Source organism: Rattus rattus, chromosome 5, assembly GCF_011064425.1.
Source record: "Rattus rattus isolate New Zealand chromosome 5, Rrattus_CSIRO_v1, whole genome shotgun sequence".
NCBI classification, from domain to species: domain Eukaryota; kingdom Metazoa; phylum Chordata; class Mammalia; order Rodentia; family Muridae; genus Rattus; species Rattus rattus.
Genome location: NC_046158.1, coordinates 134,718,566 through 134,824,525, shown reverse-complemented (window position 1 = coordinate 134,824,525; position 105,960 = coordinate 134,718,566). Strand labels below are relative to the sequence as shown.

Below are 105,960 nucleotides of genomic sequence, written 5' to 3'. Positions count from 1 at the left end.
ATAGGTAATGCCATGTGTACATACTGTGCTAGTTATTTTCTATTATTGTGACAAAACACCATGGCCAAGACAGCTTAAAAAGAAAGACTTTAGTTGGGCTTAAGGTTCCAGAGTGTTAGAGTCTTTGATGGTGGCGGCGTGCCAACAGAGGGCTGAAACGGCAGCTGTGAGCTCACATCTTGATTTGCAGGTAGGAGACAGAGAGAGAGAGCACTGGGAATTGCTGGGAGTCTTTTGAAACCTCAAAATGCAACTCCAGTGACACAATTCCTCCAACAAGACTACCCTCAATCCTTCCCAAACAGTTCCACCAAGTATTCAAACATAGGAGCCCATGGAGCCCAGGGGGGCCATTCTCATCCAAACTACCATGTTTGTCTTATTATCCACTATATTTCAGGCACTAGACTTCAGCCCTAAATAAGACAAACATTAAGTAAAGAGATGTGGAGGTTGCTTAGTGGTTAGTGCCATGTCCCCCAGCGTGCACAGAGCCCTGGGTTCTATCTCCACCACCACAAAATATAAAGCAAGTGAACAGGAAGTTGTTACAGACAAGGTCGTCACAATAAGCTCTGTAGTATACCACATATGTATATTAAAGATGTAACAATCATTAAAATATCAGTTACCTCAGAGATACATAGTTTATCTACCCTCTTAAAGAACTCACTCTCCAAGAATAGCACTGCCAGCAATCTAACACATGTTCCTCCAAACTTCTTTTTTCTGCACATTTATAGATTATGTTTAAATAGTAAAAGTGGAACTATATTTCATAATTCCTTCCTCCTCTGGCTGTGAGAATTCACAGTGGTCTTCTGCCATCGCCTCCCAAGAACTAGGATTGTAGGCATGGGACACTGCATCCAGCTAAGACTCTTGAATACTAGATTCTGATGACTTAGAAGTCTGTTTCAGTACTGTTCTAGTGCAGGGGAGACCGACGCAGAAGGATCATAATTTCAAGGCCAGTCTGGGCTGGGCAGTGGTGGGAAAGCCTTTAATCTCAGCACTCAGGAGGCAGAGGCAGGCTGATCTCTGAGTTGAAGGCCTGCCTAGCTTACAGTTGAATTCTGAGACAGCCATGGTTACACAGAGAAACTCTGTCTCAGCAAAACCAGAGAGGGAGAGGGAGAGGGAAGGAGGGAGGGAGGGAGGGGCTAAATTTTTTTTTAAAAAGATTTATTTTAATTTATGTATATAAGTAGCTGTCTTCAGATACACCAGAAGAGGGCATCGGATCCCATTACAGATGGTTGTGAGCCACCATGTGGTTGCAGGGAATTGAACTTAGGATCTCTGGAAGAGCAGTCAGTGCTCTTAACCGCTGAGCCATCTCTCCAGCCCGAGAGGCTAAATTTTATTCCACGAAATGTATTACATGTCTACTCTGTCATGCATGGCCCAAGGCGCCGGAGACTGAAAAAGACAAGGCAGTGCTGTCTGAGACTTGTTCCTAGTCACTTTTAGTTTATTTAGACTGTTACTATCTTGTGATAGCATAAGGAACACTGGAAAATTTGCCTTCTGTGAAGAATATGACTTTGACTATGAAATGAGATAAGAAACTTGGTATTTCGAAGAATGTCTCAGGCCTCACATAAAGTTAAAAGTACTTCCTCAATAATTTTTTTTTGGCATTTCCTTTACCGCTTTCTTTGACAGGGGCCTCAGATTTACTGTGCAGCTGAGGGTGACCTTGAATTTCTGTCCTCTTGCCTCTACCTCCCAAGATCTTAGGTTACAGTCATGTGCTACCATGCCTGGTTTCTATGGTGCTGGGAACTAACTTAGGGTTTTGTACATGCTAGTTGATCACTACCAACCGTGGTCAGATCTCCAGCCCCTTGCTCGATAGCAGGGAGAGTTTTAAATGATCATTATTGCACTAGTCAATTACTGGCCTTATCCTTACATATCTTCTTGTAATTCAGAATATTTCCATAAAAGGAAGAAAATAATCTGGGCCAAATACATTATTAAAAGATTCAAGAAATAGCTGGTGGTAGTGTTGTACACCTTTAATCCCAGAATTCTAGAGAGTCAGAGGCAGGTGGATCTCAGTGAGTTTGAAGCCAACCTGGTCTACAGAATGAGTTCCAGGACAGCCAAGGTTATGCAGAGAAGCCCTGTCTTCAGAACAAAACAAAACGAAAAAGATTCAAAAAGTCAATAAATAAATGGGAATGGGACCAAGAATGTGGCTCTGTTGTAGAGCATGTCTAGTGTGCATGAAGTCCTGGGTTCAAACCCCAGCACTACAAAACAGTAACTTTAAAAGATAAAACAATCTGATCAAGAAACCACATCACACTGGAGATAAAAATAATAGCCAACAGTTCAACGTTCATGAAAAGATACACTTCACACTCAAAGATACAAATAGGTTGAAAATAAAGAATGAGGGAAAATATCTCATGTAAATAGAATGTAAAAGTTTTAGAAGTCTGGCGTGGTGGTGCATGCTTTTAGTCCCAGCGTTTGTGAAGCATAAGCAAGTAGATTTCTGGGAGCTTGAGTCCAGGCTGGTCTACACAGCAAGTTCTGGGCCAGCCAGGGCTATGTAGTGAGGCCTCGTCACAAAAAGAAATAGAAAGAAATAGAAAGAAAGGAAGGGAGAAGAAAGGGGGAAGAGGGCTGGAGAGATAGCCTAATGGTTAGCTACACATCTGCTCTTCTGAGGACACCAGTTTGATTCCCAGTACCCACATGGTAGCTCCCCACCCTCTGTAATTCCAGGGGCTCCTACTCTTTGCTTTTGCCTGAACGAGACATCACCACAGACATGTACACATGCAAAATACCAATACACACAATTTTTTTTAAAAAGGAGAAAGCCTGGAGAGCCAGGTTTGGTGTGCATAGCTATAATCTCAACACTTCAGAGATTGCGGTAGGGGAATCACACAGAATTCAAAGCCGGCTTGCACTACAAAGTGATCTCCAGGCCACCCTGGGCTACAGAATGAAATACTATCTCAATAAAATAAGAGGCAGAGGGGAGGAGAGAGGGAACTAGGGTTATTGGACTCAGACACAATAGATTGTAAAACAAAAAGTCACTTAGAATCAACTGGCCAGACAAATATAAACATACATTCTACTAACAGTCAAAAACATGAAGGATAGGTCTGGGGAGACAGGTCAGTGGATAAGAACGCTTGCTGTGCAGGCACGAGGACCTGGGGCTGAATTCTCAGAACCTGTGAAAATGTTGGGCATGGCTACACAGACCTACACACCCAGCATTGGGAGGTAGGGACAGGTGGACCTGGGTGCTCACTGGTCAGACAGTCTAACCAGAACAGTGAACTTCTGACACAGTGACAGGAATACAATGAAGAAGAGAGGAAGACGACACTGACAGTCTTCCCGCTGGCCTCTGCATGCACATATGCATGGGCACACAAACCTGGACACTCACGTGCATGTGCCACACCCAACTCACACACCAATAAGAAGTTTAAAAATGCTGGAGAGATGGCTCAGTGGTTAAGAGCACACCCAACTCACACACCAATAAGAAGTTTAAAAACATGAAGCAACCCCACACCCATGCTCACACATGGTGAGAGGTTAATTAAACTCAGTGGATCCCACACAAGGAAAGGCCTAAATAGGCAAGGATTTGTTGGGAAGACGGTCTTCAGTTGGAGAAGGATGTGGCATGACAAAGAGGAACAGGGCACAAAGGAACTAAAATTCATTATATGCATTGCATTGATAAAACTGTCAAAGAAACACATAACATTAAAATGATGAATCAGGAACGTACAGAAATGAAGGGAGGAATGGACAATTTAACGGTAGCAAATCCTTCAGCTCTCCATTGTCAATAGAGGATAGAACAGCCACTCAACAAGCTTTAACAACGCTGGGGCTGAAGAGGGTCATTATGAGCATTTGCTGCTCTTTGGTGCTCTAGCGAAGGACCTGAGTTTGGTTCCTAGCCTTTCTTTGTCCCCAGCTTTGGGGAATAAGATGCTCTCTTTGGGCCTCCACAGGTACTGCATACACAGTGTACACTACACATAAGCAAAACACTGATACAAGATAAAAACAGACTCTTAAAAAAACAACAAACAGCCAGCACTTAGGAGGCAGAGGCAAGTGGATTTCTGTGAATTTGAGGCCAGTCTGGTCTTCGTAGAAAGTTCCAGGATAGCCAGAGCTACACAGAGAGGCTGTGTTTCTAAGAGAAACAAACAAGACTGACAGATACTGCTTAGACATTCTCTCCCCCCACCCCACCCCAAAAAAACCAAAAAACAGTGGGACAGACATTCCTCCCAGCTCCTAAGAAGCAGAGCAGAGGCTGGTGTGTCTTTGTAAGTTTGAGGCCAGTCTGGACTACATAGTAAGTTCTGGGACAGTCACAGATACATAGTGAGACCCTATCTTAAAAACAAGAGACAACACAATCCAAAACTACCCTTACAGTGAAACCATAAATGCAGTTAGCAGCAGCAGAGCAGATAAATCATAAAATAGTCACAGAGGAAACGCTACCCAGCAACAAGATGGAATAAACTACAAATATATGCAATAATGTAGATGAATCTCAAAAATGTAAACACAGCTATAGAAGCCAGATTCAAAGTTTGCATTCTGTGTGGCTCCATTGACAGTGTGTAAAGCTTCACTTTGGTCAGGCTTCGTCTGTGGAGTGAGAACACCATTCACCTGAAAGGGAAGCTCAGCAATCTCTCTCTGTCTCTCTCTCTCTGTCTCTCTCTCTCTGTCTCTCTCTCTCTGTCTCTCTCTCTCTCTCTGTCTCTGTCTCTCTGTCTCTCTCTCTGTCTCTCTGTCTCTGTCGCTCTGTCTCTCTGTCTCTCTCTCTGTCTCTCTCTCTCTCTGTCTCTCTCTCTCTCTGTCTGTCTGTCTGTGTGTGTGTGTGTGTGTGTGTGTGTGTGTGTGTTATTGCTGTCTGAAGTTTTAAATTTTCAGGGAACTGGAGAGATGGCTCACGGGGACAGAGGACTGGCTGTTCTTGCTGAGGACCTGGATTTGGTTCCCAGCACCCACACAGTCTCCTATCTGTACTTCCAATTCCAATGAATTTGATACCCTCATCTGGCCTCCACGGACACTACATGTATGAGGTTCAAGTACATACATGCAGGGAAAACGCTCATATATGTGAAATGAAAAAAACTTTAAATTTTTTTTTTTTAGTTTTAAAATTTCAGAATATTTTGAAAACAGCGCTTTGACTACTAAGATCTGAAGTAGGGAGATCACTTCTTGATGCTGTTCAGTTTCCCCAGGTGTGTATTTATGACTCTAGTTCTTCCATTTTAAGTCTTTCTGAAGAACAAGCCAGCTTGCCCATGGTAAGCATTTATAGAATAAACTTTATACTAAATATTGCTTCTCTTAAGGAGGAGCCCCTCCATTTGTCTGTGTATCAAGGCACTTTCCTGCCACCTACTGGTCAACAATCAATGAATTTGCACAGTACAATGTTTGCCCGGTGAATGGCGCCCACTGAGATGTGCCCCTGCGGGACTATTTACCCAACTAAACGTGTCAGCCATTCATTGGCCATTTTGTGATGAACCCTGAAAACAGTGGGGTGTTGATAATCCGACCCCCTTCGTTGGTTAGATCTATTGTTGGTGGCCATTACCAGTTCTTCTTGTATGTTCCCAATTAAATCCCAAGTTCCAACTCTTTTTGAGCTTGTGCCACTATGCCCAGCCAAACTTGTTTTTGTCCTGGAACTAACTCACTCTCTCTCTCTCTCTCTCTCTCTCTCTCTCTCTCTCTCTCTCTCTCTCTCTCTCTCTCTCTCCCTCCCTCCCTCCCTCCCTCCCTCCCTCCCCTCTGGAAAATCAAAATCAAAGATACACACACACACACACACACACACACACACACACACACACACACACAAGAAACCAAAATATACAAACAAAAGGGCAATAAGACAAAAAAGGTCAAAGTTATGTGAAACAAAAAGTCTACAAAGGGGCTGAAGAGATGGCTCAGTGGTTAAGAGCACTGACTACTCTTTCAGAGGTCCTGAGTTCAATTCCCAGCAACCACATGATGGCTCATCTATAAATAAAATAAATAAATCTAAAAAAAGTCTACAAAGATACTATTCAATTTATTTGTGTTGGACATCTACTCCTGGAATGGAACCTCCTCTGAGTTGTGGTTAATGGGCTCCTTTTTTTTTCCTTTTTTTCTTTTTTTCGGAACTGGGGACCGAACCCAGCCTAGCAAGCGCTCTACCACTGAGCTAAATCCCCAACCCCAATGTGTAGCCCAGGCTGGCCTCGAACTCGTGATACTCCTGCCTCTGCCTCCTTCAGCAATTCCTACGGGTGTGCGCCACCACAACTGGCTGGGCTCCATTTTAGAAGACTGTTTTTTCCTTTGCAAGCAGGTACCAATTGCAGATAGCTTCTTGGTTAGGGGTAGGAGCCAGTGTCCACTTCCCCCTGTCATTCTGGAACTCTGTCTAGCTTGAATCCTGTACAGGCCCCGTGTGTGCTGCCATAGTCTCTGTGAGTTTAGCTGTGCATTGGTCCTATTGTATCCAGAGGTCACTGTTTCCTTGGAGTCATCTGTCACCTCTGGCTCTAAAATATTCCCACCTCCTCTTCTGCATAGGTCCCTGATATGCCATTTAGTACTGAGTGTTCCAACATCTCTCACTCACTGTACATTGTCGAGCTGTGGGTCTCTGTGTAAGTTCCCATCTACTGTGAGCTGCTCTGAGGGTGGCTGAGTGAGGCATAGGTCCGTGGCCTGTCCAGTCTCAGTTCTTGGCCATCCAAGGCATGTCAGGCCTGGTTTCCATCTAATGGGGTGGGCCTTAAATCCAATCAGAGAGTGGTTGGTTACTCCCACGATATGTGTGCCGTTATTGTGCCAGTGTGCCTTGCAGGCAGGTCCCACTTTTGGTTTATAGCTGGGTTAGTGATTACCTTTCCCCACTGTAGCTTGCAAGGTTAACCTCCAGTACCATAGGGGCAGGTCATTCAGTAGTGGTGAAGCCTCTAGCTGGGTACCAGCTCAACTTCTCTGTTTGATTGTTGCACCTCACTACTAAGGCTGTAGTCTACCATGTGTAGACAGCTTTCCTGACTGAGCTCCTCACAAAATGGAGGACTCCCTTGTCTTAATAGGAGCTTCCCCTTCTCTGCCTGATCTGGGGAGCCCGACCTCCAGTCTTCTACCTAACGATGTCACCTAGTCCTTGGCAAAATTACAGGTTCAATGTCTTGGAATGCCTCACCATGAAAATGAGGTATCCCCAAACCTTGAGCCCCAGCCAATGAAACTTCACCCTAAGAAGAACCCCTTCCCACTCTCCAAGAGTCATATGTATAGCCCTTGATTCACCCTCAAATAAAGTGAATGCGCAAAAGCTTTTCATGGAATACTATTTAAGAGAGCTGTTAACACTAAAATCTGTGGAGAAGCATAGCTCCTCAGCCCCCAACCCCACCCCACATTCACTGCCTGACTAGGATCCTGCGAACCCACCCATTCCAGACTTCAGTCCATCCTTCCTGACCTGGTGTACAGCAGTGTCTGGCCACCCCAAGGGAAAAGGCAGAAAACAAAACCACATTTAACATCCACTAACCATCTCACTACTACAAATCTGAAGTCCATTTGTATACACATATGACATCAAACCATTTATATCAACGAAAAATTGATTTGCTCTTTCTTTATTCAGATGTTATTTTAATCATGTGCATATACATAACAGTTATATGTTAATTATGTGTGTACACATACGGGCAGCTGTGAGCCACCCACATGGGTACTAGGAAACGAACATGGGCCCTGTGCAAGAACTGTCATGCTCTTAACCATTGACCCATATCTCTAGTCCTTTGATTTTTGCTTCCTTTGCCCTGAGTCAGAAGCTTACAGTCTGTTAGAGATGCAAAACAAAAGTCATGTACGGATTTAAAAACAAAGGGCTGGGGAGGTGCTTGCTATGTAAGCATGGAGACATAACCTGGATCCCCTTACTTAAGAAGCTGCACCCATGCAATTCTGGCACCAGGGAGGCCAATCAACCCAGCTAGGCCAGTGAGTTCCAGGTTCAATGAGAGGCCTCCCATGAATAAGGTCAGCTTGAGTTAGATCCCTGGAACCCAAAATGTAAGGGGATCTAAGATGACTTCGGAAAGTTGTCTGCTGGCTTCTACATGTGCACTGTGACATGCATGCATCCACACTCTCACATGTAACACAAATACACATAAATATATTTTAAAATTAAGGTGCACAGAACCTAGAGAGGCGACTCAGTGGTTAAGAGCACTGCCTGCTCTTCCAGAGAACCAAGATTCAATTCCCAGCATCCATATGGCAGCTCGCAGCTGTCTGTAACTCCAAGATCTGAATCTCTCATAGAGACATACATGCAAGCAAAACACAAGTGTACATAAAATATAAATAAATACATTATTTTTTTTCAAAAATGAAGGTAGACAGCGACCGAGAGGACACCCTGTCATCAGCCTCTAGCCTGAACACACTTGCACACGTTCACACACACACACACCATACACAAACGAGATAGAGAGAAATCCTCTGGGTCCTCAGAGACATAGTATTTCTCTCCTTGGGTTCTGGTTTCCTCGTCTGTACAAGGAGCTTGGGTCTGCCCAAGATCACACAGCCAATAAGCAGCAGAGCTAGACTTAGACTCAGTGCTTTGGCTTCAGTTCCAAACTTGAAACCATCCTTGTAGATTATCCTGGCCTGCTTCTGGTCCTGTGTCGCCTCCCCACAAGGAAGGGGTACGTCTATGGCCTACAATCCTGTTACCTTTACAGATGCCCAGTGGCTCCCTGTCTCCTCCACTCCCTGCATCCTTGAACATCCTTGGAAACCCACGAGCTCTAGGTTAAGGAGATGGACAGCAACGTAAAAATGAGATGATCAAAACCGGGCAAGGTGGCTCAGGCCTGTAATTCCAGTGCTCAAGTGGATGCAGGAGGATCAGAAGTTCAAGGTCGCCCTCAGTTACCTGGCTTAGTGTGAGGCCAGTGTGAACTCCATGAGATTCTCAGTACAAAAACATAAAACTAGGGGCTGATGAAATGGCTCCGTGGGTAAAGGTGCCCCCCCACCAAGCTTGACAACCTGAATCTGCTCTCTGGAACCCACGTGGTGGGACGAGAGAACCAATTCCACAAAGTCCTCTGACCTCTACACACATACTTCTCTATAAGCATACCCACAAACATACTGACATACTTATGCAAAATAAAATTTTAAAGTGCAAATTTGAAACATTTCATTTTTCATTTTTAAATGGAAGGATGGGGGCTGAAAAGATGGCCGGGCAGTGAGGAATGTGAATTATTCTTCAGAGAACCAGAGTTAGATTCCCAGCACCCTCATCCTGTGACAGCAATTGTGATGCCCTCTTTAGGCCTCTGTGAGCACTGCACTCTCTTTTTCACTCACTCACTCGAGCGCGCACACACACACACACACACAGACAGATACACACACAAAGATACACACACAAATATACACATAATTGAAATAATAATACAATATTTAAAAGTGAGTTGGTGCCAGGAATGGCGGTCAACACCTTTATTCCGGCACTCGGGGGCAGAGACAAGCAGAGCTCTTTGGGTTCCAGGCCAGCCAGTGCTACACATTGCTACCATCTTAAAAGTAGGTATGAATGATGGCTTGGGTTCTGTGTGTGTGGTGTGTATATAAAATATACCATTTGTGATGGCTGTTCTTGGTTGTTAACTTGGCTACCTCTGGAATGAACTTCACTCTGGAAATGGAGGGCACACCTGCGATCACTTTTTTGGTTGTCATGAACAACTGTGAACATGGCTATACAGAAATATTTTCAATTTAAATACCTTAAATTGGATGGAGGTATTGGCTTATGTGGCGATCTCATGTTTAACTTTTTTCAGGAACTGTAGGCTACTTTCCACAGTCACAGTCCCACTAGTAATACACAAGGCTTCCACAAGGCTTCCAATTCCTCCATGCTCTTGCCAATAGTTCTTTTCTGCCTCCCTCTGCCCTTTTGAGTCAGGATCTCATGTAGCCCAGGCTAACTCACTGTATAGCTGAGGATGACCTTGAATTTCTGGTTCTTCTGCCCCCACTTCCTGAGTACTGGGATTAAGAGAATTCCTGTGGCCCTGGGGATCCATCCCAGAGCCTCCTTTATGCATGTCAGGCAAGAACTCCACCAAGCAAGCTGTATTCCCAGCCTTAGCTTCTCATTGTGACTGTCTGCACACATACACTTGTGTAATGGGCATTTGTGTGCATGTGCACTGCGCGTGCACGTGTGTGTGCGTGTGTGTGTGTGTGTGTGTGTGTGTGTGTGTGTGTGTGTGTAGGGTAGAAGTTGGGTTAGGTTTCTTTCTTTATCACTATCTTTTTTTTTTTTTTTTTTTTTAAAAGACAGTTTCTCTCTGAACCTGGAACGCACTCTGCAAAACTCAAAACTAGATTTTTGTTTGTTTGTTTATTTTTTTGAGAATGGGTTTCTCTAGCTCTTGCTGTCCTGGAACTCACTCTGTAGACCAAGCTGTCCTGGAACTCAGAGTTAAAGGCAAGCAACACCACCTCCTGGCTGGGAACTGCCTTTCTGCGCTCCAACGCTAGGATTACAGGTACTGCAAAGTTAACTTGAGCCCCTATGCTCGAGTTTTCCATGAATGTTGACCCAGACCCTCCCTTGTGATTTTGATTTGCCTTCCCTGATCGTTACTCGAGTGAAAGGTTTCCATGTTCTTATTCGCCATTTGAATTGTTTTCTTCAGAGGCAGGAGGTCCATAGTCAAGTCTTTCACCCAGTTTTCAAGTTGTTTGGAAAAATGGGATTCCTGTTACTGAGTTTCTGGAACCTTTCAGAGTTCTCACGTCTCTGAGAGTTTTTGTGGAGCTGGGAGGTGTGTAGATGATGTCATTCCTAACTGTTGGCGACCCCGTCTGTGTCAGGACCCCATCTCTGCAAATTCAGATCGATTAGCCATGCAGTTTACTCACCGCATCATAAACACAAGTGATCCTTTTGGTGTGTCGCAGTTTCAGGCTAACGCAAAAGGATACCTGTCATATACTCTGTTTACCAGTCGTTCAAGAACTGATGAAATAAGTTTAATGCTAGAAATCAGGATGATTCTTACCTCTGACGGGACAGGCATTCACTGGAAGGGAACAGAAGGGGACTTTCTGGGTTAACTAATCTGCAACTTGATCTGAGTGAGTGGTGGTGCCACAGGAACATAAGTTAAAGACTTATTAGGTGGACCAGGGATATTACTTAGCAGGAAAGTCTTTGTCTAGTATGTGCAAGGCCCCGAGTTCAAGCTTCCAGCACCCCCACCCCCACCATGTGCATGTGTAAGATTTTTGTATTTTATTGGGTAGAAATTGTAACTTTTTATAAAATGAAAACAAAGTAATCTAGTCATCATGGAAATTAATATGAATATTCCTCAATTAAAAATAGGGCTACCATATGATCCAGATATACCGTTCTCATGGAACACACCAAAAAGGATCTAAGTTAATATACATCAGAAATGCCCACACACTCAAGCTTATTGTGGTATTATTCACAACAGCCAACTTATGCAATCAGCCTAGACACCCATCAATGGATGGAGAAGCTGATGTACATGCATACGTAAATATTAGTTAGCCAAAAAAAGGATGACATCATCTGGGTAGTGGTGGCCCACACCTTTACTCCCAGCACTTGGGAAGCAGGAGCAGGTGGATCTCTGAGTTCAAGGCCAGGGGCCAGAATGGTCTATAAGGTGGGTTCCAGGACAGTCAGAGCTACACAGAGAACGTTTGTCTCAAAACAAAACAAAACAAAACAAAACAAAACAAAACAAAACTAACAAAAGAATGAAATCAACTGGATATAGAAGTACACTTTTAATTCCAATACTTGAGAGGCAGAGGCAGCCAGATCTCTGTGAGTTTGGGACCAGCATGTTCCAGGTTAGCCAGGAATATGTAAATATTCTAGTTCAAAAAATAAAAATAGGGGATGGGGATGGTGCACACCTGTTAAAAGCAGGAGACCTAAGTTCAACTGCTCTAGGGGATTTGAAGCCCTCTTCTAGATTCTGCAGTTACTCCCCTTCACCCCTGCCAACACAAGCACACACACACACACACACACACACACACACACACACACACACACACACATAGAGGCACATACACCCTCTCCCTAGACACATGCATGTTAAAGTTAAAACAAATTAAGAAATAAAGAGCAGGGAAGAGGAAAGGGCCAGGGAAAGGAAGGTGGGGTACAGGACAGTATAACATAGAGTAAAAAGGGCAAAGTTCAATAGACTTGGGTATGAAAATCTCATCCCCTTATGTCATAAGGTTAACATACCAGAATAAAAAAGGAAAGGCTTGTGGAGGGGTGGTCCATGCTTTTAATCCCAGCACTCAGGAGGCAGAGGCAGGTGGATCTCTGAGTTCCGGGCCACCCACGGCTACATAGTGGCTTGCCTGTGGTTCTCCATCTTTTTAAGGTCATGAGCCTCGTATACAGAACAGCATGTAGAATCCACATAAATATTCACTATCGACAGTGTGCTATTTATTTACCAGGGAAACAGAAACCAACGTAATAAGGCCAGTCTGGTGGCAAAGAAAATAAACTATTTTGATTTTTATTTTATTGATCAACTGTATACTCAGTTGATAAGTACATACTGCTAAGAGAAGCCTGTGTAGGGAGAGATCAGGGCCACGTCCATGAGGTAGCCATGTTAGCACTGGGAAGGGAAAGGTCTCTATACAGGAGGGAATGTCAGGTAGTGGGATCGGCACGTACAAGGGGAGCCAAGGAGAAGGAAAGAGGACTTGAAATAAGCCTGGCACAGCGTCTGCATCAGGGAGATTTGTTTGTCTTTCAGCTTGAGAGCAGCGAATTTAGAATGGGTTTCGAGATTTTTACTACATTAAAAAATTGGCTGTATGGAATAGTTCAAATGGTTTAGTTCCCAGCACCCACATGGTGGCTTATAACCGTCTGTAATGGCAGTTCCAAGGGATCCAACACCCTCTTCTGGCCTCCTCAGGCAGAGACCAGACATGCACATGGTGCGCAGACATATACACAGGCAAAAAATCCATACGCATTAAAATATTTTTAAAAAATTGAGTGTGTTTACGCACACCACACTCGGGGGTCAGAAGACAATGTGTGGGAGTCCATTCTCTCCTTCCATCATGTGGGGCTCCAGGGACGAAACTCGGGTTGTCAGGCATGGTAGGTAAGTACATTTACCCATTAATCCATCTTGCCTGCCTGGGTTTTTAATTAAAAAAAAAAAAGATTTTGAGAGATGGCTCAGTAGCCTACCACTCTACTAGAGGACCCAGGGTTCCATTCCCAGCACCCACATGGCAGCTCTCAACTCATCTGTAACTCCAGGCTGCAGATCACACCTCCACAGGCCCAGGCATGCACACGTGTGGTGTGCATACATACATGCAGTCAAAACACTCATATACATAGAAAGTAACTAATAGGCTTCATTATGATTTTCATACTTGTATATCATGTTTATATTCACTCCACATTTCCTTACTTGCCCCCTGTCCCGGCCCAGTCCTCTTTCTCCTCTCAAAAAGTTTCTCTCTCTCCCTCTCCCCCCCTTCTCTCTCTCTCTCTCTCTCTCTCTCTCTCTCTCTCTCTCTCTCACACACACACACACACACACACACACACACACACAGTCTAGATTTTGTGGAATCATTTTTAGTAAAAGAGTGATTTCTGACTGCGGAATATTGCTGGAGCACACTGGGAGCTTGGGGGTTAGGGTAGCTTCCTGTACTAGTCTAAGTGCACAGTGTGTGTTCAAGAAGTATCTGTGGAATGAAAGAATTACAGGCCCTCTCTTAGATGAGAGTACAGACGATACAACTGAGTTAAGAATCCACCTGCCCACACTTATCTGGAAGGGGAGGTACCATGACCACGAAGGTGGTTTTCCCAGGGAGAGGCTTATCCATTGCACTCCGGATGTGTTGACCCCTGCGATTTTCCCAAATGCAGGAAACGCGACTGCATAATTTGTGGTAGTGGGGGACTGCGTCCGCGCTTTCCTCTGGCAAAAAAGAAAAAAGAAAAAAAAAAATCCACCTGTCCTAACACTGGCTTCCCTTACAGTGGAAGAGGCTGAGATTCAGAGGGGCAAAGAAAATCATGAAGCTAAGTGATGAGAACTGATTTAAGTGAATCCAGGCCCGGCCCTACTTGGGGAAGAGGGGAAGAGAGGAAAAAAGAAAAGGCCAGTGACCCGCCCACACTTGTTCACTCAACAGTTATATTTTGTGAGCACCTACTGAGTTTGCTAGGATAGTGGTGGGGCAGAGTAGGGAAATATTTCTAGGAGAATAATAAAGGTTACCTTTATGGCCACTGTTCTTAGACTCTATGCTAATAATGGCTATTATTTATAGCCCCGATGTGTCAAACGCTTTCCAAGTCTTTTCCCCATTTCTTCTGCGCCTGGAAACACTGATATCCCCATAGTTGAGATGAGCAAACTGAGGCACGGAGCACTAACGTACGCAGCATACACAACCATCCGCTGGGACTACGCTGAACGTCTAACCAAACCAAGATCGGACCCAGGACCGGAGCTCGCACGCTCGCTCGCTCGCTCGCTCGCTCGCTCTCAGGCTCGCGCGCTCCACCTTGCGCGCCAGGGGACGCCCGATCACGTGGGCAGGGCCCCGCCCCTCGGGCCCGCCCCGCCCCCGCCGCGCTCCCTCCCTCTCTCCTTCCCTCCCCCTCCCTCCCCGGCCCGGTCCGGCCCATCCCCCCCCCTCCCCACCGGCTCCCTGAGGCCCTGCCGGGTCGGGCTGCGGGCGGCCGGGCGCCGACGGCCGGACAGACGGGCACACGCGAGGAAGGGCGGACGGACGCGCCGAGGGCGCTGGGCACGCACGGCCCGGGCCGGCGCTGCGAGGCCCGCCCGGGAGGGCCTGGGGCCGCGCTCAGGTGAGGCGACGGCGACGCTGGCCCGTGGGTGGGCCTGCCAGGCGTCCCAGGCCGGGCCCAGTTGGCTTCGTGGGGAGGAGGCGCCGCCCAGGCCGGCGCGCGAAGATGGCGCCGGGCGGCCGTGCAAGCTCGGCGGAGTGCGGCCGGGCCCGCAGCCGCCCCACCCGCCGCCGCGCTCGTGTCCCCGTCGCCATGTTGGGGAGCGGGCTCCGGGCCTGCGGGCGGGGCGCGGGCGGGAGCGGCGGGGTGGCGGTGGGGAGGGTGCGGGGCGCGGGGTCGGGGCGCTGCGGGAGTGCAGGGCGGCCGGGGGACTGAGCTGGGTGGCGCTCTAGCCCAGCTGCGGGCTACATCGGGGTGTGAGGTCGGGGCTTGGAGCGCGGAGAAAAGACCCCGGGAGGGAACGGGACCCGCGTTGGGGTTGGTGGGCTGAGGGGGTGGTGGGCGGTGGAGTTGGGTTAGGCCGTGCGCAGTGCTCTGAACCCCAGAGTCATACCCAGGGGTAGGGGAGGCGGCTTGGGAGCTAAGTCCTGGCTGTCAGGGCTCGAATAGTTCTTTGCGTGCACAGGAGGTGATTGCTTAGAAATGGGGGTTGCGAACAGGGACATCGGAGTGGGGTACTGACGCGGGAATCAGTCTGGAAAGGTCCTGGCGCTGAATGGCCAGCCTTTATGACTCCCAAGGGTCTCAGGACCTTTGAGCCCCGAGGAGCCTTTGAGGAGCCTCTAGTCCGTTTGGAGGCAGCAACAGGAAAAGGGAAGAACTTGATGAGGAAAGAAAGGGTGGCGGGGGTTGGATGTAGGAGCTGGACAGACAGCAAAAGGTACAGAGTGGAACTGGTTAGGAAAGGAGAGAACCTCCAGCAACTTAAGGAGTTGTCTTTAAAAGGAGGGATCCAACTGTTAGGGGGCGGTGACCCAAAGTGTCTTTCCTGGAAGGGGACAGCCGCTGCTTAAAGAGCAGGGTCACCTGAAGAGGTCATCTGAAAGGTCTTGTTGAAGCCAGTTAGAATGGTGAAGAATGAGTATGGAAAAACTACAGTGGCTTTGGATATCATGTCATGATTTCAGATCAAGTAGTGATTTTAGCCTGAGACATAGAAAGGTAGTTGCTTTCCCAAGACAGTACATATTGGTGACTGGGGCTCCTAGAAGGGCCTACTGCTTCCTCATTCAACACGTTTCCTCAAAGGATTTTACTAAGCTAAGGGGTACCATATACTAGAGAGCCGTTAAGTTTTGTTTGAACAAGATGTCAGTACAAAGGCTGAGCGGGATACAAAAACTATAGATAATCAATTATTGGATATTTATTAGATCTCCATTGGTACACAAAAAAGCATCAACAAAGAACCTCTTTGTAGAGTTAAAGATGCCCTTCCTCTTTTAAATGTTTATTGCACAGCAAAAACAAAACAAACAAACAAAAAAAACCCATAAAAAGCCTACAAGGAAAAAAAAAAAGAATGTTAGAGACCTAGGCTGTCCATCATGTTGTTCTCTTTAAGTTCTGTTATTATAGGGAATTCAAAGTTTAGATAGACCAGGATATGATACATAGTTGACTTTTAATATCCCTGAGTTTTGCATCTACAGCTTCAATGAACCACGAATTGAAAGCATTCATTTTAAAAAATTACATCTGTGTAAATATACCTTTTTTTTTTTTTTGCTTGTCATTCTTCCCTAAACTGGATAGCATAACAACTGTTTACATGACATTTATATTGTATTGGGTATTACAGGTATAGGGGTATACAGATACTATACCACTTCATATAATGGTTTTGATATCTTAGGAGGTCCTGGAACCCATGGTAAATGGATAGCAGGGAATAACAGTCTAGAGCCCCACATAATCAAAAAGCTTTAGAGGCCAGGTGCAGTGGCTCACATCTATAATCTCGGCACAGGAGGCTGAGGCAGGAGACTGCTTTCAAGGCTGTATCTCTGGAGGGGAAAAAAGAATTTCAGAGGTTAGTGATGTAGTAATGGTACAGTATTAGTTTTTTCCCAAGCACAAAAAGGACTTTTAGCCAAAAGAACTTGAAAGGATTTTAAATAGGTATATTCAATAACAATTTTTCTGAGCCTTCCTAATGCAGAGAGGTCTGGTCTTATGTGTGCCATGGCCCCTGTAGCATCTAGCAAAACACACGGACCGCTCTCAAAGTAATATTTTTAATTGCATAAAATAAAGTACATTGGATTACAAAGAAAAGCAATTGCATTATAATAGTTACCAAGTATAAAAATTACCTCTGCTGATGTGTCTGCACGCACACCTTTTTGTGAATGTGGTGGTAGGAATCAAACTCAGATCCTTGCTCAGCCGGGGCAGCTCTGTCATGCTGAAGATACCCTTGACTCTCCGGGTGTGTGTAGACTTTAAGTATGTGTGTATGCACGTGGGGACCAGAGGTTGACTTTGGTGTCTTACTTGATTGCTTCTCTGCTTTATTACTTTTGTTTTTATTCTCTGTTGTTTAGTTACTTGTGGATGTGGGGCATGCATGTGGAAGTATGGGGATAGCTTGTGGGAATCACTTCTCTCTTTCCACCTCTGTGGGTCTGCCAGACCGAACTCAGGTCACTAGGCCTGACAGCTAGCGCCTTTGCCCACTGAGCCATGTTACAGTCCTAACCACGTTATCTTTTGAGGCGGTCTCTCACTAACCCTCCAGCTTATTGCTCCAGGTAGGCTCACTAGCCAGGAGCTTTCGGGATCTGCCAGCCTCTACCCTCCAGCAGGGTTACAGATGTGCACCCTGCCTTTGTTAGAACTGGGGTTCCAAACTCAGGTCTGTATGCCCTTATGGGGCAAGCATTATACCACCTGAGCCATCTTCCAAGTCCTAGATATAGTCTGTTACCAGCACATTAAGAAGTAATTTCAAAGACATTACCTTGAATAAGGTTGAGATCAGTATATATGCAGGTCTGACTAGAGACAAGACAAGGAAAGTCTTGACTGAGGAATTTAGCCTGACTCCTCACCTGAGGATGGGGCAGTCAAGATTTTTGAGAGGGGGAGTATATAATGAGGTTTAATTTTAAGGAGATGAATGGATGTGCTCTCTCTCTCCTCCTCTTCTTCCTCCTCCCTCCCCCCTCTGTGTGTGTGTGTGTGTGTGTGTGTGTGTGTGTGTGTGTGTGTGTGTGTGTATGTGAGAGAGAGAGAGAGAGCGAGAGAGCGCGAGCGAGCGCTTGTGTGCTCATATGTGTAGAACCCAGAGTTCGATCTCTGTCATCATTTTTAGGCACTGTTCAGCTTGGCGTGCATCCATCTGTTTGTCTATCAGTTGGTCTATCTATCACTCTATCATGTATCAGCAGGGTCTCTTGATGGCCTGGGATTTGTCAAGTAGGGTAGGTTAGCTGGCCAGTAAGTACAGGCTTCCTGCTTGTCTCTGCCTTTTCAGCACTGAGATTACAACTGAGCACCAATATACCCGTTCTTTTGTGTTTGTTTGTTAGTTTGTTTTATTTTGTTTTAATTGGTCCCTGGGATGGAACAAAGATCCTCATGCCTGGAAGACAAGCACTTTACAAACGGAGCTATCTTCCCAGCACAAATACATGTTCTTTTCAGATATGGAGGATAGACTGAAGAGAAAGGAAAGAAACAATAAGGGTCACAATTAAGGTTAAGAGTGGACCCTGAGCAGAATTAGCTATCCCAGGTGTTGATAACCAGTGCTGTGAGTGATGAGGGAGCATTTTAAATTCTAGTTTGGATGATGACTGTCAAAAACATTTTTTCCTCAGTGAAATAAAGATGAATAGAAGATTTATTTCTTATATATAAGTACACTGTAGCTGTCTTCAGACACACCAGAAGAGGGCATCAGATCCCATTACAGATGGCTGTGAGCCACCATGAGGTTGCTGGGATTTGAACTCAGAACCTCTGGAAGAGCAGTCAGTGCTCTTAACCACTAAGCCATCTCTCCAGCCCAAAGATGAATAGAAAATTGTCACAGATAATAAGTTAGAGGGTTTTTGTTTTGTTATTGTTGGAGGGTTTTTTGTTTTTTTTTTTTATTTTGTTTTGTTTTCGTTTTTTACCATTCCAAAGCTGTTAAATGTAATTGTAGTATAGATTTTAGTTAGAAATTAGAGGTGTCAGCTGACATAAAAATGTAGTTGCATAATGCAGAGAATATTCCTAGAGTTTAGGAGTCACAGCTTCCTACATTAGGGAACACCAAACTAGCTCATAGGCTAAATCTTGTCGACCAACTTGTTTTTTGTGAATAATATTTCGTTGATGTGCAACCACGCTGATTTACATTTCGTCCATGGCTGTAAGTACTTCCATTTGCAGAATTGAGCAGTTGTTAACAGGGAATTTATATCAACTCACAAAGTTGAAAATAGTCTTTTGCAAATGTTTGTTAACAGCTGATCTACCTTGATGCCTTATTGTTCAACCATTACTTTCCTGTCCAATTTCTATACCGTGAAGAATTGCCGTCTTACCTTTGCTCTTCTGGATGGATTCCCTTCGACTCTGTGTACCTGCAATGTGATACAGACCCCCTGGCTACTTTTTATTGTTCAGTGATAGCAAACTGACTGTTTTGGAGTCTGCTGACCGGGTTAACTGAGGTAGTCTCAGGTTTATACAATTTACATCTGGCTGGGCTTGTTCTGTTAGATTATTTGTTTTTCTGCTAGGTTATTTTTTTTAAACTGTTTCTTTATACATTCTAATTATTAACTCTTGTATATATGTATCACAGATGTCATTTCCCAGTTTGTTACATATTTTAAAACTCTTGAGAGTTGAGAATATATAATTTGCTCAGTGCCTTGGACTTGATCCTCAACATGGGGAAAAAAAGCAGGGAGGGATGCTGGAGAGATGGATCAGTAGTTAAGAGCATTCAATGCTTTTGTGTATGACCTACGTTCAGTTTCTAACACCCACTTGTCAAATGTCCAATATCGGGATCTAATGCCTTTTCTGGTCTCTGTGGGCACTGCATGCATATGGTATACATACATATATGTAGGCAAAACACTTCTACACATAAGAGTATTTAAATAAATTAATTAAATCTGTAGAAGGTTGCTAAAAGTTGAAATTTTAATGTCAATATCATCAATCTTTTTCTCCCCCAAGATGTAAGTCACCATGTAAATGATCTTCTAGAATCTCAACTGTTTGCCTTTAATGTTTAGATCTCTGGTCCACTTTGTGTGTGGAATGAGGTTAGATGCAATTTTATTATTTCATTTATGTGTAATCACTTATCTCAATACCAGATACTGACTAACACCTGCTTTCAAATTGTAAGCTTCTTAGTGGAATCTGAGGTCCTAATTTCAGCTTTCCTGTTTACTAATTGACCTGGGAGAGATTTATGTATTTTGTGCCTCAGCTTTATCTTTAAAATAAAGATAATAGTACTTAGTAGAGTTGCTAAAAGGATTAAATTAACTCAAGTAACATGTAGAATAGTGCCTGGCACTTACAAAATATTCAATAAATGTTACCTGCTATTTATAGCCACTGTGCATGTCTCACTCCCCAGCACTTGGCACAAAGAAGGGATTCACTATAGTTCACTAAACTGTCACATATGTTTGGCTCTCAGGTTAAGTCAGAGTGATTGAGACCTAGGCTGAGATGGTTGGAAGGAATTGCTTGATTTAGGGCTGCCCTAACTTGAACATTCCTCGCTTTTGCAAATAATTTTGTAGCAGAGGATACAAACTTGCAACGTGCACTTGACTTTGACCTGCCCACATATTTTGTTTGGCTTATGCAATATTTTTAATGTCTTTAAAATTTTTCACAAACCCCTGAATTTCTGACTTGTCTTGAAAACCTGGAAGATCTGTCAATACTAAGTTCATATTCTTTCATAGAAAAACTCAGCAATACTTGTAGGCAGATGTATTTTCTAGTTCTTTGGTTTGCAGTATTTAGTTTTATGCTTCTATAGACATTTGATTTTCTGATTCTTTCTTTTTTGTAATTTTGAATATTGTCTCCTAAACTAAGATACAGCAAATGGGATAAGGTCAGAATAACTGAAAGTACAGATGGGTTTGTAGACAGGCTAAATACTAAAATATTTTCAAGAGACTGAGCTTCACTTGAATACAGTGAATAAAATGAGAATTTAATTTATAAGAGGAGACAAAATTTAGTTCAATTCTGTGGATATTTAGGCATCTACTATTTTTGGGTGCTGTGCTGTATTAGAAATCACCACACTGGTGATAGAGAACTTGATAGCCAGCTTTAGAAAATACTGCAAAGAAGAGATCTTTGTACTTGTGACAGGGGAGTTGGCATCTTAGTAGTTCCACATGAGAGAGAGAGCAGGAGCTCATTTGAACATTTTACTACCTGCCATGCATGCCACAAACTGGCTAGAACTCTACACTGTAGAGTTTGTAGGATACCAAGAGGAGTAGAACAGAATCTGTGTGTTAAGTGTCTGCAGTGTGTTAAGGAGTTGAAGTAGATATCAAGAAGGCGAGGGTCCGAATTCTTGAAGATGATACTGCTTTACAGACTGATGCATCGTGAGCATAGGGGCCTGTGTTTAGGAAATAGAGTCTAGTTTGACGCTTGTGACACAGCTTAGTAGTTAATGGCCAGAACCAGCATTAAAGTAGGGGAGAACTGACTTAATAAAGTTTTCCTTTGACACATGTACCTCAACAAATAAAAACAAGAGTTCAGTTTGCTTGGAAAACAGGTTGTTACACAGTGTTTTTGGAGATAAGGCTCAAAATGAGTGAACGGCAGCACCAGTGATAACTAAACTTCTCAAAGCAGCGCTGGCGCTCGGGGTTTGCGTGCTTACTGTTTGCTGCACAGGTACTGAGCACTTCACATGGCGTCTGCTCGTTTTCTTTTTTTCATAATAATAGAAGAAACTTCTGGTTTTTAGAATCCCCTTTTATAGACTAAGCAAGAAATATAGTTAACAATTGATAATAAATTTGCATTCCGGCAGTCTACTTGCAAAGCCTGTCTTCCTAATTTGTGCATTGTATGCTAGCGAACCATGGAAGACTGTCCAGTTGTGTTTGTTGTTTTGTTTTGAGACATCTTCTCTCTGGGTCAGTTTAGTGTTGAATTTGAGACACTCTTGACTTCCTCCAGAGTTCTGGGCTTACAGGTTTATGCCACACACCTGGTTCATGGAAGACTTTGTTCTCTATCTTCTTGTTTCAGGCTGGAGAGCTTGACTTGATTGACTGAACAGTGGGAAACCATCAGAGGTTTTAGTGTTGTAAGGAAAACTGTGGGAAGAGAAGCCCTTTGTGAAGTCCTGGGTGAATGCAGGGAGAAAGGGAAGTGATGGGGCTGGGTTGTCCCTCCCTGCTCTTTAGCTGGGGCTTCTTGAGGGCTGGGCCAAGTGCTGCTGCTGCATTCTGCCTTTGTCTCCACTGTCTACCTACTGTGAACTCTAGCATATTTATTTACTTTAAATTTTTTCTTTTTCTACTTTATTCTAAAAATATGTATGGTGGTGTCTAAGAGCTCAACAGATTTTTGCTGAATTAATCAATCTCTAGATCTGGAACAATGGCTCAACAATAAGAGTGCATCTTGTCCTTGGATTTGATTTCTAGCAGCCACATTAAGCAGTTCACCACTGCCTGTAGCTCCATTTCCAGGAGCTCTGACAGCCCGCTGAGCTCCTTAAACATGCGTACCTAAGCAGATAGTAACTAGTCAAATATTCTTAAATTAATAAATGTCTGGAGGTTTATCTGGATGAATACAGAAAGGGAATAAAACCCCTGGATGGAGTAATGGCAGCCATACAGTTTAATAAGCTAAATTTTATATATAAACCAGAACACATAATTAACTTGGGAGAGATTTTCTATTCTGTATCATTTAGAATAGTAGTAATCAGCTAATAATATTAACTTGGGTCAGTTAATAATACTAATGATCACCAAATTTAAAGAGCACTTAAGCTATAAATCGGTATTTATGTTCTGTGGATATCAATGTCTAACTTCAGCAGTCCCATTATGTACATGGAGGAAACAAGTTCTCATTAGCCAGCTCATTGATTAATACCAACCTGTCGAATGTATAGTCCATTGTGCCCATTTATTTACATTTTTTTAAAGATCAAACATGGGAAGAAATGATGAATTTGTGTATCAGATTCCTGTTTGGGAAATTGTTCATTGGGTTAAGTCTCTTCCCATATTATTAATTTTTAAAATTATATTTGGCTACTAATTTTGTTGTGTTTGTGTGTATGTGGAAGTCAGAGGACAACTTGTGTGAGTCTATTTTCTCCTTTTACCACATGGGTCCCAGGGATTGAACTTAAGTCATCGGGCTTGGCAGCCTGGGTACATTCACCTGTGGTATCTCACAAGCTCCTTTGTCATATTTATTTAATGTTTTGTGAAAGTAGCTCTGTGGCCTTTCTATAAAATATAGACTTAAAGAATTTTTTAAGATTGACTTATTTATTTTATGTATATGAGTACACTGTAGCTGTCTTCAGACACAGCAGAAGAGGGCATCAGATCCCATTACAGATGGTTATGAGGCACCATGTGGTTGCTGGGAATTGAACTCAGGACCTCTGGAACAGCAGCCAATGCTCTTAACCACTGAGCCATCTCCCCAGCCCCAGACTTGAAGAATTTTAAACAGTTGGAGAAATTAAAAAACACCATTGTTTCCTACCAAATGCCAGCAAAGTTGGGGAGATTTTAGGTAAAGTGCATTTTACAAGACTAAGAAAATCAAGGCTAAGCAGGGGCATCGCACATGCCTATAATCCCAATATTCAGGAACTGGAGGCAGGGGGACTTCCATTTCCTACCCAACCTGGCCTAGATAGTGAGAAGAAAGTAAGGCAAATCAAGTACTTCCCACAGAATGTATTTTTAAACATCCCTTCCCATTGTGGATATTGGCTAGGAACAATATGTGTGCATATCAGTATTATATGAATTGACATAAGTAGCTATGAATGCTTCCTAAGCTTCCTAAGAAATGGCATCTTTGAGACTGGATATGTCTCACTGATAGAGTAGTTGTTTCAAATGCTCAAGGCCTGGCTTGGGTCCCCAGCACCAAGAAAACAAAACAGGAACTTTTCAGTAGAAAAATTTTGTGGTATAGTAACTTGTCAGCATCTGTGGGGATGATACATTCAGAATCATTGAGATGAAAATAAGTGTGTTGGGCAGAGATGTGACTGGTGGTCAGTGTATAAGGAATCCGCACCAGGTACTGAGAGACATGCACAGTTAATGAGTGTCTAGGCTTCAGTATCATGGGGGATTTATTTCAGACCCTCTTGGATACCAAAACTCACAGATGCTTAAGTTCCTTATTTAAAATCCTGGCTTATTTACATTAACCTCTATGTAGCCTCTGTATTCTTGGAATTATCTCTAGATTACTTATAATATATAATACAATATGAATACTATGTGATTAGTTATTCTGTATTGTTTAGAGAGTAATAAAAAGAAAGAATGACTACAAATGCATTTTTGCCTACTTTTTTGAATAATTTATTTTATGTTCATTGGAGTTTTGCCTGCATGTATGAGAGTGACAGAAGTCTTAGAACTGGAGTTACACAGCTGTGAGCTGCCATGTGGGATCTGGGAATTGAACCCCAGGTTCTCTGGAAGAGTAGCCAGTGCTCTTAACTGCTGAGCCCTCTTTCTAGCCCTCTACCATTTTAATGCTGCCTTCCAGAAAAGGTTCATCTAGCAAGGTCCTGTGAACATAAAAGGAGGAGAAAGAGCATCACAGCACTTGGTAGACTAACGCAGAAGAATCACAAGTTTGAAGCAATTATTCTGGACCACACAGTGAGTTCTGGTTCATCTGGACTACATCACAAGACCCTTTCTTGATACAAAACAACACAGGGGTGTGGGAATTCAGAAAATAGATCACAGCTTGGAAAGTTAAAGAGAAAGTTTTAAAGGTGACATAATGGTTTTCTTGGGCTTCAATTACAGAGAAGGAAACTTAGTGACTTAAAATACCTAAAATTTGGGGTTGGGGATTTAGCTCAGTGGTAGAGTGCTTGCCTAGGAAGCGCAAGGCCCTGGGTTAGGTCCCCAGCTCCGAAAAAAAAAAAAAAAAAAAAGAAAAAAAATACCTAAAATTTATTATAGTTCTGGAGCTGAAACCTAGGCTAGACGCTGAACTTAGGATGCCAACAAGGCATGGTTCCTCAGAGTTTGGGTACAATCTTTCTACCTTACTTCAGTCTCAGAATGCCAGGGTTAGAGGCTTGTGCTGCCCTTCCCACCTTACTCCTTGTTTGCCATGTCATTCTAGTTTCTTCCTCTGTTGTCATGTGGAGCTATCACAGTGTGTCTATGTCCAAGTGTCCTTAAAAAATAAGAATCATTGGATTAGAGCCTCCTCATCCTAACTAACTAGTTTCCTATTTCAAATTAATCACTTTTCTGAGAATAAAGGCTTAGATAGATCTGAGGATATAATTCCTCTGTTTGTTTTGTTTTGTTTTGTTTTTCCAGACAGGTTTTCTCTGTGTAGCTCTGGCTGTCCTGGAACTCAGTCTGTAGACCAGGAAGGCTTCAAATTCAGAGAGTCACCTGTTTCTGCTCCTGAGTGCCGGGACTAAAGGTGTGTGCCAACACTGCCTAGTCACAATTTATCTCTTAATAGGTAGCATTTGAGATGACACAGAGCTATTAAATTAAAAAAATTTTAAATAAACCAGCGAGATAGCTTAGTAGATAAAGGTGCTTGCCACTTTTCACAGACTTGTCTTCTGACCTCTGCATTTGCACCATGGCATACATGTCCCACACACATCATGAACACACAATCAAAAAATTGACTAAATGAACGAGAGAGTAAGATTGCAACAAATGAAGAGATGAATCAAGGGAGCGCTGGATGTAAAAACATTTATTTAGGTAATGGAGTGGTGAGGTGTCTACTTGCTGGTGTGTTGGGTTGTAGGGATGAAACAGCAGTTTGTTGGTGGCATGAGTACAGGGTCTGGGACATTTGCATGTTGGTGGCTTTGGTGGCTGTACAGTGTTTGTGAGCAGGATGTCACTGCAGATTTTTGTTTTGCTTGTTTTTTTTTTGAGTCGGGGTTTCTCTGTGTAGTCTAGCTGTCCTAGAACTAGTTCTGTAGCCCAAACTGGCCTCAAACTCAAGAGATCTCCCTGCCTCTGCCTCCCAAGTTATCGTGTTTTTAATTATTCAGTAACAATATTGATGCAGTTTTAATCATGTCTAGATCTCATTTTTAGCGGGTATAAAATAATGAATTTCAACATCTTGATAGACTTGAAGTTTAAGTGTTTTTCAGTTTATTTTTATTTCTGTTCTCAATTTTATTTCTGTAACATGTGTTTATAAGCCCTTCCCATTTTTCTGCTACACCACATTTCCTAAAGTGAGTTAAAACTAAGTGAGTTAGGACTAAGAATATTACTTTTTGGCCACATTGTCATATTATTCCTTAGAATGATTACCAGTTTCTATTGCTACTAGCTACTAGTTAATATTGGATTTTGTAATTTTTTTTTTTTTACTTGTAGCACAATTACAGTATATCACAGTTACAGGGGACAGGGTGATACTTTAAATACTTTCATACAAATTTTCATACATACAAATCTAAATAGTGCCTATCATCTCTGTTCAACATGTTGCTATATTCCTTTTCTTCTTTTAATTTTACCTTTTATGTGCATTGGGCATTGGTGAAAGGGTGTCAGATGCCCTGGCACTAGTGTTACAGACAGCTGTGAGCTTCCATGTGGTTGCTGGGAATTGAACCTGGATCCCTTGGAGGAGAAAGTCAGTGCTCTTAACCTCCAAGCCATCTCTCTAGCCCATTGCTATATTCTTAAATATGTTAAATTATACAAAAATAAGGACATCTTGGGCCGGACAGATAGATGGCTCAACTGTTAAAGGCTAGGCTCACAACCAAAAATAAAGACATTTTGATACCATGTTTCAAAGTCTTCAGTAGGCATCTCTTACAAGTACAGACATCTTTTTTCTCTTAAATAGTTGTATGGTTTTAATTAGAAAATTAGATTATTTTAGAATTATTAGAAATTAGAATTATTTTAGGGGCTGGAGAGATGGCTCAGCAGTTAAGAACTGACTGCTCTGCCAGAGGTCCTGAGTTCAAATCCCAGCAACCACATGGTGGCTCACAACCATTTGTAATGGGGATCCTATGCTCTCTGGTGTGTCTGAAGACAGTGGCAGTGTACTCATATAAATAAAATACATCTTTTAAAAAAATCATTTTGGGCCTGACAAGATGGCTCAGCAGGGAAGGTGCCTGCCACCAAACTTAGGTCCTGAGTTTGCACCCCAGCACCCACATGGTGGAAGGAGAGAACCTACTATCAAAAGTTATTCTCTGCCCTCTGTGTGTGTGCGTGTGTGCCCACATTATAGTTCTTATAGTTTTATCCTCTGCCCTCTGTGTGTGTGCGTGTGTGCCCACATTATAGTTCTTATAGTTTTATTCTCTGCCCTCTGTGTGTGTGCGTGTGTGCCCACATTATAGTTCTTATAGTTTTATCCTCTGCCCTCTGTGTGTGTGCGTGTGTGCCCACATTATATAAAATCTCTTTTTTTTTTCTTGGAGCTGGGGACTGAACCCAGGGCCTTGCGCTTGCTAGGCAAGCGCTCTACCACTGAGCTAAATCCCCAACTCGTGTGCCCACATTATAGTTCTTACAGTTTTATTCTCTGCCCTCTGTGATGGTGGTGGCTTTTATTTTTTGTTTGTTCATTTTTTTTTTTTTTTGAGACAGGATTTTTTGTGTAACAGCGCTGCTGTCCTGGACTCAATTTGTAGACCAGGCTGGTCTACAATTCAGAGAGATCTGCCTGTTTCTGACTTCTGAGTGTTGGGATTAAAGGCATGGACCACCATGCCCAGTTTGAATCTTTCTTTTAATGCATACATTATATATTATATGCTAAAATCCAATGCCTAAATAAATCGAGCTCTTACTAATAAAGCCAGAGCAACACTGGAAAGAATAATGATCCACACCAAAAAGATTTTGGAAGATCTTAGAAACATGGACATGTTGTTGGACTTTCAGTTCCCTGACAATCAGCAAAATCATTCTCCTTTATATTCAGAGGGAGGTTTTTTGAGAAGTATCCAAAGGAAATAGTATCAACAGCTGTACCAAATGAGGTGTAACCCCAAAGTAGAGCTTCCCATGTAGATTGAACAGGAGGCTCGTGGCATTTAACTCTGTGGAAGGACATAGCCTCCTAATGAGCCCGGATCAGTAACGTTCGTTATCCAGTGTCAGGCCGAAAAACGCTTTACCACTCAGTCAGACAAAGAAGCAATGTGCTGAGGAAATCCTATACCAATAATGAGCATTTGGACCTTGAAAAGAAGAAGGCAATTATAATGTGTTGACATTGTGTAAATAGGTTTTACCTAAACCAATGCAGTGTGTGGTCAGTCCTATGAACAAACACGTACGGTGCAAACCTGCGTCTCAGCAGATAGTGCAGTGACAGACACTAAGTTTAGTGTCTTCAGAGTCCTGGCTACAGTGTAATGTTAGGGATATACAAGTAAGGTGAGTAGAATGTCTCCACTTGTTTGTTTAGGAATATGTTTTGGGGGTTGCATAGCTATGCTTAAGGGATTATAGAGAAAAGATTCTCCATGGCAGGTCATATTTCTAGCTTTCTTTAAAGGTATTTTGAATCTTCCAGAGAGTTCAGTTAGTTTTCCAGCTCTGTTACAGTTTTTTCAGTTGCTTTGATCAACATGTTCTTCTATGACATAGTCCAACAACCTTAATTACACGTCAGGCTACTAGGCTTAAATTTTGGTCCTCTGTTGTTCAAGAACAATTTATTAGGTTTATTTACTACAATAAAATGGTAGCATATCATTCAAAATTTTCTACTTGCCTTGAAGAGACTGTCTTCTGTTGTAAAATTAAATGACTTAATTCACCTTCTAAGAATTTCTCAGCCAGACATAGTGGCATGCTCTTTTAGTCCTGGCATTTGGAATGAGGCAGAGGCAGGTGGATCTTTGAGTTCAAGACTAGCCTGATCTACAAATGAGTATCCAGGGCTACATAGAGAGACCTTGTCTCAAAAAATATTTTTCTCTGTTCTCTCATAATGTCCTCATTGCTTATGTCTTTCAAGTTCTTCATATTTTAAAACATTATTTATTTTCATTTTATGAGTATGAGTGTTTGCCTACATATGTGTATGTGTCCTGTCTACTCATGGAGGCCAGAAGAGGTTATGGAATTCCCTGGAACTGGAGTTAGAGATGGTTGTGAGCCACCATGTAGGTGCTGGGACCCAAGTCCTATTAAGAGCAGTGCTCTTAATTGTTGAGCCATCTCTCCAGCTCCTAATGCATAGTTCTAAGGAAATGTCATACTACTTAATACTTGGTCCTGCAGTGCTTCTGTTTTTGATAGCTTCTGTTTGTCACATTGTTATTATTTGAATGATCAAAGGGCTAAGGTGATGATTGCCAGGTCTTTCTATTGTTGAGTTGCATTTTTTTTCTTTTGTGGTTTCTTAGAAATGTGTGTCTGAAAGAAGCTATGGTGCTAATTAGCTTATCTGCCTCATTTACTTTTCATCTTAGCTGGCCATTTGTTCAGTATGATTTGATACTGTCCATTTATATTCATATGATGTACATAAAGTTGTATTCAGGATAACCAAAACTAGGTTATTAAGGAAAAACTTCAGTGTCAGAAGATAACTAAAAGCAAAGCTGGGGTGAAGAGGTTACGCACAAGCACATGATAATATAATTGGAGATATTTCTTTTGAAGGATTTTGTGATAGTTTATGTCTGCCTTTTTTAAAAAGTGCGTGCATGTGTGTGTATCTGTCTGTCTGCAGAATCAGAAGAGGGCACTAGGTCCCTGGAGCCGGAATTATAGGTGGCACCCAGTTGCCTGACGTGGGTATTGGGAACTGGACTTCAGTGTGCTGGAAAAATAGCAAGTACCAACAACTGAGCCATTTCCCCAGCCCTCTGTCTGCTTTAAAGTACACACACATGCACACACGCACACATGCACATATTGAAAGTTAAAAATTTTCATTTGTGAAGTAGAAGCCAAAAAAAAAAAAACTTTTTTTTTTTTTTTTTTTTTTTTTTTTTTTTTCGGAGCTGGGGACTGAACCAGGGCCTTGCGCCTTCCTAGGTAAGCGCCCACCACTGAGCTAAATCCCCAGCCCCAAAAAAAAACATTTTTGAGGCACGGTCTCATGCAACCCAGGCTTGCCTCAGACTCACTGTACAGCTGGAATGACCTCAGACATTGGATCTTCCCAAGTGCTGGGTTATAGTCATGAGCCACTCAGTACATATGGTCCATGTGGTGCTGAGGATCAACTCAGAACCTCATGCATGTGAGGAAGGTGCTCTGCCAACTGAGCTGTAATACCTTTAAGATGTTATAGCCCCTAAAGTAAATCTTTAATTCATAAAATGTCTTTATGTACCTACCTAAAAGCCCCTAGAATTTGTTTTTATTCTTTAGTCTAACTACTAGTTGCTACCTTAGTTAGGGTTTTACTGCTGTGAAAACAGACACCATGACCAAGGCAACTCTTATTTATAAAGCACAACATTTAATTGGGGCTGGCTTACAGGTTCAGAGGTTCAGTCCATTATCATCAAGGCAGAAACATGGCAGCATCCAGGCAGGCATGGTGCAGGAGGAGCTGAGAGTTCTACATCTTCATCTGAAGGCTGCTGGCAGAATACTGGTTCCTAGGCAGCTACAATGAGAAACTTATAACCCACACCCACAGTGACACACCTACTCCTACAGGGCCACACCTAATTCTGCCAGTCCCTGGCAGAATTATAAAACTATCACATTCCACTCCCTGGCCCCCATAGGCTTGTTCAAACTTATGAGTCTATGGGAACCATACCTAAACATAGCATATTGTAAAATACATTTAGTCCAACTTCACTTAACTGTAATTCCCAAAGAAAGACAGGAAACCAGCTGGGCAAACTCCAAACTCTGCATCTCCATGACTGATGTCAAAGCTGTCTTCAGATCTCCAACTCCTTTTTCATCTTTGTTGACTGCAACAAACTTCTTTCTCCCGGACTGGTTCCACTCCCTGTTAGCAACTTTCCTCAGCAGATAGCCCACGGCTCTGGCATCTCAAACATCTTGGGGTCTCCAAGGCAACTTCAATGTTACAACTTCTTGTTTCAATGTCTGGGATCCACACATGATCTTCTGGGATCTTTGTAAGAGCTGGCATCACTTCTCCAGCTCTGCCTTCTGTAGCCCCCTAAGCTCAGGTTGATCCACTCCACTGCTGCTGCTGTTCTTGATGATCATCCTATGCTACTGGCATTGCCCATACACTGGGGTCTTCCACTGCAACTAGACTTTACCAATAGCCTCTCATACACTCTCCTCATGGTGCCAAGCCTCAACTCCTTTGCATGACCCCTTTAGTCCTGGGCCATCCACTACAACTGAGACTGCACCTTCACCAGTGGCCTTCCATGGCCTCTCACAGTGCCAAGCCTCAGCTGCTCTTCATGACACCTTCATGCCTTCAAAACCAGTACCACCTGGGTGATTCTTACACATTACCAAGTTCAACTGCAGCACGAGGTACAACCTTGGCTATCTCTGAAGCACAGCTTCTTTGTGCTCTCAGAAAACACTTCCCAGAAGATGTCACCTGAGTAATGCTGGTCTTTTCTTAATCATCCCTAATTTCTTAGCTCCAGCATCAATTGTCCCAGTAATTTCCTTCTCTTGACTATAAAGCCAGAGCCATGTGGCCAAAGATGCTGAGTTCTGCTGTTTGCTGGGGCTGCAACATGGCCCCCTTGTCCTATTACATTATCACCAGCTTTCTGTTTTCCAACTCCTTCACTGCCTAAGCTTGGCTGTCCTGAAACTTGCTCTATAGACTGACTTTGAGCTCAGAGATCAAAGGTGTAAGCCTCCAAACCTGGATTTAAGTTTTTCTTCACCTAGAACTTGCTCTGTTCTAGGCTGGCCTTGAACTCAGAGATCTGCCTTTTCTTTGCCTCCTGGGATTAAAGGCCTGCACTACCATGCCTGGATCTAAATTTATCTTTCCACAAAGTCATTACTCCCTTAATTCAATTTAATATCCTTGAACACAGGATTCAACTCCATTTCACTTCCTGGTGCCCCTTTAATACATGAACCATATATTTTGTTTTTCCTTTCTCAGCTTTCTATGCTTGTTTAAAATGTTCTTCATGAAACTTAACCAAAGAAGAAAGTCTATGATGGGAACTTCTAAGACTTCCTTTATCAATGCAATTACTCTTGAGTCTTTTCACCTTATCCTTAAGCAGACTCTTCAGACAAGGACAAAAAGCAGCTACATTCTTCACCAAAATCTCACAAGAACAGTTGTCTCGGCCACAGACTAAAATTCTTTTCCTCTGAAACCTCTAAAGCCAGGCTTCCATAGCTCAAATCACTCTCAGAAACAAAGTCTTCCTTATTCCTACTAGGATGGCCCATTAAACCCCTACTTAAAACATTCCACCACTTTCCAAATCCAAACAAAATCTATATTCTTCCAAACAAAAGCATGGTCAAGCCTATCACAGCAATACCCAAGTCCCTTAGGTTTTTACTGCCATGAACAGACACTATGACTAATGCAAGTCTTATAAAGGACAGCATTTTATTGGGACTGGCTTAGAGGTTCAGTCCAGTATCATCAAGGTAAGAAGAGCATGACAGCATCCAGGCAGGCCTGGTGCAGGAGGAGCTGAGAGTTCTACATCTTCATCTGAAGGCTGCTAGCAGAATACTGGCTCCCAGGCAGCTACAATGAGAAACTTATAACCCACACCCACAGTGACACACCTACTCCAACAGGGCCATACTTAATCCTGCCAGTCCCTGGGCCGAGCTTATACAAACCATCACAACTGCCTTTTATGTAACAATACTTTATCAGGATTTTTCTTTTGAACTCCCATAGCTGCAGTTTATTGCAGCAAACTGAGCATCTGTTGTATAGGCCATGAAAGCCAGCATCTCCATCTCCTTTTCTCCAGTTCCCAGCTCCAAATGTATTATATGAGTTGAGTAGCATAATGTGATTATCCTTTTTTTCCTCTGTACTCTGAAAATTCAGTATATATACTGACATATTTTCTCTTAGGAAGTTATTTTATGCATTGTTCTATAACTTTTTTTATTTTTAAGAGGAAGTCTTGTAAGCCTCCTTCTCTCCTCTCCTTCTGAGGTATGGGTTACATATTGGTACCACCACACCTAGCTATGAATTTTTTCTCCTTTTAGGATATCATACATTTCTTTCTAAATCTTAGTATAATATCTAATTAAATTTTATTAATGGCATATTCTATTTATGTGGTACTCAATGGATTTTTTTCTGATTCTTTCCCGTTATAAACAATCTTACATATCATTTATGTATCTCCCTGTATAGCTTCGACTGTCCTCAAACTCAGAGATCCACTTACCTCTGACCTGAGTGCTGGGACTAAAGGCATGTCCCACCACTGCCCTGGTGTTTATGTATGTTTTTAAAAGTTGAGTTTTTCCTTCTATAAATCCCTAAATGTATATTTGTACAGTCTTATTTTGAACTGTGGTATAATTTTTTGATAAAGGTTGGTTATCACAGTTCCCTATCCATTTACACTGGAAAAGAATAAATGTTTTGTTTATAGTCCTTGAATGTTTTAAAACCTAAAAGGAACCTGAGAATCTGTTTAGCTGTAGCTCTGCCCTCTCATTTTATAACTGGAAGGAGGCTTTGGTTTATATGAATTGTGTTCTGCTCCAACTCATGCAATGTGATGAGAAGAGGCCACAGTGAGAAGTCAAGGCGCTCGTGCCTGAGCACCCCCCACACACACACCCCACACCCCACACACACCCCACACCCCTGCATGCCTACTTAGCTCTCTCTCTATTCCCTAGTGTGTGCTAGTGTAACTGGTGCTTGCCAAAGTAGATGAGGGGGGCACACTTGCAGCTCTAGCACTTAGAAGGCCAAGGCAGGAAGATTTAAGAGTTTTAGACGAGCCTGGGCTACACAGCTAGATTCTCTCTAAATAAACACAGTAAATAAAGCTGTATTTTCTGAATATGTACACCAGCTGATCTTACCATTTGAAAAATGTGCACTGAGGTTAGGAAACATTCGCATGGGTCCTGGGCTTTATTTCATTTCCAGGTTTGGGTGGTATTCATTAAGAAAAGTATACAAAGCATGGAGATCATGACATGTAAAATGAATTTATATGTATAAGTATTGTACAGCTGTTTTGAAAATACCTTGAGCATTCTTGCTAATAATAAAGTTTATTTGCTAGAAACCATTGTACTAAGAGACTATGCCTTTTCTTTTACATCTCTTTCTAAAATAAATTAACAGAAATAACGATAAATGGAATTTGGCCATTCATCAATATTTACTTAGACTCTATTTGCTGGGTTTATTTAGTCTTTTCATCTGATGTTTCTCTCCTTCCTCTTTTTCTTTTCCCCTTTTGTCTAGGTCCTGGGAGGAATGGAGAGGGGTCCTATTGACTACCTTCTCTGAGAGTGGTCAGAGAATTCTTAACAGGTCTGTCAATTATGTAGAATGAAAATAAAAGTTTGATTTTTTTTGAAAGACTTAGTTTCAACTAAAAGAAATAAATTAGAAATAAACTTTTTTATCTGTACTGGGAATTGAACCCAGTGCCTCATATAAGTTAGGCAAACACTAAACTAGGAACCATACCTAAGTCCATAAACTCCCTTAAATTTTTTAAACATTTATGATATCTGTGTATGTATGTGGATGTGTGAGTGCCGTGCGTGGTATGCATATAGAGGTTAGAGAGGGAGTTGGTGCTTTTCCTCCCACCTGAGATTCAGGGAGGTTGAACTCACTTAGCAGGTTTTGGCAGCAAGAGCCTTTACCCACTGTGTCATCTCCCTGACCAAACCTTACTTTTAAAAAGAAATTATTTTGAGCTCAGTATACAACAAAAGATTTCACTTTGGCAAGCTGCAGTTGGCATGTAGGTTTACTGATGATCTGTTTGATGGAAGAGCATTTGGCCATGTTAGGGTCAGCCTGTAATCCCACCATTTGACTGAGGCAGCAGGATCGTGAACCTTACACATACTGAGTCCAGGGCCAGTCTGTACTACACAGGAAGATCCTGTCTCAAAAAGTCATTACCAACAAAGCATTTGTCATTTGTGTTGAATATATGTAATACGGATAAATTTTTTATTCGTTCCAACGGAGGAACCAAAACTAGACAAAGAGGTGGATTTCTCAGTTGTCTATGGTTGTGGAAAGGAATAGAAACAGGTAAAACCTCTAAATTACATTATTTATTTGACCCTTTAGAATTCCCAACAGCAAGCTGCCTTATAGATCTGAGAAGGTCTAGTGTCTGTAGCTGTAGTTTTGTTACCTACGCTATGGCATCAACAGTAAGTTCATCATTATGTAGCTCAGTGAACTCCTCAGCTGACTTTACATTGAAATCACCTGGTGATCTTGAATTCTTGATTATAACCTGTAACCATCTTTAGACACAGGAATTGTTCAAATTGTTGATCTGTCTATTTTATGTATAAAAACATGTACATATAATTTACATGCCTGTACATACCTCCCCACCCCTTCATTTGCTTTTTCTTTTGTTGTACTGTTGGAGTTTGAATACAAGGCCTGCACAGGCTAAAAGAATAGCATCAGCCCTGAGATTTGCTTTTTTTGTTGGTGATAGTGATTGCAGGTGTTTGTTTTTCCCCTTTGTTATATTGTCCTTCTGTGTGTGTGTGTGTGTGTGTGTGTGTGTGTGTGTGTGTGTGTGTGTGTGTGTGTGTGTGTGTGTGTGTGTGTGTGTGTGTGAGAGATCATCATTATTGGAGACAGTCCAAATGTAGCCTTGCTGGCCTTGAACATCCTAAGTAGACCATGCTGGCCTTGAGTTCACGGTGACCTTTGCCTCCTGAGTGTTTAGATGTGAGCCACTGTGCCCAGCTTTTTGTATTTGATCAGTCTTACAGGGCTTTAGATTTTGAGTCATTAGAAAAAAATATTTTTTCTGTGTTTCTATAATATAATATTAAAATGTTGAGTTTCACTTATTATACATATGTGAAGTTTTTGGTCTGTTTGGAGTTACCTTGTTGTATAGTGAGACAAATGAATCAATTTTATTATCTTCTAGATAGCTACCTTGTTCTAATATCATATAAGGAAAGTAAATCATTTTTTTCACCTTTATGAGATACTAAAATTTCAAAATTCTATTAATCTCCCATCCACTTACAAAAGTTTTTATAGTAGTTTTAACTACTGAGGATATAGTGTGGGTCAATGTTTGTTAACTTATATGTATTGCATGAGTGTGTTGTACATGTGTATGTGGAAGGCCAAACATGGAACCATGTTCTCTTAGATGACAGAGAGGGCTTTGGCTCTGCCACTCTCCACATTATTCACTTGAGGAAAGGTCTCTTAGAACCTGGAGTTAGTCTGGCAGCCAGCAAGCCCTGGTGAGCCTCTACACGTGTCTACTCTACAATGCTAGAGTTAGAGGTGCACACTTGGCTGCGCCCAGCTTTCTGTATGGGACTAGGGATCTGAATTCCAAATCCCAGACCCGCACAGTAGCCACTCTCACCCTTGATAGCATGTTTTAATCTGATAGGGCTTGGTCCCTTTCCATAACCTGATTCTTCAGAGTTTCCTACAAACTTTAGAGTTAGGTTGTCATCATTAAATTTTACACATAGGAATCTTTACCTATGAGAGTGTCATTTTATCCATGTCTTTTTTTTTTAATTTTATTTATTTAATGTATATGAGTACACTGCAGCTGCCTTCAGACACACCAGAAGAGGGCATCAGATCCCATTACAGATGGTTGTGAGCCACCATGTGGTTTCTGGGAATTGAACTCAGGACCTCAGGAAGAGCAGTCAGTGCTCTTAACCACTGAGCCATCACTCCAGCTCCTTATCCATGTCTTTAAAATTTTTATGTATACAAATATTTTGCCTTCATGTATGTATGTGCACCATATGTGTTCCCAGTGCCCTAAGAAGTCAGAAGGCCTCAGATATCCTGAACTAGACTTATGGATGGCTGCAAACCATCCTGTGAGTGCTTGGAATTGAACCTGTGCTCCCTACAGGAACAAGTGCTTTCACCAAGGAGCTCTTTCTCCAACTCCCTTCATAAGTATCTTAAAGTTTTCTTTTTTATATCTTGACCTTTTTTTTGTCAATTCCTCCCCCCTGGAGCTGAGGACCGAACCAGGGCCTTGCGCTTTTGCTAGGCAAGCGCTCTACCACTGAGCTAAATCCCCAACCCCTTTTTGTCAATTCTTAAAGATTTTAACTTTATGTCACTATTAAAAAGTGAGCTCTTTCCCCACCTGTTGGTGATTGTATGGGTGACAAATGCTGTTTTTTCTATATATTAATTGTGCATTGTGCTGCTTTACTGAATTTTCTCATCTGTCTTTTGTTTGACTTTCAAGAATACAGTGTAGTAATAATTTTTTAAATTTATCTCAGCAGCAGGTTCACTACCGTCTAATGGTTCATATTCCTGAATGAAAGACACATACACAGCCTTTATATTTTAATATACCTTAAACAGCACAGTCACTAGACCACTGCCCAACCTCCACGCCGATAAAATCTACCTCCTGCTGATAATTTCGAGTTACTTCTTACTAAATTTTATGTTCTCTCTTGGCTGCCCTGGACCCAGCTGGGCAGCCCTCTGGGCCAAGCTCTCCCTGCTCCTTCACATGGCGACTTTGCCTCTCTGTCCTGCACTCTTCTCAAGCCTGGAGTCTCCTCTCCTTCACTCCTTTTCCTACTCCCCATGGGAATTCTAAAATCCCACCTCTCTCTCCTCTTCTGCTATTGGCTGTTGGCATCTTTATTTACCAATCAGAACCAACTGGAGGCAGATTCCCAGAAGCTACATGCAGGCATTCTCATGCAGTTTTTTGGGGGAAACGTAATTAGCATTAGAGTACCAGCAACTATAATACAATTCTGTCATCCCCCCACCCCCCCAGCTAGGAACCGAACCCAGGGCCTTGCGCTTGCTAGGCAAGCACTCTACCACTGAGCTAAATCCCCAACCCCTGTCATTTTTCTTTAGTTTTATATTCTTTCTGTTGTTTTAACCTTTATTTCTCTCATTTTACTGATTTTTTTTTTAATACTTCTGTGTTCCTGATAGACCCCTATTCTCCCATGAAGCAGACTGCTGATTTGTATTTGTTGGTTTCTGTGAGTGTGATGTGCTTCATCCATGCACGTACTTTGCAACTAAGTTATATGCTTGCCCTTCTGTCATGTTACGAAAGCATTATGTGGGCTGGAGAGATGGCTCAGTGGTTAGGAGCACTGGTTACTCTTTCACAGGACCCTGGTTCAATTCTAGATCCACATGGCAGCTCACACCTGTCTACAGGCATCACACAACTGTCTGTGACTCTAGTTTTAGAGGATTTGATACCTTATTCTGGATTATACAGGTACAGCATACACACCCTACACAGACACACATGCAGGCAAAGCACTCATACGTGATATAAACACAGATTCACATGCACGCAAAACAACTCATATAGGTGATATAAACAAACAAGAGTGGAATTAAATAACTGAAAAAAAAAGAAAACTTTCTTTATTTTTTCAAGTTTAGAAAATTATCAGGAATGAATGATTAAGTCAGGCATATAATCCAGCTATGCTGGAGGCTAAGGCAACAGGATCAAGATTGAAGGCTAGCCTGAGTTACACATTGCTAGCCCAGCCCAAGATGACATGGTGGCACATACCTTTAATCAGTACTCAGGAGGCAGAGACAGGTGGATCTGTTCATTTGAGGAGAGGCTGTGGTGTACATGAGTGAGACCAAGTCTCACTCTTAAACTGCCACCCTAATAGTGTCTCCTCACTCCCAAATAAAATACATATATCAAACTCTAGATTCATTACCCAATTATTGGAAACAAGTATGTTACATTAACGGAAATAATCACATGCATCCTCCCTCAGTTTTCCGATATGGAGTTTGCTTTGAATTCCAATAACAAATTTCTTTAAAGTACTGCCAAGGTCTATTTAAAATTTGCTTTAGAATCTGACACATTGGTATATGAGCACACAATATAAAAAATGGAGGCTTTCTGCCTACAGCTTGTGTTGGCTTTGCATATTTATATTTACTTCATTAAATGAATTGAGGGGCTAGCAAGATTGCTCATTAAATAAAGGGGCTGCTACCAAGTCTCATTACCTGCATTTAGTCACTGGAACCCACGTAAGAGTGGAAGGAGAGAAGTGACTCTGAAGTTGTCCTCTGATGTCCATGTGAGTGCTATGGCAGGAGTATGCCCACATGTAAACAAAATCGTAAATGGAATTCTAAAAAGCAGTGAGAGGTTTTTATGTATACATGTATACTCTGAAACAACTTCAGGCCATTAAACTTCCGTCCTCTTTAAAGAAGTGTTTTGTTTTTTTCATTAAGTTTGTATATGGTGTTTAGGGGTGAAGGGGACCCTGCAGGTGGTCATGGCAGGGAAATGAACTGTGAAGAGGTGAGAATGAAAAATTGATTCGGATTTACTTCATTAACCTGGATCAAGACTTCCGGGAATCTGATGCTGTGTGGTATATTTCCAACAAATTTAAAGAGTATAATTTGGAGTGGCTTTCCTGTTGTAATAAAAAAAATCCTTGGTGCACAAGGGACAATTATATTGAAACTCAACTCAGGGTTCATATCATCTTTCTTTTTTCTTCTTTTTTTTTTTTCTTTTTTCTTTTTTTCGGAGCTGGGGACCGAACCCAGGGCCTTGCACTTGCTAGGCAAGCGCTCTACCACTGAGCTAAATCCCCAACCCCTCATATCATCTTTCTGAGAAGATGGGTTCTAGAGATAGGCTCCCTGTACTAGCTTAAAGACCTAAAGAAGAGTCTAGCCTGGTCTCTGTCATACAGACAGCATAGAGGTCATTTGTGCTCTAAGCCACCTCTGATCCTAGTCGTGGGAGCTTGAGGAGCCTCTGGCTATGTGGATAATGTAAGGGTCATTCAGACTTCTGAGTATCTGTCCTGGTTGTGGGAGCTTGGGGATCCCCCTAGCTGTAAGGATCATTTAGATTACTAACTACCTTTGTTCCTGAGTTTATGTTGGAGCTCTCGATGGTCTGGCCCAAAAGATAACACTGATCAGCAGCTTAATCACTTCTAGTTCCAAGCTTTCTGGATGGAAAACAGGTTTTGGGTTTTTTCCATTGGAAAGACAATCATGTGTGCTTAACATTCCTGCTCTCCCTGGAGATCTGTGGGCTCAAGGACCTTCCTGCTGTGCTCTCAACATAAGAATATCAAAACATTTATACTGTAGCTTGGCAGTAGCACGTGCCTTTAATTGCAATAGGCCAAGGCAAGTGGATCTCCGAGTTCAAGGCCAGGCTGGTCTGCAGAGTGAATTCCAGTGCAGCCAGAGCTACACAGAGAAACCCTGTCTCAAAAACAAAACAAAACAAAACAGAAATTTATACTATGATGAACAAAATCTTGGCCAAAATAATCTCAGTTAGCAATCCTTTTTTGTTTCTGAGTTGTGCTTCTATGGCCTGTTGTTTGTTGTTTTCCTAGGGAGGGGGGAATAAAGGGTTGGCTTTTTGATATGGTTTTTGTATGTAGTCCTGGCTTTCCTAGAACTCAATCTGTAGACCATGCTGGCCTCTAAAGGCATGTACCTCTACTGCCTGGCTTGTCATTTCCTTCTTTCTTAAGTTAACTAGTTATATAACTTTAAAATACTCTTCCAATATAAAAGTATTGGAGCTGGGTATGGTAGCACATGTCTGTAATAACAGCACATGAGAAGTTGAGACAGGAGGATTGCAGAGAATTCATTGGCAAACTTGGATACAGAGTCACAACCTGCCTCATATTTTTTTTTAATAATTTACCTGTTTACTTTTATTTTCTTGGAATTTTTGTATTGTTTTATTTTATTAACTTGAAACAGTGTCTCATCTAATGCAAGCATCAGACTCTCTTTGTTCCTGAGAGGCCTTGAACTACTGATCCTCCTTCCCTGGGTGCTCCCTCCCTTCCAAGTGCTGAGATTACCAGCCTGAGCCACTGGGTCTGGCCCTTTCATAGTTTTTCAAGTAAGGGTCTTGAATCATAGCCCAGAATGTCCTTCATTTGTGCCCTTCTTGCCTGTGCCTCCTGAGGGCTGGTTGCAGGCGCACCCTGTCAGTGTCTGCTCTTTTTCTCTTTTCTCATTGAGTTTTAGTTTACTCATGTATTCATTTTGCTCCCTTTTAGCTCATTATTAACTCATTCTAACAACTTTTTCTAACTTTGAGTCAGCTATTTAAGTTATTTACTTCCCCCATACCTCATGTAGATATTTTATGGCTATTAATTTTCTTCCTCATTAATTCGCCTGTATTCTTGAGTTCCTATAGTTGTATTAATTTATAGTTTTCTAGAAATTTTGCATTTCTGCTTGGTATTTTTTCCTTAACCTGAATCCATAGGTTTTGCTGTTGCTGTAAAATAGAATTCTGTTTGTTGGTTTTGAGTTAATCATTTTAGTGTGTTGTTCTAAAGTATTTGAGTATTCTATTGTTGAAGATGTATTGAGATTTTTTTCCTTATTGCCTAACTTTATAAAGTACCTTTTTCTTTAATTAAAAAAGCAGTTAAAGAATAGTTTTTTATTTATTGGCTACTAGTACATATTCATCTAAAGTTTCAAAATTATAAAAATCAATATTGAGCTCATAAGATAGTTCCTGAGGGTAGGAACACTTGGCCATCAAGCCTGAAGACCTAAGGTCAATCCCCAGGATAGTAGAAATGAAAAGCTGATTCTCAAAGTCATCTTCTCACCTCTGCACACAGTGACATATGTATGCATGTGTGCACACATTAAATAAATGTTTCAAAGATTTTAATTGGGTATGTGGCAGTAACAGAACTATGACACCCGAGTTAAAGATGTTATAGTCTGATACTATCTTATTAAGATAGATCATTTTTTTCTGAAGCATGCCAAAATAATAAATTTTCCATGTATAATTTGTATGTTTGCCATAAACAATGCTTTAGAATTTAAACTAAAATTAAAACAAGATATTATGAATAAAATAGGGAAAAACTTATACTTTATGAATTTTAAAAATAAATTTGAAATTATGTTAGAAGATGTGAGTTGTGAGTTTCGTATTTAATGTGAATAGAAAATATTCTGTGGTACTGGACAGATGCTCAGATGTTAAGAGCTCTGGCTTCTCTTCCAGAGGACCTGGGTTGGCTCTCAGCACTGATAATGGTGGCTCACAACCATCTGTAACTCCAATTCCAAAGGATTTGACATCCTCTTCTGGTCTCCATAGACACCAAACACACATGTGATAAAAATATATACATACAAGGAACACACCCATACACACAAACAAATCTTTTAAAATTTGTAAAAAGAAAAATATTTGTCTCCAAATATCTGTAGGCAGTTTCCTTTGGCAGGGTTAGGAATAAAACTCCGGAAAGTGCTAGAATTTCCAGTTCTGTGGTTCGTACATGAAACTGGTTTGGGTTCCTGACTTTTGCTTCTACATTTTACATATGGGATGAGGCATGTTTTAAGATTTCTAGTGAAAACTGATTTGACAATCTCTAGAGTTTACACATTGACTTTGTTGTTCATATTTTTAATCTTACATTTTTATAATTTTCTCTCTCTCTCTCTCTCTCTCTCTCTCTCTCTCTCTCTCTCTCTCTCTCTCTCTCTCTCTCTGTCTTTATCCCTTTCTAAAAGAACTCTGATTTGGCTGCTACTTTGACATATAAGCCCTAAAGATGCCACCGTGCTTGGACTTAGAGGATGATCTGGATAAGTGAGAAAAGTTAAGGCATTTTGGTAAGTGAGACTTTATGTAAGAGAACTCTTTTTGGGGTTTTTTTTTTTTAGTCTAACTTTTGGTTTTTCTTTTATTTTAAATTTAATTGTTTTATATGTACTGTATATTTTGCATTCTTGTATGTCTGTATATCATCTTATTCATAAAGTTCCCAAGGGGACCAGAAAAGAGTGACAGATGCCCTGGAACTGAGGTTACAGACAGTTGATAACCTTCATGTAGATTCTAGGAATTGAACCTGGGTTCAAGCCAGAGCCGTCTCTCCTAATTCTCCTAATTTCTTTCCCAATGTATTATTAGTAGATAGAGAACCTAGCAATTTATTTTTATTTGCATGTGTATTTGTGGGTGCCCGTGGAGTCACGTGGGTGCCACGTGAAAAGGATATCAGATCCCTATAGCTGGAGTTCTGGGCAAGGTTGTGAGCCGCCTGACATGGGAACAGACTTAAGATCTCCAGAAGAGCACTGAACTGCTGAGCCGTCTCACTAGCCCTGCTACTGGTTTTTCTATGTCAGTTTTGTATCCCTGATATTTTCTCGAAAGTATTTACTACCTAACTCTTAAGAGTTATCTTGTGAAGTTCTTAGTATCTTATAAATATATGATCATATCTGTAAGTAGGAGTGATTTGACTTCTGCCTTGCCTGTTTCTATGCTTTTTACTTACTACAAGCACTAGCGAGGAGTGACATGATCGCACATACTTTTATTTTATAGTTTGCACACACCTTTAATTCCAGCACTGCAGAGGCAGAGGCAGGTGGATCTCTATGATTTCAAGGTCAGCAAAGTCTACATAATAGGTTCCAGAACAGCAGAGCTATGTAGAGAAACCCTGTCTCCAAACCGCTGAGCCATCTCTCCAGCCTCCATATCTTATTTCTGTTGCATGTGCATATGCCACCAAGAGGTACAGAGGCTACCAAACAACCTACAAGAGGTGGCTGGTTCTCTCTTTCCTCCACATACTTTCTGGACATTAAACTTGAGTCATCAGGCTTGGCTACAAGTGTCTTTACACACCAACCCATCTCACCAGCCCTCATTGTATATTAGCCTTTTTTTTTTTTTAAGGTTATATCCCTTTGGTTCAATTTTGGTAATTCATATATTGATAAAAATACCCATTCCTTTCCGTTTTAACAACTTATTGGAAGCTTTCAAAAATTCCTTAATGATCCTCTTTGAATTTAGTCTATGTAAGCATTATGTATATATAATGTATGTTATGTATGGATACTTCTCTGTTTTGAGGCCAAGCCTCTTGTATCCCAAACTGTCCTTAAACTCCCTTTTAGCCAGATATGATCTTGTATTTCTGAGATCCTCCTGCTTCCTTCCATCTTCCATGTGCTGGAATTATAGGTATGTATCACTGTGCCTGCTTTATGCAGTGCTGGAGATCAACTCTGGGCTCTGTGCATGTTAAGCAAGCTCTATATCAACTGAGCTGCACCTTTAGCCGCCTAATTTTCTTAATTTGTGTCTATTTATTTTGGTTAATTTGGTTATCAAAGAACTCTTCATTTCATTAATCTTTTATATTTTTGTTTTAATCTATTTTATTAACACCTAACATTTATTTTGTCTTTCCTTTTTTTAAAAAAAATGTCTAAACATGTATTTACTTATTGTTTGTGTGAATGGGCTTAGTGTGTGTTTTAAGTTAGACAACAACTTGCAGTTTAATTCTCTCCTTCCACAATATGGATCTCAGAGAGCAAACTTAGCATCAAGCTTGGTAGCAGTCGCAGTTGCCTGCTAAGCCATCTCACCAGTCCTCCTATGTTTTTTGAGACAGTCTCAGGTACCCAGGCTTTGAAATTGCATTCACTGCTTAACCGTCTCACCAGTCTGTTATGGCTTTCCAGCTATTGAGTTTAGTTTGGCTTATTCTTGTTTTACCAAGACCCTGGCATATATCATTAGGTTATTTTTCTTTCTGTTCCTACTTTGAATTGGTTGCTAAATACCCACAGTTTGTAGGCCTTCTCAAGACTTGGTCTTTCTCCTGCTAAGCAGCAGCTTTTTTAGCCTTAAAAAAAATCTTTATTTTATTTGTTTACTTTTAATGTTATTAGAATTTTTAAAATGCAGCTGGAGAGGAAGTATAATTATTTTATAAAGGATTTTCTGGGTGCTGTTGTTTGAGACCAGAACTGAACTCTGCAGCCCAGGGTGTGCTCAACTTGTGATGTCCCTGCTGAGACTTTAGGTGTGTGCTGCGACACTCAGGTCCGTTCATTCTCCCGTGACACTTTGTATATTCCTCCCAATATTCTAGTCTTAACAAAAAAAGTAGCAAATGGCATTACGAAAGGAAATTTTATTTAGTAAATAAATTGCATCTTTTATAGAAGTATAGATGATATATTAACTAAAATGATATGTTGAATATGTAATGATGTTATAATACTCTGCATCCTCTCCTCTTTTTTTTTTTTTTTTTTTTTTTTGAAGGTTTTCTTACTGTTCACTTTGCATATACTTCTGGACTAATACACCATGGTTTTGGATGACCTTCCAAACTTTGAAGACATCTATACTTCCTTGTGTTCATCAACAATGGGAGACTCAGAGGTGGAGTTTGACTCTGGACTAGAAGATGATGACACAAAAAGTGATAGTATTTTGGAGGATTCCACAATTTTTGTAGCCTTCAAAGGAAATATAGATGATAAAGACTTCAAATGGAAACTGGATACAATCTTACAGAGTGTGCCCGGCTTGTTACACATGGGTAATTGCCTTAGCTTTTGCCTCCTTCTTGTTGCTGTGTGCTTTGACAGTTTCCTGCCTACAGCCATGATGCTGGGATTACAGGGTTAGGCCACCATGCCTAGTTTGAAAAGTTTCTAGTAAAGTGTAACTGTACTGTAATTAAACAGTTTTTAACTATATTAACATTAAAACTAGTATGAAGACACCTGATGTGTGCAGAGCACAGATAGTTTTCAGTAATGATCAGATTGGAAGAAACTTTGGTGTCTCTGCCCTGTGGAACCAGGAGCCAAAGTTTTTCGGTGTATGGAGACGCGTCTCCAAATGTCACGGGACAGCAGTAGGCCTCACTCTTGGAGCTTGTTCTTACCTTCTCTGATTTTGCTAGGTACCTATAGGTTCCCACACAGCTCGTTTAGCCTTTCTCTGGGCCACAGTTTTCCTTCTTTAAGAGCACTTTAACTAAACATAGCCTAAGCACTTTTAGAGTTTGTGAGTATATTAATCCCACTGCCTTAGCAAGTGGTCTGTTTTGTTGTTTTACATTAGAACAAGTAAATTCTGTGTTCATATTCAGTATCTAATGGTGTAAGAGCTGGCATGGGCTTAAGTGGCATATAGAAACACTGTCTATAGATAACTGGATTTTGAGAAAGCATTTTCCATAAAGCCAATTTATTAATATTGAAAGATGTAATTTGAGCAGTGGCATGCTCCTTTAATCCCAGTATTTGGGAAACACAGGCCAGCCTGATTTACAGAGGGAATTCCAGAACATCCAAGGTTACACAGAGGAATCCTGTCTCAAAAGAAAGAGAGTTGTGATTGAATAAAGGGTATAAACTGTTTAGTCGATCTGAGCTGATAACAAAAAGGAAATTATTTTGTCTGGAGTTGCCGGATATCTTTTATTTCCTTTCTTGTCTGTAAAATGTATTTATAAACAGTACTACCTCAGTTTACTTTGTAAATCTTTTTTTTTCTTTTTTTTTTTGGAGCTGGGGACCGAACCCAGGGCCTTACTTTGTAAATCTTTAATTGTAAAATACATATAACAGTTTGCCATATTCACAATTTTTATATATGGCTCAATGACACTTAAATACAATTAAAATATGCAACAATTACTAGTAGCATTTTTATAACTCTTATAAACTTCCCATTCCCTACCTACTCAAGCCCTTAATAAGCACCATTGCACTTTTTATAATTTTTTTTAATTTAAAATATTAGATTTATTTATGTATATGGTATTTTGCCTACATGCATGTAAATGCACTATATGTATGCAGTGCCCATAGAGGCCAGAAGAGGGCATCGTATCTGCTGGAACTAGAGCTACAGCCATTTGTGAATTGCCATGTGTATGCTTAGAATTGAACCTCAGACCTCTGGAAGAGCAGCCATTTCTCTAACTCTCCAGCCCCCTTTCTTTATTTTGAGTACTATTATTTACCTCATATAAGCAGAATCGTGTATCTTTATGACTGTTTTATTTCATTTAACATAATATTCTCAGTGTTTGCCCATGCTGTAGCACATGATAGGGTTTCCTTCCTGTTTCAGGCCAAATATCCCACAGAATGTATGTATGTATATTCTGCATTTCACTTACTGTCATCTGTTGCTGGGCACTTGGATTACGTCCGTGCTTTAGCTACTACGACTAATGCTACTGTAAATGTGGATGTACTCTTCCAGATCCTGCTTTCAATTCTTTGGTCTGTATACTTAGAAATAAAAGTGCTATATTATATTGCTGGGGCCAGCCCTGACATTCAGGTTCTGAACAGCATCAGCCAAAGGCCAAAGGCTGATGACCTCTGGCCTTCTAACTCTCTCTTACTGTTTTGGGAGCCAAAAGCTGATTACTTTGGGCAATTTCATAGGGAAGGAAGAAGAAAGAAAGAAAGTCAGGCATGCACACGTATACATGCACACAGTTTGGCTGGGCCTAAACACCTGTCTCATCAATTTCACAAGTGCACATGCATACTTACATGCATACACATATACTACATATGTATGTACAAGTATACATACATATATACATATATATACATTTGGTGAATGGGGCAAAACCACAAAAAGCCATACTTTATTTTTTCTTTCCACCTTTTTATGCCTTCTTAGACGAAAGTTCTTTATAAAATTACCTCACAGAAAAAATGTTACACAAAAGGGAGTTACAGAAGGATGTCTATAGTAAGTTCAGAGCAGTGTTTCATTCTGTAAGCTCATTATAAGTTCAAAGCAACTGTTTCACATGGCCTTGCTTTACCATAGAGCACACTATGTCTTCATCCTTGGACCTGACCTACAATGAATGGTTTTCCTTGATCACAAATCTGTCCTAAGCCGATTTCTCTTCTCAGTGTAATTTATGAAAGCTTATGGTACTCCTTATTCTGCAGCCTTTACTTACTATTCTATGAAGGGGGGCACATTCTATTTTTGATTCTAACACTAAAACTATCTCCTTAAACATTCTTTCTAAAACTATTTGAATTTTATAAAGTCATTAATTCATAAAAGTTCCATCTTCATGTTGATCTGCAGGAAATTTGCCCAATAGGGTGGGCTGATGCCCAAGAGTCATGAGCTATGTAATAATGGCAGGAAAGGCACATCAGCAGTGAGAAGCAATCCTGGGACAAAGTCTCTGGGGCTGTGCCTCCTAGAGTAACCCATCACAGCCATGCAAAATGGTGGCCATCTCCAGGAAGCTCACTTGATTGCCATAGACTTTCCTAGATGGCTTCTGTCATTGTATAACTCTTTTTTAACTCCTCACCATATAGTAGTTGTACCATTTGTATATTGTCATCATTAGTGCACAGGGTCCCCAATTTCCTCATATCATTGTCAACATTTGCTATATTCTATTTTTATAATAATCACCCTAGTGATATGGTATATAGCCATTTGATAGTGGTTTTTGTTTTTGCTTTTTGTTTTTTGTTTTTAAATGCACAAAATCATTAAGAAGTTCAGTGTTTCAGGCCAGGCAGCAGTGATGCACACCTTTAATCCCAGCACTTAGGAGGCTGAATCAGGTGGATCTCTGTGAGTTCGAGGCCAGCCTCATCTATAGAGTGAATTCCAGGAAAGCCAGAGTTACACAGAGAAACACCATCTCAGGAAAAAAAAGTTTAATGTCTCTACTTTTTTTCTTATTGTGCCTGTCCCTTTGTTGCCACATCCAAGAAATCACTGACAAGTCCGAGGCTTGTCAGATATTTTCTTCTAAGTGTTTTAGGTCTATATTTAAGTGTTTGTTCCATTTTCAATTAATTTTTGTACATGGTATTAGGATATTCACTCCTTTGCATGTGGACACACACTGTGCCCAGAGTAAGTTAGCTTTTGTGCATTCTTAAGAATATGTCTAGAAGTTTGTGTAGGTTTTAGAATTGCAGATGCCAAATGTTTTTCTGTCCTAAAGGAAGCTGCCTTGTCAGAATGTATGTTTCCTTCCTGTGTTTGCTTACTTCAGTGGACTCTGCTCTTATTTAAATGGATTTAAATCTTATGGATTTTTGTTTTATCTTTAGTTGCTCATTCTCAAATGCTTTCACAACTGATCATGTTATTCTCTTTCCTTCATGACCAAGAATCCAGCAAGCTGAAGGTACAGAAAGTGGAGCCCTGGAACAGCGTGCGAGTCACATTCAACATCCCCCGGGAAGCAGCAGAGCGGTTACGGATCCTGGCTCAGAGCAACAACCAGCAGCTTCGGGATCTGGGGATTCTCTCCGTTCAGATTGAAGGTCCTTTGCTTTGCCATGTGCCCATCCGAATCAAAGTACAATAACAGTAGAACCCTGCAGAGTTCCCGATGCTGCCCTGTCTGTCTCTCTGCGCTCACGTTTGAGACTCTCAAGCACCTGTACATCCTGTGTTTCATGTTTCAGTACCTTAGAATGAAAACGGGTTGAGGGTGTTGCCGGAGCCTGAACGCTCAGGCCTTTGGCTCTTCTGCCTTCAGTCTTAGACTTTGATCTTATTTGTACCTTGCACTGAACTGATTTGTCTTTGAAGAATGTTTAATTTTAATTGCTTTCCTTTAGTGAATAATTTTAATATTTTCTTTGTTCATTTAGTGGATTAGGGAGTCCTAAACAGTTCTTTTGTAACTGTTTATCACTGGACTGACCCTCTGAATGTAAGAATATGCTTATTCTAATATTTATAACATCCAGATTAAAGCCTTTCTGTTGCTTACCGCTTATTTACAGAATATAGGCCGAATTCTCTACTGTGATCTCAGGGCTTGCATAGTCTGAAGTCTACCTTCGTCATATAGCCTTATGCTAGTCATTTCCCTCCCCAGCTCGCTGTTCTCCATCTCTTCCGTTTTCCCTTGGTCCTTTGATCACACAGTCCTCCCTTTTGTAGAGCATTTGCAGTCACTGCCTGGGGATGGCACACTGCTCTTATCTTTCCAATCTTCAGGTTGATCTTTTCAGCCTTAAGTCTCTGGCTGAGTCTGTTGCTGTGCTCTAACAAAAACCCCTTTCTCTCAGATCATTTATCTCACACTTTACTGAGGTCTGTCATTTGGTTCTGTTCATTTCCCCATGTACTGTAAGCTCTAATAGGAAAGGAGTCATGTCTGGGTTTGTTCTGCTGTATGTCTGAATTGCCTGAGCCACATTAGTCTCTTTAGTAAGCATGTCACATGAAAACAAGGAAGGATATAATAGCATTACTTTGCTTTAGCACCTGGTATATAATTATAAATAAAATATGCCCCTTGCTGTTATAAACTCAAGTGAGCCCATGATATTATTTAATAAGAGGAACAACTCTATGATTGATATGAATCAAATTTATAGTACATCAACTATGGGCAAATACAAGAATTTCTTTTTTTTTTTTTTTGTTTTTTTTTTTGGAGCTGGGGACCGAACCCAGGGCCTTGCATTTCCTAGGCAAGCACTCTACCACTGAGCTAAATCTCCAACCCCAAGAATTTCTTTTTAAAAATAATTTTTATATATTTTATTTGTGTGTGGTGGGGTGGGAGGTCAGAAGATAACCCATGGGAGCCAATTACCTTCGTCCACCATGTGGGTCCTGGGGATCAATTCCAGTCATTAGGCTTGGAAGCAAATGCCTTTACTCTCTGAGCTATCTCGCTGGCCCTACCTTGTGCTTTGAGACAGTCTTTCACTCATATCTAGGACCTGCCAATTAGGCCAGGTTGCTGGTCATTAGACTTCAGTGGTCCTCCTTCCTCTGCCTTATGTGGGGTACAGGTGTGCTCCACTACACCGTGCCAGGCTCTTTAAAATGGGTACTAGGAGTCAAATTCAGTTCCTGAGCAATCACTTTACCAACTGAGCTGTCTCCCTAGCCTCCTGGAATAGAGAACTTCTAAACAAGGAGTGACATTACTTGATGCCATTGCAAAACTCTTGCGCTTGGGAAGCAGGGTAAAGTAGCTTATACTTATAATGCCAGCACTACAGAGGCTGAAGTAGGAGGGCTGCTACAAAGTTAAAGCCAGCCTAGACTACAGAGTAAGTCCTGTTGTTTAAATAAGTAAATAAAGACAACTTCTACTCAAAAAAGGGGGAAAAAACCTTCTGCTCAAAATTTCTTAACAAGCTTAATAAATTGCTAGTTCTTTACCAATGGTAAAATCTCCAAAACCCATACTTTATTGGGCTTTCACGCTTGGTTCCTAAAAAGCGAGTCAGAGTATCTGACAGGCTCTGATGATCCCCCTTCATTGGTAGGACGTTGTTCCCTATGACCAGCCAGCCCATCCCCTGGGTAATCTTTACACAGGAAGCTCCATGACAGGACAGAGCAAGCCACCTACCTCCTTTATAGCTTCCTGCTTTACCTTCAAACTGGAAACCAAGATGCTAAGATATGAACGGAGTTGGGGCATATAATCCTCCAGCTCCCAAGTGACGGGACAGCTATCTTAGCTGTCCCCAAGGTGTTAAGTGTCTTCTGTGGAAGGTACTATAGCAGTCAAAATTGTGGATTAAGTGCAAGAAGCACTTATTTTGGCAGCTGTTTTTCTTCTTTTTTTTTTATTCCTTTCTTTTTTGTTGTTTTTTTTTGGGGGGGGGGATAGGGTTTCTCTGTGCCACAGTCTCAGCTGTCCTGGAATTTGCTCTATAGGTCAGAATGGCCTTGAACTCACAGAGATCCACCAGCTTCTGCCTCCCGAGTGCAGGGATTAAAGGTCTGAGCCATCTTGCCTGGCTCAGCAACTGTTTTCCATTAGGCCAAGTAAGATTTAAATTTTCATAACTAGAGAGTTGGCTCAGCAGTTAGGAGCACTGACTGCTCTTCCTGAGGTCCTGAGTTCAATTCCCACAACCACATGGTGGCTCACAGCCATCTGTAGTGGGATCTGATGCCCTCTTCTGGTGTGTCTGAAGACAGCTGCAATGTACTCACATACATAAAGTAAATAAATCTTTTAAGTTTCCTTAGAAACTGTTTAATGAAACAGTTCTAGTATCCTACCTACATTTGAAGCTCAAATGAGCCATCTTGAGATGGCTCAGATTTAAGAATACTTGTTACTCTTGCAGACCTGGGTTTGGTTTCCAGCACCCACTCACAACCATCATAATTCCAACACTTTCTCTCTGACTTCTTCGTGTATTATATGCATGTGATACATGTACATACTTGGAGGCAAAAGTCTCACTTAAAATAAGTCCTAAAAACAAATACAGGAGATGCAGTCAGTGCATTGGCATGGCACGTGCTTGCCATGTACAAAGATTCAGTCCCCAGCACGGCCCGTTAGAAACATTGAAATGTTCTTACCTTATGTCACAGAGGTAATTAGGAGAGACTTCTCTGTTTGCCATTACATGACATCTCTAACACAAGGCTGTAGGGACCTTTTTGTTCTGTGTGGCCGAGCACAATCTTGAACTTCTGATCTTTCCTCCACCTCTGAGGCGCTTTGATCACAAACATGTTCTAACACACTAGGTTTGTGCAGTACTGGGGACAGAACCCAGTGTTTTGTGCATGCTAAGCAAGGACTGTGCCACTGACTTATAGTCACAATACCTGAAAACGTTTTTATAGTGTAGTTATTGCAAGAAAATGGTAATTTCCTCACAAGTCCTCCAGGGTCTCTCCACCTAAGTATTACAGTGTCCATACTATCCTGCATACTTCTTTCCACATTAAACTTCATACCTCTTATCTCCTAATTATAAACTCCCAGAAGGGAGTGGGGAATTTTGAGTTTCCGAGTCTCTTCCTGTTCTCCACTTGTTTCCATCCTGCCCCTGCTCCTACCCACAATTTGTGGGCCAGTTTTGAAAGTAACTGTTGAAACTTTGAAGCCCTCCAACACTAAGCAACTTCGTTAGTGATTGCGGTCGCCTTGTGCTTGCTAAGCTGGAACATGCCGCATAGGCTAGGACTTCAGTTTCCTGTAATTCCCGCATTCTGGAGGGCGAGGCTCAAAGTCATGAGTTCAGAGCTAGACTGAACTGTATATAGTAAGGCTTAGGTTAGGTTATAATACTGAGCTAGCCTTTTTTATAGTAGTAAACATAATTCTTCAAAATCAGAAAAAAGTAATTCTTATGTAACTGTCTTTAAACTAAATCTGCATTTTACTCTATTTTCATTTTGTAATTTTACTGTCATTTTCAGGGGAAGGTGCTATCAACCTGGCTTTGGGTCAGAACCGAAGCCAAGATGTGAGAATGAATGGACCCGTGGCATCTGGAAATTCCGTTAGGATGGAGGCAGGATTTCCCATGGCAAGTGGTCCAGGTGAGACCTCCTACTCATTTTGTGTAAATTTTACCAGTTTCCTTTTGGAAGCTTGATTTCTTACAGTACTGAGTCTTGCCATGTAGATGAGACATAGAGCGTGCTCACTTCTATTTCTTAGAACAATGACAATGACAATTCTCAGAGAGGTAGCAGTGACAGAGCCTGAGGTGATGGATTTATTGTCTTTGGCCTGAAAGTCTGGTGAACACTGAGTCATGGAGTAAACATTTATTAAGTACCGAGTATATGATAAGACCTATGCTAAACGTTGGAAATAGAAATGAGTAAAACATTTTCCATCTTCAAGATGTTTCTTATGAGCAGAGGCAGGTGGATATGAGCTTGAAGCCAACAAGGTCTATATAGCAAGTTCTAGGCCAGCCAAGGCTATATATGAGATCTTACCTCAAACGAAAGAAAAAAATTGAGAACAGAAGTGAGTGAATTAAAAACTATAAGGAACAGCACCATCTGTTTCTTTATAAAGAGCGACTAAGCTGGGGTGGAGGAGCTCCACTGAGGCAAAGTTTACCCAGCAGGTACAAAGCCTGGGTTCAGTCTCAAACACTGCATAAAGCCCCGCCTACTGATCCATGTTTATAATCTGAGCAGTTGAGGAGTGGAGGCAGGAGGACCCCGAGTTCAAGGTCATTTTCTACTATATAGTAAGTTTGATGCCAGCCCAAGCTACACAAGACCCTGACTCAAAGAAGTGAATAATTCTTTTGAGAAAGGGACAACTAAAAGTGATTTTTAATATGGGAAGAGTTTAAAGAAACATATTCTTTTTTTTTTTTTTTGGTTCTTTTTTTCGGAGCTGGGGACCGAACCCAGGGCCTTGCGCTTCCTAGGCAAGCGCTCTACCACTGAGCTAAATCCCCAACCCCTAAAGAAACATATTCTTAAAGGATAAATATTACACTATGTAAATTAATTCTTAATATTAAAAAAAAACTGGAGTTAGATTGCACATCTGTAATCCCAGCATTTGAGAGGATGAGGCAGGAGTTTTTCCATGAGTTTCAGGCCAGCCTGGGCTATGTAACAAGTAAGCCTGGGCTATGTAACTCTGTCTCAAAATACAGGCAGAGGGGTTGGAGAGATGGCTCAGCAGTTGAGAATTGCCTGCTTTTTTGGAAAATCAGGATTCAGTGTCCAGCACCCACATAGTGGCTCATAACCATCTGTAACTAGTTCTAGGAGATCCAATACCTCTTCTGGTCTTCACAAATACAGATATGTAAGTGGTGTACACACATATACGTGCAGGCAAAACATATATAAACAGAAAAACTTTGAAATCTAAAAATAGTTCTTAAAAGACAAATTTATATATTTTTTAATGTTTCTAAGGTATGTCATTAAAATAAAAATTAGAAACTGAGTGTGGTAGCTGGCACATGTAATCTCAGCCCTTCCTTAAGCAATTACTGTGACTTTCAGACCAGTCTGGTCATTACACACACACGTGTGCCAACTCCAGAATATTATCTCAGGTGTTCTCTCTTCTAGGACTAATAAGAATGACAAGCCCTGCCACTGTTATGATGCCCCAGGGCGGGAACCTGTCATCTTCCATGATGGCACCAGGCCCCAATCCAGAACTGCAACCCAGGACTCCTCGCCCTGCTTCTCAGTCAGGTAGTGTCTTCCAGTCATTGGGAATTAAAGAAGCTGGCGTTACCTAACAGATATCATTGAGATTCAGCCACTGAGGCTGGATTCCTAACTAACTGCTCAGTTCCAAAATTTACCATCAAGTCTCACAACTAAATGTCAATGTTTCTTCTCCAAATTTCTTGTTATTTTATCATCTATTCTCCAACGTTCCCAATGCTGTCCTAGTTAAGAGTTTCTATTGTTATGAACAGACACCATGACTACAGCAGTTCTTATAAAGGAAAACATTTAATTGGAGCTAGCTTACAGGTTCAGAGGTTTAGAGTGTGGTGGTATGCAGGCAAACATGGTACTGGAGAAGTAGTTGAGAGTTCTAGATCTGGATCAGCAGACAACAGGAAGAGAGAATGACACTGGGCCTGGCTTCAGTACCTGAAACCTCAAAGCCCACCCTTCATGACACCCCCTTTTTCCAACAAGGTCATGCCTCCTATTTATGTGCCACTCCCTATGAAGCTGTTCAGACTCCCCATTCAAACTACCATATATACCTTGGGATGCTTAGTTCTGTAAGATACACCATGACAGAATTTTGAAGTCATATGAATTTGTTACATGCTTTTTAAGTTAACATGTTATAACACTAAGCTTCCTACAGTAAAGAAGAAATTTGTCTGAAGTCTGTCTAGCATTTCCTAAACCTAGTTGACTGTTTTATCTTTTTCCTATAACAATAATTGCCCAGAATAAAATTTTGAAAATGTTATCTATATTTTATGTTTGATTTACTAATGAGCCATAAGCTGTGTTTAAGGCAGGATTCCTCTTTGTAGCTGTTGTTTCTTAGAATATACTCATGGGTGGGTAATATCAGTGGGATCAGCAGATCCAAGCCAGTATGCTTGGATCTGGGTTGCAGTAGGTTAATTGTTACTATCCCTAAACAGATGCGATGGATCCACTTCTCTCTGGACTCCATATACAGCAACAGAGTCATCCCTCAGGATCTTTACCTCCAGCGCATCACCCAATGCAGCCTGTTCCTGTGAACAGACAAATGAACCCAGCTAATTTTCCCCAGCTGCAGCAACAGCAGCAGCAGCAGCAGCAGCAGCAGCAACAGTTGCAGACTAGACCTTTACAACAACATCAGCAGCAACAGCCACAGGGGATTCGACCACAGTTTACTGCTCCAACTCAGGTGCCTGTTCCTCCAGGCTGGAACCAGCTGCCTTCTGGAGCCTTACAGCCTCCACCAGCCCAGGGATCTCTGGGCACAATGACTACAAATCAAGGGTGGAAGAAGGCTCCCTTGCCTAGCCCAATGCAAGCGCAACTTCAGGCAAGACCTTCCTTAGCCACGGTACAGACACCTTCTCACCCTCCCCCTCCTTATCCTTTTGGCAGCCAACAAGCCTCACAAGCCCATACAAACTTTCCTCAAATGAGCAACCCAGGCCAGTTCACAGCTCCTCAGATGAAGAGCTTGCAGGGAGGACCCTCCAGGGTCCCAACCCCCCTGCAACAGCCCCACCTCACCAACAAGTCTCCTGCCTCCTCACCCTCCTCCTTCCAGCAGGGATCCCCTGCATCCTCCCCAACGGTTAACCAAACTCAGCAGCAGATGGGACCAAGGCCACCTCAAAATAACCCACTTTCCCAGGGATTTCAGCAGCCTGTCAGCTCTCCAGGTCGGAATCCTATGGTTCAACAGGGAAATGTGCCACCTAACTTCATGGTGATGCAGCAGCAACCACCAAACCAGGGGCCACAGAGTTTACACCCAGGCCTAGGAGGTGAGGAACACTAAGCTATCTGTGTTGGTAAATTTCCTGGAGATAGGCTTGAGTAGAATGTCAGTTTTTAGTATTAATGGAGGGAGTGAACTAAGGATATAAACATTTTGGTTTGTGGTAATGGTGATGACACTTGATATAATATAGTTACTTAATGTGCTTTACCTTGATATACTATGTAACGTCTTACTGGTTAAATTGAAAATAGAGGTGTTCATTTTGTTTCAAACTATTTTTACTTACTTTTGTAGTAGTAAATTGAAATGTCCAGACCAAACATGTATTGTCTTAGTAATGTAAACTTCTCATGTGTTGAAGGATTAAGACTATACAGTGAGCAGAAATGAGAGGATAAGTACAAGTTTTATTGGGGACGGTGCCCTCCTACTTAGCAATCTTGATGATCCTACTTAGTGAGATAGTAAGCATGGTGTTTTTAAGTTTGATTAAAGTATTAAAGGGGACTAAGTTCAAAAATCATTACTTTTGTAGTTTTATAATGCCAATGCCTGCTCCTTAGAGAGGGAATTCCACTAGTTATACCTAAAGGAGATTTATTTATTTATTTTGTAAGGTGCCTCTTGTATGAAGAAAAAGCAATGGAGCTTAATGTGTGAGAGGTAAAACGATTCCAGTAAAACTTATCCATCTCCATGTTTATTATTTATTCTTATTAACCATGACCTCGTGCACATGACTGTGCTTGGAGCTTTTCAGTGAGGTATAGAGAGTTCAGTAAAGCTGCCATCCGATAAGCATATCCACCAAGACACCCATGGCCTACCCAGAAAAACCCTCACAACTTCAGTGGCACACAGTAGGCATGCTCCCATGGTTCCTGGTGAAATTAAGTTGCTCATCAGTTCTTTCACTCTCTTATAGTTGAGTTTGCTCAAATATGGGCTCTAATATTACTTCTAAGATGTTTTTAGAAAATGTAAGAGCATTGCTGCTGCAGACGCGATTACTGATTGAGTTAAGAGGGAGCATGTAAATGGGGACTTGCTGCTGATGGAAGGACAAATGCATATTTGTCTACAGAGCGTCTTTGAGGGCACTAAAAATGTGGCCCTAATAAATTTGAAGTGAGCTTTAGGTATTGTTTTCATAGAGCAGTTGATACCTCACGAAAGTGGTCTGGCCACATCAAGACCTGTGCTACACACACGAGTGGATTGAGATTCTCTTTATTGCAAACTTGCTTTCTGAAATTAGGCCTTCTTAAAAGGATGTAGACTTGAGTAAGATTAGCTGAGAGCATGGTTTCTGGTGCGTAGCAGTCAGTCACAGCAGATCTTAGGAGAGAAAGGCATACGTTGGTAACAGCCTCACTTTGAAGCTCCTGTTAACTCTTGTCTCTTCCAAAGAGACAAGCATGACACTGCAGGAAGGGAGGCTTTTCTGCAAAGATTGCTACTCATTTCTCTCAAAGGAAAAAAGTATTACCCATCTATCTTTAATTGGGACCCTACTCTTTCTTTTATAGCATTTCATATCAATTTGTTTGAGTATGAGAGAATTTAGCATACTCCTTTGGTGCCTGTGTTACAGTATGTAAATATCAGGGGTCCATTGTACTAAGAGAAAAGTGAGCCCTCAAACCTTTCTATGATATGGCCTCAGATCTTATGTAGGGAGCAGATTGCCATTTTTTCCTTGGCATGTTCTAAGTGTAAATTTTTTAGTATTTCCTTTTCATTTTGACAGTGTTCATGTAAGGGATTGTGTTGTTTTTTTTAACCATCTTTCCCAACCTTATTATTAAAGATCCTACCAGTGTGACAGAGAGAGCTAAGCCAGTGGAAACTCCATGCAGCTCATCCTTCCTTATTCATTCCATATCTCAGCAAGAGTATAAATTTGCTAGGTAACTGCCTTACTCATTGTTTTCTATTAAGGAATGCCTAAACGCCTCCCACCTGGCTTCTCAGCAGGACAGGCCAATCCCAACTTTATGCAAGGTCAGGTGCCTTCCACCACAGCAGCCACCCCTGGGAATTCAGGAGCCCTTCAGCTGCAAGCAAATCAAAGTGTCCAGCATGCAGGTTTGTTCACTTTTATTTAGCCACCTGTGTTAAGTGAGCATTGATTAGGTGGTAAATACCTTGAACAGCAATAGAGGTATAAAAATGAACAAGTCATGGTCTTTCTCTTTAATTTCATACACATAGGGGTGATGATATGAAAATGAAATTTGAAATATGGAAAATAAGTTATTTCTCAAGAATCAGGAAACACCTTTGGAAAGGAATTGAAACTTCATTTAGAACAGAAGTCACAAATACATGTGTGCATGCCTTGCTGACCCTTACATTAGAACTCGCTCAGACAAAAGACATTTCTAGGAAAGGAAACCATAAACTCATAGTTATGTAGGCATAGGTATATGGCATATTTGAACATCTTCAACTCTTAAAATCTCTATATAGTACATAAATTCAAGTATGCAATGTGGTATTTTTCCAATTTAATCAGTACCAATAGTATAGTGTATATATAAGAAAGTGTGAAGAGGAAATAACATAATATTTTGGCTAATAAGTACTCTTTGAAGCAGTTTTTAAAGCCCAAATTTGATGTTGCTTGGTTTCTTTTGGTTGCTTAGGAACCAAGTGACTAATCTTGCCTTTTCTCATTGAAGTTTGTACTCGGTTAGCTTAAATCCTGAACTCCCAATGTTCATTGTAAATTGCTTAAAGAATAGGGCAAAAGAATCTAGAGCCCACAGAAGGTTAAAGTGCTGTTCTGGCCTTGCCAGCGGAAGCATTTGTCTACACAGGCATCCTACACACACACACACACACACACACACACACACACACACACACACAGACGCACACATGTACGCACGCACACACCACCACCACCACATCATATCACATCACATATGCATTCAATGATAATAAATAAGTAAAAAATTATTTTTTTAAGAAATAAAAATGAGGGACTAGAGATGGTTCAGAGTTTTAAAAGGCCCAGAGAACCTGTGTTCTCACCATCCATATCAGTGGCTCATAACTACCTGTAATATGGCTTCAGAATATCGACACCCTCTTCTGCATCCATGGGCACACACATACATGTGCCATTCATTCACACAGACACATACACATAAATGAAAATAAAAAATTAAAAAGGAAAAGAACGAGGCTGGCGCAGTGGCACAAGCCTGTAATCTCAGCACTTTAGGAGGCGAAGGTTGGAGGACTTCTCTGAGTTCGAAAACAGCCTGGCCAGCAGAGTGAGTACCAGGGCTACATAGAGAGAGACCCTGTCTCCGGGAGGATGAAGTGGGTGGATTTTTGACTTAATAAAAAAAAGCTCATATTGTCTCTTGAAGGATGAGCAAAGAATAGGACTATTTTATTTTTCCTATCTTCTAATATTAAATTACATTCCTGGTGAGAATTAGTGTTTTATAGGAAGTTTAAAATCATAAAATTCATAATCCTTGGGGCTGGAGAGATGACTCAGTAATTTTAGCACTGGTTGCTCTTCCAGAGGACCCAGGCTTACTTCCTAGTACCCACATGGAGGCTTACTCCAATTTCAGGGGATTCCACAGGCACCAAGCATGTATGTAGTATATAAACATATACAGGCAAAACACGGCACACATAAAATAAAATAGTTTTTAAAATGTGGGGGTTAATTTTCAGTGGTGGGGTTGAGCGCCAATTTGGTCCCCAGTCGAAAAAAGGTAGAATTCTGGGGTTGAGGATTTGGCCCAGTGGTAGAATGCTTGCCTAGCAAGCGCAAGGCCCTGGGTTCGGTTCACAGCTCCAAATTAGAAAAAAAAAAATGTATAATTCTTCCACCCTGGCACAACATTTATTTTTAAAGGAAGACTTCCATGTGCGCCTGTTGTCTTCATCTCTCCATTTGGCCTGTTAAAGCAGCTCTCCTCTTGTCTGTCATTTTCTATTTTTCCTGTCTTAGTGCTCTGCTAACTTTTATTACTTCCTGAAGAAAATTGTTTTTTTATGTTCTTGTCTCTTGCCTCTAAAAGGAACTTTTTATTGATACTACATCAGCACGAGATTTAGTATCAATAACTGGATAACCCTAATTGTTATTGGATACTCAAATAATTGTTGCTTGGATGACTGTATACTTACTTATATATGCAGTGTTTCTGGAGTCCAAGTTTGACTCTATGAGGTTGGTTTAGAAAACCTTCCTGAAACTCAGGAAGAAGTATGCTTCTCTCTCAAGCTAGAGCATGGGCAGGTTTGTAACTTCATTAGGTTGACACTTTATAACTCCTATTTAAAGTTCTTCATTTTGGTTTTGGGTTTTTAAAAAGAGATAGGACATGGTTTGATTGGTAAAGAGCTTGGCTGTGGAAGCATGAAAACCACAGTTTGGATTGCAAGAACCCACATAAGCTGAGTGAGTGTGGCAACTACCTATAATCCCAGGGAGTGGGAAGTAGAGACCTGCACAGACCACACATTTGAATGTGCATACACACGATCACACCATGCACATGTACGTACATACATCAAAAATGACAGGGGTAAAATGAACCACATGTGTTCAAGGTATGTATAGCTCAGTAGTAGGGTGCCTTCCTAGCATACAAGAGGCCTTAAGTTTATTGTTTTTATTTTTGGTGTTTTGAGATAAGATCTTACTATGTAGATCAGGCTGCCCTTGAATTTATGACAGTTCTCTTGCCTCAGCTTCCTAGGTGCTAAGATTACAGGCATCAGCCACTATGCCCAGCTGAGAAAAATTTAAAGCCAAACATAGTGGTGCAGTTAAAAGCAGTGGGGCACATTGTTTCAGAGCAATATAGTGAGGTCCTGTCACAACAGAACATGTCAAATAAGCCAGATGGTTTCTCACTTGAAGTAGAGGGAGGTTTGTGAGTGTAACTCTGATAGACTTGATGCTAAGAATATGGAAGGCTGTGGGTTCAGTGTCCAGTACCACAGTAAGATTTGGAGATAAAGCAATAGAGCTGGCCAGGCACCGACAGTACCTTTGGTTGAAAGAGAACTGAAAACAAGTCCCATGTGGTTCAGTAGGGACTGTCACAGAGTAGGATCACTAAACTTTTAGCATCCTCCCATTTCTAGATCACTTAAGTAGAAGTACCCTTTCTTAGGAAATACTGTGTACTGTCTTCTCTACAGCACAGCCTCCGGATCTCACACACATAGTCTTTGAAAGGCGTAATTACTTTTCAAAGAAGCAGTTTTAAAATGACTTTTTTGTGTTCCTGAGTTTTTTTCTAGAAGACACTGGTACATTCTTTGTTTCCCTTGTTTACTCATAATAATGCTCATTTTCAAACCCTTGATATTTTTAAAATTATATTCACAATAAGTAGTTACAAACTATATTATAAAACTGATAATGCCGGGCTGGAGAGATGGCTCAGTGGTTAAGAGCCCTGACTCCTCTTCCAGAGGTCCTGAGTTCAATTCCCAGCAACCACATGGTGACTCACGACCATCTGTGATGAGATCTGATGCCCTCTTCTGGTGTGTCTGAGGAAAGCAACAGTGTATTCACATAAAATAAATAAATATTAAAGGGGGGGGGCTTGTTTAAAAAAAAAAAACTGATAATGCTTCATTTAACCTGAAAGCAAACTTTATTTTCTAATGTTATCTCTGGGTGACTGTATAAGAATAAAGACGTTTTCCCTAGTGTGTGTGATCATGGAAATGTAAGCAGGTACCTCCATTCTGTACCACACCTCCAGAGTCTAAACTACTCACAGAAAGTGTGTTAAACATGTACATTTATGTTGGTTATTACATACATGGATGATGGGTGCCTGTCTAAATGTAATTTGAGTATCTTTTTTTTTTCTTCTTTTCTTTTTTTCGGAGCTGGGGACCGAACCCAGGGCCTTGCACTTGCTAGGCAAGCGTTCTACCACTGAGCTAAATCCCCAACCCCGTAATTTGAGTATCTTAATATGATGATAATTTTTTATTCTTTTTTTTTTTTATTTCTTAAGGTGGTCAAGGAGCTGGTCCTCCTCAAAACCAGATGCAGGTGTCTCATGGGCCACCAAATATGATGCAACCCAGCCTCATGGGAATTCATGGCAACATAAACAACCAGCAGGCTGGTAGCTCTGGGGTTCCTCAGGTGACCCTGGGCAGCATGCAAGGCCAGCCCCAGCAGGGCCCACCATCTCAGCTAATGGGCATGCACCAACAGATTGTGCCCTCACAGGGCCAAATGACCCAGCAGCAAGGAACTTTGAACCCTCAAAACCCTATGATCCTTTCAAGGGCCCAGCTTATGCCACAGGGCCAGATGATGGTGAACGCTCAGAACCAAAATCTTGGACCTTCACCCCAAAGGATGACCCCACCCAAGCAGATGCTTCCCCAGCAGGGCCCACAAATGATGGCACCACATAACCAGATGATGGGGCCTCAGGGGCAAGTGTTGCTCCAGCAGAATCCAATGATAGAGCAAATAATGACCAATCAGATGCAGGGGAATAAGGCGCAATTTAATTCTCAGAACCAATCCAATGTCATGCCGGGACCAGCACAGATAATGAGGGGACCAACTCCTAACATGCAAGGAAACATGGTGCAATTCACAGGACAGATGTCAGGACAGATGCTGCCTCAGCAAGGGCCTGTGAGCAACAGTCCATCTCAGGTTATGGGGATTCAGGGGCAGGTTCTGCGGCCACCAGGACCCAGCCCACACATGGCCCAGCAACATACTGATCCTGCTACTACAGCAAATAATGATGTCAACTTGTCTCAGATGATGCCTGATGTTAGCATGCAGCAAACCAGCATGGTCCCTCCACACGTGCAGAGCATGCAGGGAAACAGTGCTTCGGGAAGCCACTTCTCAGGCCATGGAGTGTCTTTCAATGCACCATTCGGTGGTGCACCCAATGGAAGTCAGATGTCTTGTGGTCAAAATCCAGGCTTTCCAGTAAATAAGGATGTAACGTTAACAAGCCCATTATTGGTCAACTTACTGCAAAGTGACATTTCAGCAGGTCATTTTGGCGTAAACAATAAACAAAATAATACCAACGCGAATAAACCGAAGAAGAAGAAACCACCACGGAAGAAGAAAAATTGTCACCAGGATCTAAAGTAGGTTATGATCCGTTCACTTCAACTCTGACTCATTTGTTCCTGTGGACATTTGTTGATAGATTTGTGGGGGAGGGGTTGTATTTAAGACAGGGTTTTACTGCATAGCCTTGGCTGTCCTGGAATTCACTATAGACCAGACTGGCCTCAAACTCATAGGCGCCATGCCTGCCTCTGTCTCTTGAGTGCTAGGAGTAAAGGTGTGCACCACTCCCTCAGCCTGAAAAGTGACCAGTGATCCCCACTGCCGTCCTATAGAGCACAGGTTTGAATGTTATGCTGACTGTTGGGAAACTCGGAGACCGTGTTTGGTGAAGCAGAACTGCCTGTGGAGACACCCTGCATCTAGCAGATAGGGGAAACGGTTGCATGTGTGCTTTTTCTCTTTTTAGCCTCTTACAATCCTTAAAAGCTTCAATCCATTTCCCTTATATAAAAGTTCCCCAAAGGACTTCTTTCATAAGACACAACAGGAAGGATAATTAACAATTATGTTTCATATCATAAAACTACATATTAAGTTATACTTCTGATTTTTGGCTAAATGTTTCCTGAGTGTTTGCGGTAGATTTTGAGCCTTTAATCATAAAGTGAGTTCAGAGACATTATCAGCAGGGAGCAGTGACTGACGAATATAAGACAGTCTGAGGTAAATTGCTAGGCCAAGTATGGAGGCTCACACTTGTTATCTCAACACTCAGGAAGCTGAGACAGGAGCCTAGCTTGAGATACCTAGGGAGACCTAGGAGAGAAGGGGGAAAGACGGGATGGAAGGAACCAGAGATGGAAAGAAAACTCGAGCAAGGGAGCTTGGTCTGAATGAGCTTAAATGATCAAACTAAAACCAGCTACCTTTATCCAAGCTTTTCTACAACATTCTTTGGTTTTAGCCTATTGTAGTAACTTGCTACTTCTTAAATCTTAAATCTTAAATATTAAAAATCAGTCTCTATATATTAGCAACATATATTTTCCTGAATTCGGATTTATTTTCCTTATACCTAGTCCTGCTGTTACCAACTTGTCCTTTTTTGTTTGTTTGTTTTGTTATATATGTGAGTACACTGTTGCTGTCTTCAGACACACCAGAAGAGGGCATCAGATCCTATTACAGATGGTTGTGAGCCACCATGTGGTTGCTAGGAATTGAACTCAGACCCTCTGGAAGAGCAGTCAGTGCTCTTAACCACTGAACCATCTCTCCAGCCCTTCAACACACTTTTAAAAGGCCCTTAAACAGCATCAAGGCTCCTAGGAAAGAGAGGCAGTAGGCTTAGGAGGAAGGTAAACCTATCTCCAGTTCTGCCATTACCTTACCATGAAGCCTGTCTTAGGCTATTAGAGCCTTTGTTTTCTTATCCACAACAAGAGAGGGACTCAAGCAGATAATTAAATTTTGATGGAATTTAGCCACAAATATTTTTTTAAGTGAAGTATACTACAGAACTCCATTTATGATTTGAAATAGTTGGAAAGTTACATAAGAAACAAATTGGCATAGTGATTTGGTTGTGCTTCAGACCTGTTAAATGCTGGAGTTGGTTTTTTTTTTCTCTTATTTTTTTTTTTATGTATATGAGTATTTTGACTGCATGTGTCTGTGCACCACATGCTTCTGTATCTGGTGCTACCAGAGGCTAGAAAAGAGTGTCAAGTCTCCTGGATCTACAGTGACAAGTGGTTGTGAGCTCCCATGGTGGTACTGGGACTTGAACATGGATCCTCTAAAAGAGCAATCATAGCTCATAACCTCTGAGCCATTTCTCCAGCCCTATGCTGCTGCTGTGTTTTTTAAAGGAATTTATATGGTTTATAAAACTGTATAGTGTGTAATGGGACAAAATACTATCTACAAGGGGATGACCATAATCAGGTCAAAGGGGAATTAGTATAGGAAAGAAAAATGCAAATGGGAATAAGAAATAAATGAGAAATATAAGTATGCTGGCTTCTCAGAAATGTGGACATTAGTAGGGAAAAAAAGTTTTCATTTTTTTTCTTTCCCACTAGAATTTTAAGTTACAAAAAGAATCCAATGGTTTTGTCTATAAGTCTTCGTCCTGCAGCAAAGCTAAGTAGCTTTGTTGTATTTTCCACCTTCATTCTTCATTGGTTACCTTGCAGATGTTGAATCACTGCCATGTTTGAATTTAATAGCCACTCTGAAATACTGGTTTCACAGGAGTAGCACTGCAGAGTACTGGTAGCTCAGGATCCTGATCAGGCTAAACATCAAAGGTCATTGTATGAAGCACAGTAACAGGAGTGAGCAGGTAGCACTGAGTGAGTAATGAATGGCCAGGCTACTCTTATGTCAGCATGAGAATCCAGACTAGAAAGACACAGACAATGGTAAGAGCAGCTTGTAAAACTGTCTGGCGAGGATTAAAGTAGGGAGAGGTTGCACTGGGCCCCTGGGCTCCTTATACAGCTTACTCAGTCCGTGCTGCTTATGTTTTAGCACCCCAGATAGTCGTCCAGCTGGTCTAGAGGAAGTTGATCAACAGTCATTACCTGGAGAACAAGGAATCAATTTGGACAACACAGGCCCTAAACTGCCAGACTTTTCAAACCGGCCACCAGGTAATAAGATACTAGCTAAAATGATATACTTTGCATTGCATAGACACCTTTACAAGCTTCTCTCTCGTCAGTGAGACAATGTTCTCTGTCTACTGATCAGACTGCTGCAGAAATATACTGTGCAAGCTCTGCATTGGTTAAGTACATACTTCAGATATAACGTGCATAGGTACACGCACACGCGTGCAAACATGCTTAAACTGTCTTCATCCTAAGTTCTCAAATCAGACTGAATGGAAAGTGCCTGTTTTGGTCAGCATTGTAGTTTTGTTGCCATCAGAATAAATATGATGATATAGAGAGCTACTCACTTAACCTGCTTGTCTGCAAGTCTTACTTCCTGAGACTTTCTCAAAGCAGAGAACCACTGCTAGGACTTAAAACAAGTTGACCTTTTTAATAAAAAAAAAAAAAATTGTGAGTCTTTAAAGCATAAGCAATGCTCATGTGACTGCGGTCAGCTTACAGCTTAAAATGAATAGCGCCAATGGCATCAAAGCCCTTCTCTGATTATAAACTGTTATCTGTTAAATGTGAAAGAACATGGGTTTATAAAAACCTCTTTCCATCCCAGGCATTATGGAGTTAAGACCAGATACCACAATTTCCCTGCACCTGGTTTTTCTTGGTCTAAACAATGACTTACAATTTTATTCTAGAATGAGAGTCAAAGTTTCACAAGCCCTCTCCTATGGATATAAAAGAATTAATAATGCTTTGTTTGGTCCTCTAAGTAATTTCACCTATTTTTTGGCATATTAATGAGTGATATTATTTTTTAGAACTAACCTTTAATCTGCCTTTAATTTATAAATTTAAATGTTTCAAAAGTAATCCATCATGATGTCAAGACTTGATGTTACTTATCACAAATTGCTTAGCATGCTACAGTCATCTCTGTGAGCCACAGTAACACTGTTGAGGCCAGGTAATTTCTAGTCCTTGGTGAGTATGTTCAGAAGACATTGTGAGCAGGAATCGAGGTATCCTCTTATCTCAGGCATATCTGACTGTTTCGTGGATTCCAGAGTTCCTTCAAACATTTATTGCCTCCTTTCTGCAAACTGGGAACCTGAAGCTCTATTTGGCCTGTAACAGATTTGAATTGCTAGTGGTGTGTAAATAAATCCTGAGTTTAATTAACTTTAGAAATAGATGATTGCTCTGCAGCGGGGCAGTATCCACAGGACCCTGCTGTCTTACGCAGTCTACTTCTCTCTTCACCGCCTGCCTGGCCCTAAAGGCCTCAAGGCTTTGTATCCGTGGCTAATATATGTAGTTACTGTGTGTACCTGGCTTCCCCTCTCAACCATCTATGCCAATCTATCTTCCTATCGCTAAGCCCCTTTAGACTGATTCTTCCAGCTTCTGGACCCTTTACAGCAGCTGAGCCTTTAGCTCTTGCTTTGAGAGGCTGCCATGTCATTTCTGTCTTTGCATTTACTGTGCTGTCTGATAAACTCATTTAAAGATCCGAAAGGCATCTGTGTTAGAGTCCTGACACAAAGGAACTTTTTCAAAAATTACACTTTTCTAAATATCGGAACCCCAAAGTATATAAGAACCTGTTGTGTTTGACCTGTTGGGATGCCAGATTTATAAGTATCAAAAAGTTACTTGGGCCTAAAACAAAACAAAACAAAAGGATTTTCAGAAAATCTTCAAAACTGTATTCCCAGCATTTGCAGGCAGATTGGCAGTTCAAGTTCACCCTCAGCTACTTAATGAGTTTAAGACCAAAAAGCAAAGATAAACGAATCGAAAACAACTTCAGAACTGGATTCTGCTCGTTGGTACCATGAAAATCTTTGACTAGAAGACAGTAACTCTGTTAAGCACAGAGTCTGCCCAAAGCATTCGGTAGCTGCTCTGAAAATTCCTGATCCAGAATCTCTCCTAGCTGCCAGGGCTAGTTATCTGTGTTCTTACACTTGCTGTAAAACTTCCAAGTTATTTTTCATGCAACAGTTGAATAAATATAATTATAGAATCATATCCCTGACGTAATTCTACTTTCCCCCACAAAACACCTTGCTGATTGTATAAAGTTTTTGTTCAGAAATTCAAATAAATCATCACAAGAGGGAATCACATATGATGATGCCTTCTACAAATTTAGAAGGCATTGTCCTCAGAGTTCTTGTCCCAAAATTATTTTTATTCCTGAGGTCTGCTTCTGGCTTATTTATTCTTCAGTTGTGGATTCATAGAAAATATCTTTCCAAATAAAGACTTCTGTATGTGAAGGTACATGGAAATGAATATACATAAAAACCTGAGTACTTTATTTAAATTTCACCATAATAATCAGCCCATTGCTCCTCTGTTTATTAAGCTGATGCACACCTAGGAGCAGTGTCTAGGAGCGAGCAGTGTAGTGCATTCAGTTTTCTCCAGAGGATCAAGCCCAAAGAATACAGCATAATATATGGAGACCATGGACCAGACTAATTGAAATCCTGTTTAGAAGAACTCAATCATAGAATTATATATTTAATTTTACTGAAGGAATAAAAAGGCTGTTTGCATCAAAACCAAATCTTGAGAAAAACAAGTCCTCTGCTCCAAGAAAAGGCAATTTCTAAATGTGTTTTTTTTTTCATATGCACAGTGAATTCTGATTATTTCTACATGAGACCTAAATGCTGGGCAGCCATCCACTTACTGTTGATAGCTTCTCTCTCTTCATGTTCAGCTGGTAGATCCAACCACTTATAGTGCATAGCACAATCTTAATACAGTAACGCTTCATTTGCAGCCTAAACACCAAGGGGCTTCATGGTCTTAATGCTTTGCTTTTGCCTCCTTAAGCAGTGTGCCCCCTCCCTTGCTTGTGTCGAATAATGAGGGGCTGTCCTGGGAGCAGCATGCCTGAGCTCTTTGTGCACGGTCTGCTACCTATGAGTACTGCTTAGCTATACTCGAAAGGTAGCAAAGTTTTCTCACTGAAAAGTCTAACTTCCCTGATTTTTGGGGGCTTGTTTTAGGTTATCCTACACAACCAGTTGAACAGAGGCCACTGCAGCAGATGCCTCCTCAACTCATGCAGCATGTGGCACCCCCACCACAGCCACCACAGCAGCAGCCACAACCACAACTGCCTCAACAGCAGCCGCAGCCACCACCACCTAGTCAGCCACAGTCGCAGCAGCAGCAGCAGCAACAGCAGCAGCAGCAGCAGCAGCAGCAGATGATGATGATGCTCATGATGCAGCAAGATCCCAAATCCATTAGGCTTCCGGTCTCCCAAAATGTCCATCCTCCACGGGGTCCTCTGAACCCAGACTCCCAAAGAATGCCCATGCAACAGAGTGGCAATGTGCCTGTCATGGTTAGTTTGCAAGGACCTGCCTCTGTGCCACCGTCACCTGATAAACAAAGGATGCCGATGCCTGTGAATACTCCTCTGGGAAGTAATTCAAGAAAGATGGTATACCAGGAGAGCCCACAGAATTCTAGCTCACCACTAGGAGAGATGCCCTCACTTCCTGAAGCTGGTGGCAGTGAAGTACCATCTGTTTCAGGAGGCCCAAGTAACATGCCCTCGCATTTAGTAGTTTCTCAGAATCAATTAATGATGACAGGACCCAAACCTGGACCATCTCCCCTTTCAGCAACTCAAGGTGCAACTCCCCAGCAGCCTCCTGTAAACTCCTTGCCTAGTTCCCATGGCCACCACTTTCCAAATGTGGCTGCACCAACCCAAACATCTAGGCCTAAAACACCAAACAGAGCCAGCCCCAGACCCTATTATCCTCAGACGCCCAACAACCGCCCTCCTAGCACAGAACCTTCAGAAATCAGTCTCTCTCCAGAAAGACTCAATGCTTCCATAGCAGGACTCTTCCCTCCACAGATTAATATTCCTTTACCTCCCAGGCCAAACTTAAATAGGGGCTTTGATCAACAGGGCTTAAATCCAACAACTCTGAAGGCCATTGGGCAAGCACCTTCAAATCTCACTGTAAATAATCCTCCTAACTTTGCTGCCCCACAAGCTCATAAATTAGATTCTGTGGTGGTGAGTTCTGGAAAACAGTCTAATCCTGGAACAACAAAACGGGCAAGTCCAAGCAACAGTCGCAGGTCTAGTCCGGGGTCCAGTAGAAAGACTACCCCAAGTCCTGGAAGGCAAAATTCAAAAGCCCCTAAACTTACTCTGGCTTCTCAAACAAGCACAACCCTGTTGCAGAACATGGAGCTGCCTAGAAATGTGTTGGTTGGTCCCACTCCACTTGCCAATCCCCCTTTATCTGGAAGCTTTCCTAACAATAATGGGCTTAATTCCCAGAATCCCACCGTGCCTGCGCCTGCAGTGGGGACTGTTGTTGAGGATAACAAAGAGAGCTTGAATGTTCCTCAGGACAGTGATTGCCAGAATTCCCAGGGGAGGAAGGAACAGATAAACACTGAGCTGAAAGCAGTCCCTACCCAAGAAGCTAAAATGGTTGTCCCCGAAGATCAGTCCAAAAAGGATGGGCAACCTTTGGATCCTAACAAACTCCCCAGTGTAGAAGAGAACAAAAATTTGATGTCTCCTGCCATGAGAGAAGCACCAACATCACTAAGCCAACTTCTCGACAACTCTGGAGCTCCTAATGTGACCATTAAACCCCCTGGGCTTACAGATCTGGAAGTAACACCTCCAGCAGTTTCAGGAGAGGACCTCAAAAAAGCATCTGTCATTCCCACACTGCAGGATCCGTCTTCTAAAGAACCCTCTAATTCTTTAAACTTACCTCACAGTAACGAGCCGTGTTCAACCCTTGCGCATCCAGAATTGAATGAGGTCAGCTCAAACATTGCACCAAGCATCCCTCCAGTAATGTCAAGACCTGTCAGCTCTTCCTCCATTTCTACTCCCTTACCCCCAAACCAAATAACTGTATTTGTTACTTCCAACCCCATAACCACTTCATCTAACACATCAGCAGCCCTGCCAACTCACTTGCAGTCTGCATTGATGTCGACAGTCGTCACAATGCCCAATGTGGGTAACAAAGTTATGGTTTCTGAGGGACAGTCAGCTGCTCAATCTAATGCCCGGCCTCAGTTCATTACACCTGTCTTTATCAATTCATCTTCAATAATTCAGGTTATGAAAGGATCACAGCCAAGCACAATCCCTGCAACCCCATTGACAACCAACAGTGGCCTGATGCCTCCCTCTGTCGCAGTTGTTGGACCTTTACACATACCTCAGAACATAAAATTTTCTTCAGCTCCTGTAACACCTAATGTCCCCTCCAGTAGTCCTGCTCCAAATATACAGACAGGTCGGCCATTGGTCCTTAGCTCACGAGCCACTCCTGTTCCGCTGCCTTCCCCTCCTTGTACATCCTCTCCAGTCGTCGCTCCTAATCCTTCTGTCCAGCAAGTAAAAGAATTAAATCCAGATGAGGCTAGTCCTCAGACGAACACCTCAGCAGACCAGAGCACTCTGCCTTCTTCACAACCAACCACAGTAGTTTCTCCCCTTTTGACCAATAGTCCAGGCTCCTCTGCCAATCGGCGAAGCCCAGTCTCATCCAGTAAGGGCAAAGGAAAAGTGGACAAAATTGGCCAGATTTTGCTGACCAAAGCTTGTAAGAAAGTTACAGGCTCTCTGGAGAAAGGGGAAGAACAGTATGGTGCAGATGGAGAAACTGAAGGCCCAGGGCTAGAGACCACAACTCCTGGGCTAATGGGAACAGAGCAGTGCTCCACAGAGCTGGACAGTAAAACCCCAACACCCTCAGCACCCACTCTACTAAAAATGACCTCTAGCCCCATGGGCCCAAGCTCCACCTCAACAGGACCCATCTTACCTGGCGGTGCTCTCCCCACCAGTGTACGCTCTATAGTAACCACATTGGTACCCTCTGAGCTCATCTCCACAGCGCCAACCACAAAAGGCAATCATGGTGGCATAACATCTGAGCCACTTGCAGGTGGCCTAGTGGAGGAGAAGGTGGGATCCCATCCAGAGCTTCTACCCAGCATAGGTATGTACTTGAGCTTGGCATCAGCTCCTCGTGTCAGTGTTTTGCTGACCTGCCCCACAAGACAGAAAGACAAGCCCTTTTCTACTTAAAGGAAGAAAAATGGCAGTAGTTGTAGATTTACTTACTGAAAGTACATTGAAAAATAGGCTTTTAAATCCCATGTTCAGTTTATGTTCATTAACATGGTTCTTTCCTGGCTTCTGAATCAATTCACGTTTCATTTTTATGTGTATATGTTTCTCAGTTTTGAAAAGCTTTTTCATACACACTATCTCACATCATCTGTATACCAACCATGTGATATAGCATTATTCCTTGCTGTGGGTGAAAAGAGTGAAGCTCAGAAATGTCTAATATTTGTTGAGCCTATACTCTTAAGTCTCTGGCCTGGCACCGTCCCTTAAGTGTGAACATCGACCTCTCTATGCCCCTCCCATGATGAAGACTTACATGTTCTTCTTGTCTTGTTCTCATTGTACGCTAACTCAGGGGCCTTTCTGTTTGAATTGCTCCAGAAAAGCTTACCAGAAAACCAGGTTTTGTGATAAGCAAAGGAAAATCTGAAGGGGGAAGAGTCAGATAGGCTTGAGTTGGTAACTACCAGCATTTACCAGCTCAGTGGGCTGGGGCAAGTTTCACTTCCTCCTTTGTAATGTGGAGACTGTAATGGTCACAAGATTTCAGTGAGGTAATGCATATGACATGCTTAGCACAGGACCTAAAACACAGTGTTATGGTTTAAGTGCTATTGCCCATTTCCTTTGGACATGGCCTCTTAGTGAATTGCAATACTGGACACCTAGTCCAAGTTATTTCGGGTTTACTAGATCAGCGGTTAATACTGGAAGCACAGGTGTCTTTATATCTCCTTTCTCCTATATGGCTCAAATGGTGCTGACGCTCTGTGTTTCTAGAGACAAGGTAGTCATAGCTGGGAGGCCTCTGTAGTATCTAAGCCAGCTAATAATGCCTCTTTTATTTATGCAGCTAAAATACTTTGAGTGCCTACCAATTAGGAGGAGGAGCAGAAAGAATACCAGCTTCAGGTTATGATCAGAGTTCAAATTTTAGCTCCACTGGTTGCCAGTTACAGTCTGGTGAGTTCCTTGTACTTCACCTGTAAAGTGGAGATTATAATTCTACCACCCAGGATATGTAGGATTCAGCAAGAGGACTTGAATATCAAGTGCCAGCATACTGCTTCAGACATGGCTCTAGAAAGGGAACTCTCTCCTGCTTACCTTAGTGTCAGAGATACAGGAAGGGGTGAAGGCCTACAAAGAGCTCATTGTCCTTATAGGACAGAGAGACTGCTGGGGACGGCTCTGTGTCTCAGGTTTGAGTTTTGTGGATGTAGGTGATTATAAGGATTTTTAGAAGCTGGGCGTGGTGCTGCACACATGCAGCCTGTGGAGAGGAGGTGAGAAGATGGAGCAGGGCCATCCTCAGCTCCAGACTGAGTCTGAGGCCAAACCAAGCTAATGAAACCTTTGTAAACCAGAAGGAACTGGTGTGGCTTAAATATATCCTCTGCTGCTTGCTGTTTCCATTTCTGTTTCCTTTTGTGAACTTTTCCCTCTAATGCTAAGAGAAGAATGATGAAAGAATTGGAAAATATTTGTATTTGGCTCACAGTCGATAGTAGAGAAACATAAGTTTTAGGGAGATGAACTAGCAAGTTACTAAGCAGAGAGAGAAATCTACAAAATTCAGTTTCCATCAGAGGGTAAAATTGACTGTTGCAGTTTATCAAGAATTTTAAGCTGAGGTGTTAAGACGGGAGGGCATACCCTTGATAGCCCTGGCCTACTTAAGCCTTAAGTCTTCACTGTACAATGAAGTTCTGCTCTAGAGTGTCTCGTGTGTTCTAGTTCGAGGGTCTGAGACTGCTCTGTCTTTCAAAGACTCATTCTGACCTTTCTACCTGGAGTATTTCTCTACATTTCCAGCCTAGAATATCCTTTCCCTTTGGACTCCCATGGCACTTTATATTTTATGTCTCTTTCCATATGACATCATAGTGACGTGTATGTGTGCATTTATCTTACCTTCCATAGTAGGCTGAGCTGCCCAGAGAAGTCCTTTAGCTATTTGTTAGAGAAGTAATTGATACTACATTGATTGATTGATTAAGTATATACTTATTGTCTGTCTTATGCCCATCACTCTTGCTAGATGCTATAGAAAAGGACAGAATTGTGTGTTTTGATAATCAAGGAATGTGTGTAGTCTCTACCGGGGTTACATCATTTTTTTTAATGTTGAGGTGAGTGATATGGTCATTCTAAAAGTAGCTAGCTTGCTTACTAAGACATAGTTTTCCGTTTTGTTATTTTTTTAATGGCCATTAGGCCTAGTGTGATAGCACATACTTGTAATCCAGCACTGGGGTGGGAGGATCAAGAGTCTCAGACCAGGCTGAGGAGACTGAGAAAGACCCTGTCTGAAAACCACACGGAAAGAAACAAATCAGAACCTGAAGCTGGCCCTACAGTTGTGGCTGCGGTTGTTCTGGTAGCCATCTCCTTCCTGGTTCTTTCCAGTGTAAAGGGAGAAGCAGATAGATCCTGGAGCAGATCCTTGCTGCTGACGGTTAGAATGGTTGGTTTGTTAAGTACATGCTGACAATCAGCTTCAAGCGTGCAAGCGTGGCCTTCTAGGAATATGGTGTTTCCGCAGTTACTTAGCTGCTTGGTTAATGCTTTCTGGTTTAGTTGGTTAAAAAGAAAAGAAAGTAAAAGACCTGTTTGTTTGTTTCTTGCCTTAGCCCCTTCACAGACTTTAGTCCCAAAGGAATCTCCAGCCACAGCACTGCAGGGCTCTGTTGGCAGACCAGGTAAGGCACCGTGTAGAATATCTTGTTGGAGTGGGATGGGATAGAGTGAAGGAGTCAGTTCTCACACCAGTAAGTATCTTGAACTGTCTTACCTGCTTGTTTTCCAAGCCAGCTTAAATGGAGTGGCAGAACTTGAGTGGTACTCTGGTTACTTTTCCCAGGCAGCTTGTTCATTTTCATGTTTGTAGTGTTCCCAGAGAGCTCCAGAAGGGCACTCTGTGCTCGTTGTCTGTCCCCCTACCCTGAGTTGTTTCCCTTGTCCTATGATCCTGCTATCCACGGCTGGCTTCTGAGTAGTTAGCATATGCTTGCTTACTGGGGTGACAAGCATGGATGTACCAAAATGTAGCTGGATTACCATGGTGGGTGTAGAAGCATATTCCAGCCCCTCTGCTTACATGAATCATCCTAGCCATCTCCCTATGACTAAGTTTCTCCCCATGACCAAGATATCATAAACAGCCCAAGTAAACAGAACTAGGGGTGGTGCTTCCAGAAGGAAAATTCAGCTGTAACAGCTGCTGTGAGATGCTGGGTCAGTTCTGAACACACAAGCACCTTGATGGCAGTAAGAGCACTTCTGCCTTTGCAAAGTAGGCACCAGAGCCAACGAGTATCATAGACACTTTCATAGTTTTACTTGGTTCATTGTCACAGAAGGTTGTTGAAGGTACAAAAGAGAAAGTATGACTAGTTCCCAAAGGAAGTTAGAAAAAAACTCATTGATGCTGTACGCTTGGGCTGACGGCTCAGTGGGTAAGAGCACTTGCTGCTCTTCCAGAAGGCCAGATCAGTTCCCAGCACCCACATCTGATGGCTCATGGGTGCCTGTAACTCCAACTCCAGAGGCTCTCGAAGTTCTGTGGCGGTTTTATGAACACTCTCTTGCACATGGCACATCTCACATGTGCACATGTGTAAACACATCCTTAGAACCTTCCTCTTACATAAATTAGTGTAAACGTTCTTAAAATCAACTTCTTTACTTCTTTGTCTTCTTTCAAAAGAGCATACAAGCTGGATCTAGGGGCGCACGCCTTTATCCCAGCACTTGGGCAGAAGCAGGCAGATCTCTGAGAGTTTGAGGCCAGCCTCCTCAAATAGTAAGGTCCAAAATAGCCATGGCTACATAGAAAGACTGTCTCAAAAAACAGACAGAATTTATTAATTACAAATTAAGACTAAAAGAACAGACTAGCCTGATGTAGCATATGCAAATAATCATAGCACTCAGGAGGCTGAGGCAGGAGGATTACTACTATGAGGCCAGAGTAGGCTACATAGGGAGTTCAGGGAGCTTGTCATACAGAATGAGATGTTTGGGGGTGAAGCTCTTCAAGGACAGTACCTCTTTTTACTTGAGCTATTTTTCTTATTGATCTAGCACTTGAGATTGCTCATCCATGTTTTTATTATTAAGTATATATTAGATGAATTTGTATGCTCTAGCTGACCCAGCAAGGAAGCAAAGACCCAAGAAGGAATTAGTAGTGTCTGTTTCTTATGGCATTACATCAGTTTTATGGAAAAGATTCTGGGAACTAAGCAGAAGACAAAAGGCAAGGACTCCCTTCTGTGAGCATTTTGCAGTGAAGGTCCAGCCGCCTCACAGGAAAAGTGCAAAGTGACCATCAACACAGCAGATGGTAATGGTTGATGCTGAGTTATAATTACATACCAAGCCCTATACTAAAACTCATATGTTTTATTTCAATTTAATCTTTATGCTAAAGCAGATAACGTAGTCACCTACACTTTTCATATGAGGCACTGAGTCCTGAGAAGGCAAATAATTGTCATATGAACACATGGATAATAAGAAATTACACACAATAGGTATGGTAGCTCATTCCCTGTAACCTCAGCACTTAGGCCGAGGCAGGAAGATTGCTATGAGTTTGAGGCTCAGCCTGGGTTGCATAGTGAGTTCCAGAACATCATAGGCTATAGAATGAGCCCCATACATGGAAGGGAGGGAGGGAAGGGGGGAGGAAGGAAGGAAGGAAAGAAGGAAGGAAGGAAGAAAGGAAGGAAGGAAAGAAGAAAGAAGTTGGGATTAGAAAAAATTAAGCCGAGTAACTCTGCCTTCAAAGAAATGACCATGTGCTTTGTTGGGTCAGCTACTGAGCGTGAGGCACTGGATTCTTTAAGTACAGAAACAGGCACAGGAGGGAGGGCACAGGCAGGAAACATGACTGTCTAGAACATTAGAGAAAGGCCTTCCACCTTTGTAGAAGATAGCGCTAGAAGGTTTTTTGTTTTTATTTCATTTCACTTCATTTTATTGCTGGTGCTGAAAAGAAGTCTCTGATAAACCCAGAGAATGCTCACTGATGAGTCCTGCCAGACAAACTGTTTAGCTGTTTCTAGGTCACTGCTTAGTAGTTGATGACGTCTATGAAATATTGAGAAATTAAATATAATTTAGTCTGTGGGCAGTATCTCAAAGTAGGGTCCTCTAAAATTCAGTGAAACTGTTGTTAGGGACGGGGGAAGAATCTTTAATAGACATTCTATTATATTTAAAGGTAATTGCCTTTAAAAGGAAAATGCAGGAGGGTGGCGATATTTTTAAAAATGTAAAATCGGGTTGGGATTTAAAGATGCAGGAAGCAAGGTCCTGGGCGGTCCCCAGCTATGGGGGATTTTTTAGGAAAATCCCCAGTCCGAAAAAAAAAAAAAAAAAAAATGTAAACTATCTTGTCTACATGAAAGGAAGAAGCTTCTTTTACTAACCTAGTTTTAACTGGATGAAATCTGAGCTAGGCAATGTGAATTTAGTTCTGTTGATCCAAACAGGATTATTTCACAGTGAACTATAAATAAAAATAAACCAAGTAAGTGCCCTCAACAAACCAAGTCGGGTCAGTGCAGACTTTGTCTCCACGTTCCACAGGGTGAGACTCCTACAGGACATGGAAAACTGTTAGTGTAAATATGGCATTCTGAATTCTGTAATTCCTGTCTTCTTCCTGTGACACACATAACAGCGTCCACATCTCATTCTCTCCTTGTATTTTTTTTTTTTACAGAACTTGAGGCAAATGCTGCCATAGCCTCTGGACAAAGGTAAGATGACCATTTCTGCAGACTTAGCATGACCCTGACATAACTTCTTTGAAGGATATCAGCTTTCTCAGTCTTTAAACCTCTCCTCACCTTGTCCTTCTCCTGTACTCTGGCACCAGTTTATTGTCACTGCTCAGAGAGAGAGAGAGAGAGAGAGAGAGAGAGAGAGAGAGAGCGCTGCTATGAGCCCTCATTCCTCCGGGGAAACATTTCGCCTAATAAAACTTGATGACTATGTTTCTACCTTTTATGATTGTTTTGAAAACTGATGATGTATTCAGCACTCAACATAGTGAGGAAATGAGTGTTCTGTTTATAAATGTTACCTTCTTTACTGGTGGTCCTCAAATATATCTTCTGAGCATAGTTATTTGATCCTCAAAGGTGAAAGAGGAAAAGGCCAGGTAGGTAGGTAGGGTATAACCCAGGCCCTACCTGTTGAGTTAGCTGTGCTGCCCTATATAACCAAACAGATAAGGCACATCTGTGCTTTAACCTCATCAGCCCTAGAAGGGAGTTTAATCTCCCAAGAATCACCCTTTTTTTAGTGAAGGAATACAGTAACATTTTAATGAATGTCTCATATTTATATAGAAATTTAGTTGTAAAGTATCTTCACAATTATTTCTCATTGGATCTTCATATCAGCTCTTTTTTTAAAAAAAAATTATTTATGTATGTGCGTACACTGTTGCTGACACACCAGAAGAAGGCATCAGATCTCATTACAGATGGTTGTGAGCCACCATGTGGTTGCTGGGAATTGAATTCAGGACCTCTGGAAGAGCAGTTAGTGCTCTTAACCACTGAGCCATCTCTCCAGCCCTCATATCAGCTCTTTATATCAGCTAATACTATTCCTTGCTGTACCCTGGGCTATAAGCTCTCTAGATGTATTACTTTATTTTCACATTTTCCATTATAATCATAAAACATATTATATAGATGAGAAATCTAAATGTCAGAGAGCTTTAACTAAATTGCCCAGATTCACAGATAGAGCAAATGGTGAAATTGAGTTTTCAACCCATCTCTTTCTGACCCCAGAATTCTCTCACATTTGACCTATGTATTACAGTAGACAAGTTGAGGGTTTTGTTTATTTGTTTGTTTGATAAGACTCTACACTCTAGAGAGCAAGGAGTTAAGCATTGTAGCTGATAAATGCACAGGTTCTCCAACTTGACCCATATTATCTAATTCTCTATCAAGATGGTATTTACCCCATAGGTATCTGTTCACAGAGCTGCCTGAACACTGACCACCCAAACACATGAGAGTTGTTGTATTACTGTGACTTGTTTTGTTTGTTGATTGATTGATTGATTGATTGATTGATTGAGTCATAAGGAAAAGGGTCCGCTATCAGAAAAGTTAACTATTTTCTAAGTTCAAACAGAAAGCTATCCTTAGAATCTCTAAAAAGTGATGTAAACCTCTTTACTTGTAATTCCACCCTAGCTCATCTGGCTTCTCTGCTTTTCTTGGTTTGTGGTTTGATATGAGGTAGATAAGTAATAAATGAACAGGTATGGCCCAGTTCCCAACTACAGTGCTACTGGCAAAAGTTCTCCCAGCAAGAGTGAGCTGATAATCAAGCTCTGATTTGTACTTTTAAGGAGCTCACAGGCTCATGAAAGGCACAGGACATTAAAATGGACCATCTGGAGCTGAGAGCAGAAACAGTTCAGTAGTCAAGGGCACTGACCTTTCTTCCAGAGGACCCAGGGACTCCCAGCACCCACACAGTGATTCAACTCTCTGTAACTCCAGTTCTAGAGGATCAAACATCCTTTTCCGGCCTCTAAGGGCACTGCATGCATATGTGCACAGACATACATACAGGCAAAACACCCACACACATAAAATAAGTAAATCTTTAAAACCCCCATATAAAATAGAGCGCCCAGTGGATGCTTTAGAAGGTCATATATTTAGACTGTGAACCCAAGAGGAGAAGAGAAGTCTACAGGGTGCGAGAGGCAAGGAAAACTTCCCAGAAGAAATGGGCTTTATCTTGTTTTATTGTATAACATTTCCACTCTGTGCCTTGCAAGTAAATTTAATGTGATTTTTAAAAATTATCTTAATAAGCATTCTGAACCATGGATATAGTAAAAAGTTTATTAAAGAAATTTTCAGATTCATATCAGGATTAAGCCTAGTAATTGTAGCACATGCCTATAATCCTAGCACTTGGGAGGTACAGGCTAGAGAACTAAAAGTTCAAGGTTATCCTTAGCTATATAGTAAATATGAAGCCAGACTACATGAGACCTTATCTCAAAAAAAAAGTGGGAGGGGGGGGAGAAAAGGAACATCAGAGAGTTGCAGCGTGACTCCTCCTGTAGTCTTCTTTACAGCATATACAGAGACGCGCTATTCCACATGTGGGCACCTGACCAACTTCTCTACTGGTTTGGCTACTTGAAATACACGTGCACTCGTTTATCATGGATAGTGGCATAATCTTCCACAAAAATAATTTTAAGACTGCACTTAGATATGCCATAACTAAGTATCTTTTATTATTATTATGATGATGATGATTTTTATGTCTGTCATAAACTTGTCCCTGTGTCTTTAGTAACAATAGTATTACCAATTTTAAACCTTTAACTACTGGCTGGATGGTGGTAGTGGCGGCATATGTCTCTAATCTCAGCATTCTGGTGACAGAGGCAAGTAAATCTCTGTGAGTTCCAGGGCAGCCTAGGCTACATGCAAGAACTCTGTCAATAAATTAAATAAATATCTTTTTCTACTAAAATTCCAGGGTTGGAGTTAGGGCATTCAGTTTATCTGCAGTCGATTGTGAATATAGTCCTATTACTTATTACTATATTTTTATCTAATTCCAATATCTGCTCAAATTTTCCTAGCCACCCTCAAATAATTTCTTTTGAGACAGGGTCTCTCTTTGTAACCTATGATGGACTATAACTCACTATGTAGACCAGACTGGCCTCAATCTCAGAGGCATCAGCCTGCCTCTGCCCTTAAAATGTTGGAATTAAAGGTATGCACCACTACATACAGATTTTAGGTATTATTTTGGGCTAGCAGAAACTTGTGGACATCTATTAAATATACTATGCAGCTAGACTTTCACCAAGTGATGTGTGAAGGGGTGTATTACCACCTTAGGGAAGCAGTGAGGGTCTTCAGAGGACCTGCTGCAGTCCTTTATGCCTCTTACCTGCCTTCCCACAGTCCACCAGCATTGTGCTTTCTTATTTTATTTTTCTACTGTAACAAGCTAGACTCACTTTTAAATTCTCAGTAGCATTTTTCTGTTTCTATCTAGATTGACTGTGGCTTGTTTTGTTTTTTGTTTTTGTTTTCAATGCTGGGAATCAAACTCAGGCCTTGTACATACCAGCTAGACTGAGCTGTATCCCTGGCCCTGGGTAGCTGCTAGTAATCTACTTTCTGAATGAAACTTTAAAGAGTCCCTTTTTGTGTGTCGTAATGCCCTTAACTTTCTTGGAAATGTGGTACTTCTGTCTGTTAGCAGTGAGCCAAAAGAGACAGTTGAGAAGTCCAAAACCCCCAGCCGAAGAAACTCTCGAACTGAGGAGCCAACTATGGCTTCTGAGAATGTGGAAAATGGACATCGAAAAAGATCTTCTCGACCTGCTTCAGCCTCCAGCTCTACTAAAGGTCAGCAGTGGGGCCCGGATGCTTGTGGGCGTGGGGAGATTAAGATGTGCAAGGATCCTCATCACAGCAGCTCCCGTCCGTCCATTTGCTTCCCTCCTAGCTGTCCTTGGTTAACATATGGTTTGTGTGTGTGTGCACAGCAGTAACACTGCTGGGAGAATAAAGAACTTAGAATACTAGGGTAATCTCATTTTAAATAAATATTTGCACCTAAGTAAGGCTTTGAACTTACAGAGATCCACCTGCTTCTACCCCCAGTGCTAGGATTAAAGGCCTATGTCACAACACCGGGAAAGAAAAACAAAATTTTAGACATGCATTTTTAATGTACATGCTTGTAATCCCAACACTTAGGAGGCTGAGGCAGAAAGATCATATATTCAAAGCCTGACTCAGTTCTGGGCCAAGTTCTAGGTCAGTCTGGACTACATCCAGAGACCTTGTTCCAAAAACAAACATTTATATCTCATGATAGCATAAAGGTACACTGTTAACCATTCCCACCAGTCTTCAAAAGTCGTTCTTGGTTTTTTGGTTGTTTTTGTTTTTGTTTTAATTTTTAGACTTAGTCACTTGTTCACTTGCACTGGTTAATGCATTAAAGATACCCTCCGCACTGAGCTGTGTTAATGATGTGGAAGAGGGAAAGCAAAGCCACCGTTACCTCTCTCCCTGGGTCTTCTGTCTAGTCTTTGCCATGTCTGCAGTCTGTTGTGTGACTCTGACCCTGTGCCCCACTAATTGTCCTTCCCCGTAACAAAGGACTTTGTTCTGTATTTATTAAACAGCATGAGAATATGGCATGGGAAAGAAACAAGGATTTCTTTACAGAAATCTTTCACAGAGTTTTAGAATGGAAGGAGGCATTTTACTGTCTGCATGTGACCCTACATAGCCCTCAACACAGCAGACAGGAATGATCAATCTGTAGCCACATGCTGTTTGCAGCATTTATGGTACATAACTTGTTTTAAGTTATCTTTCAACCTGTTGGCTGTTTTCAGCAAATGATTGCCATACCATGCACATACACATATATTCTGGGCCAAGGACATACAAAATTATGTAACTTAAGATGAAAACTTTGCATTTATCTTAGGTTGTAAAAGCTGCATGGGAGATTCAAGGCATGGTAGGGTTGGTTACATTGTTTTCTGAAGGACAGGTTAAATTTAAATATGCTGAGTTCACAGGAGAATAGCAAGTAAATTGTCTTAACTGACCTTAAGGGGTATTATTGATTTTGCTGCCAAAAGTTTAGTCTTTTGGGAGCTAAAAGACATTTTTCATAAAAATATATCACCACCTTTACTGGGGGCCTCATACATTGATTTATTATTTTTTTTATCAAAGGCAGTATTAAAATTCACTGGGTCCCTTGAAGTGACTTGGAACAAAAGGGGGTCAAACCTGACAGTGCTCACCCTCAGTTCTTAGCCTTATCTGTCTGTGTCTCGGATCCACCATTTGATTTTCTTTTTTTTTCTTTTCTTTTTTTTTTTTTTAGACAGGGTCTTTCTGTGTGTCACTGGCTGTTCTGGAACTCAGTACTTAGACCAAACTGGCCTCAAACTCAGAGAAATTCTCCTGTCTTTGCTTCTTGGGTGCTAAGATTAAAGATATGCACCACAAGCTGCTGTTTGGTTCTTCATACATAAGGGAGATGTTTGTAAAGTTGACTTAGTTGATACTTCTATATGTATGCATGAGTTCTCTCAGGTATTGTGCACATGAGTGTGCATGCATGTGGAGACCAGATGTCAGTGCTGGGTATCAGCCACTCTCTACCTTGTTTTTGTTGAGCCAGTATTCTGTCATTAGACCTGGAACTTGCTGATGACGCCAGCGAGCTCCAGGGAACTGCCTGTGCTTCCTCCCAAGCACTGAGACTACAGGTGCGCCCAGCTCTTGCCCTTGCTTTTCATGTGGGTGCTGAGGATCCAAACTCAGCTTCTCAGGCTTTCCGGCCAGTATTTCACCAACCCAGCCATCTCCTCAGCCCAAATGTTGTTTAAAGGATAAAGATAAAACCCCACTTAATATATATAAATCTATTTCTGTACAGTTACCTATTTCACTCCAAATAACAGGTTTGCTTGCAGTGAAAAGTTAAGAGTTGATGATACGGACAGGATAGTGACCCATGCCTGTAATCCCAGCACTTGAGGGGTGGATGTAGGAGGATGGACCACAAGTCCGAGGTCAGCCTGGACTAGTAGTTACTTCAGGTAGCCTGAACTACAGAGAGAGATCTTGTATAAATTAATAAATAGTTGATTATGGGGAATTATGTGTGCCATAAAGAAAACCGTTATTAACGTCCTTCCTAGTCTGTAAATATTTGGAGATACTCTCCCACATGGCACAAGCAATATGACCACCCAATAAGAAAACATATTGAGGGGCTGGAGAGATGGCTTAGAGGTTAAGAGCACTGACTGCTCTTCCAGAGGTCCTGAGTTCAATTCCCAGCAGTCACATGGTGGCTCACAGCCATCTGTAATCAGATCAAATGCCCTCGTCTGATGTGTCTAAAGATAGCTACAATGTACTCATCCATGAAATAAATCTTTAAAAAAAGAAAACATACTGGAGTTTTTACAGCAGCCTGGATCTGCATTGGTCCATCTTAGAAAATCATATAGACCAGAGTTAACAGCAGTAACATGTTTGCTCTTTTCATCTGTAGTTTGTGGTGGCCTGCCTTCTTCAAAATGTTATGATAAAAGAAAGACAGTTTCTCTTAGAACACTGAACCTGGTAATGTAGCATCAGAGAGTTCATTCCATCCGCAAATAATTTAATCTGATTTATCTTTTGAATTAATATGTGAGAAACTTTTTTTTTTACCTCCAAAGAGGTAAAGCATATAAAACATTGTTTGGGTTTGGAAGTTTGCTTTTGTTATTCATAACATCTCATGTAGCCCCAAGACTGTTCTCAAGACCATGTGTGTGGTGCCTGTACCTTCTAAGTGCTGGATAACAGGTGTGATGGCAAGGCATGTGTCACACTACCAGGATAAAATATTCTTTTGTACTATTAAATCTAAAATTCCAGGGGTTGGGGATTTGGCTCAGCGGTAGAGCGCTTGCCTAGCAACCGCAAGGCCCTGGGTTCGGTCCCCAGCTCTGGAAAAAAAAAAAAATCTAAAATTCCTACCATGTAGCATCATGAAAAGTAAGTCAGTACAGTTAATGAAATATTAAAGAAATGTTTACATTTGCAGAACTTGAGGGCACTACTGTTCTCTGACATAGATGACTGAAAAAGTTTTGAATAAACATTTAAATCTGAGATGAGTAACTTGAGACATAGATATGTACAAGGGAAATTAAAGGAATTAAAGCAGTCTTTCCCTATTATGTCACTGTTGTTGTGTATAGGTTGTTCCCACCTATGCAGCCCTTAGGATCAGGGAAGGTTTTTCCTGTTTTGAACACTCCATGTGTGTATGCATGATGTTTGGGGGTTGTGAGACTAAAGATGGAGCTCAGGGCCTCATGCATGCTAGGTAGATATCCTGCTGAATGCTCAGGTGCACACTCATAATCATAATAAAGGTTCTTTTCTACCCCAAGTATTAATTTTTCTGGCCAGGTGCATTTCATCTTGTCATATTTTGTGCATGTGTGTGTGCATGCCAGCCAGTTGGTTCTCAAGTGTTTTTCCTACCACTGAGCCATCTATCTCTATGGTCTTTATCACATTTCCCCACTTGACAGGTTCTAATCTACAGACAGGGGTTATTCTTTCTCACCACAGGCAAAGCCTGTGACTGTTTTCAAATAGGGCTTTACTATGTCAATTCTAGTCATTGTGCATGCCTACGGGGCACTGCTACCTTCATTGAATGTGTCCTTCCATTTCTCCGACAGATATAACTGGTGCAGTGCAATCCAAGCGAAGAAAATCCAAGTAAGCAAGCTGGAAGATGACTTGATACTTGTAAATGTTTGTGAATTTTACAAAGAGCAATTTTCAGCTGTGACTTTTTAAATCTATTTCTGTACAGTTAGTCATTTTAATAACGTAATGACGCGGTCCTTTTCCTAGTCCCTGAAACCTGTCTCATAAAGTGTAATGGGGAGCAGCCCTTTTGGTGTTGCAAAATGAAGTTCAAGGCTTCTAAAATGTTGCCATGTATTGAAAGGAGCTAATGCCATTGTAAATGTTATTAGTTTCACATTTCTTAAGCAGCCTAGAGTACAGGGTGAACATTTGTAGATCTTGTAATGATGTATTGTGCTGTGGAAGTACTGTGTGTGAATAGCAGTAGTGGGGCAAAAAGCAATCTTGTCATTTGGAAATGTAAATAATTTTATTATATAGTGTTTTGGATGTATTTGTTGTAGAAATGGACCAGTGAATAAAGAGAATCTAAGGGTTTGTACAATGTGAAATACTGAACGTGTTAAATAAATGTCTTTGTCATAGAACTTAAAAGTATGTTATTGGAAAGGATGATCAAGCTTCTCTTGTGGGTCACAGATGAGTAAACAGAGCTTTCGCTGTAACTCAGACACATCCCACCTGAAATGCCCACCCAGCAAGCTGAGGAAAATGCACCTACTTGCTCATTCAACTCATTCTTGGCTTTGAACAAACCATTTCTGTTTAGCAACATACTGGAGTGGGGTGTGTGCACTAATAATGTCATTTGTCTGAAAATAATCACCAAGTATGGTGGTATACACTTGTAACCATAGTGCTTGGGATGTAGAGGCATAAGAATTACCAGTTCAAGGTCATCCACAGCTACATAGAGAGCTTGCTTGTCTCAGAAAGTAGAACCAGCCTTCCAACAAAGGCACCCAGGGTTTTTAAGAGATAAGAGGCTGTCAGCAACTTCCCCCACCTGATGCCTGTGCTGCTCCGTTTGGGAGATGCACTGCTGAGCAAGATTGCCTTAGCACAGTTCCACACAGTTGACTAGATAGCTCTTTGACCTTGGCATAACCCAGTGCTTGGGACCAAAAGAGTAGACTAGTGTCTGCTGTGCTCATTCTCATTTCTGTACCCTGGTGTCTTCATCTATGTGTCTTACAAGGATCTCCTAGAAATATTTTATGAGTCAGACCATATACTGTCCTCTTCTAGCAAACTCTTTGTTCTCTTCCTTTCTTGCATGACAAATGAGAGCAAAGCCTAGCCTACTGATAATGCCCTCCACCCTGACTGTACTTAAAACTGTAGTGTTTCTCAGACTTTAGCTCAGGCGAGGCAGAAAGCTTAATGTGCTTTAAATAGATTTTTATTTGTTTATATTATTTTTTCTCCCATACAGGAATAGCATTACAACCTAACATTCAGAATCCTGTTACACACATACACAGGCATGCCACATGACCAGGTCGAGGTGGTTGTGTCCTTGAGTCTGTCGACACATCACAACATGGTCAGTCAAAGAGTTTTCACTTCAGCCAGTCTCAACACAAAACACCCAACAGAGATGCACTCAACTTGTTGGTTCCATTTGGAACTAGGTGGTAGGGAAAGAAGATATTTGAAGCAGGCTGTGGTTTGTCTGCATTCAGTCCCCTCACACAAAGCTACGTGGATCTTGAAAGCCACCCAGGAGCTCTGGTAGGGTCCTTGTTGCACCTAAGACATTATAGGTCCCAGCAAGTTGCTGAGAGGGTTCCAGGCTGGGGAGCAGGCATACTCCAAAACAGCACCAAACTGCACTCACACACACAGGGCCCTGCTGGGCTAGACTGGCAAAGGTTAGAAAGTGACACCAGCGCAAGAGAACCACTCAGACTTACTGGAGAAAGCTGCAAGTTGCCCTTTGATGTAATTGGGACTCACTCTAGAAACAGGTCCCTCTGACATCCTTAGTTTTGGCAAAGTGCTGGTAGTACTGACATTAATACAAACTGGTACAAATTTCTCTAGGGTCTCTGAAATCACCAATCAAGACAGACTCTCTAACCTCCTCCTGTCTAGGGTTGCATAGGACTTTGTGAATTCTGGTTCCCTTGTGTATTCAAGTTCTGTGGTTTAAGAAAAAAAATCCTGAAGCATGCTCAAGGTGAAAGGCACATACACAGTCAATACCGTATGACGAGGTCTGATGCTTCAGGAGTCAGACTAGCAGGAGACTGAGTAGTGTTGGTTCTTAGAAATCTACACACAACAAAAATATCGCCACACTCAAATGCTACAGATCTATAGGAAAGTACAAAAGAAAAATAAGCCTTGCAACCAGTCAGATGAGAGATTGGAGGGGTCTAGAACTACTGGAGCTTCGAGAAATCAGGTCAGGAGCGAGGCCTTTTGAAATTTGAGCCAAATGCCCTATCAAACTTCCCACAGCAGCAGGATCATGGGCATTTGCCCAGGACTGAGCCTAGGCCCCAACTGGCAGTGAGGAATAGACAAGAAGGGCAAGAGGGAGTTTCAGCTTTTAAAAGTGCTGAAGATCCAAAGCTGGCTGGGTAGTGACCCTTAGGACAGTTGGAAGAGTAAGTGTACTCGGTTGTAACTGAAGAACTTGGGACAGCAACAAGGTTTTCAACTAACAGGGCCCTAATAAGCTAGTGTAGGATTTTGATCTGCTTATAGTTCCTGTTTGGCTTATTGGGCTAGAAGACCCTAGCCAGGCTTCCTCTGTCCCCATCCTGGGGATACCCTCTCCCATCCCGCATGAAGCCTAGCAAGAAAGGATCAGAGAGGGCAGCTACTTTTTACCCTCATAGGAATGCAGTTTTCTCCAACCCCAGCATGGCTCTGAGGCCTGAAACCTGGGGTTGGATGAAAGGGAAGACCTGTGTTAGTATGTAACAGGAAATCTAGGGGTTTTAAGGAAGGAAGAGCACACACTTAAAAAAGGACAGCTAGAAAGAACTGGAAACAACTTGGGGCATCCCAAGAGGCTGTTGCTGGTGTCTGAGCCCCACCACAAGAAGGGAGAAGCTGGCTACCCCATCCCTGTGCCCTACCCAAGAAATTCCTTACTCCTGATATTTAACTAGAAAGGGAAGAGGGATCATAGGGCACTCAAAGAAAGAGCCCTGTGGGAGAACATTAAGAAGACTCTTGAAGGCCCTGAATCTCTAAGAAAAATTTGGGAATCTGGACACTGAGACTCCTGACCTCCTCTACCCAGGAGTGTTTATTCCCCAGCCATATTGAACAAAGTATGAAATATAAGGCCAGAGGCAAGATGAAGGCAGGGCTGTCAGTCTGGGGATGGCTTTACCCCATAATCCCTCCTTAGCATCATTAATTCCTCCTTAGCATCACGCCTCTGCATTCTTGCCTTGGGGTAAGGTGTCCTTCTCCCTGCCTGCAAACCCTCTGGCCTGCATCTCTCCTAAGCTAATTCTAGCACCTTGGGCATATGAACAGAGATGGCCAGGATATTGGGGCCTTACCCAGCTTCTACTCCTGGGGTGGCATGTCAAGGTAAGGTGACAAGGTACAAGCCCTTCGGACTCCAGACTCACAGGGGTGGGGATGGGTAGGGGTTACTCCTGAAGAGGGACAGACTTCAGGAGGCAGGATTATAGGAAAAGGAAATGGGGGCAGACTCCAGGCTCAGGCCTAAGACCAGGGCTTAGCTCCTCTGACCAAGCACAATGCCAGCTCTCAAGATGCCCTGCTCCCTTCTGCTTCTCAACCCATCTGCCCCTGCCTGAGTCTCCCAATAGGCTGCCTTTTTCCCTCCATTCCCTTCACCTTATCCAACTTACAACTCACCGTCCTCTTCCACATACTTAAACTTTCTAGGCCTAAGCAGCAAGAAGGAGCCCAGCCCCCAGGGCAGAGAAAAGGGGAAAGCTGAAATCAAAACCGTGCCTGATCCCTGACTGCAGGGTAAGGACAATGGCCCAGGCCTGGCAGGCTGTACCTGCAGGATTGGGAGGGAATTGCCAGGAATGAAAAAAAGGAACAGGAGTGGGAGCGATCCCAAACAGAGAAGAGTAAGTCTTGGAAAGTAGGAGCTGAAAGTGGAGAATGCGCCAGGTCAGGGTGTGAGAGGCTCTTAAAAATCGGGTGGGCTAAGAGGGAAAAAGTGAAGGAGCGAGAGACAGAAATAGGGGTCTGAAAAGGAAGCATGGGAGACGAGGCGTGGGGAGTGTGAGTCAGACACTTGGGGAGGGAGGGAGGACGAGGATGAGAGAGGTTAATAGGTGAGTTAGATCAGAAACAGGGAAGTAGAGGGCCATCATCCCACCTCAAAACTTAGGAAGGAGGGAGGTTGTGATATCCGGATGGAGGCGGGCGGACCCTGAATACCCCTTGAGCAGCACACTGGCTGCTACAGAGGAGGCAGAAGGGACCAAGAGACGGCAAGGGATTCGCGGGTGCAGCGGGGGCGCTCAGTAGTTGAACTGGCGCTGGCACGGCTGGTAAATGAAGCTGCCCTGGTGCTTGGGCCGGCGCGAACGGCTCTCCCGGGCGCGATTCTGCCGTTGCAACACTTTAGCACTCAGTGTGTGGCGCTCGGCGCGCTGTCGGGCTCTCTGCAGCCTCCGCACCTGGCCAGCCTTCTCCAGCAGCACAGCTCGAGCGGGCATAGGGGCAGCTGCATGGTGCAGGGCCCTAGGCTCCCGGCGGGCAGGCGCCAGCTCTCTGCGGGGACAGAGTACAACTCTGTCAGAGGGGGAAGAGGTAGGGATTGGCCATCCCACACAGTCTCTGCGGGTCAGGTCACATGATGTCCTAACTGAGGGGTACAAACTCTTCCCTTAATCATGGTTAGAGGCTTGATTAAGTACCTGGAGTAGGCAATTAGAATAGGGAAAAGGCTCTGAGCCCCAATCAACACAAGCCCTACTCTGATTCGGTTGGCAATTCAGGCTGGTCCCTCCCAATCCTCTGAGCCAGGACTCTCCCAATCCCCACCTTTAGCCACAAGACCACGCCTCATTTCATCTGTGAGCCTTGGCAGCAACCCACCTGACACGCCCTTCATCCCAAGGACACGCCCCTGCTAGTCTCCTAGATTCCTAGCCTCCAGTCTCCATCCTCAACCCACTCACCCATCGCTGAGGTCCTGATCAGGCAAGGCAGCTTCAGGGTGAGGGGAAGGTGGCCCAGACTCCAGCACTATGGTGCTGCCGGTGACATAAACGGACATGCTGGGATGCTCAATGAGGAGGTCCTCCAGGGGATTGCTCTGGAGGCGGGCAGGCCCAAGGCCGGGCCCCTCTGCAGTAAAACAGGCGGGAGGGGTAACAAACCAGCTCTCGTCCATCAAGGAGGGCGCGGGTGGGGGGCGGCCTGCAGGAGCAGGAGAGGCCCTGGGGTCGGGTGGAGCTGTATAGCTGTCTATAGGGTTTGGGAATGGGAAGCCATGCGGAGGGGAAGGAGCAGCGGGGGAGCGTGGGATGGACACACACACACACACACACACCGGACACAGGGGATGGGGAGAGAAAGGGCATGGTTAGTCAGACCTGCAGCTCTATCCATCGTGCCCAGAGAGCACCTGAAGGGCCAGGATCCTTAGCCCGCTGCCCTAGGGATCCCAGGTGTGTATGACCCAACAAATGCCAGGAGACAGGGCTTTCAAGAGAAGGGTCTACGTTACCTCACCTCTGGGCTCAGTGCTTCAACTTTACTTTGCCCAGCAGGCCTAGGGGGAGTCCAGCTTCCAAATAGTCCCCTTCCCCTTCCATATTGCAAAGCCTCCTGTCCTCATTATGTTTCATGGACTAGGAAATCAGAATGCTGGCTCCTGACTCAAGCCTCACCCTGTAGGTCAATGATGAGCCAGCCGTCCACTTCATCCTCCTCAGAGACAAAGGCCCCCGGACAGTTGGAGTCTTCAGGAGGTGCGGGGGTGCTAAAGAAAAGGCTGGTGAAGCGCTGGAACATGGTCAGCGGGTGAAGCAACCTCAAGGGGGCGCCCTATGGCAGTTCAAAGACCTAGGAAGCATAGAAAGACGTTAGGACCACAAACTTAAGTCAGCCCTTCACTTGGTAGCTGAAGACAGGGCTACAGCCCCTAGCAGTGACAATAGAGAAGCTTATGGTGTGTGCTTTCTGCACCCAGTAGGTGTTCCTGTTTGCATTTAGGAAAGTATTGGGTCTTTCCTTCTCATCTGTCAAATGACAACAGTAATACCCTAATAAGAGTTAAATGAGCCAAACACTTAATGACATGTTTAGAGCAGTGCCTTGAGCACACAGTAAACATTCAATAAGCTAATAAACTTGGTGTTATGGCAGGGTGCTTTGGGGATATGGAAGAAGTGATATAAATGACCAGGCTTTGCCAGGGTAGGTCTCTAGAGGAAGACACAGCCAACCTGGGCTTTGAAGAGTAAACAGGAATTTTCCACTAAGGGAAAAACATATCCTTACTATCATCATCATCCTTACTAACATCCTGTGTCAGTAACATACACTACACTAACTTCGTCTATTTGTCCTCACAGTGGATGAAGGGACAAGCCTGGAATCTCAGTACTTGGGAGGTAGAGGCAAGAGGACAAGAGTTCAAAGACATGATGACCCCACGTCTGTCATCCTAGCCCTTAGAAGGTGGAGGCAGGGGGATCAGGAGTCCAAGTCCTGGTTAGGCTACATAGTGACTTTAAGGCCAGTCTGAACTACATGGGACCCTACCTAAAACACTAAACAGCCTCTGGCTACATGGATCCGTCAAAGGGACTGAAAAGGAGCGGGAGGGAGAGAGAATATTTTTTCCTGGTAAAGAGAAAAATAAAACAAGGCCTAGAGAGGTTAAGTTCACTACCTAGTCTCGCAGCTAGTAAAGTGCACAGGTAGTATTTGAATCTATGTAGTTAGTGACACCCATACTCACTACAGTCCACTACTGTCTAGATTAGGCTTTTTTAACTTGGTAAATAGGCCTGTGGCTACGTGTAACTTTTCTAGGAAAAAAAAAAACATCTTGGACTTCAACAAGGTTTTCTAAGCAGCAGCCTTTCACAGACCAAGAATAATTAGTGGGGTTTGAAAGGTGCTCCCTAACAGAAACCTCACAGTTCTTGCTACAATCTCCCAATGAGATTACGCAACCCTCAGATGAGGGGGACCTATGCCCACAGGTCCTCCCCACAACTCTAACCCCACCCCCTTTCCCTAGATTCTTGTTCAAAGTCGGCATCCCTGGCCAAGAGACAGAATATTGGCCAGTGAGACAACATGCGAGAGAGAGAGAGTGGAAGAAGGAAGCTGTCAGATGCGAGGAGCCCTTGAGGATAAACTCAAGTGTTGGACCCAGACCCAATCCTTCCCTGGACTAAGACAAGAAATTTCCTGTTCTAGGAACATTCATCTACCCAATAAAGCTATAGCTTAATGGTGGTGTGACAATGCAGAATGCATATAATCAGAAAAACCTCAACAGATAATATCCAAGAATGATGCAAACAGGGAGAGCAGACACATGCCCTGGTCCAGCCAGCACCCTTGTGCCTATCCACTGAACAACGTAGAAATCCTGGCATCAAACTTTAGCACTCATTTCCCAGGGTTCACACTGCATGCCAGACCCTGACAGGAGCCTTTTCAACTGTTGATATGTTGAGTGAGAAGCTGCCTGGTGGAGATCATACAAAAGTTAGTGACAGCCAGGAGAGATGGTAGCAGTCAGCCAGCTACAACTGCCCCCTCCTCCTCTGACCACTAGGAGAGCCTCCTGGGTTTTCTTTCCTAGCCTACTGGCTTCCTGGCTCTCAGATTCCTGGCTCTGCTCCAGGAAGAACCATTCCCTTAATCCTACAGCAGCTGTGCCCAGAATAGCACTTGAGGCCAAAGCCAATCCTAGCCCAGGCCATTCTTGAGCGACCCCCAACCTGGGAAGGACTCCAGATCTACTTACTTGGAAAGTAAGAAACATCCTTCTGTCACCCTGGAAGCAGACTCGGGAAACAGCCTAAGCACTGCAATCACTAGTGCCAGGCTCTCCCAGCTGCCGGCTTGGGATCTGATGGGAAGCCAATAGAGGGAACTCCCAACTCGCTCTCAACATCTGCCCTGGAGACACCTGGAGGCAGGCAACTAGTGACTCACCTTTCTGTGGTCAAAACAGCTGGGAGACAGCAATTAACTGGGTTCTGAGGTAGAAAGAAGGTAGAGGAAGTCGGGGCCTTGTAAGGGACCCAATTTTCAGAGACCCCCTGGGAAAATGACCACGATCAGGAAGAAGACTGAAACACCCCATCAAATTGGGTTGGTGCTGAACCCAAGATAGGGTCCTCAGTAGATGGATATATAGCTTGTACCTTGTACTTCAGCTAAGGGATCTGTCGCTTATTGGGTGTGATTGTAATTGGCTGAGATCTCTAATAAACCACGTCTCTCTGAGTCAGTTTCCCCCTCTGTGAGGTGGGCTTTAAGACCCTCAATATTTGTAAGCTGAAAATGACATCAACTAAGTCTCTGCACACATGCCAGGGATTAGAAGGATGTTATTATGTTAGGGGGCGGAGCCTGAAGACTGAGGGGATCCGCTACCATCTGGTGCTGTCTCCAGGACATGGAGTCTGAAGCTTCCTTCATCTACCTTCCACCCTCTCGACTTAAATTGAGTTTTGCCATCTGACCCTTCTTCAGGTCGCAAGAAAAAAGCAGATGAGAGGCCTGACCTCAGTCCCTAGATTAGCTCGGGGAACCGCCGAGTGCCCTCGGATCTCGCTTGCCTTTCAGCGTCTCTCAACCCTCGACCGGCCGGGCACAACATAGCGCCCACCGGGTCACCAGAGGACAAGCACCCAAGCAAGCCTGGAAGGCGGGGCTGGCCTTGGTGACGTCTCAATGTCATATGCAAATAACGCGACGTCATGGCCTACCGGCTTAGGGCAACCAATAGGGAGCCAAGAACGCAGCTCCGGCTGCCGCCGGCGGAGACAGACAAAGAACGGGAGAGGGGGGCGCAGGGCGTGTCCTGGGGGTGCCCGGAGCCCCCAACCCCGAGGTCGGGACTCACCTGGGGCCGCTGCAGCAACCGCTGCGCTGAGGTAGTTGTGCGGCCGGGCGTCCCCGGGTCGCCGGTGCTCACAACCGGAGCCGCATACCGGGGACAGGCCGAGAGACGGCGGGGCTCGCGAACGGACGCCCGGAGCTGCTGCGGCCGCTGCAGCCGGGGCTCAGGGCACAAATCCGAACGCTTCAACAGCTGATTGTGACGTCACAAAGGGGCCCGCCCGCTCGCGTCAGCGGCCGTCGGAGCGGCGGCCAATCGCAGGCGTGGAATGCTCTTTCCCCGCCCCTCCTCCGCTTGCCAGCGGGTGGCTGCATCCCGGGAGCTGCGCTCCCAGCCTCTGTCTGAGTGGAGGTGACGGCCCGAATTCCCTGCCCCCAGTCACCCACAGACCTCACATTGAAAGCGACCCCCCAATTCTTCCTCAAGAATCCCACCTCGCTGCTTTTTCCGCACATATCCCTGCTCCCTCACTTGTCCCAGCGCTCCGCACATCCTTAGCCTTCATCTTAGGTACAGGACACCCACCCCACTCACCCCCGCCGCGCTCCATCTGTAAGTCCCTTTCCCCCCGCCCCCGTCCCCCTTGTTCTTTACCCCACTTCTCCACACTCGTCCTTGTCTGCTCTCCCTCCTCTGTCTTACCCCTACACGTTTTGTTTTCCCCCACGCTCTCCTTTTTTTTTCCGGTGGGTTTGAGCAGACCTTGCCGGTTCCGCGGTTACAAAGGAGCACCTGCGAGTTAGGGAACTGGTAGGGCTGACGGGAAATCTGGCCAGCGTAGGACTTGGAAAGAAATTGCTCTAAGCTGAATAAACATTGACCTGGAGACAGCTCAGCCTAGAACGTTTACATACCTTATTTAGTCCTTATTTGCTACCGGAACAGGACAGAGGGAGGAGTGACAGACAGGACAGGGATTGTTAAATCCTGATTTACATGTGGAGAAACTGAGATTACATGTACCTGCCTTTAATTTCAGCACTTGGTAGGTAGAAATAGGTTCAAGAGTTGAAAGGCAGCTTGAGCAACAGGGAACCCCAAGAGAGGGGAGGGAAAGAAGGGGCAATTACTATTGCTTCTTCCAGACTGCCAGCTGACTTTGAATACTTAACATATGCCAAGCACTGTGCTGCTTTTTAATCTTCACAATAAACCCAAAAGGTGGGCATTATCCTCCTTTTATAGTTAAAGAAACAGACTAGGAGGTTCTAAGTAACTTCCCGAGGTAATTAAGCAATAGTCAACAGCAGAGCCAGGAGTTTTAACAGGAGTTAATTCACAGGCACCAACTAGCCTTGACTGATCACTACCTGCACCAGATGGACTGAACTCCAGGATTCTAATGTCTGCAGGGAAACCTGGCTTCCAGTCCTGTGTCTCAACGATGTGATTTCAAGTAAGTCCTTACTATTCTGGGCCTTAGTTTACCTGTCATGCTGCCATAGGTGTCCAAACTTAGACCTGACAGGGTTTTCCAGACCCTTCATCCTCAAGACTCTGCCAAGTTCATGCTCCAGGCTTGAGCTCTTGCAATGGCCCGTGAAATCCTTAGGGGATTTCCACTGCTACAGCATCTGGGTCTTTAGAACAGAGTTGGGAGATGAAGCTCTGAAAGTTGCCCATCTGGCCAACAGGAGCTAGTTCAGAGCTCCATGCTCTGGTGATTTCAAGAACCCTGCCCCAGCCTGGTCAGAAAGCTATAAGGGAGGACTGAAGCCTGCCAGGCAGAGGAGACAGCCAGGAAATAATACCCAGAGGCTTGTGGGGAGACGATTAGCACTGTGTTCCTCACACTAGGGTTTCCAGTGTGTCCTCATTTGTGCAAGCCCGAGCCTCTGCCTAGCACAGCCACTTCCTGCTAATCTCATACCCTCCCTTGACCTCCTTGCTGACAAACTAATCACTAATGTGTCCCTCCTGTCATACCGCCTGTTTCCTCTAAAACCTTACATTCTCACAAAGCCCCACAACCCCAACAACACCGATGGTTCTTCACAACCCAGACCCGGTTCTCAACAGCAGCTCCTCCTTTCTTCTCTGTGTACCCTGTGCTAGTAAATCTTTGTCTTTTCAAAACTCTCTCCTCTGTCTAGATTGCCTTCTCTGAGCCTTTCTAACATTCCTCCCTGTCTTCAAAATTCGATTAGACAGTGATGACTTTGTTTCTTTCTTTCTTTTTTTTTTTTTTTTTTTTTTTTTTTTTTGGAGCTGGGGGACGGTGAGGGCCTTGTGCTTTGATGCTCTACCACTGAGCTAAATCCCCAACCCCGACAGTGATGATTTTGATGGACGGTCTCAATTGTTTTTTCAACAAATGGAAGTGTCTGAGTGTGTTGCTTACACTCGTAGTCCTACCTACCCAGTGTCTGGGATAACCTGGGCTACATTGCGAGTCAGAGCACACATGGTCTATGAGAGTGTGTGTGTGTGTGTGTGTGTGTGTGTGTGTGTGTGTGTGTGTGTGTGTGTCAGACACACATTGACATTGAGTCAGAGTTTCACTACATAACTCTGCCTAGCCTGGAACTTGCTATGTACATCAGACTAACCTGGTCTCACAGATAATCACTTGCCTCTGCCTCCCAGGCATTGGGATTAAAGGCGTGCTAGCACACTCAGACCCAGTTAAAAACATCTGACTGGATGGACTGGAGAAAGAGCTCAGTGGTTAAGAGCACCGACTGTTCTTCCAGGGGCCCTGAGTTCAATTCCCAGCAACCACATGGTGACTCATAACTGTCTAAAATGAGATCCAATGCCCTCAACTAGTATGCAGACAGGCATGCAGACAATTCACCCAGACATTCAATAAATTTTTAAAAATCGGAGAGCTGGCTCAGCAGTTAAGCGCACCAGTCTAGGTGACCCAGGTTCGTCTCCCAGCATCCATGTGGCAGCCTACAACCATTTAACTCCAGTTCCAAGGGATCTGATGACTTTTTTTCTGACCTCTCTCGATACCAGGCAGGCATGTGGTGCATATCCATGCATACATGCAAGCAAAACATCAATACACATAAAAATAACTAAAAATACTTTATACACCTCATTTAAAACATTTTTTTGAAAAAATCTGAAAGCACTCTTAACCACTGAGCAATCTCTCCAGCCAACCCTATTAATAGGAAATAGGGCTAGAGAGATGACTCGGTAGCTAAGAGCATTGGATGCTCTTCCAAAGGACCAGGGTTTGATTCCCAGCACCCACATAGCAGCTAACAAGTGTAACTCCAGGTCTAGGGGATTTAACGCCCTCTTTGGGCCTCCTCGAGCATTGTCAATGAGATAAGCATACAATATGCATGCAGGTAAAACATACAACATGCATGCAGGTAAAACATACAGCATAGATGCAGATAAAACATCTACATAAAAATCTTAAAATATTTTTAAAAATAACAAGTAAGTATTGGTTCCCGTGCGTATGTGTGTCTGAGCAAGTGAATGACTGACACGCCAATCATGCTGTATGTCATATTTGATATAGGGGATTTTAATCAAAGGCTTAGTTATTGTAGTCTGAAGCCCACAGAAAGTATCTGGCATAGGAGTCTCCCCATGGACCCTCTATCTTGGTAGGAGCACAAAGTTCTGGTTCCCAAAATCTAGAGAAATGGGCTCTTGGCATACCCTCTGGTACCCTAATTGACCTGGATTCTGTTCCCAATATTGGCTGTACCCAGTGTTCAAATTGCTAAGCCAAATTCCAGTCTACTTGGGACTCTAGCCTGGGTCTGGCAACTATCGAAAGGGGGCTGGGGCCCGGGCTTTAATGGTAGAACAGAAGCCACAATGCATGATGCCCTAGCTTTAACCCCCAGTACTGCCAAAATAAACATGTAAATCAAAGGGAGCTGAAAATGGGACTGGAGAAATGGCTCAGTGGTTAAGAGTACACTGACTGCTTTTCCAGAGGTCCTGAGTTCAATTCCCAACCACCCATGTAGCTCACAACATCTTCAATGTGATCCAATGCCCTCTTCTGGTGTGTCTGAAGATAGCGACAGTGTTCTCACATATATAAAATAAATAGTTCTTTAAAAAAATGGGGGCTGGGGGGTGGGGATTTAGCTCAGTGGTAGAGCACTTGCCTAGCAAGCACAAGGCCCTGGGTTCGGTCCCCAGCTCCGAAAAAAAGAAAAAAAAATGGGGGCTGGAGAGATGGCTCAGCGGTTAAGAGCACTGACTGCTCTTCCAGAGGTCCTGAGTTCAAATCCCAGCAACCACATGGTGACTCACAACCATCTGTAATGGGATCTGATGCCCTCTTCCGGTGTGTCTGGAGACAACTATGGTGCACTTATAATAAATCTTTTTTTTAAAAAAAAATCTAAAGAGATGGCTCATTGGTTGAAAGCACTTGTTCCTCTTTCAGATGACCCAAGTCCTCTTTCAAGGACTCTCATCACCCACTCAATGACTCAAACATTTGTAACTCCAGCTTCAGGGTATACGATGTCCCATCCTGACCTCCATTGGCATCAGACATGCATGTTGCTGTGCAGGCATACGTGCAGACAAAACACCTGTACTTGTAAAATAGATCTCAAAAGAAATTTTCATCATGCTAGGATCCTTCCAGGAAATTTCATATCCAATCAGTCAATACATAGATGTACTTGAACATACATGGATGTATGTGAAGATATCTGTGAACACATATACGCGAATGTGTAGATGAGTACACACCCTTGACTAGCAGCTGCCCATGTCCATCTAACTCATCCCTACTCATTCCTGAGTAGGAGCACCGGCCCAACTTTATGGGCACTAGGATTGGAGGTCAAGAGGCCACCCTTGTTTGTGTATAGGCCTTAAGTTTGCACTTACCATGCCCTGAGGACTCTGAACTGGATTGGGGCCTCTAAAGGGCTGAGATGTGTCAACCTGGGTGTGCCCCTCATGGGACCTTAGATGTGCACAGCAGGTCTGAGCCCGTCTGTGATGAGAGCATGGTGGTCACTCCCTACCTCTCTTTACCCCTAATCCTTGCTTTAAGATAGTCACTGAGACAAAACAAAGAAACCCTCACATGTAGAGTCTTTTTAATTTACTTTTTGGCAATATGGGGAATTGAACCCAGGGCCTCCTGCATGCTAGGCAGACACTTTATCAGTGAGCCATGTCCTCTCTTTTCCTTTTATCTTTTTCAGCATCTTCCACAGTTGCCCAGGTGGGCCTTGGACTCACTCTCTAGCCTAGGCATGCCCTCAGGGTACAATCCTCCTGCCTCAACTTATCCGGCTGCTGAGATTACAGGCCTACTCCATGAACCTGGCAAATATATTCTATTTTACTGTTGAAGAAACTAAGACTGAAAGGAAGAAAATATATTTCTAAACACAGTCACTCAGGCCCTTATTCATGTCAGCTCTGAGCAGTAACTGCTGCTCCTTTAGGAAGAGACCTAGAACATTAGTGTGTTTATATTTATTTATGAGGGGCATCTGTGCCACAATAATGGAGGCTCAGAGACAGGGTTGTGATGGTCTCTCCTTCCACTTTTTTGTTTAAGAGTTATTTATTTATTATATAAGTACACTGTCTTCAGACACACCAGAAGAGGGCATCAGATTCCATTACAGATGGTTGTGAGCCACTATGTGGTTGCTGGGATTTGAACTCAGGACCTCTGGAAGAGCAGTTGGTGCTCTTAACCACTGAGCCATCCTTCCAGCCCCATGTCCTTCCACTTTTAAATGGGTTTCAGGGATTGAACTCAGGGTTGCCAGATCTGAATATGAAAATCACCTTTTTGTCTTTTGCTGGGATAAAGCACCATGACCAAGACAACTTACAGATGGAAGGGTTTCAGAGAGTCGGGGTGCTTGACCACCATGGCGGGAGCATGACAGCAGGAAGGCAGGCATGGTGCTGGAGCAGAAGCTGAGAGCTCACACCTTAGCACCAAGCAGAAAGAGCTAAGTGAGAGCAGTAGCACTGGCGTTAAAGCCCATTCCCAGTACCTACTCTGACAAGGCCACACCCCCTAATCCCTCGCAAACAGTTCTACCAACTGGGGAACAAGTATTCAAATATATGAGCCTTACAGGGCCTGTCCTTTGTCAAACCACCACACCCACTGAGCCATCTTTATAGCCCCTCCCCCTTTTTCTTTTCTTGGTTTTTAGGAATAAGGTTTTCCTGTGTGGCCCTGGCCATCCTGAAACTCACTCTGTAGACCAGACTGTCCTCCAACTCAAGAGATTTGCCTGCCTCGGCCTCCCAAGAACTGGGATTAAAGGCCTCTGCCACCCCTACCACCAGGCACCCTTGTTTTTTCCTTTAGGACAGGGTCTCTCTCTCTCTCTCTCTCTAGCCTAGGCTGGCTTCTCCATTGCCACACTGGGTTTGGAATGTAGCACAGTGGTAGAATGTTTGCATTCTGGGTTACACAAGAACCTGTCTCCCAACCCCCAAAAGCCAATACTTAGGAGGCGGGAAAAATTGAGTGACAGGCAACAAGGTGTGTGTGTGTGTGTGTGTGTGTGCGCGTGTGTGTGTGTGTGTGTGATCTTTACATTTAGACATATCTAAGTTGAACAGGAAAGGGTTTTGAGGCCCCTGTGGTGGCACGCGCACCTGTATTTCCAGCATTTGGGAGAGGGATCTGGCAGAAGGATCAGTAATTTAAGGTCATCCTTGGCCACCCACATGGTGTATTTGAGCACAGACTTTGCTTTATGAGACGCCTGCCTCTAAATAAATAAATAGGCTACCCCGTGATTCAAACTCTCAAAGAACAAAAGGGGCAGGATTCTTTCCCACCTCTGCCACCAGAACTTTACAGTGTACTCCCCCTTGTCTGAGGAGACTGCCCTTGCCAGCCGTTTGTGTGACCTGGCAGACTGTCCTCTGCATAAGCAAACACGCACACCTTTAATCCCAGCACTTGAAGGCATAGGCTGGCGGATCTCTTGAGTTTGAGGCTAGCCTGGTCTACAGAGGGAGTTCCAGGACAACCAGAACTACATAAAGAAACCCTTTCTCAAAACAAACAAACAAACAAACAAACCCAAAACAAAAACAAAAAAGAAAGAAATGGAATGATCTCCCCCTTTAAAACACGTGTTAATGTACTGCGCATACATTTTGATGCTTCTGTTTAAGGTTTATTTGTATTCGTAAGTGTGTCTGTCTATTTATGCCACATGCATGCCTAGTGTCCACGGAGGCCTGTTGGATCCCTTGGAGCTAGACTACAGGCGTTGTAAACCACCTGTTGTGAATGGTGAGAACCGAACTCAGGACCTCTGGAAGAACAGAATGGGCTCTTGGCCACTGAACCATCTCTCCAGCCCCACGAAGTTTTTGGTTTTTGTCCTGTTTTGTTTTGTTTTTAAAGACAAGATTAGTAAGTCGCCTTGGCTGCTCTTGGACTTTCAAGACTCTTCAGTTTCCAAAGTAGCTAGGCTTACAATCCAGTGTCACCACACCAAGTCTGCCTTGAATTTTCTTTCTTTTTTTTTCTTTCCTTCTTTTCTCTTCTTCTCTTCTTGTCTTCTTTTTCTTTTCCCTTTTCTTTAAACTCAGTAATACTGGGGCTGAAGAGGTTAAGAGCACCGGATCCTCTTCTTGAGGACTTGGGTTCAATTCCTAACACCTACATAGTGGCTGTAACTCCAGTTTCAGGAAACCCAACTCCCTCTTCTGGCCTTTGTGAGCACCAGGTACACATGTGGTACATAGACATGTGTGCAGGTAAAACACCCATACGTACATAATAAAAGTAAATAAGTTTAATAATGTAACTTGGAGATCAGTCCCTAATTATACATAGAGGGCTACATAAAGAAAACCTCCTTCTTTAACAGCTTCGTGGTATTTCACTGTGGCATAGTGTTGGAAAATTAATGCCTTTCCCTCTGCCCCTGCAGGTAAACATTTAGTTTGTTCTCAGTACTTTGCTCTGCAAACAGCTGGTCTTGAATGTGACATTGAAGGTACTGGGCCTGATGTGTGTGGAACCCTGGGATACTTACTCATTTGGCCTTCTTTCTAAGATAGGCTCTACTATGTAGCCCCTGGCTGTACTGGAACTTGCTAAGTAGACCAGGCTGGCCTTGAACTCACAGAGATCCACCTACCTCTGCCTTAGCCTCTGCAGGCATTAAAGGTGTGCATCACCTCTGTCCCTGTTAGCTTGTTCTCGTTTGAGGCTGGCCTTGAACTCATGGCAATCCTCCTGCCTAAGCATTCTGAGTGCTGGCATTACAGGTGTGAGTCATAACGCTTTGCGTTGAGGGAGTGTTCAGCGTTATCTTTGAGAGGCTTGATTCTGTTTTCTCGGTCCATCTCACCATATCCCCCCCACCCCCTGTTTGCCGTCAGTTTCTACTGAGCCCAACTTGAGCCTTTTCCCACAGTCTGCTTTCTGAGGCTCTCAGAACCCCTCCTACCCCATAGAACCCTCCTGGTCTGATTCTCTTGATTCCATCTAAGAGGCTACCAACGGGAACCTCGGGGAGAAAAGCCCGGGAGGCAGGTTCTGAATACTGTGCAAATATTGACTGGTCGATCCTGGACCTTGCTTATTGCCTGCCAGCTTGTCTGGTTCTCTGAATTGTGTCACCCCTTCCCACTAGAGGAACTAAGTCTATTTTAAATTCACGGAGGCTGCCTTTATCCTGTGAGACTTTATTAATTTTTTCCTTAAGCCCGTGAGTGGTTTTGCTTGAATAACTGTGCATCGTGTGTGCTCCTGGTGCCTGTGGAATTCACAAGATTTACATAAATGTTGTGAACTCCATGTTGATATTGGTGACAGGACCTGGGGTTCTCTGTAAGAGCAAAAAGCCCTCTTAATTGTTGAGCCATCTCTCCGGCTCCAGCCTGTGAACCTTTATTTGGAAGAAAAGCCTGAAAGCCTGAACGCGCACGAGGAGGTTATTTAGAAATCCTCTGACTCCCTATGTTTGCAGGTGAAGAGTGTGAAGTGTGGACGAGGGGAAACAGGGTTTCAACCTTCAATTTGTGCCTTCCAACCATCTCCTCCCAGAGTTCGAACTCAGTCAACCTTTATGCTCTCAATATCCAGCCCATAAAGCTTAAAGAACGGAAGTGTATCTGCACAACAGACCCCTACCCAGCAAGGAAAAGGAAGGCCCTTCTAACGCTCGCCACAAATCTAGATGCGTTTAAAAAAAAAAAAAACATGCTGAGTAGAAGCCAGACACAAAAATGACATATTGTACAACTGCATTTATATGAAATTCTAGAACAGACAAGTTATATACATGGACAGACAGCAGATTCATATTGTCCAAAGGTCAGCATAAGGGTGATTACATAGGGAGTGAGGACCACTCATAGCGATGCCTGTATACATAGGTCCACATGTGTGCATGTGTACACACACACACACACACACACACACACACACACACACACACACACACCATGCCAGCCACTCATATACCTCCACCCACATATACCCAAACACTTGTAATTATCCCATCATAGCACCACAATAACCCTTTGTAGAAGCAGATTGGGAAACTGAGGCAGGAGGTTTATCTAAGGTTTGGCAGCTGCTGAGTGACAAGCCTGGGCTGTGACTGTACCCATCTAGCTCCAGGGTTCACCATCTTAGGTGCTATGTCTTGTTGCCATACCTCCTTCTCTGGTAGCAGAAAGTCCAGTGTTGCATCTTCCTTAGGAAACCATCACCCCAGGTAGAAGCCTCCTACAATACTAGTTACAGAACTGGCATGCTGCCTCCCTTTACATCTAGTCCAGTGGGGTTTTCAGGTGACTCCACTGCACGACCTCAGACAGAGCCTCCTCAAGGGCGATAAATACCCTGGAGGTGGGGCAGGGGACAAAGTGACCGGAAGAACAAAGGAGCCAGACCAAATGTCCCGATTTTTTCCTGGCCTGGCTCTCCCCAGCCTCCTGGACCTTTGGAAATACGACCCCTATAATCAGTTGGCTCTGGTCCTCAGCCCAGAACACTGGTAACAGGAAGCCAAGTGGGTGAGAGGTGATAGGAGACACTGCTTGGAGTGATGCCCATTATAACCCAGGTGCCTGTCTCTAAGCCCCGTGCCCCTGGGAAGGCCGGTGGAACAAAGACAGCGTGAATCTTGCCTAAAGGAGAGTTGGCTTCATTTCATTCCACCTGAATCCTATATTATTGATTAAGATAGATTTTAAACGGTGCAACAGCTCACTCGTGTATTGTGTAAAATATTGTATAATTTAAAAAGCATAAGCAAAAATTTCAACCAAGATAGAGTCAAGGTCACTCTTTTTCTTTTTAAAAATTTTTATTTGTGTATGTGTGTATCTATGCACACAAGGCCAGCAGGGGACATTGGATTCTCCTGAAGCTGAAGTTAGGGGTAGTTGTGGGCCGTCAGATGTAGGTGCTGAGAACCAGACACGGGTCCTTCTCAAGGGCAATAAATACTCTTAATTACTGCATCATCTTTCCAGCCCCTGATCTTGAGTGCTGGGGTCAGATGCCTGTGACCTCACACACTTTTTCTTTTCAGTACCGAGGATCCAGCCCAAGGTTCTGTGCATTCTAGGCAAGCACTTTACCAACTGAACCATATCTCCAGGTCCCCAGTTGTGTTGTTTGTTTGTTTGTTTGCTGTTTTGTTTTGCTTTGGCTTGGGTTTTCAGGGCAGTTTTTATTCCCCCTGTGGAGACCTGGCCGTCCTGTTCTGTAGACCCACCTCTGCCTAGAAAGTGCTGGGATTAGAGGCAGGCATCACCACTGCCTGGCCCCCAGGCTTTTTTTGTACAAATAGAAACATTTCTCTACACAGTTTATTTTACACTCTATCTTGAAGACTGTTCATTATCAACATGCAAAGCAGCATGGCTTTATTTCACATAAGGGTGATAGCCAATGGAAAGAAAGGTTACTTCCAATC

At 42.8% G+C, this 105,960-nt stretch overlaps 2 protein-coding genes and 1 non-coding gene across 11 annotated transcripts; 2 read left to right on the top strand and 1 right to left on the bottom strand.

Annotated features, from left to right (window-relative positions):
• Positions 1-13,965: 13,965 nt before the first annotated feature.
• On the top strand, positions 13,966-14,129 carry LOC116902531. Its single transcript, XR_004388135.1, has one exon. It is a non-coding gene; the product is annotated as a U1 spliceosomal RNA (small nuclear RNA).
• Positions 14,130-14,830: 701 nt separating this feature from the next.
• On the top strand, positions 14,831-86,609 carry Ncoa6 (nuclear receptor coactivator 6). 5 transcript variants are annotated; one of them, XM_032904524.1, is made up of 16 exons: positions 14,831-15,025; positions 34,589-34,657; positions 42,923-43,024; positions 45,489-45,768; positions 49,364-49,519; positions 53,400-53,522; positions 55,038-55,166; positions 56,093-56,941; positions 58,876-58,986; positions 62,919-64,035; positions 66,497-66,618; positions 69,606-72,602; positions 75,370-75,438; positions 78,471-78,507; positions 82,022-82,170; positions 86,049-86,609. In XM_032904524.1, the coding sequence occupies exons 4-16, from the start codon at positions 45,534-45,536 to the stop codon at positions 86,090-86,092; spliced, it is 6,138 nt and encodes a 2,045-aa protein (XP_032760415.1). In that variant the 5' UTR covers positions 14,831-15,025; positions 34,589-34,657; positions 42,923-43,024; positions 45,489-45,533; the 3' UTR covers positions 86,093-86,609. The 5 variants fall into 5 exon arrangements, with proteins under 5 accessions (XP_032760415.1, XP_032760414.1, XP_032760413.1 ...); XM_032904523.1 differs by having other exon boundaries at positions 58,873-58,986; XM_032904522.1 differs by having other exon boundaries at positions 58,840-58,986; positions 82,025-82,170.
• Positions 86,610-87,402: 793 nt separating this feature from the next.
• Positions 87,403-95,277, bottom strand: Tp53inp2 (tumor protein p53 inducible nuclear protein 2). 5 transcript variants are annotated; one of them, XM_032904525.1, is made up of 4 exons: positions 95,081-95,277; positions 91,875-92,049; positions 91,161-91,449; positions 87,403-90,750 (listed from the first exon to the last, which is right to left on the bottom strand). In XM_032904525.1, exons 2-4 carry the CDS (start codon positions 91,996-91,998, stop codon positions 90,498-90,500), a joined length of 666 nt encoding a protein of 221 aa, XP_032760416.1. In that variant the 5' UTR covers positions 91,999-92,049; positions 95,081-95,277; the 3' UTR covers positions 87,403-90,497. The 5 variants fall into 5 exon arrangements, with proteins under 5 accessions (XP_032760416.1, XP_032760420.1, XP_032760419.1 ...); XM_032904529.1 differs by having other exon boundaries at positions 91,161-91,329; positions 95,081-95,192; XM_032904528.1 differs by lacking the exon at positions 95,081-95,277 and adding an exon at positions 94,740-94,974.
• Positions 95,278-105,960: the final 10,683 nt, after the last annotated feature.

What these genes read in the sequence shown, in the direction of transcription:
- Ncoa6 (XM_032904521.1), top strand. Translation starts at nt 45,534, where the DNA reads ATGGTTTTGGATGACCTTCCAAACTTTGAAGACATCTATACTTCCTTG. An exon ending in TCCCATGGCAAGTGGTCCAG is followed by an intron (nt 53,523 to 55,037) that starts GTGAGACCTCCT and finishes TCTCTCTTCTAG; the next exon opens with GACTAATAAGAATGACAAGC. An exon ending in TCGCCCTGCTTCTCAGTCAG is followed by an intron (nt 55,167 to 56,092) that starts GTAGTGTCTTCC and finishes ATCCCTAAACAG; the next exon opens with ATGCGATGGATCCACTTCTC.
- Tp53inp2 (XM_032904525.1), bottom strand. Translation starts at nt 91,998, where the DNA reads ATGTTCCAGCGCTTCACCAGCCTTTTCTTTAGCACCCCCGCACCTCCT. An exon ending in GCTCATCATTGACCTACAGG is followed by an intron (nt 91,450 to 91,874) that starts GTGAGGCTTGAG and finishes CAAACCCTATAG; the next exon opens with ACAGCTATACAGCTCCACCC. An exon ending in GATCAGGACCTCAGCGATGG is followed by an intron (nt 90,751 to 91,160) that starts GTGAGTGGGTTG and finishes CTGTCCCCGCAG; the next exon opens with AGAGCTGGCGCCTGCCCGCC.